The sequence below is a fragment of the Clarias gariepinus genome, chromosome 13 (genome assembly GCF_024256425.1).
Source record: "Clarias gariepinus isolate MV-2021 ecotype Netherlands chromosome 13, CGAR_prim_01v2, whole genome shotgun sequence".
NCBI lineage: Eukaryota > Metazoa > Chordata > Actinopteri > Siluriformes > Clariidae > Clarias > Clarias gariepinus.
In genome coordinates, this window is record NC_071112.1 from 7,148,734 (window position 1) to 7,272,784 (window position 124,051).

General features: G+C 37.7%; 3 protein-coding genes across 4 annotated transcripts; 2 read left to right on the plus strand and 1 right to left on the minus strand.

Moving 5' to 3' along the window:
* Positions 1 to 25,553: 25,553 nt before the first annotated feature.
* On the minus strand, positions 25,554 to 45,935 carry reep3a (receptor accessory protein 3a). The gene is made up of 8 exons (XM_053510517.1): positions 45,820 to 45,935; positions 36,810 to 36,882; positions 35,485 to 35,561; positions 35,224 to 35,344; positions 34,844 to 34,957; positions 30,690 to 30,825; positions 28,699 to 28,826; positions 25,554 to 28,526 (listed from the first exon to the last, which is right to left on the minus strand). The coding sequence occupies exons 1-8, from the start codon at positions 45,849 to 45,851 to the stop codon at positions 28,449 to 28,451; spliced, it is 759 nt and encodes a 252-aa protein (XP_053366492.1). The 5' UTR covers positions 45,852 to 45,935; the 3' UTR covers positions 25,554 to 28,448.
* Positions 45,936 to 49,620: 3,685 nt separating this feature from the next.
* Positions 49,621 to 105,727, plus strand: rgs7a (regulator of G protein signaling 7a). The gene is made up of 18 exons (XM_053510525.1): positions 49,621 to 49,795; positions 51,471 to 51,596; positions 83,634 to 83,730; positions 86,494 to 86,544; positions 89,190 to 89,296; positions 89,956 to 90,007; positions 91,161 to 91,225; positions 92,187 to 92,263; positions 94,134 to 94,215; positions 96,694 to 96,768; positions 97,602 to 97,700; positions 100,168 to 100,229; positions 101,003 to 101,113; positions 101,249 to 101,374; positions 101,875 to 102,061; positions 102,254 to 102,343; positions 104,714 to 104,753; positions 105,043 to 105,727. The coding sequence occupies exons 2-17, from the start codon at positions 51,519 to 51,521 to the stop codon at positions 104,732 to 104,734; spliced, it is 1,380 nt and encodes a 459-aa protein (XP_053366500.1). The 5' UTR covers positions 49,621 to 49,795; positions 51,471 to 51,518; the 3' UTR covers positions 104,735 to 104,753; positions 105,043 to 105,727.
* Positions 105,728 to 109,662: 3,935 nt separating this feature from the next.
* grem2a (gremlin 2, DAN family BMP antagonist a) lies at positions 109,663 to 121,500 on the plus strand. Of its 2 annotated transcripts, none has more exons than XM_053509376.1 (3): positions 109,663 to 109,931; positions 112,127 to 112,279; positions 120,116 to 121,500. In XM_053509376.1, the coding sequence occupies exon 3, from the start codon at positions 120,120 to 120,122 to the stop codon at positions 120,705 to 120,707; it is 588 nt and encodes a 195-aa protein (XP_053365351.1). In that variant the 5' UTR covers positions 109,663 to 109,931; positions 112,127 to 112,279; positions 120,116 to 120,119; the 3' UTR covers positions 120,708 to 121,500. The 2 variants fall into 2 exon arrangements, with proteins under 2 accessions (XP_053365351.1, XP_053365352.1); XM_053509377.1 differs by lacking the exon at positions 109,663 to 109,931 and adding an exon at positions 111,134 to 111,205.
* Positions 121,501 to 124,051: the final 2,551 nt, after the last annotated feature.

The following is a 124,051-nucleotide window of genomic DNA, read 5'->3' on the forward strand; positions in this document are numbered from 1 at the left end:
TCTTTGGATGATAAAAGTGGTGTTTTTTCCACCATTTGCACCAACCTTCGAAGAGTTCTCTTATCAATTTTCTCTTTCCCCCACATCCAGGGAGGTTCCTGACAGTTAGTGGTTAATTTTCATGACATGGGGACTGGCAATTTATCACAGGTGATTCTCATTTATGATTCAACACATCTGAATCCAAATGTATTTACATTCTGGTTTATAGTAAAGGTCCCAATACCAGTTTCACAGCAACCTTTTAGTTTTTCTATCTTTTCTCCCATTGTTTTTTTGTTTTAAATTGTTGTTTATTATTTGTTCTTTCGTATCAAACACAAGTTCTCTATAGAAAAAGGCTGTTTCACTTGATACATTTTTTTCAGGATATTCCATATTATGTACTTTAAATTTATGGTTGCTAATAATGTTGAGCAGGACTGTATACAGTCCTAACCACTCTGAAAAAATATTTGGCAAAAGAATCGTACCTAACTGTAATTGAGTGAAAATTTAAGTCTTCATATGAGGACATTCTGATCTTAAAAGGATACATTAGACTGTGTGTTTCTTCGCCCATGTCCAGATGGTTGTCCTGTTGGTTAGCTCATCTGGTTACCTCCCACTTATCAAAACCATAGCAATATTTACAGTAGAGAAAGATTAATTTGCACTACGTGTGAAAAAAAATGTGTAAAGTGTTCATGGTGCACATAGTGTAATGAATGTGTAAATGTGTGGATGGTGAACATAGTGTAATGAACTGGCATCACAAACAGCATGTATTTCTGAATCATTCCCAGTACACCGTGAACCTCGCCAGGATAAAGGGGCTACTGAAAAAGAAACATTATATTAGTGCTGCTTATGTTTCTAATTCTCATGCAAAGGCTACTTTCTACTTTTTCAGCGTGCAGTTCGGAACTGACATGTCCATCTACTTGTACAATGTATTGGTGCTCCACATTAACATATGCTGAGGTTCTTTTATGAATGGAGACTCCAGTGTCACCACTAAAAATGGATTAAACATATGTATGTAATGTGTTATTTCTTTTGACAGGTTGCTGTGGTATACAGTAAGAGGAGTAAAACAAGCCATCATGGGGATTACTTTCTGCACATATCTAATAAATCAGGGGTGTTCAATCTTATCAGCAAAGAGCCAGCTTGGCTGTAGGTTTCATTCCAGCCGAGAAGGAGCCACACTTGATACAACTTATCAAAAAAGACTGAGCCCAATTGATTAAACAAGTGGAAGTGGCTCCTTCAACCACACTTTGGCACTTTGTGGATAAGACCACTTACTGAACTTCCTTTCAACGCTGTAATGCTGTTACTATTCTACATCTGCATGCTATAATGATTTATAATAACACTGTCCGCTGTCACTAAGATGTGGGCGGTTTACCTGTTACCTCAGTGTTCCTTGACTATGTTTATATCCTTAGTTGTAATTGTCCGTGTCTACAAAAGGGACGTAAATGTCCCTTTTTGTGTTTCTATGAAGCAGCTTCATAACAAATGTCTATTATAAAAAGTGTTAAGTTAATTTGCTTCTAATGAATGAAGGTTTCCTTTCTAAAGTACAAGCAGTGGTTTGTTTGCTATCATCTCATGTTTGACCCTTTTCAGATTTTTAGGTGTTGCCTGTTATGTAAATAGAATTTATACAGGTCAAGATGAAATTCAACTCTGCTGAGAAATTAAGCTTTCTAAATGTGGGTTGCGAAAATTCAGCTGTGAAAGTGTTCGCATCTGAGGAGAATGGAGACCTTTTTTATTTTTGCTAGTACAGTAGCTAAACAATTATAATTGATGAGTATTTATGTATGTTTGTATGGGTAAGCGGTTAGGGAGACGCTAAATCCGCTACCAGTGGTGTTCCTCAGGGCTTAAGGCTCAGCCCAATTTTGTATATATTGTATATGCTTCCTTTGGGCTGTGTTATCAGCCGGCCACAAAATTTAATTTCATTGCTGTGCTGATGATACTTAGCTTTACCTCAGGATAATCAACCTTCTCATCTACTCAGCAATTTTTCTGCAGCTGAACAGCTCTGAAGTTATTTTAGTAGGCACCCCACACCAGATTAGGACATCTAACATTACTAGTATCAGTTTTCCTGGTTAGGATATCCTGTTGTCAACATCTGTTATTAACCTCGGGATTAAAAGAGACTCCCATTTGATGTATGAGGCTCATATCAAACATCTGTGTAAGACATCTTTTTTTTACCACTGGAACAATTTATTTAAACTGTGTCCAGCACTAACTTTTGCAGACGCAGAAAAGTTGGTCCATGCGTTTGTCTCCTCCAGGCGGGATTTCTGCAATGCACTCCTCATTGGGGTTTCTGGAGAAAGCCTTCAAAAGCCTCAGCATATTCAAAACTGTGCTGCAGGGATCCTGATGAGAGCACGTAAATATGACCATATTACGCCCATCCTTAAATCTCTTTATTGGCTCCTCGATTTATTTAGAATTGAATACAATGTTGCCGTTAATACCTACCAGTGCATCTATGGGGATTCCCCTTCCTATCTCAAAGAACGTATTACTTCACATACATCTACACGCAACCTTCACTCTGTCTCAATACATCTTCTGAAACCTCTGTACACCAAGCTTCAAACTATGGGAGCTTTGTGCTCAGAGGCATCTATGTAGATGCTTTTTATTATTAGAGCTTATTGGCAGTTGTCCCCTTGGAGTACATTGCAAAACAGTCCATATTATATAACACTCATTAATGTCACTATAAAAAGTAACAATTAACATTTTCCCCATAATTTTTTTCTACATTCAATTCAATTAAATTTTATTTATATAGTGCTTTTAACAATGGTCATTGTCTTAAAGCAGCTTCACAAAATGTAAAGAACATTTATGGAAGTGTGTATGAGTGAAAAAGTGTTTTTCCATGTTCATCCACACCCTTTGCCCTAAATGTAGACAGCTTTATTGGTTTATGACATTACATTGAAAAACATGCATTAACAATGTCTGTTAATTAGCTAACCCATAATAACTAATGCATGTTTTTTTTTTTAAAGGAATGTCATAATTTAAGGAAATCCATGGTTTATTTTTTAAATGATAAATTATGGACAATTAGATAGTTCATTATTCATTGCAGTAAACTCAGTTGTGAACAAGTCACAAAGTTTCCACACCTTTACTTTGCTACAGTATATATTTTTTTCTTTTCTCCAAATGTTTAACCTAATGCAACATCCATCATTGACTTTTTTGAATAAAATATATTTGTTAAACATTTGTGGTCACTTATTTTTAGCAGCCTAAAAACATTTGATGAGTTGGACATCATCAAAAGTTGATCTTTTGATGACTGTTAAAGAAGAGATCCATCTGGTTGATACACATCACATGATTTTACAGAACCTCAGGTCACCACAATCAGCGAAGTCCTTCTGGGATTCTCTCGTTTCAGCAGAAAACAAGAGAAAGCTTTATACCTTTTTTTCTGATGTCCACTGACAGCCTGTCTGAGAGCAGGTGAGGAATGTGTGCATAGCAGTTATCTTGACTCACATCCATCTGTTCTTTACTACTCTGGGAATACAGAGTTGCTTTAAGTCTCAGTTTCTCCATGCAGCAAATATATTGAACCTTAAATAAAATCCACCTTTTGATATAATTCACTGGATTGAACCAAATTCCTAGAAGGAAAAACTGAAGAGAAAATTATTTCTGGTCTTATTAATTAACTGACAGCTTGACAATAAGGGAATGTTTAAACATGACTGAACTAAAAGAATGTGTTTATGTTCCTCACATCAATTTCAAAATAGACATGTCTCATCTGATAATTTCCATCGCATTAGTCAAGTGGTAAAGTGAATGCCAGTGCAAAAAAAAAAAAGGCTTATTTGTAGCCTAAAGCTTGAGACAGCACTGATCCAATGAACAGAATTTGAAAATGGCTAACAGCAGGAAAACTAACATAAACCGATTTGAAGGTAAATATATTAGATATTGAATCTAGTAAAATTGGCAAGGATTGCAATTGGTTTGGGGTACAAATGTATTTTTAGAACTTGAAAAGTTTACATTTAGGGACACTTTCTTTGTTCTGCATTTTGTTAAGATTAATCTGACAATAATTCTACTTTCTATATTTTCAATAATTCTTTATATATTTTATATTCACAATATTTAAAGGTGGCGGGAGAGTGGCATAGTGGTTAGCACTGTCGCCTTGCGCCTTCAGGGTCCATGTTGGATAAACTCCTCAGGGTTTGTGTGCCTGGACTTTGCATGTTCTTCCCATACTTGGTAGGTTTTCTTTACGTTCTCTTTCCCCTCAGAGTCCAAAGATATTTTAGGCTATTTTTATTCTAATTGGCTTTCCCAAATTGCCTTTATTGTGTGACTGTTGGCCAGAGGTAAAAATAGGAATAAATACAATTGTGACCATTGGCCTCCACGATCCCTAGTTGGTCTACAGAGGTTCCTAGATGAATGATGGATGGATATTTAAAGGTGCCATATATTACTATTTCTTCAAGAAGTTCAGAGCACCCCACTTCCCCCAAACTATGTGTGTTACTGCTCCTGTTGAAATACTCCTCAGATAATGCATATTTTCACAAATGAAACAATTTCATTGTCTGTGTAAAGAGATCCTGCTATGCTACTGATAAGCCCCACCCCCTGCCAAAGAACAGCACAGCTGAGCAACAAGCCATAGGAGGAGGCTCCTCTTATATGAGGTCACCTTAGGGGGAAATCTAATTACAAAATGCAAATACAAAAAGGCGGGAAATGTTTTGTGTGTACATACAGTACATGCTGGGAACAACAGTGAATTTTGCATGATATGCCCCCTTTAAAAGTAAGTAATTTTTGTGTGAGTTTAATTTTTTAAAGCCTTTTCTTAAACTGCTGTTTAAGTGATTTAGTTTTAAAAAAGAACATTTTTAGTTAAAAAAAAAACAATATTGGATAAAAATTGGCTAATAATCAGGGTATCGGTATCGGGAAAGAAAAACTAATGCCATGCCATCTCTATTTATAAGCGAACACTTATTCATTAAGTTCATTGAAAGATGCTTCCTTATGTCTCAGGACAGAAACAACGCACAGTACAATTTATCACCTTAAATAACCTCTTCCCCTCTTCTAACCTTTTATATAACCTTTTGTGTTGTATTGTTTTTCTCAACCTACAATTAAAATACTTGACAGAAGTGTGTCATTACCGTGTCAGATTCAGGTGATGCCGCAGGGTGGAGAAATCAGGCAAGTCTTCCTGAAGTAATCTGTTGTTTCATGCTATCAGTATGTTTCATTCCCGAGGCACACATCAATGGGCTGCCGTACAGCACGTACACTTTATGGCACACTTACAGTGAACTTTTTTTTATCGTAACACGTCTCTACAAGGGACTTTAGTCTCCATCTTTTTCCTCATAATTTATCCTATTATTATTATTATTATTATTATTATTATTATTATTATTATTATATATTTTATTGTTATGATTTTTTTGTAAATGTATGGGTAAAGTGTAAAAAAAGTAAAGTGTTTGCATGAATAGGATGAGGACTTAATAGTAGGGTGAAGCCTGCAATTTAATTTAGGTTCTAAGAATAGAAACAAAACAGACTTAACGTTTAGATTGAATTCTCAGATCATTTTGATCAAAATATAAATTTTAGTTTAAAAAATGATGACTGATAGACACACATGAAGGTGGTATGACGGTGCAGTGGTTAGCGCTGTCACCTTGCACCTCTAGGATCCAGGTTCGATTCCTTCCTCAACTCTGTGTGTGTGGAATTTACATGATTTCCTCCGGGTACCCTGGTTTCCTCCCACAATCCAAAGATATGCAGCCTGTGTCAAAGCTGCATCCCCACTGTTATTAAAAGATATAGTGTCCTTAAAGACAGCATAAAGAATGTTGATTATTTGACCAGTTACATTTTTGATGTACGCCATGTTTGATGATTTATTTTTTGTCCAAACATATGTTTTATGAGTTTTGTGTTACTCATTGATACGAATAAGTCTCTCCTTTGCGTTCATTTCTGCCTAAACGCCATTTCTTTACTACTTATAGGACACCTCCAGAGGTCTCGTAAATGTTGGTGAAGATGGGAGTGATTTTCTATTTTAAGAATTAATGAATAGCTCTTTATCCTACTTCTGAAATTGGGTCATTCTAAGAATTTTTAGCTACATAGGAGCGATTACCTACTCTGAGATGCTTAGTAAATACGGATGCAGGTCTCTCGCGACACTGTATACAGGATAAAGCGGTACAGGCGACCGAGTACTTTCAATTTTTGGTAGTTAAAGCTTTTATACCTTATTCAAACCATACCCGAGTACAATGCATTTCTCATTTGGACCCAGGAATGGTACACTAAGCTGTGTCTGGGTGCTGTACAAAATGTTTACGCTACTAAACCATACAAGACTTTGGGGATTGGTTACATGTTCAGAGTCTTTAGTCTGAAACCAGCCTCAGTGGTTAAGAAGATTTTTCAATAATCATCCGCCCAACAAGTCTATGTGTCCAGCATGCTTCCTCTGTATTTTGACTCTATGGTTTGCACAACTTTGGACCTCTGGTGTTTAAACAGTGCAACTGCATTAAATGCATAATTAACAGAATATTTCCATAATGCCGATTATCACATTTATTAATACATTGTTACACCCCTACATTCTAGTAATAATTGCAGTAATTCCAGTAAAAAAAGATTTTATAAATAAAATTATTCTGAATTATTAGTGTCATTCCAGATTTGTAGACACAAGATGGTAAAAAAAAGGGGGGAAAGTTTCAAAACCTAATTAAGTTTGCTTTTACAGTATTTAATTAGCTTGTTAGTGTTAAATGATAACCATCACATAACATTACAATGTAGTAGCCTATACAGTATTTCCCCTCTGTTCTCTCTGTATGACTTGCACAGGATGTGACCCTTTTGGATGTAAATTAAGTGTGTTATAAGGAAGGGTAGCAGCCCAACAAGCTGTCTTCTTTCCCTAGTTTAACAAAATTAAGTTATTATTAATAATTAAGTAAAACCTGACTCTTTATGCTTAGCCTGAACAGGATTTTAAAAATGGATGACTGCGATAAAAAATGTAGGTTGTGTAAAAGTCACCCACTCAAAGCTGGTAAAGGTGAGGGAAGCACAAGGCAGCATTTCCCCCCAGTTATTCTGCTTCATTAAATTGGCAATAAATGCCATGTTACCCCAACAAGCAGTGCTGTTTAATGTCTGCTTAAATACAATGGAGTTAATTCATACTTCTGTTGTGTGTGCTGAGCAAAGCGAGGAATGATGCTAAGCAATATATTTGTGGTGAAACACAATAAAGTTGTGCCCAAAGCAGATGGGAAGAACCACCCTGGGGTATTAAAAGTGTTCAGGAATCCTCTTGAAGACATGAGCAAGCATGCTGGGGCTCATTTAAACACACACACACACACACATGCACATTTATCCAAACAACATTATTGGAAAATGATATAAAAGTTGTATATAGAGGCTGCCTTTAACACACACACACACACACACACACACACACACACACACACACACACACACACACACACACACAAGTGAATACCACCATGCAGATGTTTGTGCATGATCAAGGTTTCTACAAAACACTGACTCGTGTTGTGTAAGACAAAATGATTAAGCCACTTTAAAGATTCAAACCTTCCACACAGAGTCTGTGTGTCCATGCATGTGGGTGTACTCGAATCCAGGTCTCTTTGGCAAGTTGAGTCAGTAAACAGATTTATGAAGCATGTCTAATTGTGAAATAATGACTAACCATTTTTATTTTTACTAAAACAACTTCTAAAAGCTTTCTGTGTTGATTTAAACACTACTTTTTTAATTCCATATATTGGATTTGTAGACAAAACAAGTATTTTCGACAATATTCTGAGAGTAAAATTTAAGTTTAGACAGAATTAAGAATTAAATACGTGGTCATCGGTGCCTTGGATGGGTACAGAGTTAAAACCAGCCGTATGCTTTTCCCACCCCTGGTTTCCAAAACCGGTTAGAACATAATCAGATACGGGAGTTCATTTCAAATAACAATACATTATTTATTCCTTTTTTTTTATGATGTCATACAAAACAACTCAGTGATGGAAGCAGAGTTACTGTTGCTAGCCTACATTTTATTTTTGTTTGTTAATAACAAAAAATTCCAAACCGTTTATTCTTTCTAAATCTCAGCAACATGTCCACAATTATACATTTTTGTTCATTAAGGAACATTTTAAACTTTTAATCCATTCATATTATTTTCATTCATTAACAAGTTAAAATGTTATCATCTGTAAACAGGCTTTTCCCACCCAACATTCTTTGCTAAGACAAAAACAACCTAGGTTTCCATTTTAATGAGACATTAGAAAAAATTAAATATTTTTAAGGGTACCTATTATGTGAACATTATAGTTTAGTCATCTTTTAAATGGGAGTCATAGGTGTCCAATGTGTGTCCAAACACTTTTCCCCTAACATCAAGTCATTAGTCTGGTTCCTCTTAAAGTTTCTTCTCATAACATCTCAGAGAGTTTTTCATTCACCTCCATCTTGCTCATTAGGCAAAAACTTATATATAAATATAGATATACAGTATATCATATAGAGAGAAAGAGAAAAATAATTTTTCTGAAAGCAACTTTACGACACTATCCATTGTAAAAAGCACTATAAAAATTAATTCGAATAGAATTCAAAAACAGCAGTTATTTATTAATAATCTTAGAATATGTGGCAGGTCATCTATACAAGTCTCTGTGAAAACTTTTAACTGTTTTACTGTCATGACATCATCACACTTCATCATTTTCTCACTCGTCATCATACACCACTTTATCCTGTATACAGGGTCGTGGGGGGCCTGGAGCCTATCCTAGGAGGCTTAGGGCACGAGGCAGGGTACACCCTGGACAGGGTGTACCCTGTAATCCATTGCAGGGCACACACACACATTCACATTACACACATTCACACACACATTAATCGGTTGGGTACACTGATTAGGCTACTCCACTTGTCTTTAGACAAAAGGAATCCAGATGGAGTCATGTTAGCAACAGTGCTAACCACTAAGCCACCATGCCGCCAACGTCATCAAAATGAGAGTATATACACTCACCTAAAGAATTTTTAGGAACACCATACTAATACGGTGTTTGACCCCCTTTCGCCTTCAGAACTGCCTTAATTCTAAGTGGCATTGATTCAACAAGGTGCTTAAAGCATTCTTTAGAAATGTTGGCCCATATTAATAGGATAGCATCTTGCAGTTGATGGAGATTTGTGGGATGCACATCCAGGGCACGAAGCTCCCGTTCCACCACATCCCAAAGATGCTCCAGTGGGTTGAGATCTGGTGACTGTGGGGGCCATTTTAGTACAGTGAACTCATTGTCATGTTCAAGAAACCAATTTGAAATGATTCCAGCTTTGTGACATGGTGCATTATCCTGCTGGAAGTAGGATCGTGCAAATTGTAACCTTTTTCCTATTTGTAGTGGAGATGAGTGGTACCCGGTGGGGTCTTCTGCTGTTGTAGCCCATCCGCGTCAAGGTTGTTCGTGTTGTGGCTTCACAAATGCTTTGCTGCATACCTCGGTTGTAACGAGTGGGTATTTCAGTCAAAGTTGCTCTTCTATCAGCTTGAATCAGTCGGCCCATTTTCCTCTGACCTCTAGCATCAACAAGGCATTTTCGCCCACAGGACTGCGGATGTTTTTCCCTTCTCGCATTTTTCTTTGTAAACCCTAGAAATGGTTGTGCGTGAAAATTCCAGTAACTGAGCAGATTGTAAAATACTCAGACCGGCCCGTCTGGCACCAACAACCATGCCACGCTCAAAATTGCGTAAATTGCCTTTCTTTTCCCATTCTGACATTCAGTTTGGAGTTTGGAGTTCAGGAGATTGTCTTGACCAGGACCACACCCTTAAATGCATTGAAGCAACTGCCATGTGATTGGTTAATTAGATAATAGCATTAATAAGAAATTAAACAGGTGTTCCTAATAATCCTTTAGGTGAGTGTATATGAACTTGATATAAATATGATTTGAAATCGAGGTTTGTTATAATATGCCATTAAGTTTGTTTTGGCTAAATGAATCAATATAAGCTTTCTCATTTTATTTCCAGATCTCAGGTTCGGCCCAGTGCAAGTTTTAACTTCAACAACTCTCTTTATCTTTAACATCTGTGTCGTTGAATTAGTCTGATGTGCTGATTACTGTTACATCCTGTGACTGAAGTGTTTAGTTGAAGTGCGTATTTCCTTCAGGCAGCATCTGGAACGAGAGCCGTGAGACGTTTAAAACATTTCTGGATGTGTGCCATCATCGCTATCTTAGTTGTATGTAATTAAGAAGGGGTCAGAGGTTACAAGGGTTGGGTAACATGGTCTAATCAGAATGTGTTGAGTTTGAGAAAGATGATGATCAGCTGTTCCAACATGTGAAGCTCCATATACAGTAAGAAAGAGAGAGAGAGACAAATCTGTGAACTTTTTTAAGTAAATGCTTACATAATATTGGTGAGAAGAACAAACAACAATGAATGCAAAGCACAGCTTTATTTTCAGTTACAGTTAATTCTGCTGTCTTGAGTATAAGACTGATGAGGTTGGGTTGAGTTAGAGGACTGAGTGGTGTGTTTAAGGGATTCAGTCCGTTTACGGGAGGGACTCCTCAAACAGGAGAGACAGACAGACTCAGAAGAGGATTAAACTGGATTTCTTTTTACAATAGACCTGATTCAAGCAGCCCATAACACACACACAACATAGCCTTGTGTATGTCTGCTTGTCTGGCTTCACATGTCTAATTAACACACATTAGAGCTTTTTATGAGCTCTTTGCCAAAGCACACTCATTTAGGGATGACAATAAGAAGATTAAAAGATTATAGGACGTTTTTTTTTTTTTTTTTACTTGTTTCCCATCTCTTTTGTTTTATCTTCTTCTCTTGCTTCTTCTGCACACTTTTTGAAAATTAATTCAGCCTGAACTACAGTGATTATTATAAGTGTTTTTTTTTTTTTTTAGCAATAATGACGTTTTAAAGTATTGCTTTTTTATGTTGCAATAATGATGATATTTATTTTTGTCTTTCCGCCATCCACCTATACATCCAATTATCTATCCACTGCACTGTCTACACACCATATCCTCTGTAGGCTTGCAGGGGCCTGAAGAATTTCTCAGGGAACCCATGACACAAGGCGAGGTACACCCTGGATTGAGTGCAAATCCATTGAGGTGCACAAGCAAACCAAGCACGCACATGCACATGTATCATACGCCACTGGCAGTTTGCCTGTTCTGCTTGTCTTTGGACTGTTGTAGGTAAACTGGACACCCAAAGGGGAGTTTGCATTGGCAAAACATGAGAACTCCAAACCCAGAGACAGAAATGCCCAACCCTGGAGGTGTGATGAGACGGTGCTTTCCACTCAGCCACTGTTCCTCTTTTTTTTTTTTTTACTGATGAATGGATCATTAAAATATGCTAAAGTACAATAGTGTGAGGCACAAATGAACAAGGCACAAATTGCAAAAACGTTATGGCTGGCCACAAGATTAATTGACCAGAACACCCAATGCGCCACAGCCTGCCGTACATGAGGTCCAACAGGCTGAGAACCCAAGGATGCTAACCCAGCCTCCAAACTCCGAAAATCCCAATCCGATTAAGCACCCATGGGATACACTTAACAAACAAGTATGATCCATGAAGGTCCCACCCCACATCTCCCAGCACCAAAGGATCCGCTGCCAATGTCCTGGTGCACCTAAACCAATCACCTAAACAGGTACACCTGTTCAACTTCTTTTTTTTTACATTAAATATTCAAACATCAAATCACATGGCAGCAACTCAATACATTTATGCATGCAGACATTCTCAAGACGATCAGAAGTTCAAACTGGGCATCAGATTGGGGAAGGATGGTGATTTAAGTGACTTTGAACATGACACAGTTGTTGGCTCCAGACAAATGAATCTAGTTCGCCTAGGTTTCTCATGAGTCATGAGCTCCCTGCCCAGTCTCTGAAATGATAATGATTAAAATAGAAGAAGGTGGAGGGGAAGAGCTTTCTACTAAAATCACACAATGAACAATACTACACACAATACATGAAATTAGAGGTGTCTTCTGGATGTAATCATTTACACTTAACTTTATTCCTATCCAAATGTAGAAAAAAAATTATTAAGTTATAGCAGAATGTGGCCAATTTCTTATTGTACTATTATTTTAAAATGTCAAAGAATTTGTAAGTCCTTCTCAAAATCTAACTTTTCCACTGTAACAGAGGGGGAAATAAGCTTGGTGCTGTTTGGTAGCTAACAAATACCCCACTAGCTATCTAATCAGCCACCTATCAGTTAGCGAGATAGCACTCAACATAAATAAACAATCTGTTAATTCCTGATAGCGATGCTAAACAACTATGTCTATCCATGGGATTTAGATAACATAACTAATGGGTAAAACTTAGTTTAGTTTATAATGATTCTAAGAGCTTCAACCAAAACCTCATGTGTTTCACATAACTGTTGAACTGCATTCACACCAATATGTCCATAGCACACCACTTTACTACATAATCATACTGTAAGGATGTTAGGGATCTTTGGAGAATTCTTGTAGGAAACTCAATTATTGATGATTCAAAGACAACTTATGGAATTTGTTCATGTACTCGTGTAGAATTGTCAGATTGTGTTTCTGAAAACTCTAACATCATAAGTCTACTCCAGGAAACCTATTAACGAAATGATTTGGATATTATGATCTAATATTAGTGTTATTATTGTGATTCCCTTAGGTTTACTGCACGCTGTAAAAAATCCAACTAGATAAATGTTGAATGAATTAATACTGTATTGCTGGCCCAACTTCTTACAGTGGTATTTGCCCCCCCTTGTCGGACAGACGCTATCACACTGCACTAAAGAGGTGAAGATGGCCGTTTTGTGGACTCCTTATTCATTTCGTAAGTATTTATAGAGTATTTATTTACTTATTTTAAATAAAATATGTTTCAGTTACCCTACAGGTATTTTAGACAGTTAACGTAAATATACGTGAGGCCGGCGCTTAGCTAACGTTAGGTACACTTTACACTGTACGAGAGCTAAACATTCATCAACTGTATCTATCTTTTTCCCCACTTTTGCCCTGACTTTTGCCCAGAAACAGAATCCTGTAATCAGTATACACTGCTGCGCGAGCACTCAGCTAACGAAACGTCGAGAACCCCCAAAGTGTTTAATAGTTAAGGAGAACCAGCGCCTATTTGTTATAGGCTATACAGATATAGCCTAATTAATATATTTTACTTTCTACCATATTCAGTGAAATTGATCATCTTTGTCTTTACAAGTCTCCTCTTGTTTCTTTAACCGGAGCTCTCCTGTGGAGGATTGGGGTCAGAGGGGTGACGGATGGCTTTTTGGAGCTACTGGAAGAGCATGATTTTGCTGTTGGAGGAGACTGTAGTCTTTAAGGGTCTGGCTGACAATGCAGCAACTTGAGGAGTGATGTTTGGTCAGGTCTGTGCTCTTAACATTGAATTCCAAAACGACTGAACGTACACCTAAAGTCATCTGAACGAGTATTATTGGACTTTATTGGACCTCAGTTTCACATGTTGAGAAACAAACTCTTGTTGTCATAGATATTCTTTTTTGTGTGTCTGATGCATTGGAAAAAATCGTTTTCAAAAGTTAAATCTTTGCTAAATTTTAAAAATGGTTACGATGTTGTAATGTAAAAGAATCAGTAAGATGTTGATAAGCATCTGGTGGTCTCCAGGTATTTTATTAACATTTTAAGCAAAATAAAATATGTATTCTTCTGTTTTATGCCGATCACTGTTTTAACTTTGACTAGTTTTGGAAGAATAAAGTTTTTTTAAGCAAAGTTTGTGTGTTTTAATTGTCGGAGTATTGTTAGGCTAACCTGTTTTTATAGAAAAACAATTACTGTAACATACTACATTTATGGGAGGCAACATATCTTTTTGAATAGATGAAAAGCTGGGCTAAGCTAACCCTAAAGAAATATAATTAATTGAGCCAACAAACAATGCTACTTGAGCTGACTTAAATATTTGAGTTACAAGTTGAGTCAACTTAATATTTTGAACTGGGTACACAATGTGTCAATTAAAAAGCAATGTGAAATATTTAGTTTGGCCAACAAATTTCTCAAAAAAATTGAGTAAACTTAAAAAAGCTGTGCAACTTGTTACTAAACTTTTTTTTACGTTGAGGCGGCCTGTTTTTTTTGTTTGTTTGTTTTTTACAATGAAACATCTATCTACAGACTCCGGCCTTTTCCATTGAAGCAATGATTTATTCCACGTCCATTGATCTTTACACCTGGTGCTCAGCAGAGATTATAGGAAGCATAGTCTCTCCTGTGACATCATGGAGTGGTGATACTACTTCTCAGGAGTGGACCGAGATTCTTCAGTACGCTAATAGAGAAACTGTAGCTTTGATTCTTTTTGTGGTAACGCCAGTTTTAAATCCAATTTCTCTGCTCTCTGAAGCCCTCTTCTGTCTGTCCGTGCTGGTGCTAGACCCTCATCCCTGTAGTCTACTATACTGTCTAAACCATTTTGTTATCTTCTCCATAGTGTTTCTATGGATAGAACAAAGAAGTTTCTCCAATAACTTTCTTACCCTGTTTTCTAAATAGATGTTTTACTAGATTGAAACCCCATGACATGATTTCTTGCAAAATACTTTTTTTCTTTATAGATGTTCTCTCAGCATCCTGCTGAAGAAGTTATAAGCCCAGCCAAGGCCTTAAGGCATTTGGTAACGTAAAGCCTTGACACTTTCAACTTTGAAGTGTGCCATGTTTTTTTAGGATAGTCCAATGTTGTACTGAGAAGCTAAGAAGGAAAAACACCAAAGAATGTAACAGAAAGCTCTTATGATTGATCTTCATCACCTAGAAACATGTTACTGTAAGGATATTGACTACCACAAGAGACATACCTTGGCTATTTTTGTTCGGCTCTAGCAATCTCACATGGACTTCTCGTTTGTGCTACCTACATTTACATTTAGACAGATGCTCTCATCCAGAGCGACTTACAAAAGATCTTAAGTTTCCATCATTGGATAAATCCTTACTACTACTGTAGGTTACTAACTAAGTACCATCAGTCAAACACTGTTGAAATGGGTTTTTTTTCGCACCTGTTTTCCCACCTAAGCCATTCCAGTGTTTGAGATGACCTGCCCAGTGTTGTCATAAACATCCAAACAAACCAACAAGATGCTCGGAAATTGAAATAGTTGAACGACAATTGACTACCTTACGGTCTGCCACTTGTTGCTGACAGTTGATAATATCAGGTGTACAGTCAATTATAATAACATGAAACTCAGTTTGTTTGTTTGTTTGTTTGTTTGTTTGTTTGTTTGTTTGTTTCATTTTGGAGATTTGCATCACACTGCTCAACCAGTGTATTAATGTAATTGTTTGTGTTTTCTGCTTGATTTAGATCCTTCCTAAACTCTCAGTCTTGTCTCCCGATGTAAAATGTCCCATTGTGCACATCATATAGACTGTCTGTTTGTTTATGCAGTGCTTGGCTACATTCTCCTTGGTGACATCATTTAAGCTGTATCTTTACCTTAACCTGACCTCGGGTTCTGCCTGCTTTCTAGATCAGTGATTGGTTGGCTAAATATCCTCTTGCATGAAAGCAGAGTCATCAGAAATGTGCTGTTACCGGTTTTACTCCATGTTTTTTTTTTTCAGTCAAACGCACTGCTGGGTGGAGATACAGTAAGCAACCTAAGACAGTTTCAGGGGGAAGTAGGGAAAGGGTTGTGTTGTCTCCATTGGGGTACCAACGTACCAAAACTAGACATGTTCTTTTCTTTCTTGATAAAATAAGTAACTTCGGGCAGAGCTGTTGGATAACCAACTAGAGCTAAAGAAGAATGATATGAGTTGGGAGTCTGTCAGATAATTGTGTATGAAAACAAAAATAAGAGAGAACTTTATTTTATTTCTGCAATTTTACAATTTATGCTAGCTGTACATGAATAAGCGTGTGATGATATATTACCATAATTTACCCTGTAACCGTGGGCCCAACGCAGTTGTTTGGTTTGCTCTCTAACTCCAGCCCTGCTTAGGATACAATATTAGTCTAGTTCTTCTATTTTACACGTTGTTGTTTATTTTACACCTTCTTGATTTTGCTCCTGATTAGCTTACAATTAGCTTGAAATTACTGTATTATTATTATTATTATTATTATTATTAAGTATTTTGATGTATTACTACTAAAGCAAATCTCTAAGCAAAACATATTCTTTTCTTCTTTTTTGAGTTCATACACAACACAGTTTAAGGTGTTAACAGTATTTTGTGTTTTGGCAGTCGTTTCCTATGAACCAGACTGAGAATCCTGTTTTATGAAAGAAGACATCTTTCATCACTTTCTTTAGATATTTAAAGGAATCGCTGACAAACATAACAAGGATTAACACACACACACACAAACATACATACACACACACAAACACACCATTATACTAAATTCAGTTTCATAGCCTGACGTAGACAGGGTGGTACATACAGTAGACAGATGCCCTCTTGACAGTTTAGGCAGGCAGTAGTGTGTGTGTGTGTGTGTGTGTGTGTGTGTGTGTGTGTGTGTGTGTTTTGCTCTCACTCTTGACCTCTCAGTTCTGCATTGTTCCGCATCGCAAACTTGACGTCAATAGAAGTGGCATATTTGCATAATAGTGCTTGTGTTGTTTTGAACAGGTTCCAGGGCGAAGGTTGGAATTCAAGCGTCCATCAGTCTAATTAAAATCAATAGAGCTGAGATGAATATTTATGTCTTAAAAAACCTCACCGGTTTACCAAAAATCCATGCTCCTTAACAAGAGTCAGTTTAGATATTAGGCCCTTGTAAGGCCACATTATTAGATAGATCGGATACTATTATTTCGACCAGCCTTTATATATTTTTTGGATGACTATAGTGCAGCCTAGTGGCAAACAGCAAATAATAGCTGCGTGATAAATAAAGTCTAAATGTTGTTAAAGGCAATGAAATGCAAGTAGCACCATTGGGTTGTTCTTGGCTGAGACAGAATGTTTGGTGTTTTGGGAAAATGAGAGAAAATTCAATTAAGTAAAATTTGTCTTGTCTAACTAGGAGGTGTGTGTGGACACCTGACCATCACACACATATTGTGGTGCATGTTGTGCATCTCATTCCAAATTTAGTTCCTCTATTGCTCTTACAATAAGGTCCCCTATTGCTCTTACAATAAGGCATTCGGCTATATTTTGGAGCAGGGCTTTGGGGATTTGTGTTCACAAGAGCACTAGTGAGGTCAGGTATTGATGTTCAGTAAGGAGACTCCAGTTCCAGTTCATTCCAAAGGTTATCAGTGGTCTTGAGTTCGGTCAGTGAACTGTGCAGGACAATTGAGCTCTTCCATGCCAACAAAAGTTTTCACTTTGTATACAAGGGCAACCTCATACCACAACAGGTTTGGGCTTCTTAGTTTGGGTAAAATAGATACACACAATGACATTCCATACAATGGTGCGCTTCAAACTTTCCGCAACAGTTGTAGGGAAGAACCACATGGATGTGATGCTCAGGTGACCCAAAACCATTGGCCACATAGTTTCGAAGTAATGGAGCCTACAAATGTTTAGAATGTGCAGTTCAGAAAGAGGCTAGGTGGTCATTGTGGTGCTGCAAGCTGTTGCTTTTGGGGCTAGACCCTTAAGGACTCGTAAGGATTTTGGCAGTGGCGTTGACTTGAAATTGACTCGAACTGTCTTTTAGGGTTTTCTATTAGAAGAGGAGAAAGAAAGATGAGAGAGGGAGTTATATTATTGCTGTGAAGTAAAGCTTCCTCATTAGGAAAGTGCTGCTCGTAATGTCTCTCAACTTTCTCACAAATCCTGCTGAACTATTAAGTGAGCAGTGAAGCCAAATTAGCTCCATATATATTAAATTATTTGCTAATTACTCTCTCTTACACTATGTTCCATGCTAGTGTGGCATCATTAGAAGGGCCAGTGGGCAAGTATGTATGTGTGGCATCTCCTCGCTTTTGCATACTGTAGGTAGTTGGGATAAGAGGCAAAACCTCATTAGCACAACATGTACCTATGAACAGCACTGGTGGTCAGTGAGCTAAAGACACTGTTATCAAACACATAAAACACACAATTTAACAAAAATGCTTGGAATACATGCACAACCTCAACACTCCGGACACCCTCAGCCGGTCAGATGGACTTCAATTGAAAGGGTGAATACCACTGCTCTGCTAATCACGTCCAAATCCAGTGCTACATGTTCTATATGATCAGTTTGGAATTTGACAAAGGGCCATGATCTAAAACAGGAAAATCCAAAGCTCTGCAGTGCCTGTGCTGATCATAACAAATTCTTTTTGAAGGCACTTTAAGAAAAAGCGAATCTGACTACACATACCGAGTAGTTGGTTAGCAATGCCTGTGCACACACAATTTATGAAAAGAGTAGGTGTACAGACTTCATAGACAGAATTTGTCTTCTATTCAGGACATACGTGATGTAGCATGTCTGCTTATAAACAAAACCACCTTCCAGTGTACAGTAGTCAGTATAGTACTAATGATTCAGTATAGGCGTATGTGTTCCGGAAAACCGTCAAATTATTCTTTTTTGTCTTTTTTGGAAATAATGCACAGAAACGCACAAAAAGATCATTGATCAGCTTCTGCCTACATTCTTTAAAAGAAGATTTATTGAGGTTTTTGTTAGGGATCAATATAATTATTAAGCTTTTAAGATCTTTGCATCCCAAATAGGTTTCCGCTTGGAGTCGAGTAATGAGCAAGCCCGGTCCAGTCCCTCAGGCTGTGCAATCACCATGATGAATGTTTTGTTTGCAAATGTCTGCAATCTAAAAATGTCATTCAGTTTTTCATTTTATTTGTGGATTCTATTTTCTTCTCTTCCTTTGAGTTAATTGCAGACATACACAAAGTCTTAGACCCACAAAGAAAACACAAATCTCTCAACTTCTTTTTTTCAAATCTGATTGCTGTTTATCTCCAAAACCCACACCTAGTCTAAATATATGTTCATACGGGTCCTTCGTGACTGGACACTTATCTTCAATGGATGCTCACCTCTGCCAAAAACACAGTGTTTTTTTTTTTTTTTTTTTTTTTTTTAAAGCAGCTGTAATACATCTCAATCTAGCTAAGTCTTATTTTTAAGCACTAGTACTCACCAAATCTTTGACTTCTGTTAGGAAACATACACACTTACACATCTAGCTCTACTGTACTTCTAGATGAAAGAAACTTTTCTGAGCATAATATGGCTTCATCACAGACTTATAAATGACATGTTGAGAAACTGCGCCACTGAGCTTGACATCACAAACTACTCTGTCGAGAGTTCCGAGCTCCTGTTTAGGTCTGGGTCCTCTGAATTGAGATTTTTGGCCGGTTATTTATTTGGCAGCTTGTTAAAAAATTTGACAGCATAGTAGAATTATACAGTATGTGTCTGCTGATCACCTGATACCTCACTAATCTACTGACTTGGATTGGTTTTGCCCCTTTTCGATTTATTTATCCGTTTAGTTCTGTTTATCTGTTTCAGTCAAACTTAAACTCTTGCACTCGTCAGAATTTGGCCAAACCAACAAAACAAAACATACACGTCTCAAATTTGGGTCAAAAACGTCTTTAGTCCATATTGTGTCCGAGTTACGGGTTCATCAGGGTTGAGTTGTGGCTGCGTTCTGACAGCTAGTTTTTGTGCTAGATGGAGGTGGTGAATGTGGGCTAGCACTCGGTCATCACTTATTTACTATACAGATTCTTCTGGTTCTGTGTGAAAGAACCACTGATTATGTAATGAGCTAGAACACCGAGTTATTTTTCTGCCCATCACAATATTTTTTCTAAAACAGTGTCTTGTGCTGGCTTTTTGCGAAGCAGCAAGGTTTCATTTTTAGCCAAAGAAAACGTTTTTGTCTCTCGGAGCAAATTTCAGCCCTTTTTAAATGCTTGCAGTGGATTGCTGTTTACTGTCGGTGCAGAAGTGAAGAAGGTCATTCTAAGTCCATCCATGTGGTCTATGTATTCGTGAGTGTGGGTGGTGTGGTGACTCTTTTGGGTACAATAGCACCTGTGTCACACTTATTGGCACAAACACACATACAGCTTTATCTTACGCATCCTGGACGCAAAAAAAAAAAAAGTGCTTTCTTTGTCTGTGTTTAGGTCCAGAAGCTAGGCGTGTCATTATGTTCTCCTTTATTTTTCTTTGCAAGCCTCTTTTGGTAAAATCACAGCCGTGTCCCATTTTTGCACTTCTTTAAGCTGTGTCTTAAAGAATGAGCTTTCAGTTTCTATAAGGTTTGGTGTGCAGAATCAAGGCATTATGTGCTTCTTTGTGTCAGAGTGCTTCCTCATCTGCCCCCCGCTGTTAACTTATTATGGATAGAGTTGTCCAAAAAAAAAAAAAAAAAAAGAGGAAACCTGGAAAAAAAAAAGGGGACAGAGGTATGAAATAAAAAAAGAAAAGTGAAAAGGAGGCCTCGGGAACCTGATCGTGGGTATGTGTCGGGGGTCTGGACCTTCGGGTATTAAGGATGGATTATTAAGGCCAGACAAGGGAGCGGAGTGTTAGTTGCACAGTAGGAGAGACAGAGGAAGAGATTCAAAGGCAGAATGAATGAATGAGGTGGTTAAGGTCAACCAAGAATGAGTGAATGAGAAAAACGAGAGAGAGAATGAGAAAGAGAGAACATATTCTTTAGGAGGACAAGTGAAAGACGTGTAATATTCAGATAAGTATAAGGGCATGTCAAGCTAATTAATCCTTAAACAGTACCTATTATGCAAAATTCATTTTTAGTCATTTTTAGATGTTCGGATGGGTCTCCAGTGTGTGCATTAGAAAACATTGAAAAAAAAAATCTCTGTTTTTTGTATTGGCTGGGGCGAAAATTAGGCAATTCGATGTGACCTCATATAAGAAGATCCCCTTAGCTGTCTATCGCTCAGCTGTACAATTCTCTGGCAGGACGTGGCTCAGCAATAGCTCATTTACATAGACCTTGAAATGGTGCACATAGACGAGGAGAGTTTGAGGTTAAAAGAAAACTGTTGTAACAAGTCCTATTTTGTCTTTTTGTCTTATTAACTTCCAGACAGAGGAAAAAGGGCTTTATAGCTGATTTGATTGCGAGTGACAACAGGAACTAACTTGTCTCAGTATGTAATTTCCTATGTACAGTTTCGCTGGTGTGTAAGATGTAGAAAACATTTAACTCTTAACTCAGTACCCATAATGCATTTCAGATCAGCAGACTGAACAGCCTGGCCTTGTCTTTCATCACTTCCTCGTTCTGTACTTGCAGTAGAGATCCTGCGCACACTTTGACCTTCGACCTCTGTGCAGATAAGCCTCGTCTCTTTCATTCCGTCTCTCTTTCTCTTCCTCTCCTCTTTTGCTGTCTGAGACACTGGACGTCTTCAAAGTGATGCGATGAAAGACGGAACAGTGTCCTTTTGACAGGAAACACAATAAAACGACTGCAGTAGGACCACACACACACCCACACTAACACACACACACACACACACACCCTAACACCCACACCCACGCACACAGATACACATACATGCAAAAACAACTTCTGCTGCCTGTTCCTATAAGCCCAAGGCACCAACATGATTCACTGATACGCTCTCTTTTCAATAACCTTCGCAATTATATTTCTCCTTTTTTTAAAAAAAAAATTTGAACCTTTGTACATTTCCAGCTGCTACGTGCGTCACTCGGTAAAGCTGCACATTAGGGCTTATAATGGAGAGCATCAAAACAACAAAGACGAGTAAATTATCAGTGTTGTCGAGTGAGTCAGAGGCCCTCGTTACTCATTGTTCAAAACTTCTGCGGCCCTCGAGCGTGTGCGAGCTTGTGTGTCAGGGTAAACCTTAATTTTTTTATGGCCTGGAGGTGTGAATATTGCGGTAACCCTAATCAGAGGTCAAACACATGGAAAACAGACAAGACTGTAAACAGGGCGGGGCATCAACAGTAGGGTTCAAAAGGGTAAACGTTCTGTTTATTAACCAGTTATTAAATGCTTAGAGAAAATTAATGAACACGAACTTTATATGTGAATAATTATGTGTTTATTGGTGATTTACAGTCATATTCCACTTCAAAAATAAATAAATAAATAAAACATTTGCAACTTTATTTACTTACACTTGCAACTTTCACCATACATTTATTTTCATGCATGGATTTAATTTTTTTCTCTATGATTTTCTCCATCCAACTTTTGTTGAGCGGGCATTTGTTCAGCATTGTCCCATTATCATTATCCCATGAAGTCAACATGTCCCGACATTATCTCATCAAAATCGTTCAAATTTCTATTAACCTAATTCCAACGTTTTCCCAACGTTGCCAAATTGACGTCACCACAATGTTTTACAACCAAAAAATTCCTGCAGGGTTTATACTGATGTTATTACTGCTTCCATGCAGTATGAACTAATGGTTTCTAACTTTCGAAATATGCAAAATCATTAGCTTTTTAATACCTGATGAAATACAATTCAGGACCGTTTGTATAAAAAAAAATGATGTAAAACTCATTAGCAAGCGCGCTCACTCTGTTTTAGTTTTTCTTTGCTCTGAAACATCTAAGACGCAACACCATTAATGTGTAAAGTACATTTTGTTTTGGTCAGGACTACATCAGGACACAGCTCATCACATTTTTTACTCTTATTAGGAAACTCATTTTAGGACAAGACTTATTTAAGACAAATGCTCCATCTAGTGGTGAATTCAGAGCATGACCGGCCCAAGAATTAAGCAAGATGGCTATTTCACAAACACATACAGTACATCCAAACACAGTAATGGTGCTGATTTTATTTTTAATGTTATACATGTACAGTGGAAAAGGGGGGTGGTGGCTCAGGTGGCTAACGTCCTTGGTTGGTGATTTGAGGATCTAAGGATCTGGGTTCGAGCTCCATAATTGGTGGGTTGCCACACCCCATAAAATCTAGTCACTGCATGCAGTGCCGGTCCCAAGCCTGCTTAGAAAAATGGGAAGGACATCCGGCGTAAAACCTGTGCCAAAGTTGTGTGCGGACCGCATGGTGGTGCTGTGGCAACCCCTTGCTCTGAGCAGCCGAAAGAATTTAATAAGCATATAATACAGAAAATGTGTGTGCCAAAGAAGCTACTTCTGAAGTTTAGGGAACATGGAAGTGAACAATCTTACTTCCCAAAAAATTTAGCTGTTTTGGAGAAATGATTTTATATGTGTTCCAGAAATAACCTAAAATGCTAATTATTCATATCTCTTTGTGAGTATTGATACTAAAAGCATATGACCTGTAAAAATGGCTGCTTTTCGGGTTTTGGTAAAAGGAAAAAATCTGTAGTGTCTGTAACCATATCAAATTCATGTTGCAATATCTTAACAATGTAGCATTTTGGAATAATACACTCTTTGAGGTTTGTCTTTTCATGTAAAATCTAAATTGGCCAAGTTGAATGACAATCTAAATGATCATTAAAAGATCTGAATTCAAAAAAGTTACAGACACTACATAAAAGGGCATGAAATTGTATTTAGCTAATGTGTTTCTTTATATCTGATAAAAATATAAATGTGTAGGCATATTTACAAAAGACGAAGCATGGTTTGGGAGATAAGAAGCATTAAGTCTTTTGAAAAGTGCTGTTATAAAGTGGTGTTACTTTTTCATCTAGATGAGACACTTTTTTAGCACCAATACCATGTTTTGACTGATAGTAGTATAGGTATAAGTTTTGTTTTGTTTATTAACATTAATAATAATAATTTTTATTATTATTATTATTATTAATAATAATAATAATAATAATAATAATAATAATAATAATAATAATAATAAAAGAGTCTAATTCTGACTTTAAGCATAACAACTTTTTAATCTTTGCGCTTGTCTGGTTTGTTTGTCTCAGGTTATGTTTAGGGCCGAATAAAGCAGATTGCAAACTTTACCAATGGCTATTTTAAAACCAAGGTGAACTCATTCTGTTACACTTCCTCTATATCTGATTTGCTCCTATACTTGATTACACACATCACCTGGAGCATTTCTGCAAGTCTGCCTGGTGTGCTTACTGCTTTCAAATGACATGTAGTATTCAAGAGTCGTCATTTTAAACATTATTTGTCATGACATATGAACAGTACATTTGTTGCTAATTAATGTGAGAAAGACCATGTTGCAAGGGGCTCAGGAGACAAAGAGCCCAAGGCCACCTACCCAGACACCACAGCACACCCCAGAGGTCTTGTGGAGTCATGTCCTGAGGGGATAAACCGGCTCCGGTGGCAGAAGGGAAAACCTACACGATACTGGGCTTAAATGTTTCGCATTGCAATGTTGTAAATGATCGGTGAGTAAACCTTTCTTCCCCATAACTAAGTAATGTTTATATCCATGTTACATTTAAAGATTGACGTTGTATCACATATTTGTGTGTATTTTAACGACCATGTCAAATAAATGTTGTTTTGCATTTTTCAAACATTTTAAAGATTGTTGTAGGTAGCCGGAGGAAATACACCAAGCACAGGGAGAACATGCAAACTCCAGAAACATAACCAAGGTCAGATTTGCCCCCCCCAACCCTGGAGGTATGAATCAAAAGTGCTGACCCCTAAGTTACCATGCCACCACAAAATACAGGGTGGGTAAAAAAAAAAAAAGGTAATAAAGTCCATATTTCTAATACAAAGTTATTAAAACTAATTGTACGCGTACTTTATTACATCGGAAAATGAAAGCAAATCTTTAAATTTCAACATAGGCACCAGTGGCGTCAACCAGTTTCCTCAAATGGCCAGGGATGGAGATCTTCTGAAGGAAGTCATTTGGGATGTTGCTGAGAAACTCCTGAATCCGTGCCTCCAAGTCCTCCAGTGTACAAGGCTTTGTCCTGTACGCCTCCTACTTTGCTTATCCCCACAGGAAAAAAAATCACATGGAAGGATGGGAGGATATTCATGAGGTCCACAATGTCCTGGCAAATGCTGGTCTAACCACGCACTCACACTAAGAGCAAAATGGTGAGGGACTTTTTTATCATGACTCCAGTGATACTACAAGTTCTATCGCTAACAGTTACATATGGCCTAGTAAATTTTCTCCCATCCTGTATATTATAGGTACTGTAGAAAAACATTTGGTAAAAATTTGATTTTTTTAAATTAGAATTTCTGTTGTTCATAATGCAGTGGATTTTTGTAGACTCTAACGCGCACAAAAATGATTATGGGTAGAGCAGACACAAGTGTAAACCAAAGAACATTTTTTGTACACCAATCACATGGTGCAATGTACACCATATATGAAACTGTAGATCTTGACTGATTAATTGACACAAAAGTGACAGTTATAAAATCAAACATAACGTTAGTGTTTTCTCCCTTTAATTAATTTACACACACAACAAATGCAATCAATCGTCAATAAGATTTTACAAAGCATCTTATTCAGCCATATGAATCTAGGCCACATGAAATGTTTGACATTTAAACATTTACAGAATGGATGTTCAACCATACAAAAAACGGAACTGAAAGTTTCGCTTACAGATTTACACACACATTAGGCACGAAAACAAAAAAGGTCAACACTGTCGAGGCAAACACTGATAAAATAACGCATTAGCATACATTTTTTGGTTTTCTACACATTTCATGAGTATGGTTTTTAATTCTGTCCAAGGTTTTAAAGCTAAATAATATTATTAATGCTTATTAGGTTTAATCTAGAATTTAAATGAGATTTTAATATAAAGTTAAGTCCATGATTGGGATTAAGTCCATGAAACTCGATAAATAAATGCAACACAATTCAGATCAATTCTAAACCAGGCCATGGTGCACAAGTGCGTTAATTTAGTCTGTACATTCAATTTATATCATGTGCTTATGCGTCACTAAGGCACATCAAACATAACAATTTACATCTTTTGCTTGATCGTTGGTTTTGCCACAGTTTCCAAACATCTGCAGGAAATTCTCATCCTGTGAACAAAATTATGGGATACAGCCTTTCGAACCCAGATTTCCTTCTGACTCAAACCCAGGAATATATAACTTTTTAAATTAAAACAGTACAATATTGTGGTTATAGCTAAATAATCTGGACATTCCCTAAACAAAGCACTACAATAAGTAAAAAACAAAAATGCACTAATAATAAATAGTAAACAAGCTGCAGAGCATTCTGACTTCCACTCGCACAAGTTTAAAAGACATACAGTAGGTAGGTCAGTGTTGGAGCAGTGCTGAATATTAGCTCATGCTGCATAAGGAATGTTAAAGCAGTATACCTGAAAATCCTTAAAAACCTGAACAAGGAATTAAAGGACACTTTTTTTTGGTATTGCATCAAATCGATCTAAACAAAAAATGATTACTGTTCTCATCGCTATATACAAAAATAAAAAACAGTATATATAAAACATGAATGTACTGTATGGATGTTTGTCATTTTGTCGAGCATCTCAACGATTAGCGGGTATCAGTAAAGGATATAGGCGTGCTATTGTAAGTATTTTGGTTCTTATTTTACAAATATTAAATAAATAATATTCCTATCTCCCAGTGTCTGATGCTGATCTGATCCAGACTTCCATAAATGTATAAGCTAATTAAAAATCTCTTTAAAAGAACCCATTGTATTATTCTAGGTAAGAAAGTGCTTAAGTTGGGTAACAATCGTAAGGGACGTATTCTTACGTCATCATAATGTTCGCAGTGTGCTTAAGTCAAATGTCATCTTTATACCAGTCCAGCATTTTAGGCAGCTTTTTTTGTATCCACAAAAAATTAAGAGGGGGAAAGGGCAATACAACTAAGGGCTATAGTTAGGATATAGACGGTGTTAGATAAGAACCAAGAGTGAGTTAAGACTCCTCAGGTGTGTTTGTTATGAAATGATAAAGCCCATTCGTGTAAAGGATCCTCAATTGTGGATTAAGGAACGCCAATTTTTTTTTTTTTAGATCCGTGGGTGTGTCTAAAAGAATGACTAAGACCTTGAAGGTCCTTGGGTTTGTTGAAAGATGAAACTCACTCATACAGCGGATCCTCTGCTCTGTGTTTTGGAATGATGAAACCCATTCATATACAAGTTACCCGGATGTGGTTAATGTTTTATCAAATCCCTCAGATGTTCATCATCAGGTGTGGGTCATGGAATAATGAAACCTATTCATGCAGAGTGGATCCAGTAGTGTGTTTTACAGAACGACGAAACCATGCGGGTTAGACAAAGACAAAGCCCTTTAGTATAAGCCGATTCTCAGTTGCAATGAGGAATGATGAACCCCACTCATATACTGTTAGTCTCTTAGACATGAGTTACAAAATTAGAAACCCATTTATATAAAAGCTTCCCAAATATAATTTACTTTATGATTAAGCTCATTCATATAAAATGTCTTGGATGTGAGTTACGGAATGACGAAGCCCAGTCATATAATCTATAATGACTTCTTGATACAGTGGTTATATGGTTTGTCCATGTATTTTGTAATGATCAGGACAGTTTATAAAGGCTCTGAAATGTGACATGACTTATGGTTTACTACATGATCTGTCCTGTCCATATGTTGAAGCTTCTTCTGTGTGTTATGGACTGACTAGACATACTAATGTAAAGGGTTCTGTGGTGTGTTGAGGGATGATCGGGTGTGTTTATATAGATATTCCATGTAACGTATTACACAATGACCGGCTTGTTCATGCAGACACTTCCCATTAGTGCATTGTGGAATGATCAGGCCTGTTCAGAGAGGCTCTTTAAATGTCTTTTGGAATGACTGTGCACTTTTAATTGTTAGCATGGTCCTCCATGGTGTGTTAAACAGTAGAATGACCAGGCATGGTGATACGGATGCTTTTGTTGTGTGTTATTGCATAATCTGTCTTGAGGCTCCTGCTATGTATTACATTTTGACCAGACATTTTCATATAGAGGTTTGGACGGTGTGTGTGTGCGTGTGTGTGTGTGTGTTTTGCAGAATGATCATGCCTATTCATACCACAGCTCGTCAGACATGCACTGTGGAATGACTCTGCCTGTTTATATGCGGGCAGGTTAGTGGGAGTTTAGCGGGTGTTACGGAATGACTAATTGTGTATACTTTGCTGGTGCATTACGAGACGATGAGGTCTTTTCATGGAAGTTTTGCTGGGTAACACATAATAATCTGGCCTGTTCAAACAGAGGGTCCTCAGGAGTGTTTGCGGTTTGTCGAATAGGATGATCCAAGCTGGTTGCTGATGTGTTTCCTGTTCATCGCGGCTCTTCGAACGTGTTGGCAGAAATCACAGGCCTCCTTCTGGTTTTCATTTTTAGGGATCCATAACGAGGCTACACGCAGAACATACACACGTGGGATCAATTAAATGCACAGGATAGTATAAAGTAAGTATGTCAGGATTACATAGCACATTTGTTACCAGTTGAATAAAAATAACGGTCAGTAATAGAGTAAAAAAACTGATCTCGCAATACTATGAAGTCGTTTCCTGTGAATACACACCTCTTTGCGTATAACCTTGGCACGACTCATCTTCACGCTCTGAGTTCTGCGCAGACCCTTTGGCAACGATGAATCGTCTTCTGAAAACATTCCGTCTACTTCCTCGCCCTGTCCTGACTGTTTGTACACTGAATGGGAATTAACAGGAGAGTAGGATTTAAGTCAGACCAGAAAAGTTTTATGCATTTATAGAACAAATTTAATAGTAATTGAGAAGTGAAACAGCATAACCACACAGATAATTACTAATTTGGCAGATTGCCTACACAGATCTGTGTAATTATTGAAATAATTTCCAATTTCTTTTGTCAAGAAATACTGTCAAAATCAGTAATATTTAATAACTGAGGTTGCTCAATATACACCATTATTTGGTCACACGTCATGCAGTAGAATCTGTCGGGGTAAATTTAGCCAGTGATTTATCATGATTTGGAGGTGATGGTATAATCCATGGCTGGCAGGATTGCCAAACAAAACAGGGAATGTTTTGATTCTGGACGACGTGACTGCAAGAGCTCTATATATAATATTTTTGTTTTTTACTCAGGGATGCTGGTAAAAAACAAAGAATTCTTTTACAATGTGAGATTGTGATTTCTGTATGAGACAGAAAACAAGACTATATTGTAAAGCTGCATTTTGCCAGGCTATATCTTGCTCCAAGTCTTAAGCACAAGTTCAAGACAAAGTTTATCGTTATAACCAATCTCGAAGTGTGTGACTAATCCAGAGTGGGTGAGGAATATTTCTGGAATGTAGTGTTTGTTAGGTTTTGTATATTTGTAGGTTAGTAGGAAAAGTCTGAAGCTATCCTCAGTGCAAACAATTTTTGAAGTGTAGGAGGGTAATCCTGTTAATAATCCTATAGCTGTCTGAATCGTGACCTTTACAGAGCTGGAGATTGCTGCATGAACCAGCACAACATTTGAGAGATTATTGGGTCCGACTATCATTTCAGGCAGATTAATCACCGTGCATCTTCTTTTACTGTGCAACACAGCCACAACATCATCTATGACCTTCTTGGGTAATTCTGTAATAAAAATATTCATATCTGATCCATAGATCTTTGGGGAAAGTTGTAAGTAAGGAACAGAAAGTTTTGCAGGATGTACAGAGTAAACAGGAATAGACATAGTAGACATGTGGTAGGTTTATAGTGGATGGTGGTATTCATAGAATATTTTGACTTTACTGAAAAAATGCAATGCCTGTGCCAAGGTACAGTACTGTATATGATGCTCTATTTATATTCCAGGAGTGAGTGGAAGTTGGAGAAGGAAGACTTTCGTATATATATATCAACAGTAAGGTGAAACTGTGAATTTCTTTTCTAAAAGAGATGACAAAGCGGGATATGATAAGATGTCCTGGAGAATCATTAAAAGAAATGTAAAAATGACTAAGGAAGATTATGTATACGTAAGATTCCACAATTAACCCCACGAAGATATCCTGAATAAACTGTAACCTGGGACTAATTGCATAATCAACCTTCCTATATAGAAACAATTCTGTGTGTTCTAAAAATATTTTACTGACCTTTGAATTTTTTGAATCCCCCTCCCAACCGATTTCCTCTCTAACTTCGTCATCTCCCAGACAATCCCCATCCGTATTGTTATGAAACATTAGCTGCCAAACAGTGAGGGCATAGGCTAACATATGCTTCCTCCGATGCACATAAGGCCGCCGACTACATCTTTTCAAACTGTCACTCATGCAGTGTTAGGTAGTGTCGTAACACTCGAAGGAAGGTGTGACCTGATCCCTTTTTCTTGTAAGAGCTCACATGATTTGCTCTCATCGCTATGACTGATGTGAGAGTGCGATTCTTCCAGCCCCTCCTGCCCCACCCACAGCCAGTCTTCTTTATACGAATTCTTATACATCGACGTGAATGTTTTGCTAATAAATATATCATTTTTATATCATCACAAATTCTGACAAAAGAAAATGAAAGTTAGAAATGAAGGTCAGTTGCCTACCAGAGCCATGGGTGCTGGGGTCTGCACTCTGACCTGCCAGCTGTCCAGGTTTTGCGAATGCTGATTGGCCGGAAGGAACCTGGCTGAGATCAGGAATACTAAAGCTCCTTAGACGCTCACTGATGGCACCCTGTCCCTGTAACAAACAAATCAAGTTGCCAAATTAATTACCATGCTCATATCCAAATACTTGGAATTTTTTTTTTTTTACTGGAGTTCTGTAGCTCGAGAGCTTCTGTAGCATCTCTCAGAATTCATAATTATGTTCTTTAATATCCTGTCACTGATCAGTCACTGTTACATCTTATTTGCAGTATCTACTGAGAGAAGTCTCTTTCTGGAGACTGCTCTAAGAAGTGAGTGCAGATGTTTACAACAGATGTCTTGATTCCTACATTTGTTCCTTAGATCAAAGGTGGAGTAGGTTTAATCGAGCAGATGATACAATTGAACTGAATCCTAATGCCATGTGTAATGCCATTCATGTTGTGGAAATCTGCAATGTCGTCAGAGAGATTCATATCTACTAAAGAACACCAGCAGACTGAACTGTAGCTCGGTCTAATTTTATTGCATTTAATTTAGCTTTCAGGAAGTACATCAATAACTTCCTAAATCTTTGTGAACTGTCCAGTTATTCAACTATGAACAGAGGGAAGAAGTCTAAGTACACAAAGTCCACGTAGTAACTCCACTATGCTGCCCAGCCCCATGCTGTGGTTAACTCGAAACCTAATTATGGCCAAAAAAAATGTCATGTAACATAATACAATACAATACACAATACCAGCCAAAATGTGATTTTCCTTACAAACTTTATAAAAACATGAAACCTGAAGTTAAGGCTAAGAGCACTGGTCTGCTAAAAAAATCTACAGTATAACTATATCTATAATCTATAAAACATATTCTAAAACTTCTAAAAAGTATTCTAAAACTAGTGGTAGCATTTTGGGTAGCATCAGAAATGTTTTATTGGTAGCATTATTCAGCCCTGATTAGTTAGGTCTATACAGTTGTTGCTGTTGTTGGTCTTTCGGCTGCTCCCGGCAAGGGGTCACCACAGCGGAATACCCAGTCCGCACTACAACTCAATGTTCTGCTGTTCTGTGACACAGCATGAGCAGCAGATAACAGTGATGAGAAATAAAATTCTAATTGTTTTCTTTTTATTTAAATTTTTGTGCAGAAAATAAAGAATAACATATAATTGTAACATTTGTTTTGTTTTAAAAAATTAATGGCTTAAAAAATAGATTTTAAATTAATTCAATTAAATAAATTAGTTAAATTAAATCATTTAATTATTTATCAACTTAATTATTAATATTCACAATTTTCCAATTAACCTCAAAAAAATATTTTTTCACAGATTGTTTTTTATTTTAAATAGACCAAGGTGGAAGTAATTATTAAGCAAGGCTTGTGTGCATCAAGTGAGCAGAACATAAATAAACCATGGTGTTACCTGCAGATCCACTACCTTTAGCCAGGTACAAAGACTGTTGTGAGGTTAGTCTAGTGTACGGAGAGAGGAAGGAAGGAAGGAAAGAGAGAAACAGAGGGAGTGAAATACTGAGAAGAAAGCACAGCTGAAATGCATACTATCAGGAATAGTACTGCACTGCATGCAACGGCAAGAAATCATTTTTAGCAGCAATGCCTGTAAAATAAGGGCTAAAACAGAAAAAAGAAGTCATCCTGTACAGGGTCGAGGGAAACTTAAGGGAAACTTAATACAAGCTGGGGTACACCCTGGACAGGGTGCCAGTCCATCGCAGGGTACACATACATTACAATTTGGGAACGCAATTAGGCTAATCTACATGTCTTTGGATTGTCGGAAGAAATAGTCTCGGGTTACTTTGCTGTTACCCTATTCCCTGAAAAAGCGGGAACGAGATGCTGCGTTAAAACGCTATGGGAATGTCTCTTTGTTCGCCGGTTGTGAAGCATGTGTGTGTCAAACATGCCAAACTTTGGCTTATATAACCTTGGTTAGAGGACGTCAACCAGTCAGGTGCACCTGCAGGTTATAAATAGAACTAAACCGGAAACATCCTCAGGTCCATTTCGTCTGAAAGAATGTTTAGTCACGTCCGCAGTGCGGCATTGGAGTGCAGCACTTCGTTACCGCTTTTTCAGAGAACAAGGTTACAGCAAAGTAACCTGAGACGTTCCCTTTCAAAAGCTTCACTCGATGCTGCGTGAAAAAACGCTGTGGGAACAAGAATACCAACTCCGCCGCACTGCAAGTGTCTGGACCCCCAGGGTTGTGTAGTGTGCACACAGTCCCCCCAAGGAGTCTTAGACATAATTCTGGGATGCTGACTCGAGAACCAACGAGCCTGGAGTTGCATGGTCGAATGGGCCCTAATTACTAGAGGCGAAGTGTGAATAGGCCTCATAGGCTAGGGCACTAGCATCTCTCACCCGACTCGTCTAGTGGCGGCTGCCCTTCGGCCGCGGCCCCATAACATATGAAAACCTGCTCTGATTCACGCCACTGGCTAGTGCGGTGGTGTACTGTAAATTTTAAAAGCATAAACTGGACACAGTAAATGAAGTTTTCCTGCTCCGGAGCTGTAATGGCAGAGGACAGAGGCTTTGAGAACAACTGCGGAAGATAGTTGGGTGAGGATGCAGAATAGCTTTGGCTAGCCAATTGGCAAAGCCTAAGCAAGATGGAGAGGCTGATGAAGCCCACGAATAATCAAGCCCACTGCTTGAAAAGCCTTCCCCACCAGCGAAGATGTCAGTCTACACGGCTTGGAGGGGAGAGTGGGCTTTTCCAGGGAGGATGCTGTCCCAGGAGAGAGATAGCCCGCAAGTGTCTCTTCTATCTGGGGCATCATCGTGTAACCCTGTGCCTTTGCATCCACAACATTAGAATAAATCGATGTCGATGGTACAAAAATACGAGAAGAATATGGCATTTTCCATGAACGGGTTAACTCGTCATGGAGATGTAACGGCTCATGATCCGGCGAGAGAGCGAGAAAAAGGGAGGATTCCGTCTCCTGCGCTTCTGCCAGATCAGCACGCAAACGCCAGGAATGAGCTGCGGTTCGCAGTCCCGTTTTAAAGAAGGTGAGCCGAGTGCGATGGATTTTAATAGGGAGGAGATCGCAATACTTACTCCTCCCTCAAGCCCGAGGGCAGCGTGCTTTTTCCCCAAACACTCAACACAATAAGTATGGAGATCGCCCTCTGCGAGATTTCTCTCACACAGACAGACACATTTCCTGTTAGACTCTGCCATGTCTATGGTGAGTAATAACTTTCTATTTAGCTGAAAAAGACAAAAAGACCTGAGGATGTTTCCGGGTTAATTCCTATTTATAACCTGCAGGTGCACCTTATCGGTCGACGTTACCTGACAGAGGTTATATAAGACACACACATGCTTCACAACCGGCGAACAAATAGACGTTCCCATAGCGTTTTCACGCAGCATCGAGTGTAGCTTTTGAAAGGGAACGAAATACCCTGTAGAAAACCCACCAAGCACGGGAAGAACATGCAAATTCAATGCACGTAGAGTTTTTCACCATCCCAACGTCCCTGACAGCACAGACAGATTTCCTTCCTTGGACTCCTGGCCACAGCTTGCTAAACCATCACTGGGATTCAAACGCCAGATTCAAAGCTAGAACCGGAAAATCGTAAGCCGCATACAAAAATAATACAGAAATAATCCAAACCTTCTGACCAAATGGAGTCAGGCGTTCCTCCACACTGTAGTGCGCTGTTATTATTATTAACATTGCTGTTTAAATTTGCATGTTCTTCAAATATGTTTTTTTTTTTGATAAGATTGCTTCTGTTCTATGCCTTTAAGGGTATTTATTATTAACATGAAAAGATGCCAGGACAGATACAACCTTGTTGGTGTGGCTCAGTTAGACAGGGCTGCTTAGGATTGACGTGCTAACACTGGCACAAGCAGGAGTTAAGGACATTAGTGCTCTCTGGTTTAATGTTTGGCTCGAGTGGATCAGTAAACTGAGGAACTGTGAAAGAATCCTTTGTGAGAAGAAGATGAACGTCTGAGTGTTGTGTATCTGTTACCATGGTAAAAAAAAATTACTTTTGAGCTCCCACTCACACTTGCTCTGTGTGTGTGTTTGTGTGTGTGTGAGTGTGTGTTCTACCTTGACAGCAGCAGTCACAGCGACTGAAGCAGCGACACTGAGGCTTTGCCTTCCAAAGTTTACCATGGTCTCATAACTCTTTTCCTTAGCCTGAACGATATAATCATCAATCTCCTGAAACACACACACACAAAAAATACAGTTATTATATAAATCCACATGCTTTACTGGTTTTCTTTTAATTTCCTTATTTATTTTTTTAGCTACTTGAGACAATGTCTACATTTAAAACCACAAATATCAAGAGTGTTTGTTTTCCAACGCCCAGTAGGTAAGAGACACCAGAGGAGCTTCAAGTTTCCATTATAATTTGTGGCCTTAGCAGTCTGGTGGTCAGTTTTCTTTTAAAAACAGCCTGAGTGTTTGATTAACGTGTGTACCCTCTCTCTTGAGGCCAGCAGCGGGTGCAGGAACTTCCTGAAGATCAGACCGGCTCCTCTGGTGTACGGTGACACCAACCAGATCACCACGCACATCTTTAACTCGTAGTACAACGGAAACCTGAAGGTTAAAAAAAGAAAGAAAAAAATCCAAATATTGGAGAAGATGTAACTCAGCTCATAAGGAATAAATTTAATGCTAAAAATAATTTCAATAATATTAAGTTTAAGGGACAGAAAGATCATGTGAACATGTTTTACCATGCTATGGAGTGGTCTGCAATCGTCTCCGCTACAGTATAAAGAGCAAACACGATCCAATACATCATCCACCGCACCTGCAGAAACACACACACACAAAGGAAAGGGAAATGAGAGAAGCCTCGACAGGGATCAGGATCAGGATCAGGGCTCCTATACTGCTTTTCTCCTGTACAGGATGAATAACTGCTGATTCATCACAAATTTAGTTTAATAATACGACTGCTCTGTTAGATAATAACTGAGTGCAAATTAATAGCAAGAGAATCTTGCTCACCATGACATACTGCATATAAAAATAATCAGCAGAACAGAAGCTAGCTATCTAGCTAGCAATTGCTATGTATCCTTTTATTATTTAGCATCATGTTATGCGATTGGTAATTCGCTAAACGTCACTTAATCTTAATTGTATTTATCCTGTTTAATTTAATCCCCAAACCTTCCCTACCAACACAATCTTCCTCCTGGCTGGACTTGACTTTTTTCATTTTGGAAATATCCAAATGTAAATATCCCTTTACAATCATGTGACTACCATGATATCTCTCACAACAATAGCAGAAGTACTTAGCTGACTAATACTGTATGTATTTTTATTGATAATTACATTCAAGATTATCTGATGATTACCAGATTAACTAATGCTAAATAATAAAAGCATAACAGAGCCAATTGCTAGCTAGCTAGCTTTGTTTTGCTGATTATTTTCATATGCAGTATGTCATGGTGGACTTTATAACTTATTAGAAAGTGAAACAAGTGTGTGAAAATGCATGTAGAAGGTAATAAAAATATTAATGTGCAGATATTTTTACTTGTTACCATAACATGATTACCTCAGATGATGTTTGCTAGCATTAACATTAGCTTATTCAGTGCATCTATTACAAATGAGATGATGCTAGGAAATTTGCTGTGCTTTACGCTTCATAAAATGACGCGCAGGTAACGTTAACTAATATTGGTGTTTTAAGCTTTCCAATTAATTGCTATCTTACTGGTCCAGGTTAAATCCCAAATATCACTAAATGGAAAGCTAGCACGCAAAGCATTGTGTACAATCCCTTTTTCCACACACCAAGTAGTGTCCTTAATCAGGGGTTAGAGAGGGTTTTAGGATTCAGCCTTGTGTTTAAAGCTAGGTAGCTTTGTAGCTTGCGTTAGCTGTGGACGGTTCAAAGGCGATTCAGAAAGTGCTTCTGCACTAACATCCGGTAAGTAAAACCCCTTTTGCCACTTAGAAGTGAGTTCAAACTATAACAGACAGACGTTGTGACATCAGGGGCAAAAGGTCTGTAAGTAAGGAAGGAAATCAGGCTTACATATTCTTTTACACTCTTGGTCCTGACTGCTTTGTAGGAGTAATATGCTGGGTAAAGTGTGCCAAAGAGAAGCCTAGGACATGAACACAAACAATCAGACATAAATCATTAGACTATTTTTATGATTAAAAACAGGTTTATTGTATAATACAAACAAATTATTAATCATAACTTGACTGAACTATAAATGGAAAAAAATGTAAATGTTGATGCAAGTACATGTCAGAGATGTCATGATGGTTAGTACTTAGTTCCAAAAAAGAAAAAAAAAAAAGAAAAAAAGGTTTAATACTACCTTAAATTGTATACCTTAATTTTAGGGTTTCAAGTTATCTACAGTCTATAAATAAGCTAAATGACTTTAAATTCAGATCCATTTACTTAAAATTACTTTTAAATTTTTTATTGACAGTTTTAATGAACATTTTGCAAAGCATTAAAAAATATATATTTTTTTCTTTCTAGTAATGTAAATGAGCAAATTGTTCAATTTCATTTTAAGCAAATTCTTTTTGGTATAGTAAGTTTTAACTACATAATTGTGGTTTCACAGATTGAAAAAATGATGTGATATCTCAGTACTTAATAAAGATAGGAAAGAATTGATTCAGTTATAAATAATCAATCTTTTGTTGTGATGTGGACTGCAACCAAATTATTATTATTTTTTTTAATAATTTTTTTGTTTATACATTTGCATTTGAGGTGGTACAATGTCACCTTTCCTCTACAATCCCACAATCCTACTCTCACACACTGGCAGGCAACACAGCATCTTAAGTGGTAAGAGCGAAGTACTTGCTATGTTTGTTTAGAATTGTAACTAAATAAAAAATAATATTGTGTCATAATACTTAAGAAATTGTGATACTTAAAAAAATCGCAATATGAATCCAATCGGCACATAAGTATGCTGTGATTCCCATCCCTAGTATCTAATCTCAGTATTTAATTTACAATATAAAACTTTTAGACTAGCTTTGTTTTATAAGAGAAATCACACTCCAGGATGATTTATTTTCGTTTTATTGTTTACTTAAGTAATGTGATGTACACAGCCAGAACAGAGGTTATATTTAACATTCAGACCTTAGCAGTGGATGATTTTACAGCAAAACATCTTTCAAATTTACAGTACAGTCCCTGACGTTTTTTATTATTAGCAAATGCCATTTATATACCCGAGTACCCTCTTGATTGTGCGTGTGTTTTTAGATTTATGAACGCTACTCATTTTAAACACTTTTAGTTTATCTTGTAAAAAGATCAGTGAAACCGAGCCAAGTTGAAAGCCCATGATGGCTGAGTGAGTGTTTGTGGGAAAAGTGCAGCCTTTAGTGGGACGACTGCATCCATACCAGTATATTTTTATGTAACTATGGGAACGACAGCACCGCCTGATACTGTGCGTGCATGTATGTGTGTGGGAGAGAGCATAAGGAAGAGCTGCTGGAACAATTCCCCCTATTGCCTAACCGTCTCTCCACCCGTAGCTATCTCAGCTACATGTACTAAACAACAAAACGTTCCAGTGTAACACAAGCCACGCTAAGATCACACGCCAACATGTGTCTGAACATCACGTGCTCAAAAAATTTTTAGGCTTTATGGAACTACTAGACACAGGGTGGCCTGGAATGAATCAAAACAACTTTGATAGTAATTAACCCGAGTGGATTTACTCACACTTCTGTGTTTGCTCTCTGAATAGTATTTTTTTAGTGCATTCTTTTAAGAAGATTTCACATCCTGGCTACTCTCAACTGAATATCGCTAAAGTGATCTGGCTGTCAGTGAAACGTTTTCTCTTTTTCGTAGCCGGATAATTAACATGCGTGGATGACTGATGACCTTTTCACGGCCAGGAACATGCAGGTCTGTAAAGCACTGATGTCGAAAAAATGACGAGAGAGGAGAAAACACTACAAGCTCATAGCTCCAACATTCACCGCCCACATTTTATTGAGAGACACGGACACCGTATGTTCCGTAAAACAGTTTAAAAAAGATACTAATCAGTCATTACCCTAATTCTATTAGGCCTATTATTTACAAGATAACCAGAATGTCGTTTTAGCTAAAATGAATTTTTAATGGAAATTTGGTTAATGGAGAGGTTTGGTGTAAAACCTTTGATAGTCTGTTCTGTTGATCCTTGCCATTCGTTCTTGTAGGAATAAATATAGGGCGTTTTCACATTAGAGCCCCAGTATCAGTTCTGAGAACACTTGACCCCAAAGTCCGGCACATTTTGATGAATGAGAACACAAGTGTTCTGGGCTCAGGAACCGTGCCTGAGTCCGCTCCAGTACGGATCAATGCAGGTAAGAAAGGCAATCGTACCTAAGCATGTACAGTAAGTGGAACGCTGTTTAGAACACAACATCATCAGTGCTCTCTGTCTACTCAAAAAACTTGTGTTCGTTTAGGACACATCAATTTCATACACAGCCATAGCTGATAAAGTAGAAATGCATGCGAGAACTTTACTCTTGACATTTTTTAAAAAATAGCAATAATATTAGGCATAGTTTTAAGATTGTCTTTTTTGTTCTCTTCTTCTCTTTATGTTTAATGGCAGCTTGCGAATCAAGTGCGGAGGGTGAAAATATGCAGGTGTAGCCAAGTGGAGAAATGGAGAAAAAAAATATGTGAACACTGGCCAACGGAGAGCAATCGTTCCTGGCAAGGTACAAATCAATCGTCCTAATGTGAAACATCCATATTCTTTTTGAGCGTGTGGGCCAAAAGTTGGGGGTAACATTAAGTGACTTGACATGTTTCCAGGAGGGGAATTTTACTTAAATTTCCGATATGTAAACTCAAAACAAACAAACAACTCTCTCTCATCTGTGTTTACTTTGTTAATGGAAACATGCCAAATAGAAGATCGTTAAACGCTTCTTAATGTATCAGAACTGATGTTGTTCCAAGAAGAGATGATTTTCTCCTTTAGTGCACTGATCGTTGTTCGCTGATAGAGTACTGACTGTCAAATAATGGTACGTCGGGTTCTATTGTTAGTTTCGAAGCCTTCTTGTGTCTGAAATAAAACACCACAATCAAAGTTCATACAGTATAAGGAATAATGCTTATGATCCAGATGTTCGAGCCACCCTGTACAGTATAGTCCAGAGTTTCCATTAACACATTACCAAATCTTGCCAACTTTTCATTAGCAAATCTAAGATTTTTTTTAATCTTGTGTTTTGGATTTTCTGGTTTCTAAAACTTTACAGATTGCTCTTTTTGCTATTGCTCTTTCGACTTCCTGTTCTTTGTCCGTTTACTGCTACACAATTATTCGTATAAAAACTTCCATCCGCCTAACACACAGTATGACGGCAAATCAAACCCTGCTATCTGATATCAACGTTTTTTTCTATTGTCATCTTAGAAAGTTTTTCCTTGCCACCCTTGCCCTCGCCTTGCTCATTAGGAACGATCTGATAATTATCATTTATTCATATTTCTTCTTAGTTTTCTAAATTATTTTGATTATTCTTTAATTCTGTAATGCTAAAGGTTTGATTAGAAAATAGTACTTTTATTAGCTAAATATTGCAGTTTAGGTGGCAATATGTATAAAAATCCCCCCAATGCGATTTTTTTTTACCAAATTGTCTCCAGCCCTTCTTTTTCACAAATATTCCCAAGTAAACTTTAAGACTCATCAGGCTGCAAAATGAACTCTGCTTTATTTATTATTAACATTACGGATTCTTCTTGTTTTTTATGGGTTCAAGTAAACCTCAGTTAAATAAAATGGCAAAATATCTCAGAGAAACAATTAGAATTACCGCTTGTATTGCAGACACAGAAACTACCTCTAACTAATCGCTAAACGTATGTTGTGTGTTGTGATTATCTGGCCCATCTCACGCACTACAGATTGTTGAGTTTGCGTGAATTCCAGCATCCACATTTTTTAGGACATATACTTTATTATCATTTATTTTTGAACCACACATTAGATCTTTAACCTGTGAGCTTATATAAATAAATAATTAACCTGTGTCCCCATGAAGGTGTATGTCTTGTCTATATCAGGCAGACATAGCCCTAATGTATGACGTGGCCGTGGTATCTTAGATTTCCACAGATAAGCGATGCTTTTTGTGTGCATGATTAACTAAGCAAATTAAACTAAACTTGATTACATCATGAAAGCTGCACCTACTGACACTGATTAGTTGCGAACTGCACTTTAATTTTGAGCAGTGCTTTAGAAAACTTTGTTACTGTGTCGTTATCAAAACTGTTACTGTAGCTTTATACAAAAATGAAGACATCTTATTGGGATTGGGGTTAAAGAGCAAGGGATTGGGACTAAACAGCTGTGCAGCCTAAAGAAAACTGGTCTAATAAGTCAAGATTTACCCCGTCCCTGAGTCATAAGTGCATCAGACCAAGAAGAGAGGTGGATGAGGTGATGTACACATCATGCCCAGTGCCCACTGTACAAGCCTGTGAGGGCTGTTTTGTGATCTTTGGTTGCTTCAGTTGCTCAAGTCTAGGCTCAACAAGGTAATGTGCCCAAAAAATTAGGTCAGCTAATAATCTGAATATACGGAATGACCAGGTTTTTCTATTATTCTATTGTCCATTTATTTTCTTCCCTAATGGCATGGAAATAGTCGAGGATAACAATGGCAAGATTCATTAGGGTCAAATCGTAACCCGGTGGTTTATGAGACTTCATTTTCACATATGGAGAATCTTTTTGGAATGTGTTGGAGAAGACTTTATGCAGCGGTTCAACTCTCACATCATCAATACAAGATCTTGGAGAGAAATCAGGACAGAAATAAATGTTGTGACATTGCATAAGCTTATCAAAGCGATGGCACTGCCATAATCAAAGCAAAAAGGCAGCCAATGAGATATTAGAGTGTGTGACTTCTTTTTGGCCGGTCCTAACAGCCAGTAATAAATCTGTTGTGGCTGTTAAACACAAAGCTCTCTGGCACTAGTCTGAATATTACTGAATACATTTTAATAATTAGAATTCACATAAGAAAAAGAAGAAGAATACTCAATTTTTTGTCACATGTACTTTACAGCACAGTGAAATGTCTTCTTCGCATATCCCAATTAGGAAACTGGGGTCAGAGCACAGGGTCAGCCAGCTTACAGCACCCCTGGAGCATATAGGGTTAAGGGCCTTGCTCAAGGGCTCAACAGTGGCAACTTGGCGATGCTGGGGCTCGAACCCCCGACCTTCCGATCAGTAACCCAGTAACGCACAGCCTTAACCAACTGAGCCACCTCATAAAGTGTGTGACCCCTATTATAATATTCATTGACCAACATTTGTGCTTGTAAAAAATGTTTTAAGTAATCACATCACTTCCTGCTGTTGAATAAGTTATACACTTTATACTCTTCCTGATTTCACTCAAGTCACATGATCTGGATAGAGTGACCAGTGTCTGATCACTGTTAGATTCTGATCACTAGGCCTATTTATATTCTCGAGTTTATGTTTAGTTTGGTCAGTATCTCGTGCCTGTTTTGTTATCCCTGTTGAAACTACCTCGTACCTGTCGTGTTTCACTCTGTCCTATCGTGTTAGCAACAATATGAAAGGAAATTACTCTTCTCTACTTCTCTTCGGGCTGCTTACAGTACACAGCGTGTTGTTGACGAAGCGTGATCAGATGACTGTGTGATGCAAATATCTGCATTTCTAAGAAAAAACAAACTTCAATCATTTATTTGAAATACAACCATTTAGGACACATGTAAACCCTTATTAAAGATCTCCCCCTCCTTCTCTTGATAAAATTATTTAATTCAATTACATTTTATTTGTATAGCGTTTTTAACAATTGACATTGTCGCAAAGCAGCTTTACACAATCAAAAGAATTATTTAAGTTTGTTATACTTAAATTATATACTGTATATATATATTAAATAATATAATAATAATAATAAATTAGACAGTTATATTTGACATGTGTATATACATATATTTGATGTATGTATTTTTGTCAAGACAAAAGTAATTTATGTCACAACCTTTTCAATTGCACCTGATTAAATGGGACAAAACCATAATAAGCTGAATTAATGACCACTATCTCTAATATCCAAGCTATTTTATATTAACAGTAATCTAATGCTACTTTATAAACATCACATCCATCGGCAAGTAAGATCTTGTCCTTTCTTTGAGAATCTAAACAACAGCGCATACCATCGACTGTACCGCTGTGATGTCACTGATAGTTCGTGATATACTCACAGTATGCTTTCAGGGACCTGAGATTTGCATACTGGTCTCCGCTGAGACATCACATGACCTTATATGCAAACGGTCCAAATGATGCAAAGATTGTGCACATGTCACAAGTCAATGTGGATTCAAATGTCACGTTGTTCAATAAATAATTAACCAAATATTCATTACTATAACAACTTAAATGACTAAGACTGAACACAAGAATTATTAGTGTTTGTTTGTTTGTTTTTATTATAGTTTTTCACGCTGCATATAATTTCTGTTTGTTTGGTTGTACAGGAAATTTTAACATTTGAACATGAAAACCTTTTTAATTGCTGGAATGTTTTTAATGATCTTAATGGGTTTTCTGGATCTTTACCGCAGTGTGAATTGGCTTGTGGGTTCAGATTAATGGTTTACATGTTTGAGCCAACGTCGAACGCCAGTGGTGGTATCGGTGATAAAGAGCCGCTGACTCACTCGCAAGGAGGGTTAGCACTGATTAAATTTTATGAGTTACCAGTAAAACAATTTGGTGTGTTAAACAAGAAACACTAGACACTGTGCACTAGTGTCTCAATCCGTTTTTTTCAGTTGAACAGTGAAAAGAATATTTTGCTCAGTCATGTTGGTATAGTTGATTATAAATAAATAAAATTCAGTTCATTATATTGTCAAGGTCGTGTTAAAAAAAATGTATTTCACTTTATACTGCACAATCCTGAGCTCTATATATATATGTTTATTTAAAAAAAAAAAAAAAAAAAAACACGTAATGGCTAAAACGATCTGAGTTTTAAGGTGTCTACATAATTAAACAGGTCCTTACAACAAACTTGATTTTTAAGCAATTAAATATGCGGCACTTTTGGAAAGCAAATCAAAAATAAATAGACTTTTAATAAATAATTAATTACATTTTAATAAATAAGACACTTTACAGATGATAGGTTACTTTGGAATGTATGGAAAAAATACTTCAAACATAAATATTCCTTCCATCACTCTCTGGAAATTATAGCTACAGCTACAGCAGCAATCTGTTGTTGGTTTTTCGGGTGCTCTTGGCAAGGGGTCGCCACAACAGACCATCCGGTCCACACATACAAGGTTGGCACAGGTTTTACACTGAATGCCCTTCCTGACGCAAGCCTAAGCAACAATCTGATGTCACAGTAAACCAAGCGACAGGACAGAAATTTAGGCCTAAGAGAAACATGTTTAGGTTTTTACACTATACTTTCTCTAAACTTATCTAAATTGGAAAAAAAATGTTTCATTATTGGCTGATGAAACACTTTTAAAATAACAGTTTTTCAGTCTAAAAATTTTTGAGCGATTTTGTTTTTCTATACAAAACAAAAATGTTTTTTTTTTTTCAGGTTGTGCCCCATTCCCTCTAACATTTCAAATTCCTGTGACCTTAAAGGAAAACGGTTTCTCAATTAGTAATAATGAGTTGTAATGATGGTAACAATGAACAGCAATAAAATGATAAAAGTCCGCTCAAAAAAAAAAAAGTTCATATCACATAACCACAAACTCATAAAAACGTATCTGTCGTCCCTAAATATTATTTATATAATATAATAATATACAATAAATAAAATTTATTTATTCTGGCAAGACGGATCAGTTTATGTGTGTTTGTGGTTTTGTGATATTTACTTTTTTAGAGGAAAGTTTTATGATTTTATATATACTCAAACCCATTTTTAAAATACTTAAATAGTGAAATAGGAATAGCACAGATGAAACAATGACCCATGTTTGTTGCTGACAAGCTGGTTTGTAGAATTGTAAAAACAACTGTTGTCACACCCTGGGGGCGGGTGTTCTCGTAAGCACGCCATTGGACGATACCAGGACTAGTACAGGATGAATCAACCAAATGCTGAATACAGCGAAAGATGATGTTTTATTCTAAATGGACCTCCAAACTATTTTCTGTTCTTTTTTTCCAAGATATACTAACATATGAGTGTCCATAACCTCAAGGACACAGCTTGTCCTTGTTCTTGCATGCATTTTTATACCTTCGGGTGTACAAAGACAACATGGTGATGGAGGTAGCAAGGTATTATAATAATACAGGATTTTCCAGTCCTGGTGTTTTGCTAAACCCAAAAAATTACCTTTTCTTCTTATTAACACTAGTTTGAAGCCTGAAAGGTTGTTTTTAAGACCTTAAAAAAGGGTGTAACATTACACAGGGCCATGAGAGAGAGAGAGAGAAACACAGAGAGGGAGAGAGAGAGAGAGAGAGATAGAGAGAAACAGAGAGAAAGAGAAGAGAGACAGAGAAGAGAGAGAGAGAGAGAGAGAGAGAGAGAGAGAGAGAGAGAGCCTTGGGCAAAACTGTCAGTGAATTGTACTTGGAGATATTAACTGTTTATTACAATCTAATAACATTTGCATTTTATATGCATTAAACATATGATGTTTTAGAGGAAAAAGTAAAGCAGACAGCTATATGTATATTATTCATGCTTGTTATAAAACAAACATACTTTACCATTATATTTTTTTTCTAAAGAAAATATATATGCATAAAAAACTTTGCATTGAAACTATTGCTTTGAATTTTCATTCTTAAAATAAAGATAGAAGTTTGTTTTTCTCCAATCATAATAATAACACAGTGTTTGTTATTAAAGTGGTCGCACGAGCCACTATACTGAGTGTAACTACTTCACTAGATAGCCAACTGCTAAATCTCAAAAATACTTCCAAATGTTTAACAAATATAAAAACAGCACTAGACCTGCCGTTTTTTACTCACACGACAACTCTGGATATAATCCACGAAACCATTTTATCCCTCTATCTCCTGCCAGTTTCTTTCCCGAAGCGAGAAACAACGTTCACTGTGGGATAAGGGAAGTTTAACTATGTCCATGTTCCAAATCACACCACACGCCCTACTTATGTGCCCTACGCAGAGGGAAAAACTGATACATTCTTATCCCTATCAAGTGCACTTTTTTTAAGCGAAAGCCGTTTGGAATTCCGTTTAAACTTTGGGTCGCTGCCAATCCGCCTTGCAAAACCCAAACCCAATGATTTTTTTTTATCATATCGTGACAACATTTATTTAAATAACGCTGGCGTTATATGCTTTATTTCCTTACATTTTCATCCTAAAACGCCCTTGTGTATTTTGTCGTCTATCGAAGAAAAACTTTAATGGCTATTTTGTCCAATCAGAACGGAGGATTTTGTCTAACCCCGCCCCCTGGAAATGCTGATTGGACAGATCAAATTGTTCCTCGATGACGCCTGCGTGCCTGGATTGTTTCCTGATGTCCTCTTCCTGTCCTGAACATCTTAGGGTTTTGATTTCATTAGGAGTGTTTTAAACGTATAAATTCTATTAGTTGTGTTATATTATAATACTAAGAAGCACTTAAATGCTTTTATAGAGTGCAGCCTGTGGGTTAGAGCTGAATATCCGCATGCTATACTCAGTTATCACTTTAAATAGTCATATAATAAGTTAAGTTCTGCCTTTATTCGTCACATACAGTATACATTACTGCACAGTGAAATTCTTTCTTACAGTATTTGGATATCCCATCATTGTTAGTAGGCTGGGGTCAACTATTATATGGTACCCCTGGAGCAGACAGGATTAAGGGCCTTGCTTAAGAGAACTTTTGACTTTCTGACCAATAACTCAGAGCTTTAACACATTGAGTCACCCACCCAAAAAATACAGTATATAGTCTACAATATGATATATAGAACATTATACCATGAAATAAGGTGCTTAATCTTTATTTATTTATTTTTTTAAAAATCTTTTAGGCATATTGTCCTGGACTCACATTTTAAAAAGAAGTCTGATGGTTAAGCAGTTAGACTTTCTACTTTAGGTTGCCAAAGTTTATTGCGCACCTTCCACAACATATTAATAAAAAAAATAAATGAAAAGAAAAAAAAAAAAACACAAGCAGGCTTTGATCCATGTCCTGGACGTGTTTTAGTGCATAATCACTGGTCTATGTTATTATTCTATCCAACCATTTAGGAGCCTCTGTAGTCCAGCTAGGGAATGTGGCAGCCAGGAATGATTACCATTGTTTTTATTCTCATTTTACACTCATGGTAGGACCTCCAATCAATATTTATACAATACAGCTAATTTGGGAACGCTAATTAGTCTAACCTGCAGGAAACCGAAATACGCGGTGGAAACCCACCAACCAACTCCATGCACACAGACCCAAGGCTGGAATTGAACCCAGACGCTGGAGGGGCAGCAAGGCAACAGTGATAATCACTAAGCCACTTACTCATTCATGTATTTTGTTATTAATCTGATGCAAAGTTTAATGATAAGTAGACTTTCCACTATAGGTGCCAGAGTTTATTGCACATCTTCGCTAATAAGAAAAAATTATAAAAACACTAGCAGGATTAATTTCTTTCCTGGACATGTTTTCCTCATAATCTATGGTTTACATTACTGTTATATATCTACCTACATATGTTCCTGGAAACCTTGTGTTGTCGTGCCCAGGTGTTGATCTTTAGGTAAATGAAAAAACAATGCAAATAAGGTCAACCACAAAATCACAGCCCTCTTCCTCGAGAACCTTTTATTACACAATTTAGTGCTTTCTCTGCTTTAACAAACAACTCGTCTTAAAATACCACATACAAGCTGTTAATTACTCTACTCCATGAGTGTGTTAGAGCATGTGAAAGGACTGAAAAATTGCAGGACAGAGGATTCTCCAGGATTTGGTTTGGAAACCTATGTGTTGGTTAGCCTGAAGTCCACTTCCAGTGGTGAGCAGCTGAGGGTGCTACTTTATCAGTAAGGTCCTGAGACAGTAACTTACATACACAACAGTTACTCCAGCACAGTGAATCTATTCAATACTGAGCCAAACAGAAGAAATGGCATGATTGCATAGACTAATATACTATAGTATTTAATACTTGAGAAGAAGTCCACGAGAAAGGTAAAACTAATGTGGCTGATTACTTCAAGAAGCAAGATTTGTTTGAAATAAATACATTTCCATCTGTTCACATGTTATATTTGTTTGTACAAAAAGTGTCGGTTGTACTATTCTTAGTCTGTAAGTATTATTAGTATGGCAACAACAACAGCAGTAACAACAACACAACTGATAGCATGTATCAGCACTCCACATCCCCAATTCAGTCTGCAGCTGGGGTTACCGTCTGTATGAAATTTTACATATTCTTCTTCTGTTTGTGTTGGTTTCTTCCAGGTACTCTGGTTTTCTGGTATACAGTATGTCCAAAAGCATGCAGGTCTGTTGTGATAAAGTACCTCTATGTGTGAGTCAATGATAATATATGGAGACCTGCGATAGACTGTGCTTCTGTAAGATAAAGGTGGCTTTTGGGTAACACTCGCCTCAAACCTACAGGGATAGGGGTTTGAATTTTGCCTTAAATTGGTGTGTCTGTGGAGTTTGCATGTTCCACCCTGTGCTTAATGAATTTCCTTAAGGTGCTCCTTTTTCAGCCCAGAGTACAAAGACATGTGCTGACTGGCATTTCAAAATTTGCCTGTAGTGTATTAGTGTAGTTTCGGCTGTGTGAGTGTGTGTGTTTGTGCCCTGCAGTGGGTTGACAACCCATCCAGGGTGTACTCCTCTTTTGCCCTATGTTTCCTAATTTCTCCCCACAACCCTACACAGGATTACCATTATATATAATGGATGGATGGATAATAAAACTTTAAAACTCCAACCACAGTGTTTATTGTACACCTGTAATGTTTCAGGATGTAATGAAGTACTGTGGTCCGACTAATGATTGATTAAAAAAAAAAGCCAAATAATTAAAAACTCGTGTTAACATTACTGTATCTATCAGAGGTGCAAATGTTTTCATATATTTTAAAGACAACCATTATTGATAAATGCATTGCTATCTTTGTGTCCTTATCACATGTGCAATGCAGTGAATGTGATGCATCATAATACTTTATCTTAGCCAAAAGGCAGAAAAGCAGTTGTGGTGGATCATAACACATGTTTGGGGAAAATGCTATATTTTGACCTGTACGGTATTATGTCTGATGGGAATATGACAGTGTAAGAGTGGGGGAGTGTTCATCTTTTAATTATTATTATTATTATTATTATTATTATTATTTGACCCGTATGACACAGTTTGCCTGCAGATGATAATGATGATAATAATAATAATAATAATAATAATAATAATAACACTTCTACTACTACTACTACTACTACCAACGTCATCATCATTATGATCAGTTTAGTTCACATAGTGTCATTCTCATTCTCGGGGTTTTTGCAAAAATAAGCACAAAAAATGAAACATACGCATATATGCATGTATGACAATCATGCAGACACATGCAGAATACAGTATATGAAGTGTACAATATTATCCCACGTTGAATGCTGACTGAAAAAAAATCGGACTGTCTCTTTATAGTCTGTGTGCATCAGGTTACAGCAGTGCATCACATGTTTAAATGTCCCTGATTCAGGCTTCATGAAGTCTCTCTCTCTCTCTCTCTCTCTCTGTGCGCGTGTGTGCGTGTCTGCGCGGCGCGGGCTCGGTGCTGGCTGGGCGGACTGACTGCGCGTGCGGGCTGCGCGTGCTCGTGCGTCCTTCAGCAGCATCGCTGTCTCGTCTCCGTCGACCTGCAGATTCTTACGGCTTCAAATGCATCATCCTGATCCCCGGGTTTCCATGTCGGCCAGCTGACGGACTCCCGATTCCCTCTCGCGCGGTGTGAGGTGAGGACTCGCAGCAGACACATCCGTCAACTGTGCTTCATCTCAGAGGCTTTATTTCTCTCTCCCGCACGAGCCGAGCCGAGCCCTGGAGCCGCGCGTGGAAGAATGAGCCCGAGCGGGTTAAAGCGCTGCGGGGGGTTCGGAGCTGTCTGAGGTGCTGAATTTATGGAGGTGGGGGGAAGACAAACAGGGGCCATGTTGATACTGGGGGTGAAGGGTTGTGTTTTTGTTTTGTTTTTATGCATATGTAGGCATCTCTACTGATCACTGCTTCTGCATGTGGATGAGCTGAAACATGCACAAGGCGAGATTGCTTGATGCATGAAAGGTGTTCCTAACACATCTGGGCATTTATTCAGTACTAGAGGATGTTCTAGTAATGCTGACTGTTGTTGTTGTTGTTGTTGTTGTTTTTTCATTATAAATGGATATTTTATCATTTCTCAAGAATGCCAGGTCCCTGCACTCTAAACAAGACATACAGATGGAGATTGTTGTCTTGTTCAAGTATAGGTTACAGCCAGGGTCATAATGAAGATCAACGTTTTAGTGAGGTCCACACTGCAGAAATGCGTTAGAGTTGATATAAAGTATCATCATTTTTGCCTGTGTTTTTGGCAGTTATATTATCCTTCCATTTTTTTATATAAACTCCTCTGATTTCATTTTTATTGTCTGATAAGACCGCCTTGTTTACCTGTTGATTAAAAAAAAAATCTTTTTTTTTTTTTTTTGCCATTCTAATTTCCTGATTAGAATTAATTTTATAAAAGGAGCGAACAGTTTAAGAGCTTCTACACATGAATGCACTGTAACATTTGCTTAGTTAATGCATTTACAAGATTTTATTAAAATTGCAAAACAATAATGTACAGATTATAATATTTATAATTGATTTATTTAGTGGACCAATAATTAAAACTTCATAGGCATGCCTTTAAAACTGTATGCTTTCTGCTTACTTTTTATGTAATTATTTTAAGGAAAAAAATACATGAAATGTACATTTAAAAAATGAAATGCAAAGTGAGCATTCATTCTGTTGTAGGAAATCAATGCTGTGTACAATAATTCAGCAAAATTGATTATTGGTCGTGATGTTAAGAAGAGGAGAAAAAAGAAGTTGGGCAGTGGATTTTTTAGCCCGGCCCTGTAGAACACATACAGACACACACACTATATATGTTCATTATTATTGGTTCAGACACAATATTGGCTAGTCTTTCTGTTTGTACTCGTCTTGTCATCTTGGACTTGGAACTGACTGTCTTGGCTTTATCTCTACAAACCACAAATTAGCAGCAATGTATTTAACTTGACCTTTTATTGTCACTGAAGTGGTACCAGCAAAGCTGTATGGTACAATGTACCTTTAAAATGTTTTAAGATGCTTAAAAAGAATTAACAATTTCACACGTCAAGGCAAAATATACACACTTAAAGGTACTTTAGGGAACATATCCCCCACCCCACCATAGTGCCAGTGAAAGAAACAGTATCCTTAGTACGCTTTTTTTTCTAAGAGCAAATGCTGAAAAACTAAACCTATAAAACCTCTACAACTAAGCTGAACATTGAGGGTTCAATGACTAGTATTCAAACACACATCCTTCTGATCACTGCGAAGTCTGTTTGATTGATTTGATTGTATGATCCATTGTTTTGTCCTCACTAGGTTGGCTGGTCTTCTGGAGAAGCTCTTGAGCACAGGATTTTGGCCAACATGGCACAAACCAACAATGTCAGCCAGAACAGCAATGGAGAGATGGATGACTCTCCCAACACATTGGTCTACAGGAAGGTAAGACTGAGGATACAGTTTTTTTTTATATCAGCGTTTACGCTTTTATGAGTTCAAATTCATAAAGAAGCCAAGAGCTGTGGAGTTGGAACTTTTGCATAGGTATCAATGTCCAGAGCTTGGGCTGAACCTCGGGTTGAGCTGTGTAGTTTTTGTGAAAGCTTCAGTTGAATTTTTAATTTGTTATTACATTTTTATCTCACATGTGATATTTTACAAAGTAAACTTATTTTAAAATATGAATTTCTCATGTATATATTTTTTCTGTCAATAACACAATTAATTAGCATTTACATGGATTTCTTTTCTAATTTGTTTACTTTCATGGCTTTTTTTACATCATTTTAAGAAATGTGGTTAGAACTTGAAATGTTTTTTCTTTACATTTTTTTTCATATGCTAATTTATTGTTTATAATATATATTTTCTTTATATATTTACATGCATTGCATTTTTTTTCTTTTTATGAGGTATTTCTTGCACTATTTACATATTTTTATCCTTTTTTATAAATAAAAAAATGTCACATACATTTTTGAGAATATATTTTTATATATGACATTTTTTACAAGATTATTTTTTCACATTAATGTCGCCAGATTTCTTTTCCCATGATACGTTTATCACCTGTAGGCGTGTACACGTAGTACATTAGATGTGATTTTTCTGATGCATAAATAATTCTCATTTTTTAGATCATATGGTGTCTCATGTTTACTTGCATGCACATGCAATCATTAAACAATAAATTGCAACTTTTCATGCTTATCATGTATGATCTCATTACTTAAATGTATGTGATTTTTCCATAAGCCTTAACCTGCTTATGGCTTCTGGGAATTTAAGGGGTTAAACACATTGCTAGTTACATATGGGGGGCTTATTAAAAGGCCAGGCATGCCGCTAGCATAATAAATTTTATTTATTATTAGCGTTAGTGTTCCTTCATCATTACTGTCAGGATAATAAAAGCCTACTGTTTTATATATATATATATATATTATTATTAATTTTTTTTTTTTGAGAGTAGAGCAGAGTCTTGTAGAGTAGAGTAGCAGGTGCATTGTGGGTATAAAGCGTACAGGCTGACAATCAGAGTGCTCTGGTTTTAGATCTGTTAGTATTCTCTGTCAGGGAAACAAGCTCAGCTCTTTGGCTGTCAGCCAGACTCGAAATCTTTTTGTTCTGACTCACTTGTTGAGACTCTATGTGACATGTCGACTCATTCGAACAAAATGTTTTATTCTTTCTCTTCATTTCCATCCACATCTTCCTCTTTTCAGATTGAGTCATGTGTCTTCAAGCTGTTTAATAATGTCCCAAATGAACCAAAGAGGTTGTTCTTGTCTTACTCATAAGCTGAATTGTTATGATTTAATCTGTCAGGGAAGACGGCAGACGGGAAGCTAGCTGTCATTACAGAAAGACTCATGCTAACTGCTGCTAACTAAATGAGTTTTAGCACTGGCACATGTGAAACTGTTTTATCTCTTATTATCTCTGATAAGACACCCGATTCTCTATGAGTTAAATTAAGCCATTACGAGGAATTTTAAATCAATTGAAAAATGAGCTATTTTGTCATTTCTGTGGGCTTAATAAACACTCATAGAATATAGTTATCTCCCATCTTCCATGGCAACTGCCTACACAGCAAAATCCCTGTGTTAAATTATCACCCACAGTGTTGATTTACCACCCGTGGGAGTTTCTATAGGTCTGGACTCAAAAGTACTCTGAAAGTGGTTTAACAACACTGGGGTTTTTTATCGATGTAAGATCTGTCAATACAAGTGCTTTCCACAGTATAGAATACGTGGTTCACTACAATGATTGTGTCAGATATAAAATTTCAGATCTACATTCATTATTACTTTGTTAATATAAACATTGTTTCCAATTTTCTTCAATATACAGAGATAAAAAGTGCAAATCTTGACTATAGTCAAATATACACTGCCGAGCCAAGAGAAAAAAATATCTTTTTTGTTAGAACACAGTTTGCTTTGATTATAGTACATATTCACCATGGCATCATTTAAATAAGCTCATGGCACAATATCACAGCAATTATTTCCATCCAGAGTTGCATTAATTTTTCTCCAAGATCTTGTATTTTTGATGGAAGAGTTGGACTGTTGCGCAATCTTCTCCAGCACATCCCAAAGATTTTCAATGGGCTTTAAGGTCTGGACTCTGGTGGCCAATGCATGTGTGAAAATTATGCCTAATTCTCCCTGAACCACTCTTTTCCAATGGATACTGGCAAAATATCTATTAATGGAAAAACAAGAACCGTTTGTTTAGGTCATCAGCTGACATTCATGAACCTAAACCCGACCCAAGACACAAGCCATGATGGGTTCATCACTTCACTCACCTATTTTCATACTCTAAAGCACCCATTTTCCGGAACAGGGTGAATTTGGACTCATTGTCCTTACTCCATCACTTTTCGCATTCTTTATGCTCCAAGCAAAAAGAAAAAGCAAGGAATTGTCAAATTTGTCTTTTTTTTATTAGCCTCACTGATAAGAGGTTTTCACAACAGTCACAGTCACAGTTGTTTAGTCCCGATCCATTAAGTTCTCTTTGCATTATGTGAGTGAAAATGCTCTTACTTTTACTATTAAACATCGCCATGAGTTGTACTTTTCGCTATGATGTCACCAAACATTTAGGTAATCTCTTCTCATGATCAGTAATAGTTTTAGCAGTCTCCTTAGTTGTTTTTTTTTTGCTTGCCGCAATAATTTCACCCTTCTGATCAGAGTAACATCTTTGCCATGATCACAGGATATGTCTTTTGGCATGATTGTCCCTGCATCAGTTCGGAATAAATAACCTGTTAACAGCTGAATCATGTTAATCACTGCAGTCATTTTCCAATAGAAGTAAATCCAAGTGGGGAATCTGTGTGTGTTTGTGTGTATGCTAAGTGTAAGATTACAATTAATAAATAATACGATTATTACTAGTATTTGTAGACATTTTAAAATAAATATTCAATTAAAACATTCTTGTTCTATTAGCAGATGAGAAAAAGAAAGTATCTAAAAAAGTTAAAGGTTAAAATTTTTTTATTTCGCTCCTTTTTTGGGCTTCTAGAAACCATGTAAGGGTTCACCACGGCAGATCAACTGATTTGCATATTTGATTTGGCAGTGAAATTGCACCAGATGCCCTTCCTGACGCAACCTTTACCGTTTAATCCATGCTTAGGACTGGCACTGAGAGCACACCGACTTGTGTATCCCTGTGCCTGGGGTTCCCTGTCAAGAAATCAAACACTGGAGATGACTCCCACTGTAGGAAAAAAGTACACATGCAGCATAACCTTATAAAACTTTTATATTTATATTTGAATTTTTGTAATAAGAAACATTAAATAAATTTCCCCAGATTCATGACATACAGTATTAACTTGCCCTTGTCTCACAATTATAAAAGCTTTAGAACATATTACGGTTCTTTTGTTGTCCCTCTGTGATAAACCTTTAAGGTATTCTCTGTGTAATCCTATACCAATCTGCAATAAAGCGAGCTTAATTAATTGCCCAACAAACTCTAAAAGTGATCTTGCAAAATCCACAAGGAACCTTTTTCCCCCTTAAACTGTACATTCCTCCAGAGGTTCTTCGGGAAAAAGGCTACAAACGATGATCCATCATCTCTAAAAGTAACTCCGTTCCTTTGATGTTTCCTTTGAAAATTTCATCAGTTGTTCTTTTGGAAAATTCTTTAAGGTTCAAAGGGAACTGGGACAGAAGATTTTATTTTTAGATTAAATTAGATTTTTTTTTAACGCTACAAGCCTTCAGGCTCCTGATCCCCTTTCCTCCTCAGAATGATCAGTCTTATCAGTACACACCTTAGTCTTAGTGCAAATACTAAAGAATTCATAGTAGTTAGGGGAATAGTATGTGTTAAATGTATACATGCCATATTTTACTTGTTTACCCATTAGCAAGTTTAAATTAGCCTTAGACGTCTCCAAAATGTGCAGAATTTACAGCTGAAATTACACACAGGTCATGCTGTACATGATAATTTGATTGTTAGGTAAACTGTTAAATGACCTTTCCTGTGTTGCATTCTAGTGATAGCTTTCTAGCTTTCCTTTGAGTTCGTACCATCGAGATACTCTCTCAACAAATCAGAACATAATATACAAAAAAAAAAAAAAACATTATATTTCTATCAAAAGTCATGCGTTATTTTGAGGTGAGTCATTTTCCCTGCTGCATTGGGCTTTTTTTAGGGCTCCCCCCCTGCCAAATTTTTATGGAGCCCTGGAGGAGCAAATCAAGTTGTTCCCTCTTCTTTTTTCTTCTTGCCTAGAAAGACGTCATACCAGGTGGAAAATCTCAACAGCATATTAAAGCACATTTTTACGGTCAAAAATGGAAAGAGAACAAAAAAGCTTTGAGACCCACGTACAGTAAGCGTCCAGAAATGATTAAATAAGAAATAAATTTTGTATAGTAGGTCCCCTTTAATTAAAAATCCTGCTCTATTATGTGGCCTGTATATGCATAGATGTGTATGTTTACAGTGTGTGATTCATATCTATTGTAGTGTGCGTCGTAATTTATTACACACGACAGGCCACAATTACGTCTGACGAATGACTCGAAGGCATTCTGCTTTTCTATTATGCTTGTTAGAAATAATATCAAATCACCGCTCTATGTGCCACCTGGAATGCGAGGTGTTTCCGACATGGATTCATGTGCAGTATGAATGGCTTACTGACACTGAAGAGGAACACACACACATTTTCGCTGTATCTGGTCTTTACTTCACACCTGAGTGTGTTGAGTTTTTTTTTTCATGAGGCCTTCATTCAATTGAGTTGCACGAGAAAGTGAATCATTCCCCCGTCGTTCTTTTTCATGTTTACTTTCTATCTCTTCATTTCACCCTTCAGTTGCTTTCTGCACTTCTCATTCCCATTTATACCAACACACACATACAGTACACACACACACACACCAGGAAGAGCAGTGAGAGGGATCCCCTCTCTATCCAAGTTAACAAATGCACAGTCTACATATCTCTTCAGACATGGGATGATCAGAGCCTAGATCCTTTCTGAATCCTCTTAGTGTTTACATCTGCAGAGAATTGGGACAAAAAGACACTAAAGAGGATGCCTTCCAGTTCTTAAATTGAAATGGCCAGAAAGTGTGTGTTTTTCTGCATGGTTGAACGACTTGGACAGTATTTTGGCCTGTAGCATAAAGTATAGGATTATACTTTTAATAGGGTGTTCAAGTCAAACCGAGACTTTTGATTGTGCAGAATACCAGAATGTAAGTCATGTAAATGAAAACTACCTTTCTTTCTCTATCTAATCCTACTCTACACTAATGCACAAACCTGCGGAAATGGCTCGGAGCGAGGTCAGGACTGGATTGGGGGATGTGGCAATAACTCCCAGCCGAGGTCCTGTAATGTGCAAGTAGTGGCCGTGGGCAGCATGAGGTCCTGCATCGACCCACAAAAAAGAGAACTCCTTTACATTTTTTCCATTAAAAGAAAAGGCCATTGAAGGAGTTCCTGGGAGGCCAGCACTGGGATAAGTGCATTAGTGTATCAGGGGATTATCTAGAGAAATAAAGGCAGTTTTTACTTTCAGAACTGTGTTATGTTATTCTGTTATCAAAAGTACTGCTCTGACTTGAATGCCCCTTTCGAGTCAAATGCGTTCGTTCTAATATGCTATTGTCTCTATAATCACTGCTCATTCATTGGAACTTGTGACCGCTCGGAGTGGGTCTATTCAACATTAATGGAAGGAGCCTCCAGTGTTACCATTTTGTTAACACACAATTCTGCAGAACAGACGATTTTGCACTTACCCATTTCTCAGTAGCATGTCTTTTTTTTTCTTATTAATTGGATGAGAGAGAAAAAGAAAAGCTAGCAAGGGAGCTGGTGTTTATAGCGGTAACTTGTCTTGCAGATGATAAGTGCTGGCTTCATTGCACCCATTAAACCTATTAAACAATGAACATTATCTCAGTGATATGAGTTTGCATGGTCATTAGGAAAGGGGTGCCTAAGGTTCATGTTCCGCTTCTGTTAATCATTTCATTTTGCTTTTGTACAACAGTGTAAAGGACAAAAGCTGAACCGTGTTTCAACGTATTTTCCCTGTGTGCCTTATGGTGTCTTAGTGAAGCAAAAACTTATGACCTATGGCCAGGGGGGACAACAGTAACACGCACACACTCACACACTCACACAGTACTCATTCTGTGCTGGGTAAAGTTAGTATTGTTGTCTTAACGGTCCGGGTTCGATTCCTGCCTCGGGTCTGTGTACGTAGTGTTTGCATGTTCTCCCACGTGCTTGGTGGGTTTCCTCCACGTGGTCTGGTTTCCTTCCACAGTCCAAAGACATGCAGATTAGGCTAACTTGCATTCCAAAATTGCCTGTAGTGTGTGAATGAGCATGTGTGTGCCCTGTGATGGATTGTACATTATCCAAGGCAGTACCCTGCCTTGCGCCCTAAGTCTCTTGGGATAGTCTCTAGGCCCCCTGCAACCCTGTATACAGCATAAAGTGGTATAGACAATGCATGAGTAACATATATTAAGTAATTCCTAACTACTAGAACCAAGCATTCTTCACAAGTTGGCTAGAACATGGCATTGACTATTATCTTCTCCAGCATGTTACCTGAGCTAACTGAAATAAATGTTTCAGCACTTCACATACAAGAAGAGACCAGCAAGCTAGCTTTATACGAGCTAACTTTCTGCGGACGGGAAAAAAAAGTTTTTAATCAGCTGAAAACAATAACATGATGCCTTCCAGTATAAAGTCGTACTGTAAATGCTAAAAGCCGATTAAACCTCGAGTCATTTCCATTTTCTATCGGATCTCTCGTTTCTGTGTTTAGAAGATAAGCATTAATAAAACTCCCAGGAGCTCCATCATGGACATTTCTCTGCCTGACCAGTAATTTATCAATTATCCATAGACCTCTAATGAAATAGATTAATACAACCACATCCTGGAGAAGATGCTGTGCTAACGTTATCATACACACAAACCAATATAATCTCACAGTTATTAATTTAACATGGCTTAAATGAACACTTTCGTTTTGCAGTTTCTACGGACAGGAGCAAACCTTTTTACTTCATTACAACCTGGTTGCCATTTAAACAACTGGAAATCAAATTTGGCCCCATAAAGACTGCTGGTGATGATTGTTGCTGGTGTTAAATTTCCTGTTAGTGGTGTTGTTAATGTTAATATTAATGCTGGAGATGTTGTTTCTGGTTTACGTCTGATGATCTTGATGCAGTTTTAGTGTCTGATGGTGATATGGCTGATATTTTAGTTCTGATGCTAATGTCATTTTGGTAGTAGTTTTGATGTTTTTTTCATCCTAGTTGATGGAGGTGTTGATTCTACCTTGATGGTGGTTGTTAATGCTTTTGGTGTTAATTTGGTTGCAGCAATAATGTTGTTTTGGCATTGGTGGTGATGTTATTGGTGGTGTACTGGTGTTGGTTGTGGTTTTGCTGTTATTTGTTGGGGTACTGATACTGTAGTACACTGTACTGGTGTTGTTTTGGTTTCCATAATAATGTTACCAATGTTGTAAAAGTGATAGTGTTCTTCATGTTGATAGTGGTGCTGACCTGGTTCTGGGTGATGTTGTTTTCATAGGAGTCTTGATGTTAATGGTATTGTTTTGGTGGTGATAGTGGTATTGGTGTGGTTGGTGTAAATGCTGGTATTGATGGTATTGGTGTTGTTTTGGTGATAATGGTGATGATGGTGTTATTGGTGCTGTAGAAGTGGTAGTGTTGATGGTTTTGGTGATGATGGTATTGGTGTTGTTTTGGTGGTTGTGATGATAGTATTTGTGTTGTAAAAGTGACAGTGTTGATGTTATTGATGTTGTTGGGTTTTTAGTAATAATTTAATTGGTGTTGTATAAGTGGTGGTGTTGATGATGTTACTGATGTAGTTTTGGTGGTAGTGATGATGTTATTGATGTTGTTTGGGTTGTGGCGATGTTATTGGTGTGGTATAAGTGGTAGTGTTGATGGTATTGGTGTTGTTTTTATGGTAGTCAGGATGTTATTGGTGTTGTATAAGTGATAGTGTTGATGATATATTGGTGTTATTTTGGTGGCAGTGATGATGGTATTGGTGTTGTTTTGGTTGTAGAGATAATGTTATTGGTGTTGTTTTGGTGATAGTGATGATATTGGTGTTGTGTAAGTGGTAGTGTTGATGGTATTGGTGTTGCTTTGATGGTGGTCAGGATGTTATTGGTGTTGTGAAGGTGGTAGTCATAATGTTATTGGTGCTGTAGAAGTGGTAGTGTTGATGGTTTTGGTGATGATGGTATTGGTGTTGTTTTGGTGGTTGTGATGAAGTTATTTGTGTTGTAAAAGTGACAGTGTTGATGTTATTGATGTTGTTTGGGTTTTAGTAATAATTTAATTGGTGTTGTACTGTATAAGTGGTGGTGTTGATGATGTTACTGATGTAGTTTTGGTGGTAGTGATGATGTTATTGATGTTGTTTGGGTTGTGGCGATGTTATTGGTGTGGTATAAGTGGTAGTGTTGATGGTATTGGTGTTGTTTTGATGGTAGTCAGGATGTTATTGGTGTTGTAGAAGTGATAGTGTTGATAATATATTGGTGTTATTTTGGTGGCAGTGATGATGGTATTGGTGTTGTTTTGGTTGTAGTGATGATGTTATTGGTGTTGTTTTGGTGGTAGTGATGATGTTATTGGTGTTGTATAAGTGGTAGTGTTGATGGTATTGGTGTTGCTTTGATGGTGGTCAGGATGTTATTGGTGTTGTTTTGGTGGTGGTGATAATGTTATTGGTGTTGTATAAGTGGTAGGGATAATGTCATTGGTGTTGTGAAAGTGGTATTGTTGATGTTATTGGTGTTTTGGTAGTGGTGATGATGTTATTGATGTTGTTTGGGTTGTGGTGATGTTATTGGTGTTGTTTTGATGGTAGTCAGGATGTTATTGGTGTTGTATAAGTGATATTATTGATATAATAGTGTTATTTTGGTGGCAGTGATGATGGTATTGGTGTTGTTCTGGTTGTAGTGATGATGTTATTGGTGTTGTTTTGGTGGTAGTGATGATGTGATTGGTGTTGTATAAGTGGTAGTGTTGATGGTATTGGTGTTGTTTTGATCGTGGTCAGGATGTTATTGGCGTTGTTTTGGTGGTAGTGATGATGTTATTGGTGTTGTTTAAGTGGTAGTGATGATGTTATTGTTGTTGTTTTGGTAGTGGTGATGATGTTATTAGTGTCGTATAAGTGGTAGTGTTGATGGTATTGATGTTTTGGTAGTGGTAATAATGATGGTGGTGGTGATGTTTATAGTGTTGTATTGGATGTTATTAGTTGTTTTGGATGCAGTAACAATGTTATTGGTGTTGTAACTGTGATTTGTGTATGTTAGTGGTGCTGACGTTATTTTCGGTGGTGTAGTGGTGGTGTAATGTATGTTGTTTTGTTGTTGATGTTTTCAGGGTGATGATGTTTTCATGGTGGTGTAGTAGTTGTATTATTTGTGCTGTTTTGCTGTTGGCAGTGCCCATACTGGTATTGTTTTGGTGTGATGATTTTTTCATGTTTTTTTTTTTATTATTGTTGTTGTTGTTGTATTGACTGCAGTGATCATATTATAGGTCATATATAGCACTTAGTTATAGTGTTGTTTCTGTTGGTGGTGGTGTTTTTGTGGTTCTGAGGATGTGGGTGTCAGTGGGTGTAGTTTTTATTAGCAGTATATATTTCCCAAATTATATAAATTATTATATTCCCTGTACATACTGTACATGCACATATGTGCAATAGTACGAAAGACTGTGATGACAGCTTTATCTGCCCCTATACTTTTGCCTCCAGCACCTGAACATTCATAATCATTTCACAGTGTGCAATTTAAAAGAGAAAAGAGAGAAAGAGAGATGCAAACTGACAAAGAGATGAGAAAGACATGGCGTGCGAAAAATGAGAGAGAAAAGCAGTGATTGAAGTGATTAATAAGCCATCCACTGCATGCAATAAAAGCAAGACAGAAGATGGATAGGAGCAAGAAGGACTGAGCGAGAGTGGAAGAGAAATGGAAAATTGTTAAAGGATTACACGCATTAAATGTAGATGGCTCCTGTGAAGTACTACACTCAGGGCTGATGGTGAGGAAAGAGTAAGTCAGATGGGACTCAAATAAAAATGACATGTTTTTACAATACTAAAAGACATATAGAGAGACCTAATCGCGGACTAAATTAGGCTCATGAATTCATTCAACTTATATTTTGGATCTAAGGAAATACTGCAGCTTGGTGAGGTTTTTTATTTTGTGAAAAGAGCGAACAAAAAACAGACATTAATGTGTGCAAAATTCATTACTTTTAGTACTCAAAATAGTTATTTGAAAGTATCTTTGTGAATTTTACTTGTACCAATGTTGATTCTGGTTAGTGTGAGGTTGATTGATTCTCTATATGAGCAGTTTTGACCAAATTTTTATTTAACAAGGCAAGTTAGGGGTTAGTCACTTAAGGTTTATTTATAAGAAATTCAATGTATTAATATAAATACATTGATATTGTAAGTTTTTTCGATGCAGTAGGTTCTTTACCATGGGAATGCCTTCAGGACAGGTTTTTTTTTATTTCTGATTTCTTGCTAACATGATAAGCAGCTTTTGATTTTGGCTTATTCAAGGTAAAATAACAGACTGGTGAAGTAATGACTCTATATCACTGGTTTAACACAAGCGATAATGGAAATTAATTTGTTTTCATGGAGATAACGTAATTACAAAGAAATAAAAATCATGACATGTTCTTTAAAGGTTCCATATTTTACTATTTCTTCAGCAAGTTAATGTAGGAGTTAATGTTATTGCTGGAATAACCCTCAGATAATGCTTTTTTAAATACCTACAGTACAACTCCCTCTGTTTTACCCCAGATGGGCGGGGTTGAGGAACAAGTCAGGGGAGGCTTCTTATATGATGTCACATTAGGGGAAAAGTCTAATTGGTACATTTGCTTGCCTTTTTCTTTGATGTTTTAAAGTTTTTTCTTTTTTCTTTGTACATGCGCACTGGAGACCCAACTAAGTGTCTAAAAATGACTTAAAAGTTAATATTGCAAAGTAGGTTTCTTTTAATACATTAACTTGTACGTAAATGTATACATTAACTTGAAAATACGTGACAAGTTAAAAAATTCAGGTCATATAAACATAGCTATTTTGGCCTGTGCAGGACTAAAGGGTTAAAGTGTGTTTGCGTGGCGTACAGCGCACAGAGCTGCGTGTGCTCTCAGTTCACAGTTGGAGATGGAGAGAGTCGGCGAATCCCACCGCGTCCTAAAGAGCACAGAATGCAAAGCCCAGTGGGAACATGGCGCTAAGCAACAGCAGGCTACAAAGAGGAAGCGCTGGTCTTACCTGAAGGTCGAGGTTTCTGCATGGGGTGGGTTTTACTCGACTGTAGCTCATCGTCTGCTTTGGCATTCTCAGAAAACAGTCCTACACAGAGGTTTCAGGATGCACATGCATTTTATGGTGATGGTACCTTTGGGGTACGTCTTGGGTAATGTTAGTTTGAGCAATATAAGTACAGAGCAAGGTTATAAAGAACTTACACTTACACTTTGGTACAGTTGATGATACTTATGGAATTTGGATAATTAAATTTTTTAAATATAATTTCATGAGCCTTTTGATTGCCTTTACTCCATTATAATATTCAGTGACACAAAAAACATTATTGCAAAACACCCAAAACTCTTTTAAGAAAGGCCTTTCTTCTTGGCACCCTTTCATACAAGCCAGATGTGTGTAATATCTCAGTGTGACCTTAAAAGGCTGTTCCTGAGACTGTATAATGAATGATCTAGTAAATTGTAGTTGCCAATATTTTAAGCAATGCTTTTTTAATGTTAGCTTTTCCATTCAACCTTGCTGAAGTTAATTAGCTGAACAAAATGTCAACTAATTGTAAAATAGCTGCAGTAGAACAGGTTATGTACAGTATTTGCTTTCTTGACATTGTATATTATGTAACACTAACAAACAAGCGGAAATGTTTATTATAACGGTGTAGAGGTTGAATGAACAATAAATATGTTAAAATCATATTATAAGGTTTCCATATTTAACATTATTCTATAGTATTGTTAACAAGGGTAATTAATAGCAACAATTCAAATAAACAACAATGTCGGGTAATGATTTGATATTTTGGGCTGGAGATATGTCAAACCCTTCACAAAAAAAAATATATATATATGAAAAAGGTGTTCAAAACTTTAATAATGATAAAGTTAAACAAATGGATAAAAATGTAAGTAAAATCGAAAGTCAATGATGTTTGATGTTTAACATATTATTGCCCCACATCAATTAAAGAAAACCTTTAAATTATTGGAACTGGGCTTAAGAACTCCAATACATAATTGAAACCTGGAAGGATATCAGAAATTGCTTAAACATTTGGTGAAGTTGCATCAAATATATTAACAGTAAAAATTAGTTTTATGTTTAATAGTGAAAGTAAGAGAATTTCCAATAACTCTTGTTAGTGAGACACATCAGAAAAAGGCTTTCGTATACTAGGGTGTAACACAGTACAAAGTAACGCTTTGTAATGAGTAATCTAATGTGTTAGACCATTATTCCTGCTGTTATAACCTTATCTCACCTATGCGAGGACCGACGCATGAAAAATGAAAACCTAATCACAGCACCAAAACTCGCAGTGAATCATGATGGACAGCTACTGTACGAAACCGCCTAGGTGAGATAGGGGTAATAGTAGTTAACAGATTATGGGCCAAACTGTGCTAAGTGATGTTGGTAGAATAATTATAAAGGTCTAGACTAAAACAACATGCATGAAGAATCAATTAAATTCAATTTTTTTTTTGTAAATGTAACTTGTTACTTTTTAAAGACAGTAATTTTGTAATGTATATAGTTACTTTAAAAAGTGGCGTCCCCCAACACTGCTAGGGAGCATAGAGATTGGACTTTGGAGCAATAGAATAAAAATGATGAGTCCAGATTGAGCTTCTTCCAGAGTGATGGACAAGTCAGGGTACGAATGGAATCGCATGAAGCGATGCACCCATCATGCACTGTGTCCACTGTACAAGCCTCTGGAGGCAGTGTTATGATCTGAGGTGCTTCTGTTGCTCAGCTCTAGACTAAGCAACGTTATGTAGCAATAAAATGAAGTCAGCTGACGACCTGAATGTACTGAATGATCAGGTTATCACATCCAATGGGGTATATTCCAGGACTTAAATTGTGAAAGAGTGGAGACTGTGCATCATAATCAAAGCTTAAGGGCAGTCACATGAAATGGTAGAGTGTGCACGCTGTGTATCATAAATAGTGTCAAGATTATACAAGCATAAGCTAGGAATTACTTATTGCAGGTTATTAGAGCTTTACGAGACATGATTAGAGTTAATCAAACGATTACCAGGAGTTTATTACAAATTACCAAAGACAAACACTGATAAGTTTTTTCTAGCTACAGAATAGTGCAAAAATAACTCAAGAGAGATAGTGTGTGTGTGTGTGTGTGTGTGTGTGTTTGTGTGTCTTAACACAGCTTGAGGCTTTGAAGCAACACAACCAGTCAGACGTCTGGGGCCAATTAACCTTGCATATATTCACGTCTTTTAAAGTGGTATTGTGTGTGTGACAGAGAGTTGTGTGTTTTGTGTGTACCACAGGCTTATCATGCACCGAACTCCAAGCATCCCGTCTGTAATTATGCATGCCAGACTCCCTGTGTTCTTAATTGAATATAATCACCAGTGGCAACGACCTTTTATTTAAATATATGCTAAGTTTAAACGGAAAACAAAACTATTTGAATGACTTTTACGTCATATCGGAGTTCTTCCATATAATGTCATGAATTCACTTCAATGATAAAATAGTTGTTTTAAATATTGTTTTATCATTGTGAAAACCACTGGATCCCAAAGCACAGCTCTCACAAACAGACACACCTGAACATCTGCAATGACTGCATGCATGCCAGGATAGCATAATCAAACACACACATGCATACACACACACTCTCTCTCTCTCTATCTTACACGGAAGCGTACAGTACACACAAGCACATGCACATAAGCAGTGTCACTGAATCACCACTGATCCTAATCTCTCTCTCTCTCTCTCTCTCTCTCTCTCTCTCGTTCACACTCTAAAGCACAGAAAGTAAGACCCAGTCATTCTAATGAATCTTCCTGTTTTGGTATTCTGTGCTCGTCGCCTACACAGTGTCACTGAATTATCCTGATTGCATTATTCTCATACACTGTAATGCTGGATATTTGTTTTTACTGTATACTCAGAGTATGCATGCTAGGAAATCTTTCTGGAGGCAAAACCAGGACAAAAGGCTGAAAACTGAGGCTATAAAAACTAAGGCTAAAATTTTGGACACACCTTTTAATTCCATGGTCTTTCCTACTTTTTATTTCTTTCTACACTGTAAAACAATGCTGAAGCCGTTTATCCAAAACATGCAATAATCTCATTTGAACAGTTGATATTGAGATGTATATCTGCTACTTCTGCTCTGTATAAGGCTTTATAACGGCTCTAATCTGAGGTGCTGTTCGTTAACCTGTGATTTCTGAGGCTGGTGACTCTAAATGAACTTCTTCTCTACAGCAGGGGTCAGTTCTGGTCCTGCTTTCCTGGGAAGGTCTTCATGAGAGACAGTTTCATCATGGTGTTCGATGTTTTGCAAATGCATTTGACACAATACTGTTCTTGCAAGAACTGTTCCAGAACAGCTGACCTTAATGATTAATAACATAAAAACCTGACTGTTGCTGTTGTTGTTTCGGAACTACCTAATGCCTTATGTGTTACTGTGGCTCAAAGTTTGGAAAAAAAAAATCCAGTATTGTTCTAGAATGTAGAAAATAAATCCAAACTTTTGACCAGCACCGTACACCAAAAAACACTCACCAGAGAATGGCAAAGAGAAATCCCGCCGCCAGCTAGCGATCTCTAAGGCCTCATAAAGGGGACATGGTGGCTCAAAGGCTAGCACTGCGACCTTGCACCTCGAGGGTTGGGAGTCAGATCTTGACCTGCATGCACGGAGTTTGTATGTTCTTCCCACACATGCTGGGTTACCTCTTTCCTCCCTTCGTCCAGTCCGAAGACATACAGTGTAAGCTGATTAGCATTTCCATATCGGCCACGGTGTTTGACCTGCATTGGGTCGACACCCCGTCCCAAGCGTCCCCTGTCTTGTGACCCAAATTCCCTGAAATAGACTCCAGGCGCCCTGCTACCCTAAACAAGATAAGCGATATGGAAAATGGTTGAAAGGAAAGAGAGAGAAAATAAATAAATACTAATCTGTGTAGCATCGATTTCTGACACCATGTGTCCGCCTAGATTTCTTTTCATCTGTTTTTCTCGGCCTGTTGATTTTTTTTTTTTTTTCGCAGCAGGATTCTCTTGCTGCAAATTTAAACTGACCATCATGCCTGCTTTGTTCCTGTGTGTGTGTGTGTGTGTGTGTGTGTGGGAGTACAGTAGGTGCTCTGACTCATCTCTCATAAAATACTATTCCACGGAGCCACCCACCTGCAACACACACACACACACACACACACACACACACACAGAAGGAGAAGTGTTTATACACACCCTTATTTCTCTTGCCTGGTGCTTAAGGTCAGAGGCAGGTGTGTAAAGAGTCTCATATCTACATTTATAAACGGCTAAGGAATACTAACCTTAAGCGAAATCTATTATCTTTTTCTTCTTCAATTCAGTTTGCCCTTGTTTTACTTTTACTCTCATTTACTCACCCTGAGAGAGGCTAAATAAATAAATAAATAAATAAATCAGCGTGATGGCTGGAATGGAATATCAGAAAACATGCACTAATACCACAGACACCTCAGCTATATGAAAGCATTTTGAAGCATACAGTATTTGAGTAAAAGTAGAAGTCCATCCATGTACGAGTCTAACTGAGTAAAAGTCCAAAAATACTTACATTCAAATTTACCGAAAGTATCAAAAGTACTGAGCTTATATTAGCTCACAGTAGCCTTTAAGTCACAGTATAAGAGTCTCTCGCTCTCTCTCTCTCTCTTTTGATTTCAGACACCTGCTACATTATTTAGCATTTCAGGGAAGTCAAATCATGCAGTTATGTATTATAGTCAGGAAATCAGTGCTTCGAATACTACACACCATGCTGGTTACGTAATGCAACACCCTAAAGTAATGTAGTGAAACATAAAGTATATTGATTTCATATTTGTTGTAGGATATAGTGGAGTAAAAAAAAAAACATATCTACTGATAAAAGTACAGATATGTACATAACAAATGTACTGAATTACGGTAACAGGGTTTCTTTCCACCTCTGCATACTGCATACTTACAGGATACTTTTATCCATTTGTGGTTACATTTAGTGTTGCATAGAAGGTTGGTTCTCTTATCACTTACATTATAGCAGCTACAAACAGCAATCCTTACACCAGATTCTCCTCATCATACCTAATAAGACAAAAATAAATAATTGTTGGCTGATTTAAGAGGGTGGTTGCACTTGGAAAGGAACTGTTCTTGTGCCAAGTCAGTTTGGTCTTGATGGACTGCTACCTCTTGCTTTTCCAAGTTTGTATCTGGGAATTTATGGGTCTTTCCCACTTGCTCGAGACCATGGAGAGATGGCAAACAACAACAGGCCCAACAGTGGTGGTTGGTGATCATGGGGTTTGAACCTGGCACCTTCCGAACCCTAGTCCAATGCCTTATCCAAAAGGTTAAAAGGTCATGCTCTTATAGGAAAATAATCAATGACTGCTTTTGTGATTAAGCAAATTTACAACCTTGAAGGTGATTATTTTCCAGTAATAGCATCTCAAGAAGTTACTTTTCTTATATACTTTAATGTGGCAAGCAATTGAACAGAGGGGTAATTTCCCATGTGTAGGCAGATTCATCACCTCCGGAGCCCAACCAGCCCAACCAGGGTGGTGCCATCCATGATTTTCAGGACTTTAATGGACTGGTAACTCGAGGGAGTTGTTTGCATACAGGGAAAAAATACAGAGAAAGAACAGAACCAGTGGGTAAGCGATGTGTTTTTCCAGCTTCACATGCTGTTTCCAGTTGTGAAAAAGCAGCACGCTCACAGGAAAAGCTTGTCTTGCAGCAGGGCTGGAATGACGTGAGAGTTGAATGTGGAGCTGAAGTCCACAAAGAGAGTCCTTGCATAATTTCCTTTTCAAAGTATGGAACCATGACGACAGGTCTTTAGTCATTAAATACTTGGGGACAATGACAGTGGTGGATGATTTAAAGAGGGCTGAAGATATCAATAAACACAGGAGAAAACTGGTGAGTGCAGCAGGAACACAAGTCACTTTGACTCAGAGATCAAGCTATAAAGCTGCTAAGACAACCCCCTTAACACGTCACCTTTGCCTGCCTTTAACGACCGCTGGTAATTCACACAGAACCCTAATATATGAGTTCAGAAAGCTTGCTGGCATTCCAGAATCAGAAAAACCCATGGTGTCTAGTATGAGAAAGAACATATGCTTGAAATACTCTTTACAGTATACAGTTGCGCCCAAAACACTAATGGCAGTTAAACTGAGTGTTGAGCTGCTTTTGCTAGCTGTGAACATTTATGCAAAGAGTGTGCAGACAACATAGAGCTCCAGACCTTGCCTTATGGTCTCCCAAATTCACTGCTATTTCAGACTGTTACACTTGTTTTATGTTGGTTCTCTATGGTTAGCTGATAAATCGTCAAGGCCAGATAACACGTCTCAAAACATTCTATGACGATGGCTCTGGCTTAAACACAGATCTCTTTTTGGCTCAGTGACTACCCCGCTTCTAGTCTCAAAAATAACACCCTTGTCCTTCCCATCTCAGTGCCTTTGACACAGAAAAGAGAAGTGCAATGAAGGCGTATCAGTCCCGACCTCAGCAGGCTGTAGCCCTTTTCACAAAGCAGCACGTGGTTTTCCGTTAGCAGAGTAGGCGTGATGTTTAGTGTGACGTGTCAGAAATACTGCATGTTAGTCCTACATTATACATACATTATAATCCTACATGTGTACATTTACCAAATGTACTTACTCACCAAATGCAGATTTAATTCTTCCAGAGAAGAAAATATGAAGACCTCACTGTCTGGCTTGCACAAGTGAACCACCACAATGTCCACCTCACTATATGGACAAAGGTGAGGGAAGTGTGGAAAAGGTTTCCTTAAGAACTAAAGCAACACTTTAAGCAATTTGTTGAGACGCGAGCTAAAGGGCCGGGGTAGCTCAGTGACTAAGGTGTTAGATTACTGATCAGACTGTCCCAGGTTCAAACCCCAGTTCGACCATGGGCCCTTGAGCAAGGCCCCTTATCTGCTAAGATGTCAAATGTAAGTCGCTCAGGATAAGTGTATCTGCCTAATGCCATGAATGTAATCTGCAGTCCTGTGATGGATTGGCAGCCCGTATCCCACCTTGTGCCCCTGAGATAGGCTCCAGGCCCCCCATGACCCTGAATACAGGATAAAGCGGTATAGAGGATGAGTGAGCGAGCGAGTGAGTAATCTGCGGTGCTGTCTTGTTTCTGGCAGTTCTGCTACACTAGTCCCAGTGAATGTCGTTACTATAGAAACATTAATGTATTATAATATACTAAACACACTTTCTGACCAATCAGGTTGAAGAATTCAGTAGTGTAGTAGTGTAATCTTTTTGTACTTTTCATCCAAATTTTAGTCTTGTTAGCTTGTCTTACAACAACTCTACACAAGCATGCAACAGTTTTCATACCCTTATGAAGAAATTAACAAGTTAGTGTGTGGGCGTCTTAATAATTTGGAGTGTTTTGCGTTTGCATGTACTGTAGGGTTGTGTGTGTTCTTGTCTGTAAGGGAATGTGGAATACTGCATGTTGAGGGTATGTGGAGCATGAGTGCTAAAGTATCTAACAGGAAGAGGCGTGTATGTATGTGTGTGTGTGTGTGTAAGTGTGTGTATGTTTGTATATTTGTGTGTTTTCTTTTTTTGGGGTATATATATATATATATATATATATATATATATATATATATGGAGATAGAAGTTTAAATGGAAATAAAAATGAAAATAAATGGAAATGTCCAGAAAGTGTGCAAATGTGCATGTATGTGCAAATGTGCAATGTCCATGAGTGTGTGCATCTGTGCATGAGTGAACAGATGAATAATGTCCTTAAGTGTCCATTTCTGTGCGGTGTGCAAAAACACAGAGATGATTAGTCCTGTGTATTCATCTGGTTTAGAGACCGTATCGCCTGCGGGAAGAAGCTCCTCCTCAGTCTCTCTGTGTTGGCCTTCAGAGAGCGGAATCGCCTTTCTGACCGCAACAGAGAGAACAGTCCATTGGTGGGATGACTGAGGTCTTTCACGATCTTCCTGGCCTTGGTCCAGCACCGCTTGCTGTAGATCGAGTGCAGGTCAGGGAGCTCGGTGCGGGTGATGCGTTCAGCTGATCGCACCACCCTCTGTAGAGCTCGTCTGTCCTGCATGGTGCTGTTTTTGAACCAGGGTGTGATGTTTTCCATCAGGATGCTCTCTGTGGTGCAGGAGTAAAAGTTCCTGAGAACCTTGGAGGGCAGAATATTGTCTCTCAAGCTCCTGGGGTGGTAGAGACGCTACCGGGCCTTTTTCACCACAGTGTTGATGTGACAGGACCATGACAGGTCCTGCGTGATGTGCACACTGAGGTATCTGAAGCTGTCCACTCTCTCGTTGATGATGGGGGTCTGGTAGTTCCTCTCCTGCTTAGTGCTGAAATCCACTATCAACTTCTTTGTCTTACTGACGTTTAGAAGGAGGTTGTTCCTCTGGCACCAGTTTTAATCACCTAATCTCCTTTAGGTAGGGCGACTTATTGTTGTCAGAGATCAGGCCCACCACGACGGTGTCATCAGCAAACTTAATGATGGTGGTGGAGCTGGTAGTGGCCACACAGTCATGCGTGTTCAAAGAGTACAGCAGGGGGCCCAGGACACAACCCTGGGGGGCTCCAGTATGTGCATGTGTGTGTGTGTGTGTGTGTGTGTGTGTTTGTGTGTGTGGGCATGTGTGTGCGTGTGTGTGGGCATGTGTGTGTGTGTGTGTGTGTGCATTTTTAAGGGGATGTGGAGAATGTGGAGCGTGTGTGCATCTTCATATGTCTGTGTGTGTATTTGAGGGTGTGTGTGTGTGTATTTGAGGGAACATGAAGCATGTGCATGTTCGTATTGTATTTAAGGGTACATGATGTAAGTCTAAAGATGACTATGTTAATGTATTTGATTGCATATAGAGTGTGCGTGCGTGTGCGTGTGTGTGTGTGTGTATGTGTTTATAGAGAAGCATAAAGCACTTCAAAGGCTTGCAGAGTGCTCTGAGAGTATCGGCACCTCCAGCCATGGGTAAAAAAGGCACTGTCCATCTGTCATGCTTGTGTAATTGTATATGTGTGTGTGTGTGTGTGTGTACATGCGCGCCCGCGTGTGCACATCTGTGTGTGTACGTCTGTGAGACCCTTTCTCTTTTTCATTTCTTTCATCTGAAGGACCAAAACATGTGCTCTGATTTAGTTTCCCTCTCTCTTTGTCTCACACATTTAATAAACAATTATACAATTATTTAATTATGCGCTCTGGGCTAATGAATATTCATAAATGTTTATTTGCATATCCCAGTCTTTCTCTGGTCTCTCTTTGCTGTAAACACTGTGTGTGTGCTTTTGTGTGTGTGCGTGCGTGCATGGGCGCGCGCGTGTGTCTGTGTGTGTGTGTGTGTGTGTACAGGTCCTCAGCTCAAGGACAAACCCTTTTTGTGTCGGTGGTTTGGTGGATTATGTAACCCAGGAGGAATTTCAGCTCGTCCAAAACAGGCAGCATGCCACTCTCACTTCCACTCTCTTGCTCTGTTACCATGGCAACCTGAATGATGACGACATAAATACATCATGTCAGCCTTGAGAAAAGGTTGAGCGAAGGAAAGAGAGAGATAGAGAGAGAGAAAGAGGGAGAGGAACAAGTCCTCAGTAATTGCAGAAGTCCTTCAGTAACCTTGTCTAGGGGAGGCTGATAACACTGACAGTCATTAACACACACTAACGTGTTTCATATCAGTCACAACAGGAGCGGCAGCAGTCTGTAAGAGTGTGTGTGTGTGTGTGTGTGTGTGTGCACAGTCCAATAGATTAGATGTGTATGTATGTGGGTGATGGAAGATGCTGTGCTATTATTTGGTTTGAATTTGTGTGTGCGTGTGTGCGCTCTAAGATAGGGTACCGTGGATATGAATTTATTGTATGCATTCTGAAAGCTTTTAGGCTTTTAAAGGTGTGTGTACGAGTGTGTATAAGTGTGTGATTGTGAATAGGAGCTCGGTCATTGTGTAGGTTGTAAAAAAGGTTCAATATAAGCGGTTTTGTGTGTGTGTGTGTTTCAATGAAATAAAAAAAGCTCAATCTCAGCATTATGATGATACTTAAAATAATAACATTTAATAATCAATTTTTGGGGGGTTCGCATGATAAAAGGACAATAACACTAATAAACATTATAATAATGATAATAATAATAATAATAATAATAATAATCGAACAGCATAATGGCTTAGTGGTTAGCTCTGTGTCCTTGCCCCTCCAGGGTCGAGGGTTCGATTCCCGCCTCGGAGTCTGTGTGCGTGGAGTTTGCATGTTCTCCCTGTTCTTGGTGGGTTTCCTCTTGGCACTCCGGTTTCCTCTCACAGTCTAAAGACCCGTGTTTCCAAACTGTTGTGCCTGCACTGTGATGGATTGGCACCATATTGTACAGTCGACGCCCAAAATCTACGGGGGTTACGTTCCTAGAGCACCCGCGAATTGTGAAAAAACACTAATTTTGTATGTATTCAAAAATGTCTATAAATGTCTATTTTTATAGATTCTAACACTATATGCCCCCAAATATACTCCTCAAACACTAAATTACATTTCAAACTCAGAATATGAAGGTAAACCCGTATACTTTACAGGACTGTGTCTGTGTCTCCTGCAGTGCTAGAATGTAAAATATTACCGTAATGTACTGTAATTCATGCAAGCATAGTTTTTTTTAGGTTGGTATGGTTGTCGTTTTAGTAGGGTGAGTAGGGTACAGTGGTAGGGTTGAGTAGGGTTAATAATTCCCCATCCCAAGCTGCGTTTTCCTCTACGGTTGCTTTCTGTTCTCTCTACAGTAGTAAAAAATGTATACATTATTATATTTTATATGGAAATTTATCTGAATTTACGGTAATATTTATGTTACAAAATTAGTAAATTATATTGTTCTTAATAGTTTAGCATTAAAACACATGAAAAATGATATTTTGTAATATAAATTACCAAAATATAAATAAAAAAATTATAATAAATAATAAAAATATTTTCAGTTTCCATAAACAATTATTAGTTACCGTAGGTTTTAAGGAAAAATCTGCAAACGACTGAGACATCGAACTCTTTCTTTCCACTTTATAATATAGTTTGTGTGCGTTTTCTGAAAGTGGCTTTTCACGCAGTCGTCAATATATTAGCAATTTTTTTTTTTTTTACTGTAAACATATTACTGCATCAAGTTTGGACAATTTTCTCATCATTTTACAGAATTTAGTCCAATTTCTCAAACCACCTCCCACATACTAAGCTTCAGTTTTTCCTTCTTCCTGTCTAAGCAGGACTCTACATATATAAAAAGATCCGTTTTAAATTTAGCCAGCCATGCCGGTACCTTCTAGCAATACCCAGTCCCTCACAGACCCGTAGTTAAGGTGTGAATATGAGAGTGTGAGCAGTGGAAAGTGCTGTGCCTTTGTTAATAAGTGTTATAAATAACCCTTCGCCATCTTTGGGAACCCATTTCAACACCGGTATGAGGAGTAATTGAGCAGACACATTCTTCCTGTTCTCTCCCGGTGCATTATGTGTCTCTTCTCTCCTGTTCTGCTTTGAGTGTGTGTGTGTGTGTGTGTGTCTCCTGAACCCACGCACAGAATGCTCCGAGCTTCAGAATGTGCCTCGCTCTCCAAATTAGCCCACAATGCCTTTTATTGCAAATGGCAAAACCACACACACACAGGGCTAAGCGAGGTTTTGTCAGAGATGCACAGAGCCGAAGGGAGCGTTGCAGAATAAAAACACAACTGATAAAAGCTAAAGCCTAAAGGGATGTTTTTTTTGTGAGAGATGGTGCTACAAATCCCTTGCCATTAGCGCTAAGTGAATTATTGATTTGGCTGTAATTATAAGGCAAGTTTTGTGTCCAACGGCATCTGCCGCTGTGTTAAAGACTAGGCACGTATCCAAGGGAAGATTAAAAAATAAATAAAAAAATTCCAATCTTTATGCATACTTCAGTTTCCACTGATAGGTCACCATGTATTGCATGAAGCATGTTTTACATGTATTGCATGTAGCATATTGTTTGTATCACTCCTGAAACATCTGTTCTTTTCTTACTATCGTGTTGTAACTTAGTATTATTTAATCTATGCATTTATGCTAGATCCACTACATCTCTGCGTTTCTTAGCACTAGCTTCAACAACACAGAAGTGAACCTTTTTATGTTGCTAACAAAGTCCCTCTAGAGTCATAAGCGATGGATTTAAAAATGCTAATTTAATCCCCATTAAAATTTTGAAACGAGGCATGTGAGAAAAGTTGAAAAAACTGTCGAAACTGGCTGATTAAAAAAATCGTATGCCTTTCATCAAGACTCATCACTGAAACTTTACTGCGAACAAATTTTTGACTTTTTCCAAAAAAAATGTCTATCCTGGTTTAGCACGGAACAATAGCTTAAACAGGTTCAGCGCTGTTGAGTTAAGTAATGGCTCTGTGCAGTAGTGATGTGTTCATGAACGATTCGTTCTTTTTGAACGAGTCTTTAACGTGACTCAGAAGAATGAGTAGTCGAGCATGCACAAAGCATTGCAAAACCTCCGTAGGTTATGTACAGGAAACAGAAATGAGTAGTTACCTTTGAGTCTTTTGGTCTGAAATGTTTGTACATTCTTTTGTCACGTGACTCACATGGACGCTATGCATCGTAATACACCGGAAACAGAATTGAGCGAGTCTTCTAGTCTTCTAGTCTGAGTCAGTTGTTCTTTTGTCACGTGACTCCCATAGAGGCTATGCAGTGCAATAGATTAAAAAAATAGATTCAGAACCGAGTCACTAAAATATCCAAACTTCCCATCACTACTGTGCAGGACACTCGAGACATAAGCACAGGCCTTAACTATAGAGTGCTTTATTGTCCACAATTTAAAAAGGTAAAAATGAAGCAAGATTTTAAGAGGAAATGTTTTTCAAGAAAGGAAGTTTTACAGTCTTGCTTTATTACTCTAATCTTAGTTCTTGTTCTACCGGACTCTTATACTTTAATACATTTTTTTTTAAACAACAACAACAAAATATGTTCCCTGAAAGAGAAAGTAATTTGTCATTTTGTACACTAAAGTGTGCGCAGGCTTTCATACCATTAACATTTACAGATGCCAGATGATGACTCGGCTGTTTAGACAGCTAGCGGGGAGCGTAGTCCACCACCTGGGCCCTGGACACAAAAAACACAATTCAAGTCAATTAAATTTTGTTTGTTTAGCACTTTTAACAGTGGTCATTGTCGGAAAGCAGCTTTACAGAATTAGGCCTTGTTCACACGGGCGTTAAGTTTTTGGATAAACGAACGCGCTCTGAACGTCCTAGACGTTTATGTTGCGTTTTGTAGTGGCGCTTGATTGACTTCTACACCGGCGTTCGTTTGTCTCTGTCTAACGTCAGCCTGCAGCCCAAATTGCAGTTTGTGTGTTAACCTGTAGAGGCAGTGTCGGGCCCTGTATAACAGCCCGCCGCTACTGGGTTCACCTTCTGACTGCACAACGTCTAGTAAAGGAAGTTTTTTTTGTGGTTTATGAAGAAATGCGAAAATTTTCGCGTACGTTTTTCAACAATTAATTTTTTTTATTTTGCCCTTTTACGCATTTCCCTATGTATAGCATGTAGTATCATGGGATATATCCGGTCCTCCGAAGCGTAAAATGAACGCGCAGAAAACGAACTAGAAGAGGTTTCCTTGCGTTCGTTGGGTTCGGAACGGCAAGAAAAAGCTGCATGCAATGTTTTTTTGATGCCGTATAAACGCGCAGCCGGACAAACACACGTCACCAAAGCCCGGGTGAACACTCTCATTGACTCCTATGTGTAGAAAAAACTTGCCGCTTGATAGATGTTGCTCACCGGACACTACAAACGCAAGAAAAACGCTGAATTTTAACGCCCGTGTGAACAAGGCCTTATAAGAAAAGTTTATCAGAGAACAGCTGTCTGTATCAGTCTGTTATCAGTAAAGTGGAACCGTCCCCAGTCACCACATGCATCGCAAGTAGACCACATGGGGCCTTCATGTGAGGAGATCTTCAACCAGAATTGGGGCACCAGGATGAGTCAGACAGGTCCGGATGGCAGAGGGGGCCTGGATCACTGGCAGCTCAGGAGCTCAGATAACAGAGAGAGATAACAGTTACGTATGCTCACAGTCTTCATCCACAGTTTTGATGCACGTCTTTCTAGTTTCTAGAGTGATGATAGGTTAAGCAGTGTTGTGCTAGAATTTCGAGTGGAGCATGTTGCTGAGTGGAACTTAAGTGCCTTCAGGTTGGTCTGTTTTTGGCTTTGGAGGTAAGCATTAAACTTGAACTTGAACTAGTGCTTGAACTTTAATGGCAAAAGATGGGAAGGCAGTTGTTGTGAGGGAGAATTTAGTAGTGGCTGAGATGCATTCTGGTTGATCTGTGATGACCTACAGGGGTTGACCAGCAAGGATGAGTTTCAGTACTCCTTTAGTTGGACACTGAGATGACAAAGCACTCAATAAGCACCTGGGACATGTCTATGGCTAGAAATGGCCTGATTCACCTAAAGGTGAGTCAGGCTAGCCAGGTAAAGATTGAATTGTTGATAGTGGGCTCATGGGCATGGACAGGTGGAGATTTTGCAGTTCTGACCGTCCTTATTTTGCCTTGAATGGTCCTACATGGAAACCCCAAAGATATGTGGACAGGGACATATGTCTTTATGCTTAGGGGGGTTAGATGTTGTGAACTAAAAGGCTTTTGAAATGAGGCTTCTCCTCAGGGTTGTAGAGCTTACTCTCTGTGATAGATGTTGGTGGTTTGGGCATCTTACTGGTCAACTGCATTTACAAAACCCATCGAGCACCAGGATGAAGCTGGTTCTCATAAAGACCATCCCAGAAAAGAAAGACCAAAACTTGCCTCGGCTGCAGAAGAGAAGTTCGTTTAGAGTTACCAGCCTCACCAATTACAGTAACAGCGCCTCAGATTAGAGCCATTATGGAGGCTTTACAGAGCATACCTAGAAGATACCTATCAATATCAATTGTTTAAAAGAGATTATTGCATATTTTGAATTCATTCAGCATTGTTTTATAATGTAGAAAAGGTTAAAAATCATTAAAGACCTTGGAAATAGAAGGTATATCCTTTTGACTGGTAGTGTACAGTATCTCACAGTCACCTTGGAAATATCTAGTGATCTCCCAGGAGCTGGTGTAATCTGGAAATAGAAGTCTGGGCTGGAATTCTCAACCTGCTGTCATCATGACCCCATCAAGGAAAGCAGAAGGAAGATAAATGAATGACCCTGTATTTTATAATGAATTATAATCTTATTATCTAAGATGATGATGGGTTTCCTTTTGAGTCTGGTTCCTCTCAAAGTTTCTTCCTCATGTCATCTCATCTTTGCATTGCTGCTATCAGTTATCGCTCGTTTGGACGTAAATATCTTTAAAGCTGCTTTGTGACAATGTTTTTTTGCTAAAAGTGGTAAACTAATTAATAGATTGTCCAAAACTAACTACGTATTCAGTGTCAGATGGTGGAACCAGCATATCTTTTGTTTAGAGACGTAGATAGTTCTCTGTTCAACTTACTGTAAAATGTCAATCTGTCCTGGCCCAGCTAGCCGGATAAGTAGGTCTCCAAGTTAGCCAGTTAGTTTTTTTTTTTGGTAATTTATGTTGTTAATTTATGTTGTCAGGCCAATCTGTTGTTGAGTATTTGAGTTAATAGGTATGAACATCAACATGGCATGCTTTTTGCCATCTGCAAAATGTACTTTTGCGTGTGTGTTTGTCCTTCTTTCCTGGTTCAGGTTGATCCAGTAAGAACATGGAGGTGCGGTGGAGAAATAATTCTTCTTCTTCTTTCAATTCATCTTAAAACTTCAATCAACAATCCAGGCATTCTAGGCAAACCTATTAATATGGGATCCTTACAATGTTGTACAGTACATACTACATCTAGCATCAGCAATCGTAATCCATCCAGTCACTGAGACCTTTACCTTCACTAAAAACCTTTGTCGACAATGGCAGATGAAGATGAAGACTCCATGTTTAACCACCAACTACATGTAAAGTAAAAACTGAAATCCTGGAGTGCATGCTAAGTCAGATCACACCATTTTTACCAACTGCTATAAACCTTCTAATTAAGAATTCGATGATACTCATGGAACAGAGGTCCCCTTTCCATTCAGCAAAGTACTGATTCATTTCCAGTCGCACCCTGTTCTTTATATGTGTCATATCGGCTATCAGGCAGCCGGAAAACTCTCCCACTCTTTTGTCGTCCTAATCAGCTGCAGCGGTGACGTGTTCCTGAGGTGTCCAGAAGACCGAACAGATAGCATGTTTCTATTTCTGGAGCGCCACTTCGGCTAATTTCACACTCACTGGCAGTTGCGTAGAGCTCTCGTCAAAGCTGTCACTTTCATTCAGTTTTACATAGTATCACCGTCACCGCAGAAATGCGTAGCGCCTTAGTAACTACCAAGAGCTACCAAGGAGCTGATCTTGATCTGGTTCTTGATTCACTCTTAGTTTTCTGTTATCTGATTAGGCATATTTTAGCAGTTCGGTAGTGCGAGTGTGAGTAATAGCTGAGAGGTCCACTTCTGATGAGGATCTGTTGGCTGTGGTGCGCGCACAGACAAGTGTCCAGACAAGAGTGGTACTTTTCTGTTACCAAGAATCGCCTAGAGTACATTTACACAAGAACAAGTGCGTCTGATGATAGAGGTATTAATACAGCCCAGGGGGTTGAAGAACCTTAGACTATCAGTGTAAACAGGTGACAGTAGAAGTGTCCTGTAATAACCTCATTGATAACAAGGTCACAAGAGGCAGTGAATGAAAAGAGAGGAGCTATTTGTCTCTCCCTTTTTTTTATTTTTCACTAGACGCTTTTTAAGCACAAAGCTTTTTTTGGTCCTCAAGCACACACATGCATGCATGCATGCACACACACCAATATCAAAATCAAACTTGCCGTCCCACTGCTCGGCTAAATTTCAGCTCGGCTCAGCTCAGAAAAGGGCGGATACGGTTCACTTCATCTCTCTTTGGCGTCTGGCAGCCTACTGGAAAAGAGCGAGCACATAAATAGGCTGCTATAAACCACACACAGGTGTAAATACTTACACATCATCTACTCCTTCTACAAAACTCCTCCGCTTAGTCAGAGCCAGGGATCGTTCTCACTCCCACTGCCACAACGACTCTTCTTGAAATTATACCTAAAAAGGTGTCTTATTTCACTATTTATAATGAAGAAAAGTGTTAGTCTTAGTGTGATGTCACATTTAAAAGAAGGTAGTGGCTCGGTAAATGGCTGATTTAAGCTAAGCCCTGGTTTTTACCCTGTATTTAATTTTTTTTATTTTTTATATTTAATATGTGGCACGGGGTGTAGTGGTTAACACGGTTGCCTTGCACCTCCAGGGTCCAGGTTCGAGTTTGCATGTTCTCCCTGTGCTTGGTGGGTTTCCTCCGGGTACTTCGGTTTCTTCCCACAGACTATAGAGATACAGATTAGACTAATTGGCGTTCCCAAATTTCCCTTAGTGTGTGTGTGCCCTATGCGCATCTAATGGATGCATCCTAAAGCCCAATCCCAATTCTACCCCTTACCCCTACACTTAGCCCTACCCCTTCGTTTGGCGCGTTCACGTGAAGGGGTGGGGATGTCTCATTTCTCTTTCGGTTGAAGGGGTAGGGGTAAGGGGAAGGGCCAGATAGCCTTCCAAACGAAGATTTTTCGGGACCTCACTTCAAACGAAGGGCTAACGAAATTTTCAAGATGGCCGCTCACTCGAGCAAGCAGACCCATAGAATTTTGCCATTAATAAGGATTTTTATGACAAGTTTTCATTATATGTATATTCATTTTAGTCTTGTGTTTGTGTTTTTAGTGATGTTTTGTAAAAAAACGTTAAAAAAAACCGCTAAAGTTTGCTAGCGGATAGCACCGATTGCGCAATATTACAAAAATATATTTTTATGTCATATACACTTTACTGCATGCTACAAACAAATATGAAAGTTTAGTAGCATGGCAGTTTGCCGAGCTTTTGATAACACATTGTTTGTTTTGCTTACGGCCATACTGTACATAGTGTACATGTAAATGAACGGATACGTATGAAGACGTATAACAGTGTTGTAGTGGTGTCCCATTTCCTAGGGGAAATATTTTAACCCTTCCCCTTTCCACTTCGTTTCAAGGGACAAGGGGAAGGGGCGAAGGGTAGGGGAAGGAGTAGAAAATAGAATTGGGATTGGGCTTAAGTCTCCTGGGATAGGCTCCAGGCCCCCAGTGACCCTGAATACAGGATAAAGCGGTATGGACAATAAGTGTGTGTGCATGTGTATCTATATCCCCCCCCCCCCTCTCTCTCATATATATATATATATATCTTATTTTTTATAGCCTGGTTATCCTACAGTCACAGATGCATGCTGTATACACACCTAAAGTCTCCTGTTCTGAACCTGCATGTTTCCCCTTGTTTCTCATTGCTAAAATGTCCTTGAATATCCTGTCCCCCTTTTAATCTCTCTTTGTCTCTCTTCTCTCCCTTAATAAGACATCCATTAGCACACTGCCAGAGTGAGGAATCCAAAGTGCTCTCGTTGGCTTCAATTAGCACTAACATGTTTAACCAGCAGGCCGGCAAGCGATGTAGAAAATGTGTGCGTGTGTGTGTGTGTTTGTGTGCGTTTTACTTTTAGTCGATTGCATACTGTACAATTAAATAATCAGTCCAATCTACTGAATTTGCTGTTTCACATTTCTCCCCCCGCTTGCACAATACCGCTAATACACACCTGCTACGTAACTGATCAGCTAGCCAGTTTTTCATACTGTCTGATGCACAATACACACATTTATTTCTGCCTACTTTCGGATGGAGCTGTTGTATGCACTTATCCATTTTCTTGCCTGCTCTCTCTATCTCTCTCTCTTTCTCTTGAGCCAAGGAGGAATGGCAGAAGCGGAGGCGGTGTGCGAATTGTTTTGGGCTGTTTTGAGCGGCGCAGTATCCTGACCGAATTACGTGTCATGATGGTGTTTGTCAGCCTGCACTGACACACCGTTCTGTGTTGACGTGGCCCTCCGGAACAGAATCGGGGGTGAAAAAAAAAAGACATCACATATTTTTCTGTCATTTCTACTCAAAGCCAGTGAACCAAAAAGCCAAAGAGCGTTCTTGACCTCGACTGGTTTCCGACCTGCTGGAGAATATAGAAATATGGGAAATGAGATGCAGTGGACTAAATGTGACAGTGTGTAAAGGTTTAGTTCATAATGTCTATGTGTGTTGATGCAACATACTGTACGTAGCCACATGTATAATCAGGCATGTCAAAGTTGATGTAAATACAGTATAACTGTATTGTACACATGTGGGTTTGTTTGTGTATTTTAGCGTTCATTTGCTCATGTTTTAACATTTTGTTGGAGTCTCTTGGAGATACTTCTGTTCTGTCTGTTCATCATGACCTTGAGACCGAACAGCTCTGGGTTATGGGTGAATAATCTGCTAGCACTTATCAAGTCTTATTTGTCAAGCTGCGTCGGATGAAATTTATTTCTACATCATTTACATGAGTCTTGTTAGTCGGTTCAATCCAGTTAGGCTGGAAAAACATCCACGGTTTACAGTACATTTTCCTAGCAAGAGTTCCTGCAATTATATACAGTTCAAGTACACAAATATACAGATTATTTACACAAAGCAGCCATAACTTTAAAACCATTAACATTACAACCACCTAGGTTTTGGGTTCCAGTTGTGCTCCTGGGGTGGCTCTGGCCCCTCGAGGTGGCTCTGCAGGGCCTGAAAAGTGGACGCTCGCAGCAGACTCTATGGGTGCTATGGGTTGCGGAGTGGGGCCTCCATTGATTGGTTCACCCCATGCATGCTCGATCAGATTGGGATCTCTTGGGAGTTTGGAGCCTGGGTTAGAGCTTCTCGGGCTCTTTGCTGGCTGGGCCCCATTCTCAGTGGGCGGTGGAGCACTAGGTGTTCTGGTGCAATTCTTTTTTGGACAGCATTGGCTTTTTTGAAGATTTGTACTGCATCAGCTTTTCCATGGGATCCAACTGGATAGGCTGGGCTTTGGTCCCTGTGGGCATGATTGAGCCTTGGGTGCCCATGATTCTACCACTCGTTTGCTAATGTGTTAGTTGGTGACCAGTGTTGTTGATTGATGCATATCTGTCAAGGTTGAAACACTTATTTATTAATTAATTAAAAGAAGAATGTTCATATTAGATACTTAAAAATGACGCCAACCATTAAAATAGGATGAATGTAATGGCACCCGATAAAAAGAGGAAAAGTCATAGCGACTCTATTGAAGCTGACATGGTGCATTGGCTGAGCCGCATTTTTCGGAAAGTGTACTGTATCCCTGCTTCGACAATGTGATCTTTTCTTGTTTATAATTTTTTTATTTGTTTTTATTTTTAAGCACTGTGTGGGTTTTGCCTTTAAAGAAGTTGTGTGCTCAAGTCTCGCTTTCTGTCACTCTCTGTTTCTCTCAGATGGAAGACTTGATAGCTCGGATGCAGGATGAGAAGAACGGCATCCCGATTCGTACCGTGAAGAGTTTTCTCTCCAAAATTCCCAGTGTGTTCTCCGGTAAGGCACATAAATAACCATACACGATGGGCTTAACAAAGCCAATGCAAATCTTTTGTTCATTAGAACACACGTAGACAAGTAGACAATGTCATAAAGCTGGCTAACTCTTTAATCTCTTAGATCTTAATACTAACATGGCCGGTTAAGTTGCAGCTGCACAATGCATAAAAACATGCAAGAACATATCAACAGCTAGAGTTCACATTACTTAGAATCAGTAAAATATAAGTGACTTTGAACATGGCACGGTCGTTGGTGCCAGACTGGCTGGTTTTGAGTAACTCAGAAACTATTCAACACATTTTGCACAAATGGTGAGAAAACATCAAACGTGTCCTTTTTGTCCAGAACGCCTAGCATCGAGAAATAGAGAGAGACACGGTTCGGTTCTGGTAAAGAATAAAGTACAGGTTTTATACTGAATGCATAACATTTTCCGTCCGATTGTAAAGTTTAATATTTCATAAGTCAAACCATTATAAGTGGAGGTCTGTCAGTCCATTCTATTGCGGAAAAAAAAAACGTGTATTGACTCCTGCCAAAGTAGCAAGAGGGTTACTTTATCTAAACGTCTGTCTATAGGTTTATTTATTATTACTTTCTTATATCTTTCTATACTATTTTGTTTTTTTTTTAACCACCTACTCCTGTTATTTTTTTGATAAGTTATTTCTAGGCCTTGCAATATAAATAAACATTTATCATGCCAATAAAGCACCTTTGAATCTTGAATCTTATAAAGAGAAAGTGAGATCCAGAGATTGCCAGAGAGAAAAATCTAGACAGAGGCAGAGATTCTAAAATTCCTGGAAAGAAGAGCAAGAAGACAGTCCCCTATCCATCGCAACACCCATTTAATTTTATTTGAATCTCCCTCGCTCGCTCTCTCTCTCTCTCTCTCTCTCTCTCTCTCTCTCGCTGTCAGGTTTAATGAGAGCTCTGGCCTTACCACATCCTAATGGTTACGTCCAGATTAGATTTGTAAACGCATATGATTGGACGGCGAGAGCAGAGGCCCGTATTTGTCCAAGAAGACTGAGCAGGAGTGCTGAGCGTCCAAATGTCTTTTCTAATCTTATTCACTCCATGTGAAAGATGAGTCCTCAATCTCACGGTCAGCAACGCCAGCCCTCTCTCATAACCGTATCTTAACATGAGATGAAAAACCAGGAGGCAGCTCCGTTATGTGCAACACACAAGCTGGAGGGAGTGTCTTCCAAATATAGTGTTTAGTATACTGTGGAGTTTCTTTTAATACAGAATAAGCTCAAATTTTCAGAATATTTAGGAAAATCTTTTCTTTTTATAGTGAAAAACAATCATAAATAGAATAAGAATAAATAATTTTTTAATAAAAAGTTTTGTCTTGGAATGGTGCAAATTATCTGTAAGATATTTTAATGAATTAATTAAAAAGAAACTTTAATCAATTACTTTTGATTTCGTATGGCTTCACATGATAATGAGAAACTGCAATTAAATAATTATTTTAGGTTCGAACCTTGATATATCCATTCTTCATTACTCATATATTAATTAAATGGACTTAATTTTGAGAAATTTTATTGAAACATTTTGCCCCCACTGTTCTCCCAATCTCTTTCTAAATTACTACTTTTTTATTGGATCATCTGTTTTGCACAAGAAACACAAACTGTATACAGTGTTATAATACCTGCACACAAGTATCTTCCATTTTATTTATAATACCTGACCTTCATTATCTGTTATAAAACTATTTTATGCAGATGTTTGTTTTAGACATGTGGCAGGTTGTGCTCTCGGACCCGTGAAAGGATTTCTGGGTAATCAGAATGACTTTGCTTTATAAAGGTACATTAGTTTCATATCTTGCTGATGGAAAGGAAATGCACACTCGGATGTTAGTTCAATAAAACAGACATTACACGACATTTCAGGTTCACATCTACTTTTAAAGTGCCGGAGGTACGTGAGGGGCACGGAACAAGCACTCTGTCAGGGATAAACTGAAGGATCAAGATGGATAGACAGAAAGTCCAACCTCAATCCAGCATTCTCTCCCTCCCTGTCTCCTTCTTCTTTTTTATCTTCCTCCTTTTTTTCTTACTTTCCTTAACTTCTTCTCCTTGTGCATTTTAACCCCTTCCTCTACCTTATTTTCATCTTCTTCTTTAAAATAAATCTTAATTTTTCTTTTTCTTTTTCTTTCTATTTTTTTTTCCTCTTTGTTCATTTTCTTTGCACTTTTCTTGTTCTTCTTCTTTCTTTTTTTTCTATTTCTTCTCCTAGTACCCAATTCCCCTTCTCTTCCCCTCCTCCTCCATTGTGATCTGTTTTTCCTCCTTCCTTTACTTTATCTTTTTTCTGTTTTCTATCAACCTTCCTGTTGCTTTTTTTTACATTTCGTCATCTATTCCCTCTTCTTTTTGTTCTTCCTGTTTCTTTTAGCTTTTTTCTAGATTTCCTCGATTACTTTTCCTTATATGTTTTTTTTCTACTATCCTTTCACTCTTCTTCCATGATCTCCTGCTTCGCTTAATGCTTTTTCATAACCATTCTCTTCTCTTCTATCATTTTTCCCTTTTTCTTTTTTTTAATCTTTTCTAATTCTTTTTCTCTTTCTTTTTCTTTCTCCCCCACTTTCTTGTCCTTCTTCACACTCTTTTTTCTTTCCTTTTTTCTTCTTCTCCTACTACTTCCTTTCACCCTCCTTCTCCACCTCTTCATCCTCATCCACCTTTTCATGTGAGTAATTTAGCCTCACCGCTGTGTCTGCAGGTTCGGACATTGTACAGTGGCTGGTGAAGAACTTGAACATTGAGGATCCAGGTGAGTGCTGACTCTAACACACTAATGTGCTGTAGTTCAGGGTTACTGATGGTCACTGATGTTTTAATAAGCAGCAAAAAACCAAAATACTATTCAGTACCAATTCTACTACAAATTTCACTACATACTACAAGCTTCTAGTTTGGCCAGTTAGTCTGTTTAACGTACATTACACTTTTCCAATGTCTAATTGTTGTACATCTGTTATGAACAATTTCAGTATCAGCATCAGGACCACTGTGAAAAGACAGAAGAATTAGACCTTATAAATTCTGACTGTTCCTCAAATATTAGTGATTAAATTATATATATATTATTTGCATGACACTCAGTACAGTATGTGAGAACTTTTACACCAAGATATTGCACAAGACCATAAGAAAGTGTAAAAATGAAAAATTAGTGCTGTATCATACACCTTATCTAATGTCGAAGCTTTACAGTTTAATATCTTAAGTTCACAGAATTGCCAGAACCTCATAATTCCAAAGTCTTAGGACAATATTTGAGTAGTTAGTCATTTTCAGCCTGCACCAGTAAAACCTGGTGATTTTAAAAGTAAACAGGACAGAAATAATAAAGCTCCTCGACAGAAAGCTGAAGGCCATTAATTTATAATCACAACCAGTGTGTCTGGCAGAAATGCTGAAATATTAACCAGTTGATCATTTATTAATGAACACAACACTTTCGGTCTATAACTCTCCCCTGTGTGTGTAGGGTTTAAAGGTCACAGCATGAAAAATCTACTACTGCGTGAATGTGTTCGCGTGCATGTGTGTGCGTGTGTCTGTATAAAACTGTGAGCTTAAACATTTGCAATATAACAATAACAATAAGAATAAATTCAAACAGCAAAGTTGTTATTACTGCAGGTTAAGGTTCTTCAATCAGAGATCTTCAAAAGGCTACTAGTACAGTAGGTGTGTTAGTATTCCTGATGGTGCAGTAGATAGAGGGAAGTGTGGATTGATGGATGATAAATGTCTTTATTGATGACTGATAGATGGATAAATCAGGAGTGGCTTAATTGATTTAAGGATGCACTGATGCATAAATGAATGGATGGATGAAGGAATTAGTGAATGAAGTAAATAAATGAATGGATAAATAGAAGGATGGGTACATATAAAAATGGTGGTGTGTAATATGGGTTCCAGTTCATGTGTCCTGGAATGTGCCTGTGCCATCAGGGAACAAAAACTCCACAGATGTGATACCCTGGTCATTCAGTACATTTAATGTCATCAGCTGATTTCATTTTATTGCCGGAGCCTAGACCTCAGCAACCTCAGATCATAACTGGAGAGGCTTGTTCAGTGGACACTATGCATGAAGGGTCCATCGCTTCATGCGCTTCCCTTCTTACCCTGACGACCCATCGCTCTGGAATTGGCTTAATCTGAACTTCAGACCACATGACCTTTTTCCATTGCTTTGAAGCCCAATCTTTATGCTCCCTAACAAACTGAAGCCTTTTTTTTCTGAATAGTCTCACTAACAAGTGGTTTTCTTGGTTTTGGAAACACAGCTGTTTAGTCCCAATCCTGTGAGTTCTCATCACATTGTGTGTATGGAAATTGTCACTATTAACTGTTACTTTCACTATTAACCATAACTAGGGTTTCTACTGTCTGTTGTTACAATGCAAACAATTGCAAGCCAGATGCATTATTTATTCCAACCACAGTTGATGGTTCAGCACTATCCTTCAATGTTTTAATAATCTGTTAGACAATTCTTAATCCAGTTTCTTAATTTCAGCAAATTCCATAGTTGTTTTCTTTGCTTGATGCAGGCCTTTCTGCAATACAGCGTAGGCAGCATAGTTGGTTGGATTAATGTGTGCATAGATTTGGATAAATGTGCAAATTAATAATCAACAAAAATGAACTCGATCAATGGATGGATGGATGAATGGATATAATTGGTGGATGAGTAGAAGAATTGGTGGTGGATTACTTGAAGGACCAATGATAAATGAACAGATGAGTATATACTGTACTGTATGTGAATAGATGCGTTGATTAAAGGATGGATGATGAACAAATTGACAAAATCTGCCTTAAAACTTGATTAAAAAGACATTTTTAAATAGCTGGTTAGATGCAATGGCTGAATGATGTATAGATGTAAGAATATTTAAGTGGATTGAAAAATCTGTATGGATGGGTGGAAAAAAGGAATTATTAAATCATTTAAAAATGGAAAGAGGAGTACCTACATAGATGGATGGATGGATGGGCAGGCACAGTGTTTGATTTGTGGATCGGTTGAAGGATTGAATAAGGAAATGGATGGAGGGATATCTATGGGAAGGGATAGATGGCTTTACTTATGAATTAATAGATTACTATCTAAATTGATGGATAGATGATATCTTAGTGGATGGATGGGTGAATAAATGAATACTTTTTTATCTGCATGGAAGAATGAATAGATAAAACCTTTATGAATAAGTGGATGGGTGGAGGATGTATGGATAGATTGATGTAGGAAAGAACATCTGGATGTACGTAGGTATGTTTGTATGGATGGATGGATGAGTGGATGGAGGCATGGACAGATGGAATGCTTCATATAACTATCATGTCACTAAAGGAATAGACAGATACAATGATTGATGAACGGTGCTGTGTTTGCAGTGGAGGCTCTGCACCTGGGCACTCTGATGGCAGCACATGGATACTTCTTCCCCATCTCAGACCATGTGCTTACGCTCAAAGACGACGGAACCTTCTACAGATTCCAGGTCTGTGACTCTAAGAGAGAGCGATTGAAAGTGTTTTACAGAATATCACTACAATCAGAAAAAGAAACCGTACTTAACATTACACTTCTAGTGGAGCAGTGTGTACAGTACAACATCTCTCTGTGTGATAAATCCATGTGTGTGGGTTACTAGAGCCACAACATGTAGTGAATAAGAACAAGTGGTGTGTGAATGGTTGATAAGTGGGTAGGGGTGGGGGCAGGGGCAGTTACAGAGATGTAGGGACAAAGAGAACCAATTGCCCTAAGAGCAAAGGTTAACGAGGACAGGACAGTGTGACCTTGAGAAAGCATTAGTGTTTATTTATTGATAAATATTTGTGTGTACATGGTTGGGGGGTTAGAGGGTAGAGGCAGTTATAGGGATTAAGTGACAGAGGGAAACAATAATCGAAATGCAAAGGTTAACAAGAATAGAAAGGCGTCTTTATAAGCGTCTTTTATAAGAATGGACATTAAAATTTTTATATCATGATAGAGATGAAAATATCCATATTTTAAACCTTTAAAATCACATTTAGATGAACATTTACCGTGCATAAAGTGTTATTTATTAGAAACAGTTATAAATAGCAATTATAAATCAAATTCCAGAGACAGGGACTTCAAGCACTAAATTGTTCGTGTCTCTTTTCTCAGACGCCGTACTTCTGGCCTTCGAACTGCTGGGAGCCAGAGAACACAGACTACGGTGAGCGTGGCTAACATTTTGAAGTTATTTATTTATTTATTTATTTAGTAGTGTTGTGTGCAAATGTGTAAATAAGCCAAATTAAATGAAGATTTTTGGAAAAGTGGATTTTCTTTGCTGTAACATGCACAAGCTGATAATCTGTGCTGAAGTGTGTAAGTATGTCCTGATGTGAAAACACCTGCAAAGCTTTATAAAAGGTCAAGTGCACAAGAAGTTGAAATAAGCGATCGGTGTAAAGACTAAATCAACAGCAGTGAAAGTCATATTTAGTCACAATTACGGCAACTAAAATGCTTAACGTTATTTAATACTGATGATAATAATGAGCTGTTTATATGGCACCGTTTCTTGTGTCATAATTAAGTTATTCATTTCCGTAAGCTCTTTGATTAGTCGCTCTGTGTACGATTATCTGCTAAAATTTAATACGACTAAGCATTTTAAACTCCACAGTAGATTTGCAATACCACACTAGAGGTCGTGCTGTTGTACAGAATATCAGCACGGCTGTGATGTGGCTGTGGACATGAGGGCGCAGCCCCAGTGCTGATATTCAGCACAACAGCACAACCTGGAGTGGGATATTACTTTTATACAATAGTTCCACGAACACAATTTATTATCAACATATCATGATTTGTTCGTTTATTTAACCAGTTATTTTAAATTCTCATTGGTACTTTATAGCCGAAAGTCGAGGAGTATAAACAAGGGAAGAAAAGAAACTCACCAGATTTACTTTATTTTCCATTCATTCTACTTTGGAATATTAGCTAACTTCAGGGTCCTTGTATTAAATCCAAAATTGTGTTAAATAGAAAGCTAATGCACTATGTAGGGTGTACAGTACAATCCCTTGTTCAACACGCTCAGTAGTGCCCTTGATTAGAAGAGAGAGATTTGCGATTCAGCCCTGTGTTAGAAGCTAATTAGCTTTGTAGCTCATGTTAGCCGTGAACAGAACAAGTAGGATACGAATGTTTTGCTCCAGCTTGAATAACTTGTGCACAATAACTCGTTTATCGTTATTTTTATTGAAACTTTTCATAGGCTTTAGATTTTTTTTTAAGTAAACAAATACTTTAAATCAATGTGTGTTTGTATGTGTGTTTGTTCAATGTAATTCTCATCACTCTGTCTCATTGTGCAGCTGTATACCTCTGCAAACGAACGATGCAAAACAAAGCTCGTTTGGAGCTGGCTGACTACGAGGCAGTAAGAAATGACCGCATGCACTGTGACATTCTGTGACTGAATGATTCTCAGGGTCAACATAACCATTAATGCACCCAGCCGCGAAAAAATACAATGTCACTGGTGTGCAAAACACAAACACAGACAGACAGACAGACAGACAGACACACACACACACACACAAAAAAAAAAGAGAAAACACAAGAAAAAGATTTCAGCCCAAACACAAACACACAACAAACCAACCAACAAAAAGTGCAAAACCCTGGGAGGAAAACAAAAAGAAAACACAAAATCAAAAATCCAAAGGGAGAAGTGCAACACACAAACATAAAAACGAGCTGTGGTACGGCTTAAACGTTACGGGAATGCGTCATGACCGTCATCAGACACATCCATCTATGGTTTTTTAGGGAGAACTTTTGGAAAATTTGGCTGATGACGTCAGTCATGACATACCCATCGCAATGAGAAACAGGACTGCATTAGACGAAGCAAATTAACCATAAAGACCCTAATGAGATTAAAGATAGAAATAGAAATGAGAAGCATGACCATGAGCAGTGCTTTTGGTTTTGTTTCTGTTTTAATTTTCTACTTAAGGAGTGCATTCGTTCCTTCTTGGATGCAAATTCCCGTTGTGTGTTTGTGTTTTGCAATTCAGCACTGAAATTGCACCGAAAACTTTTGGTTACAGTCCGAACAAAATCAGCTTGCTGAAATTTTTTTTGTCACTTTTTCACCTAGAAACCAAGACTATTATTATTCTGCAAAAAATATTCACACCCGTGTCTTGTACAAATACAGTACATTAATTCACCAGTCACCAGTCCGGGTGTCGCATCAGGCAATGTTAATCATTTTCTAAGTAACAAACTTCAATTGAGTGTTGTGTATCTAAGTGTTCTAATAAGTCACGGAGATCCTTTTAGCCAATCTCACCTTCTGTTTGACCTTTGCCCCCTGACTGTCTGTGTCGCAGGAGAGTTTAGCGCGACTCCAGCGTGCCTTCGCCAGAAAATGGGAATTCATCTTTATGCAAGCAGAAGCACAAGCTAAGTGAGTGTCATATTAACCTTTAGGGGGTCAAAGGTCAGGCTCATTGCATATTATACTGTACAGGATGTAGCACTTTCAGGTCGGTCAGGCTCGAAAATCTACTGGTGTTTGTTACCTTTATTTCCTGAGCTACAAAACATATCCTGTCATTTTCCTTTCATTAATGTATTTAATAATAATATTAATAATAATAATGATAATAATATTAATAATAATAAAGGCCAACTAGGTGTTTGTACTGTAGCTTTCATGTGTTACCAGTGTCTTATTATATTTGTAATTTTTATTAAATAATAACTACTGTTATCTATTATAAAACAAGTTACATGTGGCTTAATATTTACAGTAAATTTTAATTAATAAACATTTATTTAAAATAAATGATTATTTTTTGATTAATTATTGAACAGGTGTTTTGTGATGTTTATTTTATTTTTATAATCTTTTAATTTTTAGGTTAAAATAATTTAAAATGTGTTTCATTAAAATGTTTCCATTATATGTTTTAGTGTTGCTTAATTAGTTCATTTAGTAATACTTAATGCTTCTGGATTTAATATTGAATACTAATTGGATGTTTAATACCAATCAAAGCCGTCTTGAATTAGTCACTGATGTACTGCTTATGTATAAATAGTTAATAAAAAATAAATAAGTTCATTTTAAAAATTTATAGTTTTGCTATCATTAGTTTTGGATGAGGAAAAAAACATGTTTTATAACACTATTATAATTTAATGAATTATGGATTAAAATTATAATGAATTATTTTATTCACAGCTCAATAAAATGTGAAGTCAGTAGATAATTAGCACTTTAGCTACAAAGTGGGAGCAAACCCACAGACACCTTCATGTACAGTATAAGCCATGTATATTTTGCAACTTAAAACAGTTTACTGTAAAGTCAGTGGTAAAGATTCAATAAGTGAATATGTGTTTATGTTGATGAATAGGTGTGTTGCAATCACAGAATTGTTCTGACATGCAATAACCTTCTAGAAGCCATCCAAGTCCACATTGCAATAGTATACAGTAAATCAAATCAAATCACTGAATATTTTGGATGTGGTTCTTGTGTTTAAAGCGAAGTGATTTTACAAAAAAAATTGAAAGACGTGTCTGTTATCAAAGCCATAAATATAAATACAGTGGTACCCCAGCATAAGAACACTCCACCTTACGAATTTTCACCTTAAGAACTAAAGTTTTAATAAATTTGGCTCGGCATACAAAGCATTTCCAGCAAGGACGGTCGCAAGAAGAAAAAAGAGCCCCTTTCGTTTCGTTTTAAAGCAGCCGGTGCTAAGAGGAATCATAAATTAAGGTTAAGCAAGGTTCAATGTCTATTTATTTTATATCTTACTTCATTTACACATCTTTTCTAAATGATTTCATTGTTTATATATAAAAAAATATGATTATAGTGTTGGAATTGGTAATATTGGCAATATTTTTGGTTGGCTGGAACGGATTATCTGCATTTATATGATTTCCTATGAGAAAATGTGTTTCGCAGTACAACATTTCACCTTAAATTCGTATGCTGAGGTAGAGTACCACTGTAACTACCTCGTCACTGGATTGGGTGCAATGGGTCACTTATTCCTGCCCTTCCCCTCATACAGTACTATGATTGGAACTTAAGCTATTAATTAAGTTGAAGGTTTGTCTACATTTGCCTGTCTTTTGTGTAAGTGTTAATCTTAATTAAATGTTAGTGGTGTTGCTTATAGTTCACTCCACGCAACACAGCAGAACAGACATTATGTGCAAACAACCTATATAAAGCAAGCACTTAAAATGAGGCGTTATTGAATAGACATCAATTAATTGGAACTGATTATGTAATTGATGTCAATTCTGTCCAGAGTCGATAAAAAGAGGGACAAAATCGAGAGGAAGATCCTGGACAGTCAGGAGAGAGCATTCTGGGACGTGCACAGACCGGTGGTAAGAGGACACCTCTGTGTATGTGTACCTGTCTGTGTGTGTCTGTGTTAGTCTGTGTGTGTGTGGTGTGTGTAGAGTAGTGGACAAGGGGGAAGAATATGTTTGAGAAATCCTAAAACATCTGATCTCTGTTTAATAATACAGTATATTAGTGTTCTCAAAATAAGATTAGACCTAATTCACACCACTGAAAAATTTCTTAATATACGTTCATTTATTTATTCATCTTCTATACCACTTATCCTGTACAGGAGACTTTGGAGCAGGGTACACCCTAGGTGCACACACACACACACACACACACACTCTCCGGGCAGTTTGAAAACGCCAATTAGCTTGCATGTCTTTGGACTGTGGGAGGAAACTGGAGTACCCAGAGGAAACCCAGCGGGAGAACATGCAAACTCCATGCACACAGACCCGAGGTGGGAATCAAACCCAGACCGTGGAGGTGCAAGGCTACAGTGTCGAACACCACACCATCTGGCTACCATTTCTTAAAATAAAGTATTTAACTATTAGCTGCTGAAAAAAAACTGCAACTTTATTGGTATAAAGTTTTTGTGTGTGTACAAATTAAAACATAGTTTATTTTGTAATGTAATATCTATTTAATAATGTACTTACATTACTACAAGCTAGTGTTTGTAATGGCTTGTCAACGTATGCAGAGTCCGGGAATGCAAAGCATAGTTATGGCAGAGGTGAGAGTGTGAGAGAGCGGGACAGACTAAATGACTTAAGCACTGCTGCGTCGCTAAAGCTACTTTATTTTTAGCAAAGATGTTTAGCTAAAGATAAAGTCAGGGGCCAATACCACTGCACCACTCTCAGCAAGTATTTGAACAGCATTGTGGGTAAAGTACAGTAAGAAGCATTACCGAAAGTAAAAACAGAACAATGTTTTTATTTTAAGTACATTTAAATGGTGCATCAATAATTAATTTGTATATACAGAGGAACTGATGAATATTATATAAAAACATATTTATCCGGGAGAACATGCAAGTTGTTCAGGATGGATTGGCTTTGGTCGGGGAGTCAGAAGGGCGAGGTGTCTGCCCTGATTTCTCTGCTTTCTCTTCACGCAGGCTGCTGAGGGATGGGATTTGGCATCTAATGATTTTCCCTGCACAACACACAATGAGGTGTAATTTCCCCTGGAAATGTGCTGATCAGAGCAGAACCAGATGGCAGTAGAGGAAAAGCTCCATGTTGAGCTGAAACCGCACATTTGAAGCTGTTTGAAAATCTTCATCTAACACCAAATTAAACCTTTAAAAATAGATGACAGGTCCTATGATGGGCTTGGATTAGTTCACCTTGACCTTGTCTTTGGTATTGGAGTGGAACTTTAAACCCTATGTAGAGATTAAAGCTTTGTCTCTAATTAATGTAACATCTAGACATGCTAATGCACGGTACAGTAGATTGACATATCTGAAATAGATGTATTATTATGGAGGACATGGCCATCGATGGATCAAAACGCACATTTTATCAGCCGTCTCCCTGGGGACAAGTCCGTCTGGGGGTTTTAAGTGATGCCACGGACCAACTTTTGCAGCATTCCTCGGAGATCAAGAGTTCAATCTGATTTAAATTCCTAATTTCTTAATTTCAGTGTTGATATTAAATAGTATTTTTTTTGCTAAACATGGTTAATTACAGTTATATTAAAGTGTAACCTTTTACACATTATTTTCAGCCAAACTCGTCAGTAGATGTAGAGCGCTTTCTTGCTAATTAGCAAGCAGGCTATAATCTTGTTAATAAAAAGCTTAGAACAGACCCTGGTCATGATGTTCTCCTCTCTCGCAACTCGTCCTTCTTAACTCGGTGTTTCTACAAACAGTTTCAAATTCTAAGTCTACAAACCCAGTTATAAAAAAAAAGCTGCATTTGGGATTCATCCTTAGACACCCGAGTCATGATCATTAGCTTTCACAATTTATCATTTTAGAATCATTTATTCATCATTTTATGCTAATCATAATCACAAAGTAAAATAAATCAGCTCAAACACTGCAGCAGGTTCCAGGAGTCTTTTTTGTTACACAGTCGTTTAATGTACAGTAGTTTTAAAGCAAAATACCTGACTCACTTTCATTAGCGATTTCAAGCTAAACTCGGCTAATCGTTTAACCTGGGCTGTGGCTGAAGGAGCCGTGTTTGCTGTCCACATTTGACCAGTGTGTATAATGTATAATGTCCCAGATCTGAGGACAATTTTAATCTTTTTTTTTTTAAACCTTGCTTATGTGTAATAATTAGCCTGCGTAATTTAAATCAATAATTATGTACTATTGTTAATGTTGAATACTGTAATTTATCCAAATACACACACACACACACACACACACACACACACACACACACACACACACACACACACACACACACACACTTTATAATTTCAATGGATTTACTTAAAATGTGTGTGTGTGTGTGTGTGTGTGTGTGTATGCACTGTTTCAGCCAGGGTGTGTCAACACCACAGAAGTGGACATCAAAAAGTCCTCAAGAATGAAGAATCCTCACAAAACCAGAAAGGTACCGAAGCACATCACGAGTCACTAAGTACAGCCGTTACGACTGATTCGATATGAATTGACCAGCATCCTGATCGCGATATTTCTGATATTGAACATCGTCTTATTAAGGATATAAAAAGGTTATCAGTCAGATTTTTTTTTTTAATGATCAGGCGTTTCATTCTCTAAATGTTCATGGGAACGACTTGGCATGTTGTTGTCAGTCATGTACCTATTAATGAAAATCCTTATATATAATTTGAAAAGAATTCAAAATAGAAGCCTTTCCACCCCATGTCTGAACGTGAGAGTGAGTCAAATGCAAACCTTTAAAATGCGACATAAATAAGAAAAGCAGAATGTACGCAGCTGCAATTTACGTGAGTCATCAGCACTCGCTCACACACATCCTGCAGGCGGTCTGGACTTGAGCGTACTGGTGTCATGCTGCAGCAGGAAAGCGGACAACTCCATACTGCGCATCACACTGTTGCATCCATCCTCCTGCCGTTTGTGTCTGTCTGCTACATCCGGCACACTCACCAGTTCTCACTCGGACTCATTCCGATGCTTTGGATCGTGAAAGTAGGCATTGGGTGCAAAGATCTTGTGAAGAAATGCAACAGATGGTGCAAAGGTGGCTGCTGCAATCTGGACAACTGCTGAGACTAGGTCATTGAACAAAATGGAGATTATGTAGAACATGATACAATTATGCTTTGAGACTTAATCGCAAAAACCAATGCAAAAAACAAAACATTGATGTTTTTAGTGATTTGTCATCACTCACACTTGTAAAAAGAATTAAAATTTAGCACCACAAACTGAATATATGTTATTTCTCCTGTTCAGTCTGTATACGGCCTTCAGAACGACATCCGCAGTCATAGCCCCACCCACACACCCGCCCCCGAGGCCAAGAAGCCAACCGCGGAGGAGCTTCAGGAACAGGTACAGTCTGATTGGTTCAGGATAGATTTTTTTTTAAATCAAAAAAAGAACACTAGCATATTACGGAACTGACCCACTGTTTATCTTCTCTTCAGCCTAAACTTAACTTGTCCAATTACTGATTCTAACTGGAATGTCTTTAACTTAATGTTTTTTAGTCCCTGATTAGTCCCTATTGTCTTCTGAGCATCTATTGTATTGTATGAGCATGCAATATACGCTGATTAAAAAAAAAAAAAGAAATAAAAATGCTTCCATAACCACTCTTCTACAATTTGAGTGAATTTCGATATGCTCCATGCCATCAGGGACTTAATTTTTATTTCCTTATAATATTGCTGAGCCTAGATGTGACCTGACCTGGCATGATAGGTGCATCACTTTATGTACTTCCCTTCTTACCCTGACGCGGCCATCACTCTGGAACAGGCTCAATCTGAACCTATCAGACCACATGAAGTCCAATCAGGCAAATTGTTTCTGATGAGTCTCATTAACAAGTGGCTCTCTTATGGATACACAGCTGTTTAGTCCCAATCACAATCCTGTGAATTCTTGTCACACTGTTTCTGTATGAAAATACTCTTTCTTTCACTATTAAACATAGATATGGTTTTTATTGTTGACTTTTTCCCCCATGCAACTTCATCAAGTGTTTAAGTGATCTTTAATCATGATTATTTTTCCGACGGCATAGGTTCAACAAAGTTGATGGTTCAGCACCATCCTCCAAGGTTTTAATAATGTGTTAAAGGGTTCTTAACCCAGTTCCAGTAATTTCTCCTTTGTTGTTTTCTTTGCTTGATGCAGACGATAAGTTGACTCTTGGATTGAACTGAATGCCCAGCTTCTCTCATCTATGGAGTTTTTCTTCCCTGATATATTCCAGAACCCAAATTGTGAAAAAGAGGTTCTGGGAGCATACTATAAGTAATCATTTTCTACTGGACATAATATTGTGAGCTGTAATCAAAGCTAAAGGTGACTGAATAAATTCTTTTTTTTGGCCAGGAAGTGTAGCTAGGTGAACTTTCAAATTACGGAGAAATTCTTTATGAATATATCTGTTTTATGCAGAAAAGGCAAACTTTGCATCTTTCGTGTTTTGCTATTTTATTATTCTTGAAGTGTGGCGCTGAAGATCTGCAGGAAAAAAAAATTACTTTGTATGAGACATGACATTTAAAGAACGAACAACATACTGTACTGTAGGTTACACAGCACTTACAGCGCATAATATATCCATTTACTGTATTAGTTTTAAATACTTTAAAATCTGTAAAAATGCAGCTGCTTGAAACAAATCAGACAATAAACGTCAGGACTATTGAATTGAATTGAATCGACAGTCTACCTAACATTCACAGCTCTACTGCACAGACACATCGCCCTGTCCTCTGTTAATACGTCCTTGTTTCTGTTGAACTGAATGATTAGTTTTATTTGTGTTTAACCTCAAGAGACCTGGACGCAACTGATGTGTACATAGCAGTTTGTCCTCTGTGTTTCTCTATAAGCACCAGACAACTATGAAGGTCTTTGAACAGGAGGGAGCTTGGCAAAATACTGTATAAGGATTGTTAAAGGATACATAAGAATGTAGTTGGATCAAAATGCAATTTCTTCATGTGGTGACCTTCAGATCTCAAGAGATTATTGTATGGCTTGCTTTCTTCCTTTTTCCTCCCATGATCCTTAATTAATTCCAATAGAATAAATAAAACCCTCTATAAACCTATAATGATTTGTTTTAGATCGAGACACCAACGTTCTTCGATAAGACGCTCTGGATAAGGGTATTTGCTAAACTTAGATTTAAACTCAGTATATTTCAGATATTCCACTGCAGTAATGCAAATTATATGATTTGAAGTCCATAAAGTTGAGGTTTCTATTAGTTAGGTTTGTTACGTGAAAATTTACACACCCTTTGGAACACTTTTCTGAATGTGATTTCTGTGAATATGATATTTTTCTGTGTCAACGCTCATATGAATGATTCATGCATAAATCCGTTCATATTCAGTGTGATGTAGGACGTTTAATGGTAGAAAATTGTCTTTTAAGGACAATTCACGTTCCACTGGTATATGTTTTAAGATTCATACACACACAGTTAGCTAGAACACTAAGTAATTGGCATTTTGGCATCTTTTTAATAGTGATAAGCTTGCTTAGATGCTAAAGTTAGCTTGTTGATGTAAAAGCATACAGTCTGAGGTTGGAGGGCAAAAGAAGCGACATTCGCGAGGCTAAAGGTCTAAATAAAAATGGAACGGAATTTTTGCAAGTATTCAATTTTACATACAAGTAAAAAACTAATATGGCAAAAATAATATTAAGGTTGAGTGACAGAGTACAGTGTTGTCCACCCTGCTACTGTAACAATACACAAAGTTCTGCGGGGTGTTATTTCACTGCACAAGAAACTTCATGATAAACTCTTTGCTCTTTGCTGTCTTTTTAGATCAAATTCTGGCAGGCGCAGTTGGACCGGCATCGATTGAAGATGTCCAAAGTTGCAGAGGGGTAAGTGATCGACTGAGTGTGTGTGTGTGTGAGAGAGAGAGAGAGAGAGTGGTGCGGGTGTCTCTATTTTGATCGACCCTTTGATCTTCATTGCTGTACAGTACAGTGCTTAAACCTCCTCGTGTTTTTTCTTATTGATCTCGTTAATGAGCCGTGTGTTTATGACCGCGGCTGTAAGACAAGCATTATCTCTCTGGATTTATGATGAAGTGCATTAAACAAACCTGCGCTAGATCTTTATACTGACATATCGACCTGTGTAGTGCAGACTGCCATACCTCCAGCATATGGCCGGGTGGGTTATTTCCATCTTTCGTATTACATAATGGATAAATTGCAGGTTTTATAGCGTGCACTGCATCTTCGTGGCGCTCTCTTCCTTTTCCGTGGATGACAAATCGCTTTATTGCAAATCCACTAACGAGGGATTTTAACGATTGATCTCGTTAATGCATTACAGTACGTGGCTTATTGGCAAACAGTTCTTTTTATGCTTGTACTTTACTTCCAGATCAAACATTTTTCAGAGTTGTTTTCTTTGAGTCATGTTCGTGCAAACTTTATTTAAAATATATACATAAAAAATGTGATATGGTTAACTTAACAATTAAACAATATTAGTAATATATAGTATTCTCCAGTAGAATTTATGAAAATACTATATAATAATAATTAATATTATTCATACATACACACATGCATAGCAAGATGTATTTATACTAATATTATGATTACCTTTTTTTACGTTATAAATAATAATTTTCCTATTGTAGCTTATTAGGCTATACAGAACAGTATGCAGATTACGATCCTTTCCTCACTACTCCTGACCCCTCGAACCCGTGGATATCGGACGACGCGTCCTACTGGGAGCTGGAGGCAAGGTGGGCATGACGCGCTCTCTCTCTCTCTCTCTCTCTCTCTCTCTCTTACACACACACAATATTATAAGTTTTTACATATGACTATGTGGTGCTTAAGATGCAATGTGTGTGTTCGTGTGTGTTTGTGTGTTGCAGTAAGGAGCCGATACAGAGCAGGGTGAAGCGCTGGGGATTCGGGATGGACGAGATGCTGAAGGATCCTGCAGGCAGAGAGCAGTTCCTCAAATTCCTCGAGTCCGAGTTCAGCTCGGAAAACCTCAGGTAGAACAGGCGCCCCCTGCTGGTGTGTATGGGTGTTTGTGTGTATGTACATGACTTTAAAATGTCAGAAATGTTTTAGAAATTGAAACATTCTTCGTCATCTTTTTGAATGCTGAATTGTTTCTTGCCCAGTGCCTGACTATTGTTGCTCTCTCGCTCTCTTTTTTTTTTTTATATTAATTCGTGCTCATGAGGGGGAAAAAAAGAGTATATCATGTTGTAAAAAGGATTTCAGCCATAACAATACTAAGGGTAATACTAAGAGAAATCGGTTTAAATTGTTGTCCATTATTATTTATGTAAACAAAATCAATGGAATGAATAAAAAAAAATCTCTGCTTTTATTTAAAAATTTCAATTCTGTGGAAAAACCACACACCTGACCACACTGCTCATCCAGCTTAGAACCAGACGCATCACACAGATTTACACTTTTGTACATAAACAACTTTTTTTAACATCATATTGTTGTAGAAATGTTCTTTACCTCTCTCCTTCAGGTTCTGGCTGGCTGTGCAGGAGCTGAAGAAGAGGCCCATTAGGGAAGTGCCATCTCGCGTGCAGGAGATTTGGCAAGAGTTTTTGGCTCCTGGAGCTCCCAGCGCCATCAACGTCGATTCCAAGAGCTACGACAAAACCACGCAGAATGTCAAGGACCCCGGGCGCTACGCTTTTGAGGATGCACAGGTGCAGAGATTGTAGTGTCTCTTAGCAGTGGCCCTTAGCAGTCAAGGGCATTTCATTGACCCTGTTTCAAGATCATTTAGCTACAAAGATTTATTTAACTCAGCAGGGACACGAGAGTAAAAGTAGTGTTTTAAATGATCGGTTTAGTCCATGCATCACCGCAAGCTACTTTGAAGTGTGTGTGTGTTTCAGGAACACATCTATAAGCTAATGAAGAGTGACTCATACAGCCGTTTCATCAGATCCAGTGCCTACCAGGAGCTCCTGCAGGCCAAAAAGAAGGTAGGACCACAACTATCCACTGTACCGCAGCAATCTTACACCTCTTTATGCATGATTCTACACCTCTACATTCTACATTCACCTTCGCATTAACAATATGTATCGACCACTCTGAAAAAACAGACCAAAAATTGTTTATTAACTACAGCCACAAAAAGTATTGTTTATTACCTATACTACAGCTACAAAAAACTGTTTATTACCCATACTACAGCTGTGAAAAACACCATTTTGTATCCATGCTGCCGCTACAAAAAAAATGTTTATTAATTACAGTATACTACAGCTACAAAAAACTGTTTGCTAACTACACTAAATCCACAAAAATACTGTTTATTAACTATACTACAGCTACAAAAAACTGTTTAACTATACAAATGGTTTTAAAAATACTGTTTATCTATACACTAGCTACAAATTTTGTTTATTAATTATACTACTGCTCTACAAAAAAGTGTTTATTAACTATACTGCAGCTGCACAGTACTGTTTATTAACTATACTACAGCTACAAAAATACTGTTTATTAACTATACTACAGCTACAAAAAACTGTTTAACTATACTAATGGTTTAAAAAATACTGTTTATTATCTATACTATAGCTACAAATTTTGTTTATTAATTATACTACTGCTCTACAGAAAAGTATTTATTAACTACAGTATACTATAGCTACAAAAAGTGTTTATTAACTATACTACAGCTGCACAGTACTGTTTATTAACTATACTTTCACTACAGGAAAAAAAAATACTGTTTATTGACTATACTACAACATCTCAAAACTCTTTATTAACTTTACTATAGCTACACAGTAATGTTTATTAACTATACTACTGATCCACAGAAACTGTTTATTAACTTTACCAAAAGTATACAAAATACTCTGTTCATTGACAATACAACCACTATATTTAAACTGTTTATTAACTCCAAACTCTGTTCATTTATCCCATAATCGATTTTCAACTGTTTACACTCAATCCCAGAGCTAATTTACAACTAATTATTAACTGTACTAGAATTAATTCTAAATTGTTTATTCACTATTTTACAACTAATTAACATCTATTTATTCACTATACAGTTACTTAATAGTTTAGGATTAAAATTCCCATGAAAACAATGAAACAATGAAAGTGGACTTTATATTAAGTTAAACACGTTTCCCATTATATTAACTTTTAACCTCAAAGCACAAACATGAGGCTGGTTTCCCTGTTGAGTCTGGTTCTTCTCAAGCTTACTTCCTTTCTTCATATTTGTCATCTCACCTTTTCTTCACCACTGTCCGCTTGCTCATCAGGGACAAGGAGATTTTTGTACATTTTTAAAATTATTTCCAAATTTTAAAAATGTAAATTGAATTGATTTGAACTGAATAGTATTACAACTGAAAAACTAAAATATATTTATTTATTATATTACAACTAATTCAAATCTATTTATTCAATACACTCCAAATAACTTTGAACTGTTTGTCCACTACAGAGCAATAGTGGGAATTATTGTCCCAGTGATAACCTTCTTGCCAGCTATGCATAAGGCCAAGGTTTGCATCCCAGCTGATTAACATACACAGCTACTGGGATTGCAGAACACCTTTAACGCTGGTCGTAAGCATGAATAAAAACTAGAAGGGCTGCATCAGATAGTACATCTGCTGTGGCGACCCCTAATGGAAACAACTGAAATGACAAGAACATGAATACTCAAGCGTATCAGCAATACTACAATTCCCTAACTGTTTACACACCATACATACTGTACATGTACAAAGACACATACATGGAGATATACTCATATGTCAAATACGTACATATAGATAAACGAACACAGCTCATAGAAAATCCTTATATTCATACATGAACTGATGCAACTTAATTTCTAAGGGCACTATACATACTAACACTTATCAACAACACTTTATTGGCCACACTAGAACTGGTTCATTATCATTTATTTGCTTCACTACAATTTATTTATAAGTGATTGTCGAACATGCAGCAACTAGTATACAACCATCTATCAATCAGTATATTTTAAAAAAGCTGCACTAGACAAAAGTCCTTATATAAACAATATAAGGACCAAATTGTAATATTTCTATAATTATAGGTGGATATTTGATTCTCGCAATGATACCCCCCACACACACATACATACACGCACACTTACACACAGACGCATATGCACACACATACACACACGCATGCTCGAAATGTGGGTATAATTATTCATGTTAGACTTTTTACCTGATGAAGAAACCACAGTTACTATAAATTTGCTGCTTTCTCATTACTTCTCTCTCTTTCTCTGTATGTCTCTTTCTGTGTCTCTCTGTGTCTGTCTCTCTTCTTGTCCACAGAAAAGTAAGAATTTGTTTTGAAGGTCAGCAGTGCTTCCAGGTAAAGTGAATCATTTCCTATCATCCTCACCGCGATGTGTGTAATTGAATGATACAGTTGGCTAAGTAAGGAATATTATGCGTAGAGGTTGTGGTGGCGTAATGCAGCCCAACGTGAGGAAATGAGTTGACCACTTTCCAACAGCGCATTTCCTCCCCCTTACAATAAATGCCAAACTAGCATGCGATCCATTCGTCCAACGCAGTTTTCACTTTCTAGATTACACTCCCTTCTGTTGTCTTTTTTTTCCGTTCTCATGTTTCCCCTTTCCTACTGTATTCGTCTCCAGGGGAAATCTTCGGCGTCTAAGAGACTGCCTGCCGTCTGAGCCCGGGCGAACCAACCTGGGACGAGGACTCTGCCCCTTCATCCCTGCCGTTTGATTGGTGCGGACGCTGAGTTGTTGGCCAATCACGTGCATGTTCAATGGACTGAGTTTTTACATCACTCTTGACTCGTTTTGGTTTTAGCCTCGTACCAGGGGTGACCAAAACAGGCTTGGCATTTCAGACTTCCATAGGACACTTGCGGAAAAAACGGATGCCTTGAATAAGAGAAACAATATCCAACTTGTCTTCGTTCCTTTGTCCACTTGTAAACGATGAAAATGATGTCAGATGCAAAAATGAATAAATAGGAATATAAATAAATAAATAAATAAGATGACCATTTAAAAATGTAAAGCCAAACCTTTAAAGAATAAACGGAGAACACTTTGTACACTTGTTCAGCTGCTTCTAGTCTGAGCGTTTGGAGAGTCGATGTCATCGTGATCACCTTCCATCCTATAGGCATTGATTTTATTGCACTATTAAACAAATGTGTAGATTTTTTCGCTTGTCACAATTGTATGGCCATGCAGCAGACATTCGCAGGCCGTGTCTATTGTCTATCTGGTCGCTTCTTTTTGTCCACTTACCCTCTTGTGTTTATTTTTATACCATATTTAATGACACTTTGACTTGAGAAATGTATTAAAGCCAGTTGTTTGTCTGAACATAATGTAGTGATTTATTTCGTATACACACACACACACACACACACACACACACACACACACACATATACAGTATATATGCATAGAGTATCCTGTAAGGTCCAAATGGAGTTGATGAATTAATGTGTGTACAGGTCCAACAGACAAATGCATCTCTTTTGTATGTTGGCAACAAGTTATCCATCAATTTTCAAGCATTTTGCTGAATATTTACAGGAAAGACTGCAGTGAAGTCCGAGCCACCTCAGTCGGGATCATCATGAACGGACGTACTGCCCTATTTGAAAACTTTGCACCATTTAAATGTTTTACTGCAGCTACAGTAAGAGTCTCATCACCATAATGTGCTGAAAGGCTTCTGTAAATCTCATTAGTTTTACACCTTCATTCACCATAAATTTCATCACAATGTGGGAGGAAACTCACCAAGCATGATCATGTGCAAAATATATTATTTTTATTCAGAACAAGCATTTTATATCATTTACATTTACATTTAGGCATTTGGCAGAGGCTCTTATCCAGAGCGACTTACAAAAAGTGCTTTAATGTTTACAACATTGGATACATACTTACACTGGGTTAACTAGGTTAATAACTAAGTAAGAATTATATCATATTTTGTTAGTTATTTAAGACTAAATGTGTTAATATACCTGGAAAATCATGCACACACAAACTAAAAAAGTTCGCTATTGCTGAGCAGTCAACCTCATGGAAGAAACATGGTCGGAACACATCATGAATGAGCCGGACTGGGGATCACTTAAACGTTTGGTGAAGTTGGCAATGTAATGGCCAAAAGAAATCAGAGCTATGTTAAGCTGTGTGTCCATAAGAAAACCATTTGTTTGATGAGACACATCTGGAAAATGGCTTCAGTTTGCACGAGAGCAAAAAGATTGGACTTGATAAGTCCAGATTGATCCTATTCCAGAAAAATGGGCATGTGGGTAAGAAAGGTGAGCGCATTAATCAATGCACCCATCATGCACTCTACAAGCCTCTGGAGACAGTGTTATGATCTGGGGCCGCTTCAGTTGCTCATAGTCTAGACTCAGCAATGTTATGTCACAATAAAATAAAGTCAGCTAATGACCTGAATGTACCGAATGACCAGGTTATCACATCTGTAGAGTTTTTCTTCCATGTTGACACAGACATATTCCAGGACTCAGAGTGGGAAAGAGTTTTTCTGGGAGCATGAGGAATCTTTTTCAGACATTAACTAGCCACCACATTGTGTGATGTAATCAAAGTCACATAAAATATTTCCCTTGTAGTGTACATAAATACATATGTACGTACAAAATATGCACACATGTCCATGCAAGTTTGTGCAGCTTAAAATAGTGGTGCAAAAATGATTATTATTCAGAGATAATTAAGTAAATAATGAAAAATATTTAAAAAACACATTACTGTTGGTGAAATCTTTGACTCCTTTGTAATTTTCTATTTTATGAACAAATAAGTACAAAAAAACAATGTACATCTTTTTATCACTAGATGGCGACAGTTATGTTTAAACCAGTGGTTCTCAACCTTGTTCCTAGAGGACTCCCATCCTGCATATTTTACATTACATTACAGAATTTGGCAAACACAGTTACCCAAAGAAACTTTGTCATTTCATTAAATAGGGCCTTGTTCATCAGTGGCGGTGGGGTTTAAACTTGTTATCCCCCGATCAGTAGTCCAATTCCTTAACCACTGACCTACCTAGTGTTTTCCTTGCTTGATCACAACCACCTTCCATTAAGTAAAGGCTGTTAATAGGTTGATTAGATAAACCAGGTGTACTAGTGCTGGTAAAACACTAAAACGTGCAGCGTTGTGGTCTTACAGGACCAGAGCTGAGAATCACTGGTTTGAATGATATTCATGGTTTTGCAATGACTTATCACTAGTTAAGAGATAAATATTTACCTGAACACATAAAGCATAGATTATTTCTAGGCAAAGCACTGCAGTGTGCATCATACAGGGTGAAAGCATTACTTTTACCTTATACAAGAAGCTACATATAGGCACTGAGTGTAGGCGTGTGTTTATGTCTGTGCATATACCTTACTGCAATATCATCTTTTCCTGTTTGTGCAGAATTGACTTTAAAAGTGAACGCAAAATGCAAAAAAAAAAAAAAAAAAAAAACATTGTGAAAGAAATACGAGGAAAGCGTGACAGCAAACAATTGAAAAAAAAAAAAACATAAAGCATCCACAATAGATTTCTCAAGTGAATGCAATAAGGATTCATGGGAAATTTAAGCTCTAAACACAACAGGCAGCCTCTGGACAATCGAGCAAGCGAAAAAAGGAAAAAAAAATATCTTTCATGTTTAAGTTTATTTGTTATTGTCCAGAATATCATCGCTGTGCAGAAAAGTTTAACGTATAATTCATATTTCACAAGAAACAGCTGAATGTTTATCCCAGAGCTGGCACACCACAAGGATTCCATGAAAAAATGAAATATTGGAACAATAAACATGGAAAGAAAGAGACGGGAGACTATGTATACAATTACCATAAACTGAGAGAAAAGATGACAATGGGTAATTACTTTATTCATTCATTCTGATGGAGCAATTACAACTGTCCATCTTTAACTCCCAGGACTTGCATGAGAGAGACAAAAGGGGACACTGAAAGAAGGATCTTAGAGAGAGACAGAGCTTAGAGAGAGACACAGAGAGACAGAGCTTAGAGAGGGGCACAGAAACTGTGTCCCTCTCTAAGCTCTGAGGGCATTTATCACTGAGACACAGGGACACAGAGACAGAAAAAAGAGAAAGGGGCACTGAGAGAAAGAGTAAAGTGGACACTGAAAAAAAGAGAATACAGAGACACAGAGCGTGAGAGGAGGGGGGACTAAGGGGATAAAGAAGAGACAGAGACTGACACCTGGTGAAAGAAAAGATCCAGAAAGAGAGACTGAGGAAGAGAGGTGAGATAGAGATTAACATTTAGACAAGGAGAGGAGATTAGCTGGACAGTGAGAGAAAAAAAAGAGAAGGATTGAGACACTGTGAGAAAAAGAAGAGAAACAGAAAGGAGAGACAATGACACCTAGTCAAAGAAAGAAAGAGATAGATAGGCTGATTGGGGGAGAGAGAAGAGATAACGATAAAGTGGAACCATAATAAGAGAAAAGTAAAAAGGGAGACTTTAAAAGGGATTAAAAAAGCAAAGTGAAATAGGGACACAGAGAAAAAGAACAGAAAGGACAACACTGAGAGAAAGAAAAGAAACAGAGAGGGAGACACTAAGGGACAGACAAAAGACAGAGCGGGGCAGCTTGTGGAAAGTAAGTGCTAAAGTGAGACACAGAGAAAGAGGAGACATAAATAATGACACTAAAAGAAATAGAAAAAAATAATGATGTACAGTGAGAGAGTTGATAAAAAGAGAGAATGAGAGGGTTGACAATAAGGGTCAAATAGAAATAGAGATAGAAAGTGGAAAAGAGATACTGAGAAAAAAGTGAGAGTGGTGAAAGAGTGAAGGGAGGGACACTAAGAAACGATAGAACAGGACAGAATAAAAGAGAATGAGAGGAGATACAGAGAGAAGAGACAAAGTGAGAGAGAGAGAAAGAGATGATTTGTAGAGACAAGAATAGAATGAAAAGAGGTTGAGATGGACACTTAAACAGATTTAAGTAGAGAGGGAAGGAGAAAGAGAGATGGGTTAGAAGGTGAATGCAGAAAAATAGGGACAAGAAAAAGAGAAGAAAAAAAAAAAACAGAAGGACCAGATATTGATATACTAGACACACTCCAGAACTGGGTGTGGGGTTTTGGGGGGGCGGGAAGGGCTGGTGGGGTGGAGTTGGGGGGTGTAGGGAGGAGCAGCAGGAGAAAAAGAGGAGAGAAAAAGAAAGAGAGGAAGAAACAAATCAACAGAAAGGAACAACTGAGACACTTCTGCTCTGTGTCTGATGCCCATCAGATAGTGTGTTTTTAAAAAGGATTTGATTCGTTACAGCGGGTTTAAGAGGAGCTTCATCCAGGGCGATGGAGGACAGATGGAGTCAGATGGAAAGACATCATCTGATGAGCAGGAGAGAAGAAGGAACTTTTTAGTTTGAAGCATGAACAATTTAGGAGCGAAGAGGAAACCGATCATCAAAAGAAGGCAACAGGAACCAGGACAAGGCTGGGGCATTTAGAGGAAAAGGTCTGTCTCTGCAGTGTCTGAGTGCACTGGGATTGTCTCTGTTGGGATACTTAGAGAAAGACGTCCGTCCCCGGATGGTATCTAGAAGAAGGGCTTAGTCACCAGGTCGGATTTGGACAGACAGATCTGTCTCTGGGGATATTTTAATAAAGACATCTCTCTTGGGGTTGATGTCTTTCTCAGAGGGTATTTTAGAAATGTTGTCATAGGGGATTGGATAAACAGACTAACCCATGGGGTTATTTGGATAAAGATGTCTTTTTAAGAGGGGGATGAAGATGAAAAGATCTTTTGGTCTGGGGTATTTTAATGAAGAGATCTTTCTCAGGAGGGGTATTAGATAAAGAAGTCATTTTTATGTACCTGGGTGTAGAGTTTTCTTCTCAGGTGGGCTACTTACAGTAGATGAGGATGTCTTTCTGCTGGAGTGGGTATAATGAGAAAAAAGTTCATTTTTAATGCGCTGTTATAAGAAGTGCTCTTTCTTGGGGGTAATTAGAGAAGAAGGTCTCTCTCATGGAATGTTTACATGAGAAGATCTTAAAAATGTTAGATTTATTGATAAAATGAGGTCCCCTTTTCAGTGGGTATTTGAAGGAAGTTTGAGGGCATGGTGTCCATTTGTAGGGCATTTTATATGATGGGGCATTAATAGGAAGAGGTTTTTATTTGATGGGTTTTTTGGGAGAAAGCTGTCACCAAAGAACCACAAAAGCGATCCTTAAGAGAAAGGAATTTAGGTAAAGGGATGTGTTTCATGGGGTTAGTTGGATGATTCTTCAAGACATTTTGGACAATAGGGGTGCTAATGTCTTTTGCATTTAGGATGTTTACTGTAGATAAAAAGGTAACTCCAAGGTACTGGAAGACCTTGAACTCTACGAGATACTGTATTTAGTTTAAAATGATTGTCCTAATGTGGTATTTAGCTTGGCAGATATGTATCTGGGGTAGGTCAAAATTTAAAGGAAAGTACTTGAATGTCTCTAAGGGCTTGCATTTAATTTTTGCAATATTAGTTGTCTCTGGCATGTACAGAGGAAGAGGGACACCAGTGGTGCACCAGTGAGGTATGTTTTTCAGTAGGACACTGTGTGTAGGGTATTTAATTTCTGGGAGATAATTTGAGCCTTGGGTGTTTAAAGGCGGATATTAATTTCTCTGAGGGTAGTTTGAGGAAAGGCTGTATTTAGAGAAGAAGACGGGAGGGATTTCCTACGATATTTCTGATGGAGTATTTAGATGGTCAAATCTGCAACCCAAATCGGACTTGTGTGAGTGTTTAAATGATACAGTTTTTTTTTTTTTTTTGTGATAAGCTTTTAAGGATGACGCCTGTGCCTTTAATAGTATTTTAAAGAAAAGTTTGCATTTGTATTTTATTTTTTTTTTAGGGGAAGTGGTATTTCTCTCTGGGAAAAGGGGTGCTGTGGGGTATTTTGGAATATTTATGTCCAAAAGGTATTTGGTGGATAAAGTTTGTTAAACAGAGATTAATCCTATTTTGAGGAGAAATAATAGGGCAAAGGCCAGTTTTAGGGCAAAGGCCTCTTAAATTTGTACAAATATTTTCATTACTATATCACTTGGCTGTATTTTGAGGATGAAGTTTATTTCTAGGAACTCAGAAGATGAAGCTTGTCTCTCAGGGCTGTTTAGGAGATGTTTCTGGGGTGTTTGTCTCAAGAAATATGCAGAGAAAATATCTGTCATTTAGGGAAATTTAAGAGACAGGAACGTCATGTGGGGAAATCCGTTTTTAGGTATTTAGTAAAAAAAAAAAAAGACTTACTCTAAGGGGCATTTAGAGGACTCACTGTCTCTCTGTGGGCTAATTATTGTCTCCGTATTTCTAGAGCAGATCTATGTTGATCTCTAATGACTAGTTCAGCTTTATTTCTTTAAAGTATGTAGTGAAAGTAGTCTGAATCATAAGGATAGTGTAGAAAAACTTGTCTCTCTCACTGGGGTGATTTTTATCTCCTCGTCTCTGGAGCTGATCTGTCTTTCCTGCCTGGACAGGTTCGTCTTTCTATATGATCCAAATGTGTGCTGTATTTAAGAGCAAAGCTGTCACCGGTAGAATTTTAAAGTTCTGGGAGGTATTTAGTGCAGCGCGTCTTCCTCTTACTAAGGGGTATTCAGGGGACGTTGTGTCTCTCTGTAGGGTAATTCTTATCTTCTCATCTCTGTAGGAGATCTGCTTCTCTGCTGGTTCGACCGGCTCCTATTCCTGAATGGATCATCCTCGACCCGACCACTGACCTTTGACCTCCAAGTGACTTTTTGGGGAACTGACGCAACCAAAACCTTGCCGCTTGTTAAGCAAAGAGCCTCTCGCCTAACAGGTACGATGCAAGAAAATGGTCAAGAAATTTATTTTCTATGAATGATATCAAGGTGTTCTGGGGGGATATATAACAATATGACCACAGAACACCTTGTATTTTGTGTCTTTTTACTAATTATTTACATCTGTGGTTACAGTATAACTTAATATCGCTGTGGGGTATTTGGGAGTGGAGTGTGATGGTGGGGGCAATAAATCTGTCTCGGGTGGTATTTCGTTGGATGTTTTTTTGCTTGTGTAGCTCGATTTTTGGTATCTGCCAGGATGAAACCGGTCCCCACCCTGTTCCTTGGAGTCATCATACCCCATGACAATTGTTTGCAATTCGACCACTGAAAAGTGTGTATGTGTGTTTGTATAAAAGAGAAAGAACGGGAGAGATTTTGAAAATCTGTTTCGTGTCTCCGATCTGGTTCGGGTAACAGATTAAAACCACAATGCTTTCGGATTTTCCCTCTTTAGTAAATGATTCAATTTTGTTATTAACGATTTGATATTTTAGTAAGTAACAAATATGCATCAACGTACCTCTATTCGAGAATGTGTGTCTCAGTGTGTGTAAATTCATGCACAGCTTGACTGGTTATCTGTGTATGACTGAACTAATGGATATTACGTTTATTCAGTGCTGGATATGGCAGCCCCGTCTGCCCACAGTCTCAGCCACAGCTATGCACCGTAACCCTACACACTCCATCAAACTAAGACCATCTGAAAGACTTACACACTCTTTCTTTATTCACTTACACACTGAATCAGACTGAGGAAGGAGATTTGACATGGAGAACATACCCCGGGCATGAGCCTCATCTCTGACACACTGTAGGACTGAGCTGAGTGTTTGAGTTTTAGAATATAACAAGTGGATGCTTTTAATTTTCAACATAGACTTTTCACTGAATTCTAATAGAATAAGCATTGACATCCAGTATAAAAGCATCAAAAATACATTAATTCAGTTTTAAGGTGGTCAAACATGACAGGTCAACTCAGGGAAAAGTTCTTAAAGCAATACTGACTATTTACATTTATTTATTTGGGACATTTAAAAATATTGTGACCGAAATCTCAGATAACCCTACATACTGTTTAAGGTAGGTGTTTAATCTAGAAAAAGATCATTTCAACTTTGTCTAAGGTTAAATTTGCTCATGTGATCCAGTACTGTGAAAAAGTCTTGCACCCCCTTCCATTTTATTATATTAAATAAAATTCAATAAAGTAGATTAAATAAAAGAAATAGGAACAAATGCTTTAATGTGACGGGCCAAAAGATACAGTTTAAAAATTGGTTGTTTACGTAACAACCTAATCAGCAACCTTGTTTCTCCTCCAACCACTCAGCATCACCAGTATCAATAATAATTAATCAGTATAATTAATCACCAGCCTGATCATTTCTCATCATCTCTTTCTCACTTGTTCATGCTGTTCAAGTTAGATGTTTTTATTTTATGCTTGAATGATTCACAGGTCACTGTATGGCATAACAAACAAACAAAAAAAACATTCCTCTGAAACTACTCAGGTACAGGGACTGGTCTGAAAATGAGAGACAAAAAGTCCTTCAGGGAGCCTGGAGAACTATTCCTCAAACTGCAATAATACACAAGAACGTCTATTTCTTTGGAAGCAAAATATTAATAAATAGGGGGGCTCAATACTTTTGCAAAGTACTGCACAGTTTGGTCATAAGACATGGTGCGACACCAAGATTAACAGCGGGAGCAGGATGTGAACGGAAAACATTAGTGTTTCTCATCGTCAATTTCTGGTATCAGTAGGCCAGGAAATAAAAAAGCTACTGCTGTCATGACAACATTGATTTAATAGTTGATGTACTGTCTGCTTTGGCGTCTCTGATACTGCTTCTAGAATTTTTCTCAAGATAAACATTATTATTACTCTTTACTTTGTTGTGATGTGTGAATTACAACCTCATTCTTAGGTGGAAGCCAACACTAACGTCATGGTAGTGTGGTTTTTATCAGATTCCATCTCACTTTAACTACTTACAATTCTGTGGCCAGAACTTCTGGTGCCAAAGTAGACCATCTGTGGAAAACAACAATTATTTACTTATTTTCTCTGGCAAAGGTATACAATACAGAAAAATAAAATAAAATAAAATTGAAACTACTATAAAATATAATATAAATGTATCTCTTTGCCAGATGCAATAAGGATCAGGAACATACTGTAGGAACATACAGGTACCTAGCACAAGGCTGAAGAGTGCTGTAGCTTTTGGATGAGAGTGTTTGTCTCAATAAGAGAGATAAGACAGATCTTTATTAATCATACGGGAACATCCAGTTCTGAAGCAGGTTTAAACAACACAATAACCAGCAGGCATTTGACAGTAAGCATTAAAACTAAAGGACAATCTCCTATAACGATTCTTAGAGCAGTCGACTATTTGTGCGGTTCTAAAATTACTGCTTATTTACACGATAGAAGGTGTAAGAAAAAGCTTCAATATGTCTGCACCTCATGGGTGAAGCCACGGAGTCAACATTGGGGCTACCAAATAAGCCACCAACTTTCCCCAGACACCCCCCATATATATATGTATGAGAGGCATTGCCATGAAGTGCAGATATTTTTCACTATTCATTTTCACTAAATATTCACTTATCGCCTTCCTTCTTCTTGCTCATTAAAAAAATATTAATTGTGATTAACAGCTGACTTTTACATATACAGTACAATTCAATTACATTCAAATTCATATGGACTTTCTGACAAATACCACATCAACATGTTGTAATTATTATTATTATTATTATTATTATTATTATTATTTGTAAAGTTTAGTTATGATTATTATTTAATTTGCTAACTATTGATTCAGATGGTTTTGCATGACTGCCTGTTGTAGCAGAGCAATTTTGATTTTACTATATTTATATTATTATGTTGTAATTTTAAACATATTTCAATATTGGCGCGTCCCCCCAGTATATATTATAATTACAGCCTTACTGCATATTACACAATACATTCAAAAGGCTGATTAATGAAGCAAACTACTTAGTATGTAATACTCACGATACCAAAGCATGTTCAGGGGAAACAGCAATGGCTTGGGTGTGTAGTAAGCAGGAATTGAAAGATTTCCCCAGATCTTTTAGGGCTGTGTGAGTCACATCTTTATCTGATTGGCATGTTACATGACTTTGACGGCAACTGGGATATCACCCTTAATATGTATACAGTACCATACACTACGCTGGAGCTACAGTAATGCCACATCCATATCTGTCAATGACATACACATAAATGTACTGAACCTTATGTGAAGTTTAGTGACAAATTCCACTTTTCTTAGGCTATTCTGCACTTCATTAAGGGCAGTAGTGGCTCAATCTGTGGGTTACTGGGTTACTGATCAGAAGGTCATAGGTTCAAGCCCCAGCACCGCCAAGTTGCTCCAGTGGCGCTGTATCCTGTCTGAGCCCAGATTCCTACAGTAACTGGGATATGTGGGGGGGAAATAATTTCAATGTGCTGTAAGGTATATATAACAAATAATTGAATCTTAATTAAGCATCATTACATCGTTACATCAATATTAAATATTTGTTCCTTATCAAAACACAAAAACATTCACATTTCAAGATACTTTGCGTTCATTCTTCTTTTCCATTTTCAGTTTGTTTGTATAAATTGCCCTCAATGCAAAAAGCTACATGTTTTGTCATAAGCCTGAGATTAAGGCAGCTGCACTGGCATCAGCGCTAGTCTGAGCAGCTCTAAGCTCTAAGAGGAGATAATTACATGGTGGAAGGATTAAGTCTAACTCTTGTTGATGCTTTTTTTTTTTTCCATTACTTGCTAATTCAGTTTGTTATTCGTCTGCATGTGTGTATGCGTACTTGTTGAAAAGCACTCAAGTGCTCATACCACTTATTATTTGCGGTTTTGCTTCAAAGTGTTTTTATGTTCGCCCTGCATGTGTTATGCCAGTATGCCAGTAATAGGAGCTCGGAAGTGCTAACTCGCATGCTGGTATCAGCTCTTGGAGATGTGGGTTGTGTGCACGTGCGTAGGACATGCTGGTATTTGCGGCTTGTGGTTTCCAAGCTGTAAAAAGTCAAATGGTTCCTGGTAATGAATTTCCGCTGGGTTTGTGCTTAGCGTCGTATGTGTTTATTATCATGCGTAATTTAAATAGAAGAGATCATTTAGTTCACTTTGTTTTATACTTTGTTATATTGAATTTTCTGACAGTCCTGCCAGCAACAATGCCGGGATATAAAGGTGAAGCTTACACCATGGAAAAAAGCGTTAAATTTCGTACCCTAACTGTAGATCTAAAAGCTTTGCTGTGGAGCTTTTAAAACCTTGCAAAGTTAAATGAAAGTTTGATGGAGCAGGTATTAAGATACTTAAAGGAGGATGCTAAGTGCATGGCTAATGAAAATGAACCTGACCCGTTAGTCTGTGCTTAAGTGGAAAGCGATCTTAAAATTAGCTGCCTTGTCACAATCCATTTTTATATTATGATTAGCCAAAAAAGTTCTTATTAAACTTAACACAGACTGGATCAGGCAGAACACTGCATGCATTTGTAGCATTTGGCAGACACTCTTATCAAGAGCAATGCACATTTATCACACTACACATAAGAGCCTTGCTCAAGGGCTGAACAGGTTTTGAACCTGGGACTTTCTTCCCCCTGCCTCATTTCAAACTACATATACTGACATGTGGAAGAATTAAAAGTATATTTCCTTTTTTTTTTTATTTGCATTGCTTCACTCATAAGCTAGCATTAACAAAATGTACATTTAACATTTAAATATAAAATATAATATAAAATAAAACTTTATACTGTATATTTTCCCCTTTCACACTGTGAAAATTGACATTTACAGAAGACTTCAAACACAGGACAGTGATGAGACTCCTAGCCCTTATTACTCTTGTAATACATTTGAAATAAGTTTTAAAGCACATTCAGTTAGTGGAACGCTTCATCCTTCAAAATCTACAGATAACTTTTCAGGAAGTTGTGAAAGAGTTGCATCGGTCTGTGGTGCAAGACATTTCCACCTGTTTCGGGCCATTACAGGAGTTCCTGGGAGGCCAGAGTTTAAGCAGGCAGTCCGATCAAGGCTACTGAGAAAACTTTCTACTTTGATGGTGTCCAAGCACTAGTGAAACACTTCAATCTAAACCTCGGTGCTTGACCTGAATGACTTTCCCTGGAAGAGAACCTTGATGACCTTGATGACTCGATAAAACGTGCACAAGGGCTAATTAACTCATAAAAAGTCTATAAAAGACCCCCAGTGTCTCGCTGTGGTTTGTGTGTGTGTGAGGAGTCACTGCTAAACTTCCCACGTCCGGCTGTAATATCCTTCATATGGTGCTCTCTCTCTTTCTCTCTCTCTCTCTCTCAGACTGTTTATGTGTCCGTGGCATATCTCGGCGCTGGTGTAAGCAAAGCTCTAATTATTTTCCCCTTTCACGCCACAGACAGAAAAGATCACTTCCTGCTGATCTCACGGTTCCAAGGCTGGCCGGCTTTGATGGGTGCTCGTGTTTATTGGCACTGGGAACGCTGGGGCTTCTGAGGGAGTAAACAGCATTAATGCTGACTGAGGCATGGAATGAAGACACAGCTGATTAATTGGATGCTGCTGTGGTTTGCGACTGGAATATTTCACCCAAAAACCTTTTGACTGATCAAAGCACACTCAAGATTTCCTTATGGGGTTTATTAATGGGACCGTGATGTTTTTTTTTTGTTTTTTTTTAAACACTGCTGGTATTTAAATTAAGTTCAGAGAATCTAATGGTTAAAACCTAACTTTATGTGCCTGTGGCTGATAACATTAGCATTAGCATTAACAATAGCAAGGTCAAGGTTAAATAATGCTACAAGGTCAAATGTATTACTTTATCACTTTAATTTATGCTGTATTACATTGTATTCACAATCTGCCCAAATGATACATAAATCTTAATGTTAACTTGCTTTTTTAAACATTTCTGGCGGCTGGTATTTAAATTCCTGTAAAGATTTTGTTTTTTCAGTTTTGTTTTTCATGGCAACATAGGTGAAGGTATCCAATAAATTGTTCCTCCTTTTTTCCAAAAGCAGGGAAAGCCATAACCTAGAACAAGGGGGTTGTTTCTAGTATTTAATACCAACAGGCAGAGCAAAGTCTTTTTTTTAACCACTAATCATAAGATGCACTGGAGTTTATACAGATCTGGCCTTTAAAAATGCACGTTTTCGGAAAAGGGATCCCGCGACTTCCTGCGGCAAGCTGTGAAAATGCCCTTCAATACCTGTAGGGGGCAGTCGTGTTTCAGTCTAAAGTATTGTGTATCTACTGAAGCCGAAAAATGTTATGTCTCTTAGGCGCCCATTGACGGCAAGCGACAGAGCTCAGAAACGTGTCAAGCTCAAACTGTTATGTATTTATTCTTCATTTTCATTTAGAATTATTATTAGTAGTAGTAGTCCTCCGAATTTATTATTATTGTAACGCACCCGTTATTATTGTAACTATGCAAATCATGGGTTAGAAAGATAATTAGATTTAAAAATGATTTGTCCGTTCGCAATTATTTTTTTCAAAAATGACTTTTTATTTGGTATTTATCATTATTTTCCTTGATGAAATTACCACTGACATCATCCTTCAAAATTTTTTAAAAGAATCTCAAAACTTTAAAGACAATAACAGAGCAGGATAAAAAAAAAAAAAAAAGGTAGTCAAAAGTTAAAGAATCAATTAATGTGTGGTGTGATAAAGTTATCTTAGTGGTAGCATAAGAAGGCATAAAACTGCTTGACATTTACAGAAGACGGTCCAGTGATGAGTCTCTTAGATAAAGTAAAACATTTCGTTGGTGCAAACGGTTTAAAAAAGGCTTCCATGATTACGATTCTGGCCGAGGTTGAAGCCCACTAAGTCCACCGATGTCTCTTCCATAAACATTCAGCGAGTGAACACTCCGTGAACATTCAGCCTGATCCTTAAAAATCGATGGATAACTTTTCACTTGCAGACGAGACGCATCTGTCTGTGTTAAACTGCACACACAATCATTCACCAACACCACTTGCATGTTACGGGAACTCAGCTGGGAGTTATTCCTAAAATGTTACTTTTTTGTTTGTTACTTTTTATTTTTATTTTTATGACATCACAATTTCCATTCATAATTAACCATTTATAGTTATACTATAAGTTGTAGAGCGTGGACAAAGCGAATACTACAATTAAAGTCTTCGTACTCTCCCTTCAGGAAACTTCATCAAATAAATTTTTGTTTAATTTTTTTTTTACAAATAAACAACAACAACAAAAAAAATGTTGTATTTATGTGCAGCATATGTTGTAAGAATCTGTGATTTTCCTTCCAGTTGAAATGACTGTTGAAGTTTCTCTTCAATAAATAAATAAATGAATAAATGAATAAATGAATAAATACAGCCATCTGACCAAACAGAAATGAGAACGAAAATGTGAGCTGGTATTAAGTTAAATGTTGAAGTTAAAAAAAAAAAAAAAAAGTTTTGTGAAAAGGCAACTTTTTTCTTTTTTACTTTTTGATTGAGTAGATAAAGACTGACGAATGCTAATTAGCAATGTGTTCCAGATGTTCAGTTCATAAAAGCAAAATGCAGCTTCACCAGAGTTTTTAAGGATTATATGTGGGATATAGAGAGGGTTAGCACTGAATGCTATGCAATTTAAAACTCGTTTTAAAATGATGTATTTAATGCTAAGAAAATGAAACCAATGCATAGTCCATGAACTTCAACTTAAAGTCCTAGGGGGTTCTAATCACTTCTTTCTTTGTTTCTCAGGAGAATGTTCTGGAAACTGGCCTTACCTGCCATCCTGGCCTGCACACTCTGTGCATCCATGGAAAACAAGAGGCAGCGCCCAAGAGGCTCCATCCCGTCCCCTTACAAGCTCAAAGGCAACGAGCTGTTGTCTTCGTCTTCCATCACACTTTCATCCCTGTCTCAGCAACCTCCATCAAAGCGGCACAAAGGCAAACAGGAAGTGCTCCTGTCGAGTCGCGAGGCGCTGGTGGTGACTGAGCGGAAGTACCTGAAGAGTGACTGGTGTAAAACACAGCCGCTGAGGCAGACTGTTAGCCAGGAGGGATGCGTGAGCCAAACCATCATCAACCACTTCTGCTACGGCCAGTGCAATTCATTTTACATCCCGCGGCATCTGGCCCCCGAGAAAGGACGCCATGGTCGGAAACGGGCTCCGAAGCCCAACCACGGTGCTTCCTTCCAGTCCTGCGCTTTTTGCAAACCTCACCGGATCTCCACATTCACTGTACGGCTTCACTGTCCCAGGTTACAGCCACCGTACCGGCATCTAAAGGTCCAGCGAATTAAGGAATGCAGGTGCATGTCGGTTAGCGTCAATGACTCTCACTGACCGAGAAGGATAGTCGGAAAACAGTTCTCAATACAACAAACTGAGCCTGTTTTTATTGACATCTACGTAGATGGATATAATTCAGACAATTCAATTTACTTTTTTAATTCCTAGACATGCTCTATCTTGGAAACCAAATTTTTTTTATTATAACACGTTGGTGATGTGAACAACTCTTCTCAAAGGGAACATGGTATAAAGCCTATGGACTCATGAACTTTGGAGTATGAAGTTCACAAGAAATGAGATGAGATTTGACTCAATGACGGTTTAAATTAACAATATAATTATTTTGCAATAAATACTGGAAATATTGTGCTGCCAAACCTCCATCTTGGATCACTTTATTCCAACAGAAGACTGGTCAAACCAAATTCATGTCATGGCAAAGTCTGTACTTTGGTGACATAAAACAAAAGAACATTGTAATAAACATGCGGATTTCAGGATACGGGATTCATCCTGATGGACATGCTGCAGCTGTGAAACCAAAAATAGTGGGATGAGATTCTGTTTATTGTACCACTACCCGGCACCTTGGACTAATTTTGGGGCCAACGTGTATATTGTACACCGATATGATTGATCAGACAGTTTTTTTTAAATATAAAAATAAAAAATGACAATTGCTGGAAAAATAGCAATACTTGTACACATATACATATATTGGAATTTATTACAGTTTTTTTTTATTTACAAAATACAGATATATTCAAAAACTTTATATAAACACATCTGTCATTGTATATTGTACAGAAAACTGTATGTTTCAGTAAAAACTAATCTGAAATTATTTACATGGACTTCTGGTTTGGTTTCTTGACACAACAACAATAATTGCCACTATTTTAGCAATTATTCCATAAAAGACTTTTCCAGTGTTTTGCAGTCATGTTCTTTCAACCATACTGTAAGTACTTTACAGAAAGATTTTTGATGCTCTTTGTTGATAACAGTGTCGTATCTTGACTATTAACTCGATCTTAAAAACTGTTTTAACAGTGAGTTAATTTAGGCTTAAAATAAAAATAATCTGCAGTAGAGCTGCAACAAAGACAATGTTAACACATTGGGTTCGTGGTGTGTTCGAAACATAATTGATATCTTTACAAAACATGTATTCTATTTGGAAATTGTTTTTTTTATTTTTTTTTAAAAAAAGAACAAAGCTAAGCTTACTATAATAATTACAATAGTATAATGTAGTCAAGTGTAGTTTTTACTTAAGCTTTTAACTATTGTTTTTATTGACATTTTAAAATATGCCATAATAAATGACAGAAACAAACACAAAGAATATTTGGGCAATGCTTTAGCATTTTATTTCATGGGTCTTCCACATCTGTTGATTACCAAGATGTGAACAGTTTGAACAACAGAACAGATGTTAAAATGTTAAAAAGGTTCAAGAACCTTTTTCTTTTTTATGGCCTCTTTTTGGGGCAAATTATTATTTTCTGACACACAAGAAATGTTTTGTTTGAGAATCTTATTTATAACCTTATTTTAAAAGCTTTAAATTTCCACATTTTGAGCAAAGAATGATCCGTATCTTTCTGATTTTTAAGAAAAAAGTTAACGCGTCATGACGAGTATCATCTTGTCTTATTCTGTCATTTGGTCAGATATTTCCTGTGCCACACAGTAGTTGCCCCAAGTGGTTTAAATGTGTTCAAAAGGTTGTTGGAGAATGTTTAATGCTAAAAAGGCTGTTTAAACTCTTTCACTTTCACTCTAGCAGTAATAAATGAAAGGTAGGTTAGATTAGGTTGGATTAGATTAGATTAAATTAGATTAGATTAGATTTAGCTTTTCTGTAATTGTGCAGAGTACATGCACAGAGCCAATGAAATGCAGTAAACATCTAACCAGAAGTGCATAAGTGGCCTATTTATAATTAATAAATACAATGTATTATACAAACAGAAGATGCATTTGCTAAAAGTGTTATGGTTATATACAGTGATATAGTAATGTACGGTATGATTGTGCAACATTATGCAGTGGATGTGCTATAGTAAACATAAGGTGCATTAGGTAACAAAGATGTGGAATATACTGTATATATAAAATGATGTACAGTATAATACAATGTACTTGTATTATGAAGTTGAAACTGGTAGAAGAGAAGGCTGATAATGCTGTAAGCTAAAGTTTTTTATTGGTTATAATGTTTTTTATAGGAAATTATTTTTGTACTAGTACAAGTGTTTTTTTATCCCTTATTATAATACAATTACTGTATAGTAAAGTTATTCTACACTATATTTTAGTAATATTTCTATAGTAAGGATATTAAAATAAAAAGCATGTAATTTTAAAATGAAGCCTTCATAACGACTCTAATCTGAGGTGCTGTTTGTCAATTGGTGATTTCTGGGGCTGAGATGGTCTTTATGAGAGACAGTTTCATCATGATGTTTGATGGGTTTTTAAATGCACTTGACACAATACTGTTCTTGCAAGAATTATTTCAGGACAGACGACCTTCCTGTCTTAAAATAACAATTGTTGTTGTTGTTGTTGTTGTTACATAATTAGCTAATTCCATGTGTGTCATTTTATAGTTTTGAAATCCCTAGTGTTGGTATAGAATGTAGAAAATAAATTAATAAACCAAAAAAAATCTGAATTTAAAAATGTTTCTTTAATTTAATCTATATAAATCAATTTACTTTGATAAGAAAAAATAGGGGTGGTTCAAGATCCCCCCCCCCCCCCCCTAATTTCTTCATATTAATTTAAATTAAATTAAATTATGTAAATTTATATAAAGAAATGAGGGGAAAAAAGGTTTTACTGTTACAGGCTGCCCTATACAATACATGCCTAAAAATATATATTTTATTGTTGTTTGTTTACATATCAGGCTCAGCAGCAACCTCATTTCCCCTCTTGTCTGTTCCAACCACTCATCATCGCCCTGATCATCTGTCATCATCTGCACCTGTTTCTCTCTGGTTCATATCTTAAATGTTAAATGTTTTTTTATGCTTGAATGATTCATTGGTCAGCCTGTGGCTTAACAAACAAAAAACATTTATTTGAAATACGGGGAAAAAGTCATCCAGAAAACTTGGAAAACTATTCCTCAAGACTACATTAAAATAGAAGAAAGTCTGGCTCTTTGGAAGCAAAATCTAAAAATATTAGGGGGTCTCAAAACTTTTGCACAGTGCTGTACATCTTTATATTACAATCTATTTATTCAGATGGTTTCTTATCCTGTATGCTACACAAACACTTTCTCAACCGCATTTACTGTAGGATTAGTGACTAGGTTTGTAGCCAAGTCTCCATCAGTGGACTTTTGATAATGTTAACAAAGTGCACTTTATATTAAA

What these genes read in the sequence shown, in the direction of transcription:
- reep3a (XM_053510517.1), bottom strand. Translation starts at nt 45,851, where the DNA reads ATGGTTTCGTGGATTATATCCAGAGTTGTCGT. An exon ending in ATTATATCCAGAGTTGTCGT is followed by an intron (nt 36,883 to 45,819) that starts GTGAGTAAAAAA and finishes TTCATGTCCTAG; the next exon opens with GCTTCTCTTTGGCACACTTT. An exon ending in CTGTGACTGCTGCTGTCAAG is followed by an intron (nt 30,826 to 34,843) that starts GTAGAACACACA and finishes TGTTTGTTACAG; the next exon opens with GGACAGGGTGCCATCAGTGA.
- rgs7a (XM_053510525.1), top strand. Translation starts at nt 51,519, where the DNA reads ATGGCACAAACCAACAATGTCAGCCAGAACAGCAATGGAGAGATGGAT. An exon ending in CTTGAACATTGAGGATCCAG is followed by an intron (nt 86,545 to 89,189) that starts GTGAGTGCTGAC and finishes CTGTGTTTGCAG; the next exon opens with TGGAGGCTCTGCACCTGGGC. An exon ending in ACGCTTTTGAGGATGCACAG is followed by an intron (nt 102,062 to 102,253) that starts GTGCAGAGATTG and finishes TGTGTGTTTCAG; the next exon opens with GAACACATCTATAAGCTAAT.
- grem2a (XM_053509376.1), top strand. Translation starts at nt 120,120, where the DNA reads ATGTTCTGGAAACTGGCCTTACCTGCCATCCTGGCCTGCACACTCTGT.